This window comes from Melozone crissalis, unplaced genomic scaffold, assembly GCF_028551555.1.
Source record: "Melozone crissalis strain CALT ecotype California unplaced genomic scaffold, PUWL_Pcris_2 ptg000002l_1, whole genome shotgun sequence".
Lineage (NCBI taxonomy): Eukaryota > Metazoa > Chordata > Aves > Passeriformes > Passerellidae > Melozone > Melozone crissalis.
Window position 1 is genome coordinate 16,713,387 of NW_026535780.1, and position 102,067 is coordinate 16,815,453.

General features: G+C 38.2%; 2 protein-coding genes across 2 annotated transcripts; both read right to left on the reverse strand.

Annotated features, from left to right (window-relative positions):
- Positions 1-19,177: 19,177 nt before the first annotated feature.
- On the reverse strand, positions 19,178-78,276 carry TAF2 (TATA-box binding protein associated factor 2). Its single transcript, XM_054271943.1, has 25 exons — positions 77,738-78,276; positions 76,254-76,307; positions 75,325-75,485; positions 66,175-66,293; positions 64,727-64,868; positions 64,108-64,339; positions 63,594-63,778; positions 62,911-63,024; positions 61,536-61,635; positions 59,834-59,919; positions 56,203-56,338; positions 55,049-55,203; positions 52,731-52,845; positions 52,521-52,630; positions 51,814-51,879; positions 49,651-49,903; positions 46,058-46,198; positions 44,616-44,726; positions 43,110-43,303; positions 42,420-42,559; positions 36,778-36,847; positions 35,142-35,251; positions 32,585-32,814; positions 29,329-29,434; positions 19,178-20,001 (listed from the first exon to the last, which is right to left on the reverse strand). Exons 1-25 carry the CDS (start codon positions 77,789-77,791, stop codon positions 19,736-19,738), a joined length of 3,450 nt encoding a protein of 1,149 aa, XP_054127918.1. The 5' UTR covers positions 77,792-78,276; the 3' UTR covers positions 19,178-19,735.
- A 2,075-nt stretch (positions 78,277-80,351) lies between these two features.
- DSCC1 (DNA replication and sister chromatid cohesion 1) lies at positions 80,352-93,463 on the reverse strand. Its single transcript, XM_054294866.1, has 9 exons — positions 93,228-93,463; positions 91,343-91,511; positions 88,811-88,945; positions 85,844-85,934; positions 84,794-84,932; positions 83,281-83,333; positions 82,030-82,184; positions 81,317-81,465; positions 80,352-80,539 (listed from the first exon to the last, which is right to left on the reverse strand). The coding sequence occupies exons 1-9, from the start codon at positions 93,461-93,463 to the stop codon at positions 80,431-80,433; spliced, it is 1,236 nt and encodes a 411-aa protein (XP_054150841.1). The 3' UTR covers positions 80,352-80,430.
- Positions 93,464-102,067: the final 8,604 nt, after the last annotated feature.

The following is a 102,067-nucleotide window of genomic DNA, read 5'->3' on the forward strand; positions in this document are numbered from 1 at the left end:
TGTAATCCTGTACCAGCATAATAGTGTGAGCTGAGCTAATGGAAAAAACATACTTTGTCCAGTTACCTTCTAGGCATGGCTGGAGTTCCTCCGTCTGCAATCTGAATGGATTATGTGGTCTTGTATCTCTGACTTTGCTTTGGCATATTTTCTTGTTCTTAACCCTTCATTGGCAGTATTACAGCTACATAAAAGCTTTGTTCAAACTCCAGAGCTTTACCACTTCTGTTAAACAATGTTTTTCCTGCTATTAAATGTTTTTTATTTCCAGTAGACTTTGCCCACCAGTGGGGATGTTACAGTATCCTTTATCCTCAGTTAAAATAAAAACATGTCTTCCCTCTGAAACGTCATCAGACCCAGAGCTTCTAAAAATCATCTGTAAAAATATTAATCCTCTTGTCCTGGGCTGTGTTAACCACAGTATACCAGGCCACAAGCAGTCATAAAATATCACAGCTTTACAAACCTGCACCAGCAGGATCCACCTCTCTGAGGGTGTCTGCCATGGGGAGTTTAGGATGGAAAAGAAATGGCCATAAACTGTAGCCAGGGGTAAATGTGTGTGAGGAGAAAAAGTTTGGATGTGTGAAGAATCATAAAGATTGTAAACTAAGGCTTAGTTCTCCCTGACCAATATGAGAAGACTCTGCATGGGCTGCAGCTCTCCTCTGAGAGAGCAAGCAAGAACTAGCTGAGATAGCTCACAGCTTTATCACTTTGGCCATCATGCAGGGCACTCCAAGCCCTGGATAAGGCCAGCAAAGAGCCACAGGGCAGAACAGAGCATCAGCAGCATCAGCCAAGATCCTGTTCCCTGGCTTGAGGGCTGACACCATGGCTCCTTATCTACCTGCCTTATCACTCAGACATTGCTCTCTACACCTTCAATCCTTCTCTTCTACTGGTTTTCTTGTCCCAAAGACAATCCATTATGCCCTATCCCAAACAACATCTCTTTAATCTAACACAATTACAGCTCCACCTAATTTTGAAGTTCCTAGTCTTGCACAATATGTTCAAGTGAAGTCAAAGTCTACATCCTGAACAAGATGTACAAATTTCTTAAATGAAAAGTAACTCGCAAATTGTAACTAGGGACCAAGTTAGTAAAATCCATAGAGAAGGGAACACAATAAATTTCAAGGCTGCTCTTACCTGCTACAGAAAATCCAGTGTTGAAACCTGACTATAAAGGCCTGACAAGAGATGCTGCATTAGGAATGAGGGTTATGAAGATTAAATAAAAAATAATATGATGATTACACACTCCCAGATGTTAACACCAATCCATAGGTGACAGTAGCCAACAGACATAAGCAACAAATATAGTCAATCCACCCTAGAAAACAGAGGTTTACCCTAGAGGACAAGCCTTACAGAGGAAGGACTGATGACTTCCAAGGGTCCCTCTGCAGGGCAGGGGTGGAAAATACACATGGATTTGCAGGTGGTACACCAAGATCAGCCTTTGAAGCACAGTCGGGAATTTGGGCCACTCACCATCTGCTGTACCAACAAGAAGCTGTTGGTCCAAGCTGTGACATGACCTGGGTGTAGATGCAGCGTTTGTAATTCAAAATCAGGGGGTTGGCCACCCTTACTATAGTGCCTGGATTTTCATCTTCCTGAAAAGAAAGTTGAATCTCCAGAGAAAATAAACATCTCAGTCTTTTTGGGGCAGGGGAAATTGGATAAATTTTTAAGGAGTAAATAATAATAATAATAATGATTATAAAATTTTTTATTTCTTATCATCTACAGATGGGGTCTAAAAGCTGTTTCACATGATTTAACAACTCATCCTTGTTGTGTGAAAATCCATTGTGAGAAGAAGCTACAAGCCCAGCTGCAACATGGATTAGGGCCTAACAGGTGCTAGACTGAGCAGGTATCAATCACAGTGACAGCTCCTCCTGCACTGAAATGTACTCAATTCTGGGGAAAAAAACCCCCAAGAGTGAACTGGCTTATTTACCTTTGGATGCTGCAGAGAGGAATGACTGCAGTGAAGGTTTTTGGGTTGCACAAATCAATTTTACATGCAACTACTTGAGAATTCTAAAAGGACTTGTTTGTTCACAAAGCTTAGTTTATATTTCTGCTTACAATTCATACTTCTGTTTTTGATTTCTCACAACGTTTGTGTCCTTTTTCCAGACCCCCCTACAAGTCTTTATTCACTAAAGCTTTCAGAGTTTTGTTTTTGTTCTAATGTTTTTGCCTTCTAAGTTGTTTTTATTATGATGTACCACACTGAGTGCTATAACAGCCTGTGAGGGATAGTTTCTAAGAAGAATAAATTATGGGCATTAATACAACAAAGCACAGAGCTTTTGAACATTTGGTTTCAACGTGGAAAGATTCTCTTTCATATGAGAATCATGTTGAGGATTTATTTCTAGGGGACTTTTTCTGCTTTTAAGATCTAACGAAGGAGTATTCTACTGAAGGCTTGATTTTTTCCTTGCACATTCAGTCATGGTTATTGCAGAGCTCTTCTGCTGTTTCTCATTTCACTGCAAGGTACCTATGTGCATATGAACGGTACACTGTGCAGGGCTTGCTTTCAAGTTTTGCATTAAGTGGGGGGAAAGGAGGGTATGGGGGTTTTGTTTGAGCTTCTTTTGTGAAGAGAGATTAAGGGAAGCATACGGAAACCAGGGGCAAAATAGTTCTTTAAATAAATCCAGATCTCCCCTCTGTAAACACATGCCAACCAAATATACAAATTACAGCAAATTGGTTGTCTGTGTTCACAACTGGGCTCATGCTAAAACTAAGAACACTGTAAGCTTGAGTTAGAACATTTATTTGGACCTCCTTGAAAAGTCTTCCTTTCAGTAAGTTCAATCCTGCAACATAAGTAATTTAGCTCTCATGAGTAGTCCCATTGAATAAAAGCTGGGCCTGGATTTACAGGGTCACCTAAACCAACAGAGGAGTTTTGAATGCAACATTTTCCCATAAGTCACTTCCCATTATACACTTTTGCCACCTGGACTCCATCTCCTTAAATCTGCTTTATTGGTCCCATATGCCTTTATTCCATGAAGTGCTCGAGCTTTGATGGAATGGAAGGGACACAAGCAAGCACCAAGCAGCTTTCCTGAGCCGGTGCTGCAGCCACGCTCCCAATTAATGCCTCCATTCATAGAGCTGTGTCCCCACTCTGCATGCAGGGAACAGCCTCCCACTTGTAGTGGCAAAACATGCTGCCTTCCAAATCTGCTCACAAAATCCACTGCATCATGGCTGCCTCCAGCTTGCAGCTCTGTGCCCGTGGTCTTCACACGATGGAATTGCCTTTTACTGAGTACTGCTGAGTGCTGGACGCCAAGCACTTCAACTCCCGTGGGGTTTGTTCCCTCCTAGTGCCCAAGAACAGGATCTCACCCATAGACCTGCAGGTCTGGAAGCTGGCAGCCCCCAGCTGGCACCACTGCCCCCTTCTTGTACCATCTCTGGCTCCCACTTGGCTCCCAGGGGATTTAGTTTAGTCCTTCAAAAGGCACAAAATGGTTTTTTCCCCCATGATTTTGGTTGGATCTGGTTTCTGGCTGTTTAGCAAACTGACTCACCAGATCCAGCTGAGCCTCTGGGCTGATTCTCAGGAATCCCCAGAAGTGGAGTGGGAGGAGGACAAGACCACCACATTCAGAAGTCCTGTATCAACTAATTGTAGAATCATACACGAATTAGGGAAGAGAAAGACACAGCTCCATCTATCCTTCTGGCTGCATATCTCTATACACCGTCTCCTTTTTGTCAGCATTTTACAATACAAAAAGTGTAAGAAAATAGTGCAGATTTCCTGAAAACAATGGCAGCTTTTGGACCTGGACAGATTTTTAGCAGCACCTAAATGCATTTCAAAGCTGGCATGTTAGCTGTACGCTTACTTTTAAGGTAAGGATGCAAACAGTTTGATTATATCATACTCCAGGTCGAAAAGTGGGGGGTGGGAACCGCAAACTTCGCAATGTTTGACTTGAACCCAAGTGAAAACATCTGAAGGCTTTTGTGGGTATTTGAACTTTTCAGTGACAGGAATCAAGGTAAAAGCAACTTGATTGTTTCTTTTTATCACTTTCCAGCCTTGGTAAAAAGCCAGGAATTCGTTAATTGCTTCGGACACCAGTGGGGCTGGATTGGCAGCAGCAAGGAGCTCCGAGCTTTTTCCTTGTAACTGCTCTGCTGAAAAACTCCGTGTGTTTCCTTCCTCACAACATGTCTCACAAGGAGATTTATGGCTGTGTTTTAACCATGTGTCAGCGAGCCAATGCATCAAGATTTACAGCAGAAAACTTGGAGACTCATCTTCTGCTGAATTTTCCCAGCGATAGCTATTATAATTTATAATAAGTGTTTGCATATTTAATTAACTGTATAATGAGATTAAATACTACAGAAAAGTGGCCTAGATAAAGGAAGCTAGTCAATGGCACTGTATCCCTTCCCATCCCTGCAAAGGGTAAGCAGGACCTGAGTAATGTGATCAGAGTTTTTAGCTGCACCATGCTGCTCACAAGCAGCAGCAAGTTAGTGTCTAGGAATACCAAGAAATGGATATTTATTTGTATGTCCTGAGGTTTTGCTTTAGTTCTTGCAGGATCTCTTACCATCAATACTACTTCTGTCAATTAGTTTTCAACCAGACTCCCAAACATCCCAGCAGAGACAAGGACCCACACAGTAAATGTGAGGTGCTGATCACTTGCCTAGCCACCTTTCACTAAACAAAGAATTTAAAAGCCATTTCTCCAGGGTTGATTGGTTTTGTTTTGATTCCTTTTTTGATTTTGGCAGTCCACGTGCACAGGGCAGGAGTCTGTGAGACTGGAACAGAGAGGCAATGCACTTGTGAGGGGATGCCAAGGAAGAGGCCTGAGGCAGGTGAGAGCTGAACACCTCTATTTTCTTTACATTTCCTAGCACTGTACTTCTTGACAGCTCTCAGCTGCTTTCATGACATGGATGCCAGCGAATGAACAGCACAGCAAGGAGTCCCTGTAGGTGGCTAAGCAACACAATTTGCTGTTACAGAGATGTACTTTTTCTCAGACCTTTTTTCCACCAACAAAAGCTGAAATCTAGCTAAGGTGATGTCAGCTACTCCCTCTCATTTTCTGGCTCATGCCCAGACTATAATCTTGCTCCACATTTCAAATATGAAACCTTTCATTAGGGCTTTGAGTATTTCCAGTTTAAATTGTTGCAATCTCTTCCATGTAGCCAGAAGAGCATATAAAACTCAGACACCCCAGCACTTTGCCAAGTTGTACTCAGCTGAGTTTCTTGCTTCCATTTGGAGTTAGCTGTTATGGATCACAGTATTGAAATAAACATATGTCAGACTGCATTAATGAAGAGCTGTTGAGCTTAGAAAACTCCAAAAAGCTCTTCATCACAGCCTAATTTCAGGTTTCAGAATTTTTTGCTTAATCTCAAAGATCCAGATCCATTATTCTCAGTACCGCTGCTGATTCTTACCACCACTTTTGGCTCAAAAGGTGAAAACACCTCCAGATTCAGCCTGCTATGCCTCTTGCTATCATCCCACCCCTACATCCAATACCTCAGGGAAAAACATTTAATAGAACAAGAAGACTGGCAAAAGAGAAGAGAAGACTGGCAAAAATTAACAGGTGACAGCACCCATCCTTCTTCCACTTTCTCTTCTTGCCTCACAGACAGTAATTTCCACATAATTTTTAGCATATAAACATCTTTCTGCAAAAAACATATTTTATCTTTAACAAAGTAGCACCTTCAGAAAATACATAATTACTACTGAAGTAGAATTTTGCTGTTTGAACTGTCAGTCTTCACACATCTTCCAGGGGACCAATAGGAATTTCAAAAGTAAAATTAAGCCCAAATATACTTTAAGAGATGACTTTTTAAGGTGTCTTCCTCCATTTAAAAGGATTAGTAGAGCACAATCCCATCATGTTTCCTTCCCAAGTTACCTGCAGGACATGCAGGAATACTTGATGCACAACAAAAAGCCAATTTAGATATAAATGCAATATATGCATAGTAGAAATAAAACAAGTAATAATTTTTAAAATTTAATTATTGGAGCATGTACTCTCCAGCAGAGTTTCACCCATCTATTAATTCAGCTCATATTTTACCAGTAGGTAAAACCAGCAGGATTAATGTGGAACTATGCAAATAAATAACAGCAATAATACAACATCAAGAGGGTTCCAAGAGTGCTGCCTCTCTCTTGCAAAGCACCAGCCTACTCTCTCTGATCCCTTATGCTTTTGCCATTCATCTCAGGTTGGACGTAAGATGAAATTGTTAAATCAGAGGCTGGGGAGGATGCCAGACTTCCAAACCCAGGCTGTGAAAGGCCCCCTCTGTCCACTGCAGAGTTTCACAGGGACTGCAGACAGCAGATCTGAGACAGCCTTTCAGGCCTGTCTTTATCAGTCAAATCTCCTCTTGTGCTCTGGAGGAACCCCTGGAGAGACTTCAGGCCCCTGGCTGTGCTGGCGCGAGGGGGCTTGGCTGTGTGCACCCCCAGCCAGCCAGACCCCAGGCTGCCAACCTTCCCTTTACACAGGCCAGCTCTCAAGCAGCACCAGCCTACCTCTGCTTGCAGGACTTGTGATTCTTGAAAAAGTTTTTTATATCGAGAAAAACAAGATACTTGTCAGGAAGAGAAATTAAGCCTCTTCCAGCTTTATTACATTCCTTCTATTTTATAGGTAGGCTTTTTCTTTTTTGTTTGCTCTCTAAAAGACATTATAATATAATAATCAGCCACTGGAAGGAGTTTGCTTTTGATTTGCTTTGGATGAACTGCCTTAGATAGACTGTGTCTGAAGTAGAAAAAATTAGTCCTGTATTTACTAACATGCCACAGGCTCAGGGAGAAAAGGGGGGAGTAATCCCTCAAAAAGGGCTGTTTCTTATAAAACCCACCACAAGTAATCAATATACCCAAAAAGAGCAAAGGCAGGGATGGAGCAAACCCTTAATGTGAACCAGACTGAGTAACACACAACAATCAGCTTGATGGGTGAAGTAGTGATTTGGCAAATGTTCTGACATTTCTTGCCATGGGATTTCCAGACAGTCATGGTGAAAGTAAGTAAACATGCCTCATCAGAAAAAACATTAGCAACAGGCCCAACAGTAACACACAGCTGGACTGTTCATTGAGAGCAGGGATTCCTTCCTTTACCTGATACTAAATCTTACCCCTCACACGGGGCCACAGAGCAGCTTGGACATGAATTTTATATTAAAAATTCACTTCCATCAAAATATGTCTGAGCTGGAGGTGCAACAACATGATTGTCAAGTTCACCCTTCATGACAAAACCAAGAAATTCCCTGAATTAATCCAAATCCACTGCAAATGTTTGACAAAACAATCCAGGAGCTGGCACTTTCTGTCTCCCCAGATCATGCACTATCCATTACACAAAGAAATTATATATTTCAACAACAGGATTACCCAGACCTTTCTGAGGAAAGCCAAAACAATTTCCTCACCTAGAAAACAAGAATGAGAGGGTTAAAACATATTAAAGGTTTAAAACATTGAAAATACTAATTGCTATTCCCATGTAGCAACTGAATCTTGACTTTTTTGTTTGTATTTCATTGAAGGAACTCCTCCCATCCCTGGGGAGCATGAACTGTGCAGAATGGAGAGAAGCAGAAAAGGGATGTTTCATTTTGTCAAGAGATGCATTCAGTCACTCAAAAAGGAATATAATATATAAAAGCACTTAATAAATCTTCAGCTCAAGAGCCACTAATCAAGGGTTCTTCCAGTGTCTACAAACTCAGATGATGTCCTAATGCCCAGCCCTTCTTTCTGAATACCTGCAAAGAGATGTGAGCTTTTTTGGTGACACCGAACTTGGGAGGGAGTTTGAGACAGTACCCTAAACTGGAAATCAACAGCAGCAATTGTATACAAAGTTTGGGACTCTTGGATAAAACATCAGGGCTCATGGGGAACATTCCTGCATCTAAGTCAGTGTTTGATTCTAAAATTTGATATCTCCAAGATGGTAAGAGAGATTTAAAGAAAACAAGACTATCACTCAAAGTGTGACAGAGGCTATTACAACATCATCTCCAACAGGCATTAACACTGAGTTTTAAACACTGAGTGCTGGGATTTGATGCAGCTCCAGCAAAGTGCTATGCTAAGTTTTGGAGAAGATGTGCTAAATTTGGAATGTTGTCCAAAGAGAAAACCAATTATATTCACCAAAAGTCCATCTAAAGTTTTACAATGACCCTAAACCAGGCGGATTTAACAAGGGATGGCAAGTAGCCGCTGACTTGACTCGAAGGTCACCTGTCAAATACAAACAGTGATCAAGTACTGAGAAGCCACAGTGTTCAACAAGCAGCACAAGGTTGAAGGGAGCTTGAAGTGTGGCTGAGGGAAAACCTCCTGCCTAATGCAAAAGGAGTTCCCAGCTGGTTTTATGCTTCTCTGCTAGTGGGGACCTGATCAAGGTGGCAACCAATTCTGTGTTGTAGAAGACATCCAGTGTAGGACCACAATTCTCCTGCACTTTTTAGTATGTTCATATCTCTGCAACTGCCAGCTTTAACATGCTCTTAGGGTATCAGCACTATCACCTAAATTTCAAATACTTCACCCAAAATGTACTCTAGGTCACTCAGACTAGGACAGATTTCCACTGCCACTCTGTCCTGTGGTCAGACACTGATTCATGTCTGTTGCTCTGCCTCATATATGTCCTGTTCAGGTGCTTTCTGTACAGGTCTTGGTGCTGTAGACCCTTGCTTAAGGCAACATCAGCCACAGCAACAAATAGATGTTCTTACACCCTTGCTTCATCTGCTTCCCACATGAACACCACTCAGCAAACGCAGGCAGAGAGCTGTTCCAGATCAGAAATGTTGAACCAGCTTGCTCTCAGACACATCCATTTAGCAATGCTAAATGCTGCTGAGAAAAAAAGGGCACAGAACAAACCCTTGCTGTTCAAATGCTACAGAGCTGCACATCAGGCTGTAGGACCAGCTGAATCTTCCAGGTACTGACAGCAGCGTAGCAGCTCAGCACAGTCACTGCATACAAATTCTTTACTTCTTTATTAAGGATCACCATTCAAAGCTTCTCTATGGACAAGATGATCAAAAAATGTCCTTGCAGTGGTGTCCAAGCAGCTACCAAAATATATTGACAGCACTCCTTTCAGGTAAAGGCAGCACCACTTGCAAATGAGAGACAGGGACATTAACAAACCATTCCTATTACATTTAAGAGCCTATCTTAAGACTTCAAGAATGCCAATTTCAAGAATACACTACTACCACAGTTTGTAATAGGCACTACCAGAGACTGGCTGTACTGGATGTGTGCAGCACAGACTTGTTACCTTCACATGAACCCATCAAGACTCAGCAGTTCTCCTAATCAGAGCTGGGCTCTGCTGAGTGCTGAACAGAGAAGCTAAAAGCCAACCTTTTCTAAAAATTTTCTAAAAGACCTGGCAGCATCTCATAACAATTCTGTCTATGGAGACACAGAAACAGGATCCAGCTCTCCAGAAAAAGATTGAGCTGATCTGAGCATGACCAGATTTCCCTGCAGCCCCATTCCCCACTCAGACACTGTGTTGAGATTGTCTCATTGTACTTGAATGCCAAGGTACTGCATAAAGTTGCCCAGATGGTCTTATGCCCATTCAAATGGCCTTATTCATATTCTCCAAAGAGAGTGCTCTGTGGCTTGTTTTTTTTTTTAAAATTATTTTAAAAGACTGAATTTTAAAAGACTGAAAAAGAAGAGCAATTCCTATTGTGCTGGTGATGTGCTGCCTCCTTCATGGTTCAAGAGCAGTACTGGAACACGTCTGGCTTGCATGAGGTAAGAGATTGGCAACCACAGCTGCTGTAGGCTGTCATCCCTTTGGTAACTCACAGCTACAGAGGAATAAAACACGTGCTTTAAGCAAATGGATATGAAACCTGTTGGCCAGGAGCAGTGAGACTCCTGAACCTCTGGCTACAACCCAGTGGATCGTGGCTCTAAATTATTCTGTCTCATCATCTTTGCCCATTGTTTCTTAATGCCCAGCTTTTCTTCCTTGTTGCTATTGCCTCTCAGATTTTCTTTGACTTTATGGCCTGTCACTGGCTCCCTTTCACAGTTCTTGATCCATTTGCTTCACTTAGCTCCCTCACTTCTGCTGCCTCTGCCCTGGTGGCAGTGATTATATGAACTGCTTGAGCCTTGTATCAAGGTGCAAACTCACAGAAATTCACAGGGCTTTGGTTTTGCCATGCTGGAGTCTCCTCTGGAAATCAGGCAAGGACTTCTAAATCACGTGAATGGTTTGGCCAGTTTTGCCTCTCGCGTCCACTAAAAAATGTGAGTCTTTCAGTATTTCAGGCAGATGTTAGTGGATGATGCAGGGAGCAGATACACATGGTTGCCAGCCATTGAGTTGAAGAAGCCCCAGAGAGAGTCAAGAGATAATAAAGTTGAGCAAAACTGAGAGTTAATCCAGAGCTTGTAACTTGCTCTCAGCTCCCGTGGGAACACACAACACACACTGAGCAATGGATTCCAAAATATTAAGAAATAAGCTAGCGTGTAAGAAAAATAAGGATCTCCTGTTGAATTAAAGAGTTAGGTCATTAATGCTTGTTCATATTACATTACTCACACTTGAGAGACAAATAACTATCTGTTGCCTCACTAACCCACATATTTATTTGAACAAATATTTCCCAAGAAGTAGGGAGAGAGAACCATTTCAACAGAAAAGTTCTATATTATGGTCTTATCATAACAAGCCACTTCACAGTACGCTGATGTGTATGGTATACAAGCATCCATTGTGAAAAGCTATTAAGTGTATCTCATTTTACAGTGCTGACATGTTGGTTCATTCAGAGAGGTCATTAGCTCACAATGGGGCCTCTCATTTCCCTCTCATTGCCTTTCTAAGGTTTTGCTATATTTCAGAATCAAACCTTAGTATGAGCATTATTAACCCAGAGGGGCATGATTGGTGCCATATAACGTCAATTTATATAGAAATCCTGCAATTACTCAGAATAAATTTTATTTATTTACATATATAGAAGGAAATCTACAGTCTCTGAATGGAAAGGACATAGTACATTATTAGGTCAATTTTGTATGCTTAAGATGTTTAACAGAGTAGCCTTCCAAAAAGGAAAAAATACCCAATCCTAAACAAAATGACTTATTTTCCTCTAGGCTGAAAATGCTGCTCAGTCACCTGTTCCCTGGCCAGCCTGTAAACAGTGCTGGACATGAGCAGTATGTGGAGGTGAATTGCTGCCTGTATTTTGATCAAACAGATTTCTGATTGCTGCTGGAGCACCAGCATGACCCCCATGCAGAAAGCAGAGACATGCCAGGCACTGGTGCTGCTCCCTGTCCCCAGTCACTCCAGCACCCCAGAGCTGTGCCAAGGGCAGAACACTGCATCCATCTGGGCCATAGAAAACACTGGAGACAGTCAAAACCTCTGCAAAAGCAAAACAACAAGTCTGGGGAGTAGATAGTGGCAAATGAGCAGAGTGCCCTCACCTGCACACTGCATGTGCAGATTTTACCACCTCTGTAAGGGTCTCAAGGCCATGAGTGACTGTTTGGTGGCATGTACTGATGGCCTATGCATAATAAAGGTACTTCCATCTTCTGGTTTAGCTCTTCATCTCAAGGAGGTTTGAAATCATGTCTGAGCTGGATGATTGTTAAACAATAGTCGAGGAAAAGAAAATGGAGAGAAGGAAGAGGGGAGACAGAAGAGCAGGGGGATGGGGCTGGGGAGAAGAGGAGCTTGAGAGTTGATGGGGTGTGAGGTACACAGTGAGAGGTACACAGTGGCTCACCCATCCCCTCCTTGCCTGGCAAGATGCTGCTACAGCACCTGCTGCCACATGAAATGTCCAAAACAGCTCATTTGTGTGGTTGATGAACATTTCAGTCACAATGCAGAAGGTGTTCTGGAGAAAAAATCCTGGAACTTGTGACTGCAGCCCAGGCGCCTGCAAGTGCTTTTTTGCCCCCCTGAAAGGGCAGAGAAGTAATTAGTATGTAAATAGAGGATCTGAGCAGTAATTTGAAGGAAGAGGGAGATGCTGCCTTCACAGAGATGAACTCTGCAGATACAAAAAGAAATTAAAAAATTCTGAATTATACTGGGATCCAAAAAACTGGGATGGTCAGATCCCTCCAATGAATGTCAAAGGCCTGAGAATATTAAGTATTACACATGCAACAACTCACCACCTTCTTTTAACAGTAATAGCATTGTGGATGCTTTATACTAATTCATCTTTACATTATACATCAGTTACCAAAAAACACTCTAGGATTTACAGCTTCCCTCTTTTCTGTAGCAGAGAAGTAAGTGCCAGGAGTTGCTTCAGGAGCCCAGCACATGGAGCAGGATCACCTCATCCTGAAAATCTGCCCAGACTGAATCCTCCAATCATCCTTGGGTGAAGCCTCCATCATATTTAAGTACAAGAAAGGTGGGTGAATGAGAAAAACTGGCACTCAAACTGAAGAAGCTGGAAGGAGCTCTCAATGGCATTGCAATATCTGCTTCAAATGGTGGCACCGATTACCCAAAATCATCTCAGACTCTAGGGAAGGGTACAAGTCATTGCCTCAACTCACAGCCACAATCAGAAATACATACTGATAAAAACACAGCTCAAAGGTTAATTCCCAACTGTGTTTCTGTGCAGCCCAAGTATACATCACACACATTATTACAGAACAGGTAAATCAGGTTCAAAGTCTATTTGATTTTTGTAAAACAGCTGTAAATCACTTATTTAGAAGCTTTCTCTATTACTGATAGCACAAATCACTAAAGGAAAATTAAAAGTGAACCTCCAAGCTGTTAGATTGTGTGGGATGACAGATATTCAGTCATGATAAACTGCTTGACTCTGAAAAAGAAATGGGGCTCTTGCTGGGTTCTCAGTTAAGGAATACAGCACTCAAGGACAGTGGTCAAAAATTGAGCAGCTGTTGTACGTTACATACATTACCACTTTCTTGTTTTCATTTCCCAAGTGATTTTATCTCCAATTAAATTTTTAAACTTTTTTTTTGCAAAAAGAGTACTATTATCAGCTGCCCTTTCCATACTATTTTACTCTGAGGTTTTCATATCTCTTCATCTTAACTGTAGCCAACAACCAATTCCTTGAAGTCCTTTATCAGTTCTCCTACTGTGTAATTGTATTTCTCTTCCATGAAGAGATGGACAAAAAACTTTTGTTCTCTCTCCTACTTTGTGTCTTAATTCTACTTAAGTGCTGTGTTTCACAGAACACCTGGAAGATTTTCGGTGCTATAAAAAATATGTCTCTGTAAAAATCCGACTTTCAAAATAAAAGCAACAGAAAGTGTTCAGTATTTTGAAATTAGTCAACTACTCAGTAACAAACAGAATTCCAACATTATAAAATGACATTTGAGATGGAAAAGCATTTTTTATACATACTGCTTTCAAACGCAAGCAAGATGCTTGCACAGACTCTGGAACTGTAAAGGGACAAGGAATTGTAAGGGACAAGGAATGTCTGTGTTTGGTTCTCAGAGAGGAGAAATAAGCTGTAGCAGCCTGCTGGCCACAGAACTGGGAACAGACCATGAAAAGCCATGACAAGACTCAAACCCTCAAGTGTAGGATAGCTGCTCCTAAGCAGCTTAAACCCTCTGCTTTAGTGGATGTCTTTGAGTGATTTGTCTTTCTGGAACCTTGGACATCCCTCTGACATCTATTACATCTATAAACTGGAAGAAGACTTGAAGGCAAAGAAACAGTACAGGAAAACAAGTGATGACAGCAGCAGCTCTGTGATACCTAAAAGCAGCAGAAGCTGCCTCAGGAGGATGAGTGACAGAGCTGATGGGAGACCTTTAATCTCGCCAAGCCTCTCTTCCCTGAGGTAACAGACCACTCCAGACCCTTCTCTTCCTCCCTATCTCAAGTTTTTCTCTGTACAGAAAAACTAGGAATTAAGTGACTAAAACTAGCATTGTGAAAACTTCCTTGAGCTCTGTATCAGCTTGAAAAGTTGTGGTCAAATAGTTTCAAAACTTCTAAGAAACCTTTTTCCCTCATATGCTTTGATTCAGCTTCTGGGTGGGGAACGAGCTACAAAGCACATAAATTTCAAAAGAGACTTTTTTTCCCCAGAAATACGGTTTTGAAAAGGGGAAGAATCAATCAGGTCTTGCAATATGCTTTCATTTGTACTCCATTTTCAAACTCTGCCTTTTTTCAGGGAATTTTTAAATTTAGAGATTTAACCAGTTACTTACACTTCACAGTGTGCTTTATTTACAAAACAGAGGAAAATTTAGAAAATGAAAAGTGCATTTTCAGAATGAATTGCTTCAGATTAACTCTTGTGAAATTCAATTCTGTGGATAAAAGAAAAACACATTATTATTATTATTAGTAGTAGTAGTAGTAGTACTACTACTACTACTACTACTAGTACTAGTACTACTACTAATAATAACAAAAGTAATTAATAAAACTCTATTTGACCTGAAATGACTTTTGGAGTAATTTCTGAAGTGAGTTTCTTTTCCACCCTATTATTGAGACCAATTTTTTTTTTAACATAGCAAATAAAAAAAAGTAACTGCCAGTCATAAGCTCATCTCGCTCCAACCTTCCAAAATGTCCAAAATGAATCTGATTCAAAACAATCACTCAACCAATTCATGACAAAATTAAGACTCCCAAAGAGGCACAGATGTGAAAACTTGAATTCTCCCCATTGTATGATTTTCTCGGAGCAAAGTCCCAAGAAGCAGTGGAGCCAGATGAACTGGCTGCTGCTGCCAAAGAGGGTTTTGTTCCTGCTCACGCCTCCCTCACTCCTTCTTCCCACTCCACCCTTGACTTCACCAGCCAGGCATGGGCCTTGCTGCCTACTCAGCCTCTGCTCAAAAGTTTCAGCTCACTAACAGTGCAAGAATAACCCCAATTTTATTCATGGGTTAGAGAGTTGTATCATGCCACTGAAGAGCCCAGTGGCATGACAGCAAAAAAAAATCCTACATGTGGCTGTGGGGTCAGGAGCTGTGGGGGAAAAAGAGCTTCTTGCTGCAGGAGGGACAAGCTGTTAAACCAGCCCAAAGCATACCCACAGAGATTCACTTTCATTCAGAGATTAAGGAAATCCAGCTATATATGCTTTCATTTGCTCTATCACTTTATGGTGGTTACCACAACCTAAGCACCATACTAACTGAAGGATTTTTCAGTAAAATGCAAAGTGGCTCAAATGAAATCCTGACTCTTCTACATCTACAAAGATTGCTAACATTGTAGATTTATCAGTACAAAAATAATAGTAAAAGAAAGCCTTAGAAATGTGTTTAGAATATGTATATTTATGGTATCAGATGCCTATGCAATAATGCAACTTTAAATATTAGCTGCTGTGACTTAATTCATATGCACTCATATATTATTGTAATTTAAAATTATAAAATCAGTAAGTAAACATGTATTTTAGAATATATATTTTAATGAATGTATAAAAATTGAAACATACAGAATATTTCAATCTCATTTAAAACATTTTTACTTACTTTGTGTATTTTAAGGGCTGTTGTTTAATACCAATGCTCCATTAAAATCTGGGTTCTTAAGTTCTGAGAATAAAGTATCATAAAGAACTGAAAATAATGACACGACTCAAAATTTCTTGTATTAGAATTTGAAAAATTTCTATTTCTATGAATATGAAATCAACTAAAACTAAGAAGCTCTTTTATTCCCAAAGGCTGAACAGTGTAAGACACCAATTTTCATTGCTAGGAGTCCTTGTGTCAGCCTGAGCGCTTTATGGACAGCAGAGCTTATTGATACAGGGATGTTTTGAGCTCACCCAAGGACTCCATGAAGGTTTCAGCATCCTGCTCTCCCTCCCTCCACAGCACTGGGACACTCCTGAAACTCCTGCTTACTTGGACTCTGAAGGAGAGGAGCTATGTCCTCAGTAGATGCTTCAGCATGCCTACAAATTTAAGAGATGCAGGATTTACTTTGTGGACATTTTATTCTATAATTATACTGAGAAATAAAGAAAAAACCCAATGAAAAGTCTGCATTAGAAACACATACAGATATTTTAGCATTACATATTTGCCCTACACTTATGTGGGTTCTAATGTTTATATTACAAAATAAACAAAATAAAGGAATTAATGTTAAAAGCTGTTAACATTAAACATTTAATGTTAACATTAAACATGATTTAAAAGAAATAAATTCTCCAGTTTGTTTTGCCTATTTTCAACAACACATTAATTTCTACTTATATGTATAATGTGCATTCTTGCAGTATTTGGGTAACACCCCACTCAAATAAAATATTTTTACTTTTGTTCTAAGAAGAATGCACTATAAAGCAGGAGTTTTAACTAAAAATCAGATCAAAAGCAACTGCATGGGTTACAGGCAACCTATGAGGTTTGAAGGTGGAGAGAACAGAGAGATTAATCCACTGTCCAAATATCAAATTTTAACTTGAATCAATGTCAGGTTATAACTTTGAAACAGTCATCAGGTTTTCAGCAGAATAAAAACTCAACCTAAAACACAATTGGTGAGAGCAAAGATCTCAGTTTCCTAAACCTTCTGCAAGTGTTGGTCACATCCAGGGAGGCACTACAAGCACTTCACTGACAAAAATGGAAGATTAAAGAAACCACAAAAACAACCATAGCAGTGAGGTCCCTGCACTGCAGCAGGGTGCAGCATCCCATAAACATCCCCTCCAGACGTTTGCCAATCTGCTGCTTTAAAGCCTACCAGAAATGAGTTTTCACCTCATCATTGGGTGCCTGCTGGAATGCTTTTTATCTTAATATTCAACAAAAATATTTTTCTTGTGAATAAAGGTAATACCTCCCATCCCAAGGGAAATATAACAACTGATAAACACTTTTTGTTGTAGCAATATTTTAGGTATGTGAAGGGAGAGTTCCTCCCTCAGACCTAATTTGTTCTAGACAGGAATACTCAGTTCTGTTTATGTATTTTCTTATATGCAATCTTGTTTCCATCTGCCCACTTCTTAAAATATTTTGCCCCAAATCACTGGCACTCAATAGAACAATTACTTTCAGATCTTATATTGAAAAATTCCTGTTAATCCTTAAGTAACTTTTACTTTTGCAATAGTATCAAACTGCTCACCTCTGTGCAAGCAGATGCTTTTTTTCACTGCAGCATACTAGATGGGGAGAATGGCTTGCTTTCATGCACTTCCTTTTCCCTGGAGTTCAGTATTTCACATTTATTCCTTCTGAATTCCAGTTTGCTTTTTTTGAATCACCTGTGCAATCTGCCAAATTATTCTGATTTTGGAGCACACTTACCAATTTGTGAACATAGCCTGTCCATGTTGCACCACCTGGAGACCTCAAACTTTGTATTCCATCAAATACACTAACGGATATTCTGAACCAGGAACATGATGTAACCTCAGAAACTGCATTAGAAAAAGTTTTTTAGATTCTCCCCCTCCCTCCCTTACCTTCCAATTTTCTGTTGGCAGTATCTTCACCATATTGTCTCAGCATGTATTTAATAGTTCAATTAGTCATACAGCAAAACCTCTGATGGCAGAATTCCTGTGCTACAGCTCTGCCTCAGTTCTGTGCCTGTATCACTGAACAATACTTTTCCTCTCAGCCTAAGAGTGTAAATCCACATCTCTGAAAGTAGAAACTACACCAATATAAATTATCCATGACCTCATTTTTAAAACATAAATGCATCTGCCTTCAATCTCCCAAACAATGCCAGCTTTCATTGCTTATTAGCCCAGGTCTCCCACAAACACCCCTGGCACTGTTACATCACTGCTTAGCCAAGGGAAAAACACCTCAGAATATTTCCATTGAGCTATGACTCGCTGTCTCACAAGGAGTGCTGAGCTGAGCTGCACACATGGTGAGTACCCAAAACACGCCCAGCACCACATCCAACCCATGCTTAGGTGTTCCTCTTGCACCTTTAGCTCACCTAAGCTCCAGGAGCTCGCAGTTACTGCTAAAAGGAAACTCAGGAGGGCTTCCCCTGACCTGGCAAAGCAGATCAGGAGAGGCCGCAGGGCTGCCCAGGCCTGTTGTGTCTGAATCCAGCCCAAATGGGTTCCAAGGGCAACGATTAGCACAACTATCTGTGCACTATTAAAAGGATGTGGTGTTTGAATAACAAAGTAAGTATGTGCATATTACAAAGTACCTGAGCCTATCATCTTTCTAGCCTACAGATAACATTTTATTCCAAGAACTACAGGATTCACCAGCAGGTATAGAATACAAAAGTATTTATTAACTTTCATGAAACAGAATATGGCTTAAAAAAGTCTTATTAGGTCCCTCTTGAACTTTCTCTCTTTCTCTAAGAAGGAGAATCAGACTCTCATGAAAATTTGTGAAAATTGATAAAAAAATATTTAACCCAAATACAACCATCTTATAGAACATTATGTGAACTCTGGGCAACAGAAACTAACCAGTATATGGAAATAAAACACTGCCTCTACACATATAAAGAGAAGAGATAAAAAGTAGCAGAGATTATTTATCTCTATTATTAAAACTTTTTTAAAATTAAGTTTTTAAATAAAACACTTCCTAGGTGTAAACAGTACACTGCATAAAACACAGCTAAAGAAATTTAAATGCATCCATCATTTCAATTCCCAGACCTAGTTAAATCTGACATATTTCTCCTGTGGATTCCTGAGCTGATCTTGCTTTCGAACAAACCACCCGTCAGGAGGAAGAAATATGTATTTTTCAATATTTTAATTTTTAAACTTTTCAGAATTCTTAAAATTTTAGCAAGCATCTTTCAAAAACATATTCCAATGTAAGCTTAAAGAAAAAAAAATCCTGCCTCTGTCAAAATAATTCGCAAACTTTATTGGATTTTTAAAAGCCTAATTACAGGACGAAACATGCATTATGCATTTTGCTAAAATTCCAAAAACAATTGCAGAATTTAATCATATTAAAAGGCTCATATCCATAATAAATACCACCAGCTTAAAAGCAGCCTGAAATTTTTCATGAGTTTTAGTATCAGACAAATGCAAATGTTCTACATACTAGATACTAGATACTGTTGTTCTTTTAGAAGTCTGACATCACGTTGCAATGGTTAAAGCAAGAAACAGGTCAGCTGAAGACTAAAGAAAAGCCCTGTCTTTTGAGGAGACCTACACTTCGTTATACAATACTGCTCTGGAAACAGTCTGTCACCAAAGGCTTGGCAATTGGCTTCTGCTCAAAACATACTCTGCTTCTAACATTCTTCAAAGGATTAAACCATAATTGATTCTGGCAATACACATGGTAAGCGTGATGTGCAGGGGGTTGCCAGTGGACATGGGGCCCTTACATAAAGGGCTGTTTTCTTTGTTTAAAATGGAAAAAAGAGTGGGAGGTGTGGAGAACAGTGAAATACAAAATGAGTCAGAATCATAAACCATATTTTTTGAATCAGATTTCAACAACCACACATGCAAAAAGAAGGCTTCAAAGGTGGCAGAGCTTCTGAATTGCTACGACAATTCACATGTTCTTAGTTCCATAAAAAAAGATAGAAGCTATAGTTATGTACATCCTTCTAACTACTCCAAGAGTATTTCAAGTTGAACTCCAGAGAAGCCATCGGTATCAGTCTGAAAGTGATGGGGAACGGATTGATCGTGCACTGGCTGGACTGTTAGAGAAAACAAAAGAATCCTTTTCCTTTTCTTTAGTATCATGTTTATGTTTATGTTTATGCTTATGCTTGTGTTTCTTCTTCTTTTTCTTGTGCTCATGGTGGTGATGGTGATGGTGGTCGCTGTGTTTTGAGGAGTTGGATTCTTTGCTGAACACAGAGAGTGGAGCTGCTGAGACAGGGTGCATGTTTATCTCCCCCGAAGATTGTTCCTTACCTGAAAGAATGGATACAGTGGGATTAGCAAATGTTTAACCTGCATTGTTTCCAAACATAAGGAATTCTGAAATATTAGATAAAACCTACATTATCATTTAAACATAAAACCATGGAATCTGTTACAATGCTTGTACCATTTAGCTTCAGAGAGGTTCTGAACATGCCATTCAAGTTCTCACACTACTGACAATTTTTAGAGATGGTCCTTCCTTCCTCAATAGCATAAAAGTGTCCCAGACAATTGGGAACTGTAAAGAGCTCTAAGAAACTTTAAGTCATACTAGCTTCCTGAAATTCATTTCTAAATAGAGTAGGAAGGCCACTGAATAATGCAAATATAACTGCTTGTGAAAATTCTCATATAAAGTGCTAAGACTGGCATAATAAAGTGCATTTTTGGGATGTGAACTCTTTTTAGTTGGGAGGTAAAGCTCCCTGCAAGAACATACAAACCTTTTGATAGTGGAAGACTAAACTGATTTTTCTAAAAATTGCCTCTTGCAACCAATTTAGGTTATTTCAAAGATTATGCAAGGGTTTTTTTCTTAAACACAACCAAATCCCAATAAAGATAATGATACCATCTTTATCACTATATATTTCACAAGTACACTAGAACTAGTTATATACTGAGCAAGCCTGGTATCTGAACCTGAGGAAGGAGATATGATCCATGACATCTCAATTCAGGAATGACTTTTTCATTCTCTCTTTGGCTAATTTAATATTTCATTATTTCAGACAGACTGCAATAGTAGAGATTAAAGGGCATTACTCTAAGGATACATTTGTTGAAGAGTGGAAACACTTGGAAGGTAGGAATACTCAGATCCCTTTAATCAGAAATTGAATCAAATCACTCACATTGCAAGGATGCCTTAACAACTCCATAAATGTAGAAAAGCACCAGCAGATTTTTGAAGGCAACTCATCCTCTAAGTATTACTTACAACAGATTTTCTTCATTACTACTTTAAATATGGGGCTTTCTCCCATCCAGTTTTTGGTGAAAATATCCCAATCAAATAACAAGAAATGATGTTATTTGATGTTCCTGTGCAATTATCTTTTTCTGTATATTTGAAAACACATTTATTTCCCAGTACATCTTTTTGTTGGTTGGTTGTGTAACTCTAAAGGCAAGAATGATTTGTCTGTGGTAATGATTCCTGGAAGTCTAAAGAGACAGCTCCCTGTACTATGACAAGCAAGTATTGAGAACAATTTTCATGCAATATTTCTAGCCTCACCTGAAAGACTGAAGACTGATTCAATCCTGCATATATATAGGAAAAACTATAGATTTTCCTATATATATGCACACATATATGTACAGCTGTTCTGGATTTTGTGCTATTTTCAACAATAAAAACAAGTGTGCAAGTATACTGCATTTGATGCAAAAAGGTACAAGACTGCTTTACTATTTAACTATTTCCAATTCTATTTTTAAAAGGAATTCCTCCCATATCTAAATCTATCCCCATAACCTGAGCTCCTTCCTCTAAAGATCCACTGTTTAGACAACTTTATTTAGCAGCTGCAAGAATACAAAACCAGCCATTAAACAGATGACACAATGGTGAAAAAAGGAGTATATCTGTCTCAGGGCATTAGAAAAGGAAAGGGTGAAGGTTGTATCTCAGAAAGCCAAAGCAAGGAGTATTTGATGCTGTTAAAATAAGCTGCAGTAGTTACAGGTGAACTGTGGCAGTGACACAGAGCTCCCAGAAACACAGAAATAAAGGTCTTGGCAAAAAGCAAGACCACTGGTTGGTTGTATGGAAAATGTACAAAAGATGACCTAAAGTCCTGAAGACATTCTCATATGTTCTCAAGCTACAGGCACATGATACATTATTATACACATGGCAAAATCAAACCAACTTCAAATAGAAGAAAAAACCCACACAACATGACACAAACTCTTAAAACTTCTCAGCTCCATTAATTCCAAATTATGGAGTTATTTTTGTATGGAAACTAAACCTGTAAGTCTAGACACTACATTTGTAACAACCTCAAACTGAAGCTAAGCCTCTGAACTTAAAAAAATTTAACCAGAACTGGTATAAAAACACTGGTTAAAGTCTGCAGGGATGATGTAGTAGCAGTGTCAAGTGAAGACAGGGGATGCAACCAAACAGACTCTCCTGACTCTGTTACATGACCTGCCACTTGTGCTCATTTCCCGCAGTTTACTGCACTTCCAGCTCTCTAAGGCAACACTGTATTATCACCTCATTACTTATTTTAGGTGTGTTATTCAAGAAATCTGTTTCTTAAAGCATTCAAACACCAGTGACTGGGGCAAGTTAGGGAGCAAATACAACAGCAGTTGAAACTATCAGGACCAAAGGGTGGTGGTGACCACGTAGAGAGGCAAGATCTTCAGGAAAGGGAGAAATGAGATCCAACTGCAACTCAAGGGCTACTGACACTTAGGGAGGCAGTAAACATTGGTAATATGGAAAAGACATCAGTAAGAAATGAAAGAATGATATTACAAAAATCTGCTTCTACTGAGTCAGCCACAGGAGTACACACACCATTTCTTCAGAGAGCCACAATAGTGACACTAGTCTCTTGGGTTTTTAAATGCAAAAATAAAAGCTATCCAGAAAATTTCCTCCTACTGTTAAAGAGTGCTTTGAAACCAAGAATCAAATATATTGATCCTGGATGATGGCTCCAAAAGACTGGTCACAAACTACCAAACTCGGTTGTGTGCCAAAATGGATAGACCTATAAAAGCTCTATCAAAAATGTTACAGATCTCCATGCATAAAATTCAGTGTTGAATCTACAGAACCTTTTTTTCTTCCTACTTAAAGCCTATGCCAGGAACATGACAAGTGTAGTTAGGAAAATAAGATAAATAGAAATTGCCTCACAGGGAAATATAATCAGCCTTTTATCAACAGGGGAAGAAGGACTGATGCAAAGAGGCACAGAGCACTCCCTCTTCCTGCAGGGAACCCACTTCTTCCTGGCACAGAGAGCACGACTGAAACCCAGGTTTCACAAAACTCACAAACACAAAATAAGTGGAATGGAGGGTGAGCCCAGGAGCTCCTTCTGAAGTGGTTAGTAGCATTCCTTGGAAGAAAATGCACATACATGTGTCTGTCCACATGGATCTCCTCCTGTTTAGGATGTGGAGAGGCCAATGTAATTGTTGGGTTTGTGGTGTTCCAGCTAGCTGGGTAGGTGCTTAAAATTAGACAGGATTATGATCCTATGGGGGAAAGATCAGAATATTTGTGTACCATTTGCCTCAGGGACAAATACAAATGCTGTAGATGTTGTGAGAGAGAATAAAATATGAAAACACAGATCTTGTAGATTAAAGGGATTTGGATCCTGATAAACTTTAAAGTAACATTTGCTGTCATAATACAAATTGCTGTCAGATAATTCTAACACCCTGTTCACTTAAGTTTTAGTGCTCATTGGTGCATTAGCATTGAACTATATTGTTGGGTAGAGTGTTTCACCTATTTTTCCCATATTTTGTTTTTGAATTTTTACAGTATGAAAACCTGTAACTTGAGACTTTAACATGCCAAAAGGCTTTTGTGAGATGTTTCATATGGTCCCTCCTATGCTTCTGATTTTATGTGAAGAGAGTGGGATGCCACAAACTTACAGCCTCTGTTTCTTTGCACGGCCAATAAACGCAAAACAGCTGGCTGATACAGGATTTTTACAAATTGACACTTGTTTGAAATTATCCCATTTGCACCCTAACTTACTGAAACATCAGAGAGGGAGAAGACAAGTTCACAAATCATAGCAAAGTGTGAAGCCCATGGTCCTGAGGACAGGCTGCAGCACCTGACAGGGACAGGCTCTGGGAAGAGGGGGAGGTTGATACAAGTGCAGAAACACTTCATGTGTCTCCCTCAGAAGCCAAAGAAAGCTCACCAATGAGAAAGGTAATGCACTCTCTTTGCAGAGCAGCTGACCTGCATCTCTGACTAGCATTTTCTCTAAAGAGAAAACATTCAGAAAAAGGAAAATACCATAAAAACAGTTTCAAAATGACCCTGTTTTTCCTTATTTCTTCTTTTCTTTTTAGTGTTACTCTGGAAACATCCAAGACACACTATTTTTTAATTTAATGCTGTGTTTATGCATCTGTTGAACCACCACCAAAGTACATAGAAAAAGTTACCAAGCATAAATGATTTCAGGTTTCCAAAATGCCATGTCCTGTAATTAGTCTAAAGAACCAGCATTTTCAAATTATACATCTCTGAAAAAGGTTATCAATTTTCTCTCTAGAAGAGTGCTCTTTTAAGGTCCATGGGACAAAAATTAAAGTTTGAGGGTGAAAAACAAAGGTCTAGTTAAAAAAACAAAACCAGCCAAAGCTTTTCTGAAGATATGGTAAACAAATCAGTTAATTTGGAACCAACATAAACATTTTAACTAGTTAAAATTTACAGATTCATTTGACTTCAATTTTTTAGTGGGATTTAAAACCAGATAGACAATTTCTTATATCTATACCACAGGTAAAACTAAAGTATTGTATAGACAAGTTGGTGTTTTAACTAAAATGCAGTTTTTACTGGTAAAAAGTTTGCTTTTCTCATCTGATTTTCATTTAACAACTATATTGCCTAAAATAATATCTTAAATGTGATGTTACTTTTACTACATTTATTTTAGTATTCTGGAACTTTCTAGTGAAATCCCTGTTTTTGAAAGAAAGAACATCTAAATCAGGAAGCCAATTCAGAATACTTTGTGTGCCTCTATCAGTTTCAGGTAGTTCACTTGAAAACTTGCTAGCCTTACTCATCCACTAGATTTGAGAGTGATTAGTTGTTTTCTCAGAGACAGTCATAGCTACAGTATTATGGTTTTTTTATTAAATCATGGAGTTGCCACACGGCAGCCACATACTGATGCAATTCTCATTTCTGTTGTCACTATCTGCAGGGTTTGTTTCTATTAAAGCTGCTTTTTTTAGAGTATATCACTGGAAAACACCATTCCTTGTGAAGTGTACTATTAACCACATACTACTTTAGTGAAACAAATTTATCTAAAACCTCAAAGCCTATGAGCTACCACTTTGGAAACAGTTATATCTTGAGTAATAAAGTGTAACAGATACTGTATTAATACTATATGTTATTAAAAGGTATTCTATCAGAACAGTTGTAACAACTTTTACCTCCTTAGAATGTAAAGCAAAAAGCCATCATTGTCAGTGATGCCCACGAATCCAGGAAGTGTTCATTTATATATTTGTCTGTGTGCTGATGTTTTCAGAGCACTTTTTGGCAGAGAGCCACTAAAGGGTGGACTTTGAGGTACTGGTGCACTCTCAGCTAACTGCAGAGGACTGGGCTTCTCACACAGTTTGGTCTGAATTCCTATTTACTCCTGCATCCAAACTCCAGGTGCAGTGATTTGCACCCCAGGCTTGGATCTGCTGCTGTAAAAGTACTGTTTGAACATAATAACTACAGTAGTTTACACTTTACTGCAGCATATGCAGTATGTCCAGTTTCAAAATGTTTCAGAAAAAAGTCAATCCAGATAAACTATAATTTCCTGAAAGTGCAGTAACTGTGATAAACAAGACCACAATCTGATCAACATTATGACTGTGGTCTAGACCTCCAAAGTTTCATCTACACAGTAAACAGAGCAACCACAAAGTCAGCAGCACCAATTGCCAATTTGACTATCCCAGAAAACTGCAAAAGATTTAACAGAACGGCCAAGGAATCTGTTTGATCTGAGTCTGAATGCTCAGGATGTCCTCAAAGCTCACTGCCCCTGAATGTCATCAGAAAAAGAATGCCAGTGCACTAAGACAACATCACTGTATCTTATTTTTCTTTCTTGGATGCTGCTTTTTATCAACTTTCAAACCATCAAAACTAGTTGGAAAAAGTTCATTTAAGTGTTCATCAGTGATGAGCTATAATGACATGTCACTGGCAGATCATCCAGCCTACAGCCAGGCATTTATTTTGGAAGCAGAAAAGACCACGACAATCAATAACCACTGACAGATACAGCAGAACCTTTTAAAGGTTACTTCTGACATACTGTACTTTCAGGTGAGTGAAATATTAAAGAAATATGTGTACCTTTATCTAATTTCACTGAAGTCAACAAAGCAAGACAAGTCACCTTGCAGCCTGAGAGATCAAATCTATTGCTTACAGAAAATCTCATCTTGAAAGTCTTTTATCTTAAGATTTCAGTGAAGGGAGTGTTCCTAATATTCTTGATGATTAATAGCAAATAAAATCTGTTCTCACATTAGAAATGTAACCTTGCACAGCCTTGGGGGTTCAAAGGAGGCTACCAAGTTTCCAGCCCTAAGGGCAGATAGTAATCATCATAACAGCATTCTTTAAACAATTCACAACTAATGTTTTGTTTGTTTTAATAGTTTCTTGATAAAATTATTAGATTCCCCTATAACTGCCTGAGTCCACAGTTTTACGATCATAGTTAGGATGCTTTAGTAGGATTTAAACCAATTATTTTCTGTATGAACTGGGACAGGTGTTGTAATTATAACACCGAAACCAGTAATCCAGCACATGTTGTATTAGAAAACTTTTTGTTATTGTCTCAGCCTTAACTTTTCACATCCATGGGCAGAACCATGCAAAAACATTCTCACCCTCACTCCCCCACCCCTGACTTTTAAAGGAAAATATTTTCCTGGTGTTAGGGGGGTTACATCAACTTGACCAAATCCAAATGATCATTTGGGGTGGTCTGGGAAATGGAAAAAAACAACAACACAACAATTCAGCAAAAAACCATAGATACTGCAGGACCCAACGTGAACTTCCTCCTGGCAGCTGCTTTTCACATGCTGCGCTCAGCTGATGACCTAACACCTCATGTGACACGTGGGGACAGAGCCCACAGCTGGGGGAGGAGCACTGTGGGCGGACTAAGAGCTCACTCCTTCCAAGGAGTCAGAACTGAGGCAGATTCACTAACGAGACACTGAGACCACTTCAGAGCCTCCTGTCAATCTGTTTCACAATAATCCTTCCCTGAAATGCACCCATCCTCCATCACTGCTGTAAAACCTCACAGGCTCTGGGATTCCTTTGTAAAACAGAACACTCCTATGTGTGAACAATTTTATTTATGTATGCTTTTATTCTTCCCCATCTGTTTCTTCTCAGCAGTATACCATTTCCTAAAGATTGAGCTAGCTTTATGTACTCAGTCTGTAATGCATATATCTCTGCTTCTAAGAAAAATGCCACGAATAAGAAACAGGTGAAATTTTAGAAGCAAAAAATATGTGAAGTGGAAATGTTTCTGACCACACAAACAAAAAAAAAGAATAAAATAATCTGAAGTGTTTCAAAATAATGTTTTTCAAAGTCTTACTATTTAAAATGAATTCTGGTGCAAAACCTGGCATTTGTCTCATTATTACCTATGAAAGAAAATGCATCAGAGTGTGCTGAATGTCTAAACAACAGAGGTGAGAAGGTCATTCAGGACACAAGTGAGACTTGAAGTAGCTTGTGTCTGCTGGGGGTCTATAAAAGCACCAGTTAAGTGGCCACTGCTCCACTCTTGGTCAGACTTTACCCTTCCTGACCCCCAGCACAAACTCAACCCACAACAGTCCTGGAGCACAAAGCTGGTGCACAGAGGGTCCCCTAAGTCCCATTAGTGATGGATTTGGCAGACTTTTGTTTATGACTTTATATTCCATAGAGTGTGTAAATCTAGTGAAAAATTTGTTCCAAAATATTATGTAAAAGTTATAGATACTAATCCTCAGCAGATCAGCTTGGCACTTGCATGCCCTGGATGCTTTATTCTGTGCCACAACAGAAAATGTGATGGTTGATAACACTGAGAACAAAACTCAAAGCAGCTCTGAGAAGTTTAAACTAAAGCTTTGCAGATATAGGCTCCTAAGTTGATACCTAACAGCAAAGCTGTCCTGGTGGAGTTGGCTGTAGGCACATGTCATTAACTGAAGGCCATCTGGAATCCAGAAACTAGACCTCCCTGTGTTTTAATGTCCCCATATGACCTTAATTTCTTAGCTGAGAAGTGACAGGAGTAACCTTTTATTAAAAAAAATAAAAATCAAAAGAAAGAAGTAAACTCCCTTAGTGGCTAGAGCATCTGCCAAGGAAGGAAAAACGTTATGTCCAAGGCTCATAACGGGGTATGAGCCTCCAGCTTCTGCACCACTGGCACCAAGGCACCAACCTCAGCAGGATCCTCAGGGCAGCAGCTCCCACCAGCCCTTCTCTTAAATGGGGCCACTAAACTGCCTGGTCACAGGGAAAGCAGGTAAGGTCACCTGTCAGCATAGCTCAGCACCTAGGGCAACTCAAGATGGAACCAACATTCCAGATCCTGCTGCTAAGGTCTGTTTCTGTTTTACACTGGGCAGTCACTGGATAAAAACAGAAAAACAACCAAGAGGGTAACTACTCTGAAATCTAAACCCAAAAACTTCACTTTTACACAATATAGTACTGCAACCTTAAAATCTTGCTCTGAATCTGTATGGAAGATCCCTCAAAATGCTTGGTACATTGTCACATGACCTCAGCTTTGCTCCACTGGCACATTCTGGAACTGAACTTCAGACACATTGTTAAAACATTTTGAGAAAATGAGACAAACCACCAATTTTTTTGGCTACAGACAGAGAAACAAAGAAGGTGGAAGTTCAACCTGTTTTAAAGTTTCTAAGAAACACTATGCCTTGAGAATAATTTTGTCAAGTATTGTATAAAAAAAGATACTAAGAGAAGTAATTAAAGAAAGTAAGGGCTTGAAATGAAACAATTTCACTCACAGATGCAATCCTTTCAACTTTGGAAAGCCCTTCTAAATATCTTTGAGGCTTTAACATTTGCCAATGTTAAGGTATAAATCATTAATATTTGAGAGGTTTTTTTATCTGAGGACTCTTTCTATTTTTTTAATCTTCAAAATTGTAATTTTTTAAGTGACACCAATTTCAAAACAAGTTTTACCTAATTACTTATGGGATTCTAATTAAACTTGGTGCTGTTCTATTCATTCCTTAGCTTTTCACTTTCATCAGCATGATTTATACTTGTCTTACTTCTAGATATGTGTAAAAATACATATGTATACACTTCTCTGTGCATCTACTGAAACCTAAAGAAATATTCTTATGCACCCTTTCTGCAGTTCCTGGAATTCCAGTAACATTTAACACTTACCAACACTGTAAGTATGAAAATAAGCAGTAGCAAAAAACACCTCACAACTGAAGTAGTTAAAAAAAATACAACCACCTTGCCTATAAAGTTACTCATACCTGGTGTGGATGGTCTCTCCAGCATATTCAAATGATGGTAAATGAAGGCTTGGCTGTCATGAACTGTGTCCATATCAATTTCCTCTTCCTCTTGAGAGTTTGAGAACTAAGACATCAGGAAAAAAAATAAGCAGATGCTAATAATTCATAAAAACATTACTAAGCAGAATTTAATATGTTTTATTTTTGAGGTAAACTGGGGGTGAGAGGGAAAGGAAGTGATATCTACCACTGCAAAAGAATAAAAATTCAGTAAAATTAAAAAGGGTCAGTGTCTTTCCTTCTTTCTAATTTACTGTGAAGCTGTGTGAACAAGTGCACTATCTGTCAACTTTAGCTCTTGCCAGCCAATAAAGAATCTGATAGGAAATGATTTTGCCAAAGTAAGCAAAACAACTGCTGTACATATATACACAGCATGCCTTTTGTTTCAACACAGCTTCAAGGGAAGCCAGCAGACGCCACTGCTGTTATTCTGAACACCCTACACATTGTGCAAGTTGAATTTCCATTTCTTACTCTGATTTTGAGTTTGACTTTACTGTCTTCATTCTTCTCTAGTATTTGCCCTGGCTCCAATGGAGACCCGAGTGGCATATCAGCCTTCCTCTTCACCCCCTGCTGATGACCAGAAATGCTGGATGCTGTTTCCTTAATAAGATGATCATCCTCCTGAAGCAGCATTAAAAGACCAAAATTAGAAGATAGCAAGATCCATGTTTCAGAGAAAGCGACCTGATACCTGAAAAATCTTCTGAGTAAAGTGGGTGATTTGAACAAAGTTTTCTCTGTAGTTCTGGCAAGAAGTATTTTCTAAAACCCTGTATGGATTTGTGCCAACCACTCCTACAAACATAGTTTCTCTTTAGTTCTATCCCTGCTCCCTCTGCATATCTAGCATTGGCATCTTTTCTGTCGCTTCCCACAATCATGGTACTGTTGGTGTGCAACAACATTTGCTGCCTCTGAATAGCCTGTCTATAAATCTGTGCCTTGCAGACTCTCCTCAGGACAAATCTCAGCTGAAAAACTGTGATAGCCTCTGATCTACACATGGGATTTAGCTAAATCTTCTTTTAGTTTGTTTTAAAAGCTAAAGCTTACTTTACTTAGTACAAATCATGAGTACTTATAATTTTTTCTTAATTTTTCTACAATATTTATTAAAAAAGAATAAAACTGTGTTGTAAATTACTGCTTAGATTATAAAAAGAGCAAGGTCAAAGAAGTAGAAAAATAGGAGAGTCCTAAGTTACACATATAGTAATGAAAATAGGAGATAGGTGTTTCAAGAAATCCAACAGACTAAATTTAGAAGGTAAAATAAAGCATCCACAGAAGCAAACATAATTAAAGCTCACTAAAAACTATAACAGGCATAGATAACATATACTCTAAAGGGCATATACTGTTCCCCTGAACTGCTCTTCTTCTATCCTACAAAGGGCACTCGAGCCCCAAAACTCTTGCCCTGAACAATTCAAGCTCCATTTTATGAAGTGGGTAACTTCAATCATCCTCAGCAGCTTCAGTGGCACTACTCTATCAGTACTGATTTTAACACATTTATGCTCTCAGTGTATGTCTAGATTAAAGAATCTAGTTAATCTGATAAATTTTATCACCTGTTTACTCTTATTTCCCCTCAAATATGCATTTCCCTTTTTCATGCCTATTACTTTGTCCAAGGCACTGCTATTTTGAAACACTTCTGGATTAACTTTGTCTGATGTAAGAGGCAGTCTTTGTTTTATACTACTGGAAAATCAGTTCCTCGAATTTTGGGGCAGTTACAGTGAAAATGGTAACCTTAAGGTAAGGGGTAGGAAAATGAAGATGAGGAATAGGAGAAGATACAAGGGATGAAATACAAACTGAGGCTTATACCAGTGCTGTATTTCCACACCAGTGCAAGCCAGTACACTGCTAAATGAAGCAGCCTCATCCATACATGGTTCTCTCCTGGGGTGCCACAAGCATTTTTACAACTATGTGACAAACTAGCTCAGGAAACTCAAATATCTGTTCATAAAACGGTACTGTTCAACCAGATCCTCCCTGATCCAGCTCACTGTTGCAGCAACCACTACTATGCTAGCACAAGGGAGAGGAAAGTTTAGGAAAAGAAGAAGAAATCTTTTGGTAGTCTGGTTGCAAAAAAAGTTTGGGTGTTGATTAAACTGCAGCCTAAAAATCTGCCAACAAAATGCCTCCTGCTATTTAATTCTAATGATTAGGTGCAGCAAATTAGGACTTACAACATGCTCTGTAAATATGCAGGACAAGTCTAACAATATCTGACTCTACCAGCATTTTCTCCCCCTGCTGGAAAGGGCCTGCAGGGTACTGTTAATTAGTACTCTCAGCATACTTTTCAATAAAAACTATTTAGACATTAACTATTATAAAGTAAGAGTAAACCATCCTATTCAAAAGGGTGGAAAGAGTTTCAAACATGCTAATCACATGCTGGTTTTGAAACTTAAAAAAAATTCACTTATTATTTCCATGTCTGTTGATTTTTTTCCCCCCCTCACAATTAAATTTGTCCAACAAAAAATACTTGGTCTTGCAGCAGTGGCAGTTATTCTTGAGGAAAGTATGACCTTAATAGTTCATAAAAATTTATATTCTAACTACGCAATGGAATATTTTCTAACTATGCAATGGAATATGTGTTAGGACTGAAGCCTCCAAATCCAGAAAGATACCAAACTGAATGTATGCCATTCTTCAGAAGTTGTTACAAATCCTTCAGAGCACAATACCAAAGTTCAATGCAGATGTGTTAAAATTTCAACTTTCACATCACTTTAAGTTGTTTAAAATGAGGAGTATCCATGTATTTTAAGATGCAATAGATTTACTGATAAAAGGCTTTGTTTTGGAAAACTGGATAACTTGCCTATAAGAAACAGTCTCACGAAAAAAGCTTTCATCACAGCATCAAACATTTCTGTGAATCATTTCATATCTCATAAGCAATAAATAAAGTTTCATAAAGAACAGAAATGATGAGACTAGAAAAAAAAAAAACAAGTAAAAAGCTTGCATACACAATGCAAAACAGTTAAAAAATGTATAAAAAGTCATGGTATACACCAGCTTTTCAAGAGGACAGAATAAAGAGCAATGAGGTCAGAAGGTAGCTTAGGTAAAGCATGAGAGGCTTGAACACAATACAAAATTAAATCAGCAACCCATGCAAGAACTCAGAGCCAGCTGAATAGGATGGATGCAGATGTTTTGTGCTTACGGTGTTCTGAAATCCTACTGACTGCCCATGATTGTTAGAACTGATCACAGGCTCCTGATTATTTGCAACTGATTCAGGGATAATTGTTGGATTGAGTACAGCCTTCTTTTCTTTCAGGTTAAGAACAAGTCCAAGCTCTGGTAATGGTAAACAGGAAGGTCTGCTGAGGCCAAAGAGTGTGAAATAGAGGTCCACAGCACCACATCGTAATCTCCAGTCATGTGAAGTTCCTAAAATACAAAAGAGATTGTTAATACAGAGATAAAATCTCCTCCTCTCCCACAAATATAACAGTTTAAGTAATCCAGGCCCACCAGAGTATGGCATTTTCTGTGCTTAAGATACACTTCCTTCATTATTCCTGCCTCTTATTAGCTCTTACTTGCTTTCTTTGTAAACTTTCCTGTTTTAAAGGAAGGCTTTAAGTTTCCGGAGTTCCAAGTTAGACAGGTTTAGTACACCAAGACTGAAAAGTAAATGCTATAATAACATAATGAAAAATAGAAGAAAAATAACCACACCCATATACCTTTATTTTTCAAGCTGCACTCTTTAAGTTTTTTTTTACTGGACAAGTAAATAGAAAACTTTGTTACCAAACTGGCTTCCTGTATCAATGGATTTGCAGATATTCCATAAATCTGTCGAATATCCACAAATATTTGTGGATATTATTATACTGTATTATATTATTTCCAATATTTCTGGATATTCCACAAAATATAGTAAGAGCTTTAAGCATGACTAAGATTTTTACTCTGTGGAAACTGCACTGATAAGAGAAATGCACAAGCATGCTTTTTAACATCATTACTACATCATGAGCTTCACTGAATACTCAATACTTTAATTTGTATTCATACTCAAAGTATGTATTCTTACTGCATACAGCAATGCTTTATTTTTTTATTATTTTTCACTACAAACTGTGTACTGCTTTAATATCTTCATAGACAAATGGTCTAAGCACTTTTGGCACCAATCACAACAGAAAGACATTTAACATCTGGTGCAGTGCTGCAAATACAGCAGTTCTGGTGTTAACTCAGCCCAGCTCTTGACTGATTGCAAGTTTATTGAACATATTGTTCCCTAGCAGGAATTGAACTATATCTGGTAAACAAGACACAGATGTGCCCACTGCCATATTAATGTGGCTGTGCAAGACTTAGCACAAAATAAAATTACAAGATCTACCCCTGTAAATACTAGTTTTATAGGGCCAAAATAGTGTTTGGAGTAAGCTTAGCTTGCCCTTACCAGGGCAAATTACCTTACAAATTACCAGCTACACATACCCAGTTACAAATGAAAGCAATGTGAATACTAATCTGGACATTTTTAACATTAAAATACTCCCCAGAGAATGACATATTCAAAAATATTAATTTTAGAACTATTATGATATTATCAATTTAATTCAGATTTACACAGGAAAAAACCCATTACATATATCAATCAGAGTCTGTTCTCCATTACATGTGCTTATGCTAAATGAAAGCAACTCATGATTCTAGAATCATGCACTTTTAAACCTGGCTACTAGCTTGTCACATATCAACAATTGTTTTCAAGGCACCCTGGAATGCCACAGTTATCCCTTACAGAAAATTAACTGAAACATTATGTCATCTTGAGGCATAGAAATTTAGGTGCTTAAAGCCCCATGAACCTTAATAAGCATGTATACCCTATTTGTTACTTGCAGAAAGAGGTAATGCTTGTAACACTGCACACACTCTTCTCTCATGAAAAAGCAAAAACAAATTCTCTGATGGGAACATCAAAATTGTTTATTTTCTGTGTCTGACACTTGGCAATTCCTATGAAACTGAACTACTAGTAGTTTCTCCACTTCAACCCCTGGAGTGTAGCTGTAAACTTTTAAACACTGAATATAATGACACACAGAGAACAGAAAGCCTGCAATGACCTAAAAAAGCTACATAAATGTTTATATGTAATCTGTGTGGAAATGTGCCAGATGTTAAAGGGCAGTTTGTCAGGACTGGATAAAACTGCTTCAGTAATGAAGAACAGTCAATGGTAAAGATGCAAGCCCTTCTCTCACTAGGATCTTTCGTAATCTCACAAGGCAAGTTGAGTTTTAAGTCTATAATGCACTTCTAAAAATCTCATTTAAATTATCTGTATCAATGCTGTCCTCTCATAGTCTCTGAGAGTTTAGGAAAAGAGGACAAAAAGAGACCATCTAATAAAGCGAACTCTAAGTGTAACACAGACACTGTTATTTGAGGAAACGCTTGCTTTGTACAATTTTGAACATTCCAAGTATGATTCTGTGCAGAAGGACATCGAAGCACACTACACCAGTAACCAGAAGAATTAAAAACAAGGTTTGGTAGCCTCTGTCACTAAGAGTGTTCTGGAAGGACATAGATGATATTCAGCTTCTGAGACTGGATTTTCAATTTCTGACTACTGAAACTAAGAGAGCTCTTGGCATATTCTGAAGCAAGTTTTTAATACTTCTTTCAAAAAACCTCACAATAAAACCCTAACACAACAAAACCACTAACAAATCGAAAACCCTAACCAGAATTCATCAGTTTCCAAAGCTGATCAACCAAAGCTTCATTACATAAGGGGGACTCCATATTCTTGGTGAAAGGTGGATTCTTAGTCAGCATATCCAAAATCTTATGCCTGAAAGAAGCACAAAAATAATCTTTATTAAATCCAAAAGAAAAACCCTAAAGATACAAAGTCTGTTCAGTTTCCAATATTCTTACAAACTTATTAAACTTACAAGATTACTTCCAAATTTTTAACCAATGTTTTATGCCTTCTTTCTTCTTCCTTCTGTCCACAATAATCATTAGACACACATTCACCATCAGCAGTATAACTCAGAGATAAAAAGTAAGGTGCAAAGCAGCAGGATGTTTTTAGACATAACTGTTAACAGTTGTAGGCTACATTAAGCTCTTCTATTTAGTCATGATCATTTTTTTGCACATTAACTTGGAAGTTTACCAAGAAGATGTAACACTGGCAAATAAACTCCTTACATACTGATATCAAAGAGTTTTTACATTAGTGTAAATGTTTATGACTGATACAAAATGGCAGGCCCAAAACCAGTGACTTGCACATGTTCCTGGAAACAAACAATGCCATCTCTTATGTTACTTTGGTTTCTGAAGATCCTGAACTTACCATGCTGCTTACAGTATTTACAGACTGAGCTGAAAGGAGATAAATTTTTATTTCTTCAAACCTCGCCTTGAAAACATTTAATGAATTCTTTGTTTCATTACTTATTATTTTAACAATTTTTCTCTGTATAGCCAGCTTTCACCTTGCTGTCTGACACATTTGGAACAGAAGACTCTTACAGATACTTTTTTATTTTTGCATTTTCTTTTAGAAGAGGCTAAAATATTGCACTCAATTCAAAATTTAAACTCCTCTTTAAAAGGATACAAATAAAATTAAATCTCCTTCTTAAACTGAAGCTAAACCTGTATTTATTTCCATTAACAAGAATGACAGAAATGAAACAGAACAACCTTCCAGCTATGGTATTTTAAGAAATCACCTATAAAGAGAGAGTAAAAGTAATATTATTTAACTTTGAAACTCAGTATTTCAATAGTAGTAATAACAAAAAGTGTTGGGAAAAAACAATTATTATGAACCTTGGTGTTCACAGGTTTGTAATAAACATGGTTGGCTGAAATACCCAACCACTCATGTGAAAATGAAGCTGAAACAAGAAATATTAGAAATTTCACCACATTTTCTCATGATCCTTTCACCCCATCTACAGTCTGATAATTGTTTTACACCCCTTGGTGTCCAAATATTGTGTGCACTATGTCTCAGCCTCTGTCTTTTCTGAATATCATGAAGAATTTTTTGCCATATGCAACATCATATTTATACTCTTTATTTATGATCAGGAAAGAATCTCTAACTTCAGACTTCTGCCACAAGGTAGAACAAAAAAGACAAAAATAACATAATGCAGAGTAAGAACAGAATATACTAATTTTTGAGATGGAACTATTGAAACATCTAAACATATTTCAATTAATGTAAAATAACAGGAAGGAAAAACAGTTTTGAGAAGAAGCACTTAAGGATCTGATCTATTCTAGTGATTCCAGGTGAAGAGTTTACTTAATAGCCTCAGCATTAGTGAAAAACCTGTCTCTTTATTAACTCACCTTATGTAGGGTACAGGATCATTTTGAACCATTGAGAGCAACCACTGTAATTCTTCATAGCTCCTATCAACTGCAAAGCAAAATAAAACAAAATGCCTAGTAATATATATATAAACTGGAGTAATATATATATAAACTGGAAGGATTTTGATGAAGACAATCATGAGTTTGTGAATTAGCACATAAAGAGCATGAATCATTGCAACTAAAGAGGAATTCCACTAATTACAGAGTAAATTCAAAGTAAAAAGTGTCTTACTTTACATGGAAAGATAAACATTTACAAAACTCTTACATGCTTCAGTGGTTCAATACCAATCAATTTGACTATTTGCATGAACATTGATCGGGAAAATCAGAGTAAAGGCTGATCTAGATATTGTGTGCTTCCTAAAATGAACACATTCTAATATCCTTTCAAGAATCAGAAGCATAACATCTTCTGCAGAGAATATGCAATTCTCATACACAGGAATCTGTGAAAGATTACTATCTTTACATAGGACAGAAAAAGGACTACTACAGGGATTATATAAAACTGCAATCATGCTCCCCTCATTAGCCTTCATTAGTTTTACAAATCATTATACTTTGCAGCTAAAATGGATTTTGAAACCTATCAGCACATGCTTGTAGAAAATTGGAAACAAAGTCAGCTTGTTAGTTTGAAATGTAACTTATATTACAAAATTTCTTTGATTATCAGAGTAATATTGCAGAATAGGAAACTACATAGGAAATCATCATCACTCATTACACAAAACAAGAAAGAATTTTTATTGTGATCTTTTTGTCAGGTGCATAACAGTAAAGATTTTTACAGCAGCATTCTCTTCTCATTTCTTCAAAACAATGAAGACAGTATATTAATCATTACTGAATAGAGAGGTCCAAAACCATTTCTATTGCTTTCCATCTTGTGGTCCTAGCAATACATTTCTTTCTTCCCCTAGCTAATTGTCTTTTTAGCTCTAAATACCTAAGTTCAACTTTTCTTCCTTATTTTGGATTGTTTTCAGCCAACAATTTTAAAATATAACTTGTTTAGTCCAATTAATTCTAATACCTATTATTTTTTTGTTATTTCACTACAGAAGAGGCATTTGTTTATAATATAAGAACCAGCATGTCATTCTATTATAAGTCTTAAAAATGCTTTGGACAACTAGAACATAAGACCCCTTTCTGGGCTAGGAGAATCAACTCCTAAAATATTGCTTAGAGGATGGCTGGAGAGTCTTTTGCAGGCCACTTGCAAGCCAGCCCTGCTCTTCCCAGCCAAAACAAAGCTGGTTACACTGGTGAGGCTCCACTAAGCCCTGTTTGGAGGCAGAATGTACCTTGTGTGTAGCTCCCACAGTGCACTGCTCAGAGCATGGCCACACAGTTCTGGATGATGCCAGAGCAAATCTGTATCCATACACATCAGAACTACAATCTCAGATTTGCCTTAAAAACTAGAAACCTTTGAAAAACTATGCAGAGAACATACTTTTAAGGGATTAGTGACTTCCTGTGCTCAGCTCAATGCACAGCTGCTCTTCCTGGCTTGGGACAGAAGGCAGCTAAAACACTGCAAACAAAAGTTGTTTTGCATGAAACAAAAATAGTACTTTATTACCACACAGCAACAAATTGCAACACTGCAAACATGAAGTCACAATCATTAGCAAAATGTAATTATTTTGACTAACAAAAGGGATTTTAAAATGCTTTTTAATTAGAAAATGAAAAGTCTGAGAGATTAATCCTTTAGGCTGATTGTACTGGATAACAAAACCAGGTAACACCACACTTTTGTGATTAAAAAAAATAAATTGTGTTTTTAAACTTATTTCTGCTAGAAATTAAGTAAGTCTTCCCTGCTATTTGCCTTATAGTGTAAATTAAGCCTTCTAGGCTTCCAAAGCTTTGCAACTAATGCATTTGACCTGCTCTTCAAATTTATATAGGAACTATGAAACAATTTGGACGGCAATGATAAAGTAAACCTGACTTCAGGCAGAACAAATCTTATTAACCAGAAGAACCATATACTAGGCCTGGTTTAGAGATCTCACAAGATCATCTGCTCCGGCCTTCCATGGGGAAGGGAGCCTAGATGTGATTATCTAGCACTCTGTCCAACTGCACCTTGAAAATCTCCAGCAACAGTGACTCCACTACATCCATGGTGAAGCTGTGCCACTGACTGATTGCTCTCACTGCAAAAAAATCTCTTCTTGTATCAAGATGAAACATCTCTTGGTGCAACTTGTACTTGTTAATCCTTCTCCTTTCCATGTGGAGGAGACAGACACTCCGTCCACTTTGCAGCTGCACTCTAAGTGGACTTCATCACTGGAATATTGTGATGAAGCCCCCCTAAGCCTTCTCTTACCCAGGGAGAAAAGAGGTAACTCTGCCATTCCTCCCACACAGAGCAGGTCCTGCACCCCTCTGATAATCTCCATGGCTCCTTTTTGGACCCTCTGCAGTCTGCCCACAACTTTCTTGAATTGTGAGGGCTGCAATTATACACACTGCTTGAAGTGCAGACTGAGTACAAAGTAGAGTGGGATGATCACATCTCGGTCTCGTTACTATTGCCCCTGCAGAGGCTGCCCAGGATCTGATCTGCTGCAGCCATACACTGCTGACTCGTGGGCAGCTCCTCATCCACCAAGACCCCCAGGTCCCTTTCAGTGATGCTGCTTCCCAAGCACAGGTCCTGGCCTGTTCTGGGCTCTTTGGTTATGCTGTCCCAGGTGCAGGACCTTGCACTTGTTTAACTTCATCTAGCTCTTGCTCTCCTGCTCTCCAGCCTGTCTAGGTCTCTCTGTGAGATGTCTCTCCCTTCTGACACGTCCACCTTGCCACCAGCATTCTCATCAATAAACCTGGTGAGGCTGCTTTCAATGCTGTTCTCCACATAATTTCTGAAGATGCTCCCTGGGCACCCATTTGTGACAGACTGCTAGCCTGAGTAAAAGCCACTGGTCACCACCCTCTGAGTGTGGCCCATGATCTGAATTCTTACCCACTGCACTGACCACCCATCCTGTCTGTAGCTTGCCAGTTTGTCTAGGAGAAGGCTGTGGGAAAAGCAACATGTGTAGATTTTCATACTTCTGGTAGATATAAACACGTGATTCCTTTCTGAAACAAAAATCCCCTTGCGATTTTTTTTTTTCAAATTACAAGCAGTGTTGTCTCAGTTCTCAATTGCAGCAGATATCTTTGACACTGAACATTAACATCCATCAAATTAGATAATGGTTATTTATTTAGAATAGTTTGTTATCTCTTCTAAGTATGCAAATGCCTTGTTCTATACAAGTAACTATTAATGGTAATGTAGCCTCTCACAAGTTAACTTTAAAAAGTTAATAACCTCTGTCCACTTCAAGCCACTTTAGATAAACTGTCCAAGCCCTTGTATGCTGCCTCAAGCATTTTAAAAAGTTACCATTTCTCAAAAAACTCCTTGCTATTAATGGCAAAGAAAACAAGTTATTCAGTTCCATGAAGAAATTACTTCTTTTCAAGTAACTCAAAAAAAGGTAGTGTTATTCCTACTCTGAAAGTTCCACCCAGAAAACACAGACTTTCCTTTTTATGGAAATTACAAAATCTGTCAGCTTCCTTTACAAGAACTGTTAAAAGCCAGCTTTGGCACAAGCGACAGGCATTGACAGCCGCTGGTCTGCATCCAGTGTGAACTGGAAACCAGGTAACTGGAAACAGCAAGAATCAGATCTCTTGGCAATAGAGGGCCAATAATTTCTCCTACCAAAGCCAGCTTTAGGGCTCTGCAAGACAAGCACTGCTAACTTCTCTATGGCTAAAGGAAGAAGTCAGCTAGCACACTGAGTGTCTGGATCATCCCTCCACCAAAAACTCCCCAGTCTTACAGCAGGAGCGGGAGCTCCTGTGCTCACTGCTGGAAGCTTGTATTTGAAAAATGACTGATGACCAGCTAGATAGCAGGCTGTGTGGTGAATTGCAGTAACTTTATAGAAGATAGATATTTGCATCTGCTACCTCTGCATCAAAGAAAAAGCTGTTAGCAAGGTGCAAGGCAGTTAGGTACAGCAGTAGTCTAGTCTGTCGTTATCAGATCTCACAGTGAGCTCAGTCAAAAACTGTTCAGCTCAACCACTGATTTCAAGTAATCTACTACTTTTCACCATTCAAGTTTTAGCTTCCTGTAGGTTTCAAGCAACTTACCCTATTGTCTTGCTTATATAACACTCTGTTTGATCAGCTGTTTTAAATATGTACTTTATTACTTTGTAGTACAAACACTTCCTTATTGGAGCCAGTTATTAACTATAAATATCATCCATAAAAGGTCAAGAATTTAATGAGAAAACGTTATTTCTATCAGTTTGTCTTTCCACAGGGTCGGATGAATTAGTGAGGAGATTCTTCTAAAGGAAAAGAGCTGATGAGTAAGCAATTAGCCCACCAGAGAGAGATATGCACAGCACTAGCACAGCACTGAATTCTAGCAGTGTATCACTCACAGGGTCACCAGTGGATTAAGGATACAGAGTGTGTGGTGGATTACAGGAGGGAGCCTGCTGGGTACACAGCCTCCCTCACACTTATCAGCTGTTTGGAATGACAGCCTGCTTTCAGTCTGTGACTGGATGCCTGAGTTTTCACCGAATGCATTCACTCAAAGATTCCAATTGCCTTAAAACCTCCCACTGCTTATCTACTTTGAGAAGTCTCTGGACAGAGAGACAGGAGTAATGTCAAAGTAATACAGCCCTTAAAAAAAAGAAGAAAACAATTATTTGTGTAACAAGCAAAGGAAACCCTGAAAACAAAACAAACCCATGAAATCTGAAGCAAAATAATTAGAAATCTAGATCCACCAGTCTGCTACAGAGGAAGAACTGAAGGACTTGGCCACTTTGAAAGGTATAAACCTCCAAACACAAAAGTATTACAAATCTCCTGAACAAAGAAAGACTAACCCAAATAAATGAACAGGACAATATAATACTAAATTAACTTTATGTAATGCAAATCACTGAAGCTGTAATTTCTAACTGCCATTAGAAATCTGTCAGGAGTGAGTATGAACTACAGAGCATTTAAGAAGCTGTCCAGGGATTTTTTTTTCAAGGAACTGCAATAGTCAACTAGAATTAAGGTAATATTAAAAGAATGTAAACATCTCACAAACGTAAGCTATGCATAAGGAATGGCAAAACAGAATCAGCCAAAATATCTCTACAATAATCTAAGTTTCTAAAATTTATAACCACAAGATGCATGCAAAAATCACAATTAAGATATCAGGAAGAAGGTAAAGCAAAATCAGTGACTTTGACTAGCAATTATGGCTGAAATCAACTAAATCAAAGTCACTGCAGTGTTAAAGACAAATTACCAAATCCCCTTACTGCCATCATTATTTCAAAACATTGGTATCTGATTCAATTTGCAAAGCACTGAGAAACAATACTCAGCACATCTTCACAACAGTCGTACCTGCTGGGACAAAACAGCAATAGAAACCTCAGTTTCTTATTAATACACCTGTGGTGCATTAATGGTGGACATTATTTCAACCTAATATTAATGAGGTACGCATTACATTTGTATGAGAATTGTTACAAAATGTCAAAGTACTTGGAAGAAAGTACCTTTTGTATAATCAACAACAGCCTCCAGCGCCGCTATCCGGACGTCGACGAAGTGCCCGTACTCTGCGTACGACTTGAAGAGAGCAGGGTCGCTTGGGACGTGGCCATTCTTCTGAAGCACCCGAATGGCTTTCAAACAGCTGGAAATGGTAGCAGAATAAAATACACATCAGCTTTATGGAATACCAGCCAAGAAAAATAAAATTACTTTCTTCCAAATCAAGTACTGCAAATCTTCTGAATTATGTTATCCACATTAACATGATTAACATGTTACAATTTCTTTCACAGCATTAACACACAGCTCTTATTATCTCTGAATTAGGCAAACAGAAACAACATTTTCCATTCTGTCAAATCCATTGATTGGTTTCAGTACAGCCATGATAACTTCGAGAAAATACAGCTCAGATGATGTTGCACGCCCTACAGTTATTGTTACAAGGCAAAACTTTCACAAATACTCTTCTTAAAGAGGCATGGGATGATCAAATTATGACTGCTACAAAAGATCTACACAGACAAAAATTAATGCTGAAAAGTAAAGCAATCAAGACAAACTTGCATTATCAGCTTTTGAAACTTGAAAGGAATTTGACATTTAAGATTAAGACATACAAGCTAAAATCTCAAAAGCTAACTACAGAAAGGTACATAAAACCCAAGAAAAGCAATGTCATTAAACCATACCTGACTGTGATAGTGTGTCTGTAACTGGGAAGAAGCTTCTCCATATTCAGAAAACGGGTAATTTCCTCAAGAATAAGTCGCACATCAGGATTTAAGTTATCCAATGTTCGAACTTCATTGTTCACACTGACAGCAGGAGTCACAGAGTTGGCTAGGGCATCAATCAACTCAGCACGGTAGTAGTTGTCTGAAAACTACATAAAACCGATATTTAACACAAGAAAATATAAAAATATATATCTTTTCAAAGCTAAGAAATGTTTAAGCCCTGTTACAGAACAGATCTTAAAATCAAGACCATGGGAGAAACTGCATAAGAAAGGAAAACAGGAAAAAAAAGGTCCTGAAAATCATACTATTAATCCAGCCAGCAACTTCATGAGATTCTGAAGCAAACTAGTAAGCTCACTGCTGCTTAGTGAAAAAAAATCTTTCTTCTTCATTCACCCTTCTTACCTGGGCTCATAGTTTCACCCTTTCCATTATGCTGCCTTTTGCATCTGTTGGTTGTGTTAATAAGCAGCAAAATGTATAAAATTTAAAAAAATCAGAAAAAGTACAAGCTTTGAGTATTAGTTACTTTAACCTAAAGAAACCCAACATCTGTCAGATCCAGCAGAAGATGTTAAACATGTGTAGAAGGGACACATGGAAAGGTGAGGCTGAGATGTCAGCACATGTCACCCTTTTATGTGACTACTGATGCCTGCATTCATATGTCCAACTCTCTACCACTCTCCATCCATCATCCTTATTTCAGTAACAAGCAGCACGTGTCTTGTTACAGTATGTGTTCTACACACACAAAAAAAATGAAGTTTAAGACACATTAGACTGGTTCCACTTCACTTTGAATACTTATTGGGAAGATTATGCTAGGTTTCTAGCTACAGAGATGGAATTCTGTATCATCTCAGAATCTTAAAGGTCCTCTAATCATCCTTCAGAAGTGGTCTGTTTGGGAAGGAACTTGGGGTGACAACATTTCCAACTCAGATGGTTCAGTTTAGTGATGGAACAACATAAACCTGTGGTTCGCCTGTTATCTAAGCAGATGAAGACAATCTAGTTTTGTGAGCTAGAAATTATACTCAGAACACAGAATTCTAGAGTCCTGTATAGTGTTAAAAAAGATTACTTCCTTTCCTTGCTCTTTCAAATACTCCTCTCAAGGTAAATAAACATCAAAAAACTAGTGCTGAACTTCTCATGCTACATTTTCTCCAAACACTTGGGTCTTTGAATGAAAAAGAGTAAAGCAAGAAAAGTATGTGTGCAAAGGAAGACAAGCATTAACAACAAGCACACAGAGGTTTGAAACATCCAAGAAGTGCTGCCATAGAAATGTCAGCTACAGAACATTCTCTAACATTTACCACATCACCTTTTCATCAACTCTGAGCTAGGTATTTGCAGTAGTGGCATCAAAGATCATGCAGTGTACTAACTAAAACTTTTTTCACCAAAAGAAAATCAGTGAGAGATTAAAATAAACACTGTCGTTACCTTATTCTTCCTGTTATCGTTATACTTGATCAAATCCAAAATAAACATTAAAACCTCCTTAGGACAAAGGTTGTGAACATCTCTCAGAAGGGCCATGGCAACAGGCATAGTCTGTGTAATAAAATTAATTAATATCACTCTTTACATTATTGAAATGATAGTTACACCCTGAAAAGAGGTACATCCTGAAAATCAGCAATTAACAAATTCACAATAGCAGGTGTATGAAAAGCTGTATTTACATAATTTTTGACAGCAAGACCATGTACTTTATAATTTTCAGATCAAATAAACTACGTAGTTATTGCTCAGTAATTAGTCACAATACAGACATTTAAAAAAAAAAGTACATCCAAAAAACAGACTCTCAAGTCAAGACACTATCAAAAAGGTATCAAATGAAAAACAAGAAGACACAGAAAATTGTGATGGAATTTGAGATAGACACTGAATTTTAGAGTTTTCATGTGAACATGATGTCTAAGCTTCCACTTTCACTGAGATATACAGACCCAACAGGGTCAGTGAAGCCTGAAGAACTATTTGCCAGACAGCTGTTATTCTGAATAGGCAGTTATTTTAGAGTGAGCTAAGCAGATCTCTAGGCTCTACTCAACAGATCTAAGAGTCTTACTCTAGATTTACAAACTTGGCACACAGGATTAAAAAGGGAGAAAAAGATAAGATTTAGTGGTAAAGACTGAACAATGACAAAAAAGCAGAAAAATGCAAAAAGAAGGTCCAAGAATGACATGAAGAATGAAACAGTTTTGGACAGAGTGAAAAAACCAAAATTGGAGCCCTCTATAAAATCATTGACATGAAATCTATGAAATAAGAACTCAATCACCCAGTCAAGTGAATCTTGAGAGAAAAACATTGTAATTAATCCTGTTATTCAATGAACAACCATAGATTACAGCAAAAACACCTTTGCTAACACCAAAATAAACAGTGGCAATATGTGATGCTGACAGCAGAAAGAAGAGGGCAAGAAGGATTACGCAATGTGTTGAACTAAAGATGTCCATCAATTTAACAGTTATAAGATTTTACTTGCAGTATGATATAACTGCTATTAAAGAATAAAGGCAGTTGCTGAATTCACCTAAAAGATAAAAATACAGTCCTTACAGTCCTATTTAAGAATGAACTCACAAATAATTGCAAGTAATTATATAATAATTTATAATTCTCCATTCTTCTGAAGAAACTGCTAATTTAACTTCAGCTAATCAGATAAAAATAGCTAATAATTTGTTAATTGATTTTAATAAGACTGAATAAACTGAAGCCATATGAGAAAGAATCAGTTACTTTGATTTTTATTAAAGAGGAAATCAGGTTTATGCTATCCACATTGCTGTAACTGTCAATTGGAGGAACATTTTTATATTTTTGACAATTCTTTTAAAACATTCATTGAGAAAAATTAATTTTACCTTTTGAAGAAAGTAGCTCTGAAAGTTCATGAAGTTGTTGGTCTTCACAATGTTTGGACAAGTCTTACAACAAAACATTCGGGTGAAGAGTGACTTCATGGCTGGTGGTCCTGTCCACGTACTTACCATGGAATTTGCAATCTGAATAAGTAGGGGGAAGGGAAATCATATTAACATGACCACTGCAAGTTTAGTTTGGCTGTAGAAAAATACACATTTCCCATAATCAAAAAGGGTAATTGCCAAGAACATTCTCTCCTTTAAATAGATACTTACTTTCATGAGTGTATTATCTTATATTAGCTAAGTTTTCACTGTCATTCCCAATATATCTTATCTACATTAAAGGTAAGTTTTATGGAAATTGTTCCATTTGGAAGACATCTGCAACTAACTATCCTTCCATGATAAACTTCTGTTCTTAATTATTTTCTCTTTTATATATTTTAGATTAATATTCTGTGTTTACTAAGCCAAGTTCTCTGACTCTACGGAAGCCAGTCATGAAAGGGGATTTTGCAATACCAACTTCCCAAATTTACCCTGCCAGTAACCTCAGCCTAAACTTTAAACAGGCCTTAGCCACCCCAAGAATAAAAGACCACCCCTAAAGTTAAAGGCAAGGCAGTCCCCTCTAACTTTACTTGTCATTTATTGAAGACTGTGCACTGAGAACAATTTATTGCTATAGTCTGCTTTGGTTTAAGACATTTAAGGTTCCACAAAGACAGAAGTGCTTTTTGTGCCTTCCCAGCATTCTGGGTTTCACACATTTGCTGTAAGAAGCACTGAAAGCTGCAGAACACCTGTGCCTGCTGATGGTTAATCTGCCTGATGTGTGTGTGCACACAAATGGGACCAATGCACCCTACGAAGATGCAGGAATTCCCATTACAGACCCACCACAAACTAAGGAAAAAGCTGTTCTTACAAAGAAAAACTTGAATTTGATGATTTCTTTCTAGATTAGGTAGCTTGTTTCAAAGGCTATTACATATGCAGTAAGTGAAGAAAAATCAAGAGGCTATCTGAAAATGCAAGCAATCCACTTCATCACTGCTTTTGGGAAGTGTGGTGCTTTATAATTAAAAACCATTTTTCCACTAAGTCAGGCTTCAAGGGAAAGTCAGAGAGGGAAAATACTGCAATTGATCTTCCCCTTGCAATAGCTGAAGTGTTTGAACTAAAGATGAAGGTTTTTCTGAAGATGTAGCCTTTTATGAAAGCTACAGTAACTCTTCCTGCAGAGGAAGATTAATCCCAAAGACGGCTTAGAAACCATGATAAAGAACTTAAAACTACATATACAAAATTTATGTAGCAGTGTCCAATAAAACTCTATCCCCAAAAGATCAAAGTGTCCTATGTTTACATGATATTCACCATTCCATTAATATCAGGGTGTATATTTTAAAATATTAACTTCTTATTGTAAGCATTTAATTTCATAAAGTCTGCAGATAAACAACTATTTTCAATTAAAATCAACAGTAGTTAAACCATCATCTTTTCAGTATTTTTTTGTCTTATCATGCGTTGTCACTCATTTGATTTTCTCTTTACTGACAGAATCTGATTTTTCTACTTAATCTACTGAGACATTACACATTTTGAACTAAATGTAACTGCATGCTCCCCATACAGTAGCGCAAATGACCTGTGTTGCATTTCTACTCAAAAAGGCAGGAGGCACACTCCATTTCTGCACCATTCAATTCAGCACAGTGTAAAAATGTAGACAAAGATTTAACTCACATGCAAATCTATGAATCTCCTCAACGTTTGGGAGGGAGAAGCTTGTGATGGTAGTGCTCCTATTGCAAAGTTTATAACACATCACCTACACTGCAATGGACCTGAACTGGGAAATCAGCCTGTGGAACCTCAGGAATTAAGATTGTGACATTATCTTCTCCTTTCTCTGTATTTGTTATTTGTCCTGAAGGACTCGTGAATGAGACTCACAGTGTGCGTGCACACATGTTCACACATATCCTTAACTTATCAACGAGGATTTAATACATCTCCTGGATACTTCACTGCTGAGAGACTGAAGTCCTTTTTTACAATGAGGTATACCAAAAAAAAAAAGGTATATACCAAAAAGAAAGAGGTTACCAAAAAAGTATAGCAAATTCAGTTTGACAATTGCATTGTCACATATCATTTCTCTGTATCAACATGAGTACACTGAGATTATTTGACAACAGTAACTGCAAACCAGCTAGAAACTGTAAACAACAAAAAAAGAACCCTCCTCCTGAATAATCACAAGGGACTTTGCTTTTTTCAATAAAGAATACAAATCCTGAATATTTACAACCTGAGAAAATGAAACTCGATGATAACAGGAAGTTACTCTTATCAATGTCCTGGTGTTGGAATCAGTAACAGAATGTGCTACACTTTCCTCCCAGGTACTTCCATAAACATATCTACAACTTTGTTCTGCCATTCTCCTTCACCTTGATTTCATGTCACAGCCATACTTTTTATCTTGCCTTATTATCTTCCTTTCTGCAAGTCAACCACCTTATCCACAGACCCAGGATTCGCCATACAATTACAACTGAACAAAACTAGCAATGATTATCTGCAGCCCAACTGCCAAATAAGTTACAGTAAAGATAGAAAAAAATATAGCATTTAAAGTTGCAACAACTGCTCTTTTAGTACTTACCTCTGGAATATATACAAACAAATATTAGAAGTGAATTTCTTCTAAAAAGTGCATATTTTAAGTCAGATACTGGCAGCACCAATACTAGAACATAAACTGGCAGTTTCATATCAGCGTCTCATATTAAAATAGTTTGTCAAAAACACTGGGATTTTCATTCTCAAAATATGGCTGAAGGTTTTATTTCTGTACAGGAATGAAATTATTCCCAACAGGTACACAGCAGAAAGTAAGCTATATGTCAATAATCTGAACAAATTGTCTATCAATATATCTTCATGTGCATAAAAGTCACCAATATGCCATTTTAGAAATTCTTGTTTTTCTGTGTTTCCACCCACTTGTTGTAAAATTAGGAGTTTACTAATTTTCATTCTTAATGCTAAATTTATGTGTAAGGAAAAAAAAGATCTTTCCTTTTCAAGACAATTATTTGGCTTTTTAATATTTAATTGTATCACATCTTGATGTTTCTTTTGTGACCCTATTCAATCTGAAATGATACAGAGCAGCAATCTGAAGTTCAATTAGGAAAAGATGAATTTCAGCACTTCAGAGTTCTCAACAGACTGGCCAAGGAACTTCCCACTAAAATAATAAAAAATATACTTTGGTTCCGAAAAAAATGAAACAAAAGTCTTTTATTTCGGCCACTTAATGAAATCTGGAAAAATCCCTTGTGGTTTTCATGTCTGACATCTCAATTTTGACAATTATGAAAGCCTTCTACAGTCTCCATTTACAGGCTAAAATAATACAATTTTCCTTTCAAATCAGTCATGTTAAAAATACTTGGCGAATACATTTAAGAAGCTAAATCTCAAGCCAGTTTAGGAACTGTGATGAGTTTTGACCCATTTTGAGCCATTTACAAAGGCTAGTGGATTTCCTCCCTCACTGCACACAAGCTCACCTTTGCAAGGCAGAAGCAGGCCAGCATTCTCACCCGGTAGAAGCACTGCTCCTGTTCCAGGATGTCAGTCAGGGCAAGCCGGGATGCCGGAGTAGGGAACTTCTCCAGTGCCAGAATGGCTTCTTCTTGTGCCACCACATCTCTCTCATATCTCAGCTGACACTGCCACATGAAATCAGACTGCTCAAACTCCACCTTCCTCAGTACTGACATATCAGGATCTATTCTTATCCAGAGCAAGGGGGAGTCAGCACTAAGACAGACATAAAAAATATTAATAGCTTACAAAATTTCAAGACTATAGAAATTCTAAAGATATTCTAACTTGTTATGAGTTATTTGGAAAGTATTTAAATTCAAAGAATCATAACAAAATACAGGTTAGAGAGAACTTTTGAAAGTCTTCTGTTCCAATCTCTTGCTTCTAGGATGACAATTTGACAGCCTCCCAGGGCAATCTGTCCACACCTCCAATATATCAAAGTGAATACAGTGGTTTAGTATTTTTAACCTACAGATTTTTGTTTATGGTAAACTACTGTATGATCCCAGCATATTTAATTCTATGTGCTTGGATGCTACAATTTTCCTAACTGATAAGCACTTTATCACCTTCTAAAGGTTAAGACTACAAAAAAAAAATCCAAGAAAGAAAATCTGGTGGTAAATACACTTTTTTTAATCAATAGATGTGAAACTCCTTTACAACCACTCACATGCTATGATGTTGAAAGCTGACAAGGGTAACCATGAAAATGATAAAAATCAGGTTTAAAGTTATCCCACAGATAAAATGACTCAGTTGTATTCCATCCAAACACACATTTTACATTTTATTATTCACACAGCACCGTGACTGCAGAAGTAATTTATGGGAGCAACAAGCACAAATTATGCAATACATTCTCTTACTCATTTTTCCATATAAAATCACAAAATCAAAATACAATAAGGCATTAGGAGACAGTTTGGACCGATGAAAAGAGCATCATTATAAATATGATGTATATTTCTGTATATGTTTGCAGAAAATCTAGAATTGCCACCAAGTGAGTAGCTAGAGAAGAAACAACAGTACAAGAGTGTATACACAAGATTTAGAAAATGGAATGTGTATTATCACACATGCTTGGAGCAGAGAAGCCCAAACTGGACAGCAGAATGACAACACCACAGATCAGGTTATCAGATGAAATGCAAGTGTCTTGCATAAAATCCTATCCCAGTTCAAAGGTCATTCTAAGATCACTGAAGTATCAGCTCAGTGTAATGCAGCAGGGACCTGAACACAAATGAGCAAAAATAGTCACAAATATTAAGGGTAACTATCCTTCAATACAATTAAACTATTCATATGTCAACTGTCATATGGAAATCATAGCAATGATTTGCTCAATGTAAATACATCTTACAAATTTTTTTCTCATAATGTATTAGATGAGGTTAAATTTATGAGAATCTGCAACACTTTTAAGGTGACAAGCAATCTATCCTTCTTCAAAGAGACACCACTGGCTTTCAAGAGCAGAATATTTACTTCCCTCAGCCAGAAAACCAGGTGCCAACACCTCCACTGTCTCTGAGGGTACTGCTGGCTCCAAGTCAAGGAGGGTAAGGCAGGTATTTACATTGAGCAACAATTTGCTTCCAAAGAGCTTAACAGCTCCAACTGAAATGAATGTCAGTGTGGATCTCAGTACAAAGCACTTCATCATTATTTTAATCCAGAGGAATTCTTTTGTAATTACAGATTTCAGGAACCTGTCTGTATTAGTGGCAGTTAAATGGTCTTCATCAAGATCCAATAAAAATTGCTCTCACTTTGTTTCAAACAAATTCTTGTTTACATTTTACCTATGAAGTCAGCTGAAAGGTTATCACTGGAAATGTGTTAGAGTGAAGAAATTTATTATCACCATACCATGTCCAGATTTTTTATAAAATCTGATTATATTGGTTAACCCATACTTTTTACACTTTGCCAGCATTTCCTAGCTACAGCAGAAAAGTTTCAGTAAAGACAGAGAAATGTGAGATTGTCTTGAAAGTTGTCAGTCATGTAATAAAGTACAACTTTATTATCCAATCCCTCGAAATAGCATGCTTTAGACAAGGGGAAGATGGCTCAGACTCTCACTGAGAAACTCCAACAAGCCAACTTACTCCATAGCAGAAAGGTCCATGTCCACCTCTTCTCCATTCATCAATGGAATCTTTTTCTTCTTATTTCTATTAAAAAAGAGAGGAAAAAAAAGTACTACTTACCAGACTGGCAAATATATGTTTAAAAATTAAGTTTAAGACTGCAAAAGTACTCCGTGCCTTTCACCACACAAAAGCATAATATTCACAAATTTGAGCTATGTATCCATTTCTATAATTTTTACTCCCACTATTTTTACAATTACAGATAAACACAGAAGCTTGAGAAGTAGAATTCAAAGTAACTATCAAAGCCCATTAGAAGATGGAGAGACTCTATGAGGGAAGTCTGTCACTTTCCTTGTTCCTTAGGTTTACCCAACATTCCTGGCACTCTCTTCACTTGAGGCACTCCTCTGGCCTACATGTGTCTTCCCTCTAATTTGTGATTCTCATTCAAAGACATTTTGAATAATTTGATTAATTAGAGTCTTCATTCAACTTATTCTACATAAATGAGGTCTTCATAAAACTTCTACAAAATTACTTATAATTAAGAACTGTGTAAGGTTTCTTGCTGTCCTTAAAGAGTATGAAATTCTCCACTTACATCACAGGTAAATCTTATTCAGTAAGATTAAGAAGAAGCATATATTTATCATCAAATGCCCTAAATGTTTTCATAAACCCATAGTAAAAATACCTGCAGTTAGTATTTCAGCTCTTACCTTCTGCTTTTAGAATGGCAAGGTATATCATGTTTAAGACTGTTTTCTTCAATCTGCAATGTATGGTTGAATGAGCCATCAAGTTCTTGCACTGTCACTTTAAGAGGACCCTTCAAGTTCACAAGATTTTGTTATTAACATTAAACTTACGTTTATTAATGTATACACCATACTTGTACTTGTAGGTTAAATATGGAAAATGCACCTTACCACGTATTTCTGAGTCCCAGGAGATGTGTAATCTTGTTTTATTTCCAATTCCAATACATTCCGTTTTCTATTAAATGCAAAGCTACCATAAAATTTTACCACTCCACTCTGATCCCTAATAAGCAGTATAGGAATTCTAGTGCACAATGCAATAGTTATAAAAATCCATAATTCTCAATTCTTAAAACTTGTTTTATGCTTCTTTATTCCTAGAATTTCCCATTCCAAGAAAATCTGGAAATAAAATCACTGATGTTCATTCATGAAATTCTGGGGTTTTACATTCCTTAAATTTTTTCCCTTTCATGTTTCTTATGGAGAAAAACTGAAATGAAATGAAAACTACCCGGTATGAGGAAATTAATTATGAAAACCTATTCTGGACTCCACCACATCCAATGTCCTTGGCATGCTCTCAGAAAAAGTAATTGTGTAAGACTTCAGTAATTTCAATATGGTTTTACTATGTATTTTAGTTAAATAAAACTAAGGGGAAAATGTAGACATTAATTTCTGTCTTCTACCCACACTACATTTAACTCCATTATTTTATTATAGTTTTCCAAACTAGGTCATGTGAGCATTCATATATGTGTGTGTGTGTGTGTGTGTGTGTTCAGGTATACATGAAAGTATACAATATGAATGATAAAAAGTAACAATCTCACTCTAAATTTTTGCCCAGGCAATGAGTTCTTCAAGACAATTTTTCCTGTGAATAATTTCATCCTTCATTTCTGTATCACAGACATTACTACACTTGACTTATAGTAAACTAAAACCCTAAACTGAAGCATTTTAGTCTAATGCACACGCTCACAAGTCTCTGACAATATGAGACAAAAGCAAGGGAGGAAAATCTGTTCTTTCATGTCCCAACATTTAAGGGAAGAGCTTCCATATTCAAAGACACTTCTTCTCATACAGAGGTTATTAACTTTCCTCTCAAAATTTGGCCATTTGACTAAATATCTCAGACTGGTTCTGTTCATGGATGCTGCCTTCATGAAGCTCTGGGACTTTGTCATCAGGTACAGTTTAAGACATTTTTAGTGTTTTTTCAGCATGAGGTTTACACTCAGCATCAACACAACCCTTGCTAATGGCATAATACAGCCAGCACTACTTAATAGCAGTAAGATCTCCCGAACAACATGAAGACCTTCTGTAAGATCATAGGATCTTACAGGGTAGGAAATCCACTGTCACAGGAATAGCAGTGTTTGAGGCATGCTAGGGAAGTTGCAATCATAGAATTAAGTACAAGTTATAGTTACCAGGATCAACCTTGGGGCCGAAGTATGGAAAAGATGAAAATAATCCCCAAATGTGTGAAGTACAATTCTTTCTTCCTTACAGAACAGATGCAGTTAAGATTCACCCAGCTCAGATAGTAATGCTGACATTTAGCTGTCACTGCAGTGGGAATACAGAACTCCTATTTTTCTTAAGTGCTTGGCACAGCAAGGTATGTAAATCAGAATAATGTGTATTTATATTTTATGAACACTTCTGATGCAAATAAAATACTAATCTCTCAAATTACTCTATAAATACTAATTATATAGTGCTTTTTAGTTAAGATATTGAGATGCATGAATGTTGTTAAGTAACCCCAAATAAATACCCTCTTTTGTTGTCTGTTACAACAGTAAGGTAAGTTTTTGCTGCAGTCACATACAACTCTAGCCTGGAGTCACATTAAATAAAACTTACAATGAAACCTGCTAAATGGAGTCACTTCAAATTGCCCCTCATATCAATTCAAAATAAGAAACCCTGTTTCTTGACTAATATCACTTAAATTTGAAGAATCAATACACAGAGGTTTATTTTATCTGAAACTGTACTATTAACACAAGCTACCAAGCTATTAAAGTATATTGCAAACTAATAGTCTGTGCTTTAGGTTACTTATTTCATGGTGAATTACTGGAAATCACATATTAAAATGCACCAGACTATAGTATTTTCCATGTCCCAGTTCAGCATATTTCTATGGGCAGTGTCCTCTGGAATCCTTTTAGTATAATTTGGCCTTAAATTCCAGCAGAGTTCCTGTGTTTCTTTCAAATGAAAACTTAAAATAATGAAATCCCTTCTAGTAAAGAACATGTAGAAAAGCCAGTGCAGTTCAAAGGACTATGAAAAGATTGTGAACTTGTGGCTCACACATATATCTAATTCACAGAATAATGTACTTTACTGTTTTAGGCAAAAATATTTCATGCCCTTCTTCACATTCTTTTGATTGTGCCAATTAAAAAACCAAATTCATTTTCCATATTAACAATCCAGACCAAGAATAAAAAGGATACACCCATTGCTTTATTAAAGGTTGGATGTCTTTGCCTGAGACATTTGAGATAGATTTCAAAAACCCAGATGTGGAAACCAACATCTGACTCCACATGTGTGACTGGAACTTCTGAGATGAAGCAGTACTGGCCAGACTCAACAACTTGTTGAAAACCTAAAATGATAAAAAGTTATTACTTTCCCTAAACACTTATATATAAAATAAGCTTTTCTGTTTAATTTCTGGTTAATTGCAACTAAAGGTCAATAAACTCACTTTCTGATAACTGGCTTTGAAAAAAGTTTTGCAAAATAAAGGAAATTATTTGCTTGACCGTATCAGAAATTTTCAGTCCAAATGTATCTTCCTCCAAATTACACATATATATACATATACAAAATCCATTAAAAGATCATCAACTTTCAACAATTATCTACAGTAAAAGAAATCACTGACTATATCTTCTTTTTCAGAAATTAAACATTCATCAGATTCTCTGCAGTATTTTCAACCTGACCACCACCTAAAATAGCTCTAGCACAATAAGATATATGTTTTCCTTAAAAATAACCTCAAACCAAGGCAAAAACTCCCAACCCCCTAAAAACCTGAAGCAGATGAGAAAATATCACTAATTTTTAACTGTTTATTTGTAGCACCCTATTCTTTCTAAAGTATGTCACAAAAGATAATTAGTGAAGAAGAGAAACTACAGTTCTGCAGAAGTTCAGTATTTCAGAATAAAATTACAATCTTCTATTCAAATGCTTCTCTAATACAAGCATCTAAGTTTCATCTAGCACTGAAAACTTCATATAATGAGAGAGCTGGAGCTGGATTCTCATAATTTATAACTTCATTAGGTTAGCTCACAGCAACACCAGTCAGGGACAGGAAAACTGGCTCTCAGTGTTAAAAACAAATCAAAATAACCCAAACCAACGAAACACCTTAAGATTAAAGAGAATATGCACCATATAAAAAGTACTGTAAGTTATGCATAAGAATCCTAACCCAAATGACCAAATGTTTGTGCAGTCCTGCTAAAACTGAAACCACAGATGGAATCCTATGATGACCTGTTCTCTACTTCTCTGAACTCTATTTAATGAACAGAAATGCAATTGAAGACAAGGAGTTTTTTATATTCCACATAATCATCTAAATACCTACCTGTAACATGAATTCCATGCTAATTCTGTTCTCAATCAGTCTCATAACAAGATGTGCTTTACACTGGAACATCGTGTAATACTCCCAGGACAGTGTATGGGGGTGTTTGATAGAAAAATGTAAATGTGAAGCAGGGCTGAAAAAAAAAATCAAAAAAACTTTTATTTTGCATTTTATTGAATGAAATTTAAAATGTACCTGAGCAACCAAGCTTTGAGCTGCACCAACAATTACTTAGGATTTCTTGTACTGCCTTAGTTACAAATCATGGCACACTTAAAATGACCACACACTTATCCAGAGAGGTGACAGGGGTGTATGTACCTGGCATACACCCCTGTATGTGTACACAGTACTTGCTGTGCAGAGATTAATGGCACAAGATAGCTGCTGTCTAGGGCTGTAGAGACAATGGGAGCACCAGCACACTGAGCAAGGAACCTGTGACTGAGTCTGGAAATTACTCATGAATCAGCAATCTTCCTGCACCACTTCCATTTAAGAGTGACTGTATATAGTAAATATTTTGTATTTAAATAAACTATTATTGCAATTCAAGAAAAGTAGGAGTTTTACAATTCACAGAATACTTTCATGTAATGGGCCTAAGGAATTTCTTTCCTTTTATTTTAGTTAGCAACTTTATCTTTCAATATTTTGGCAAACTTGGTATCTTCTAAATCAGGTAACATGGCAAAGAAGACTAGGCAGATAATATTTAATCCTTGAGAAGAAGAAGACTTTTTTGCCTCCTTTTAAAGAGACTCTTATTTGAGAAGAAGAAATTATTAACAGTCTGACTTAATTTTCTTGATGAACCAAGCCTATGGCAACTGTATGTTGCTTTGCTATGTTTCTTCTTTTAGTATTTTTCACAGGACATCTGAGTTTTCCATAAATGAGTAACACACATCTGAAGAAACCAGGTTTGCTGAGGTTCACTAGCAAGTGTTCTAGAAAGACAGTACCAGCATTTAGCTCCTTGACTGCAGCCCTTAATATTTCAAATGGCAAGAACCAAGGTAGCTGCAATACCTTAATAACTTTTCCATTCTTCTATGTATTGGGAGAATCTCTTGACTTCGCTCATGAGTATCTGCTTAAACATCTTAAGAAGATACAAAAAGAGAACTGTTTCTAAATTTAAGCAAGTATTACCCTTCTAAGGTACAGTAATTTTGTGAAAAAGATGTAGGTTAACTCCTTCTTTGTAGTTGATAAGCATTGCTGAAGCTCTGCTTATCACAACTCTCCTGTTATTCTGGATACTTCTCTATTCTGAGGTAGGGAAGGATTAGTAACCATGAAAGAATTGAAATTCAAGGAGGAAACTGAGGTTGTGGCTCAGACATTATATAATAATTTGGTCTCAGAATAAAAACTATTTATCCAGCTTCAAATTATACAGTTGATTGACTTTTGTAAAATTCTTTTCTTGCAAATTACAACTGAGCCAGTACCCACAATTCCAAGATCTCTTTTTAAATTTACTAAGTGTTGATTGATTTTGGTACTGGTTACATTATTTAACATACAAAACAAACTGACACAAGTTTGCACTTGACAGTTACATCTTGTAGTTCACTCAATATTAATACATTTCTTCAGATTATATTTTTCTTCAATCATTATTTTATTGAACAGGCACCAAAACAGTGTTAAAATTACCAATATGGACCTAGAGCCTTTGTCAAAGGAGACAATGAAGAACCTTTTCCACAGAATTTTATAATGCTCATGCTCCTGAAAAGAGTCCAGCCATTCCATATAAACCCTGTTAGTAAGCTTCTTCCATATGAAACATAAAGTTTTTAATTTTTACAGTAGGGTGGTACCAGCACAATCAAAGGCTGAAGAGAACCACAGTCTGAGAGAGGAGGACACGAAATGAAAAGGTTACACACAAAGCTTCCCTCTGAAGCTTTCATCCACACAGCAGTGAATCTGCAGTTTTCTTTCCTGCCTTTTCCCAGGCTCTGGGACTTTGACTTTTAGAATAAGTACTCTGGAGTGCAGTGTCGGTACTACACCAGACATAAACAGGAAGAATCTGAGACTTTTGTTTTGCACACAAATTCATTTGTGTGCCTGAAGGAAGTTGGGTTTTTGGTTTTTATTTCCCCTGATGATTTATTATATTTTACTTCTAATTTAGCTGAAAAATGAGATTATTACTTAACACAAATTTCCTTCATATTATTATTAATTGGAACTGCTGTGCTGCAAATACATTTGCCAGCTGTATCATAACAAGTAGAACAAAGAAATGAAATGCATAGAATGTACTGGAGAAAAATGTTCTAGGCCCCATTATGAAAATACTTTCCTTCAATACAAATTATCTCTCAGAATCAGGACCACATCCATAATTTACATAGCAATCTACAAAGAACAGCAAGTTGTAATTCATACTTAAGTGATGCTGCGGTTATTATTAACAAGCTACAACACAATGAAGTAGTAAAACAACTAGAAACAGTTTCCAACAATATATCACAGCAAGGAAACACAACTTTAGGAGCACTAGGACAAGATTTTGTCAATTATTTGTGTCCAATTCTAGAATAAATATAGTGCAAGTAGTAAAATTAAGAGTTAGAAAGAGATTTTGATTTTAGTGAATTTCCTTACCTAAAAATGTGCCCCTTATCTCTAGTGTCATCTGATCTTATTACCGTGAATGTAGTGATTTTCAAAATTCATTCAGTCCTAAACCCAGAGTTTTAATTTTAAATTAACAAAATATGGATTTGCACACTATCAAGTGCGAAAGAACCACTGTTATAGACAATTTTGGTTGTATTTTCCTAAGACAACAACTTCTGTGCAGTAAAGAACAGAAGTTGACATAGTAGTCTACCTGCACAGGCTCAACCTTGCAGTTGTGCACATGCTGCCTGTGTGTTTCCAAAACAGGAAAGGCTGTGTTAAATGGAGATCAACATTTGCAAGAAAAGAAAAACACAGCAAAAGTTTGTCACTGAAACCCATATCAACTTACTGATCTGACATGCAGCAGTACTTTCCACCTCCAGTGTTTAGCACTTCTCAGTGGGTAGTACTGGAGTATTACAAGAGAGGGAAGGGGAATCATTCCAAGCTGAACACACTGAAGCTACAATTATTGGGAAAATAAAAACCCAGACAGTTCCCACTGGTAACTAACAGTACTTCCCAGATGACTGATCTAATAATTTTCTACCCCCAATATACTAAGAAATCTCAGTCTAAGACTACAAGGTGGTATCTGAGAGCAGAAAGAAAAAAGAGCAAAGAAATAGAAAACTGATGATACCATGAAAAAGCCTGAAAATCACTAACCACTCCAGAAACAGCTCACATCAAAATTCTGGCTCCATGTTCTCTCTTATCCTCTTACTAAAAAGCAGTTTCGTAACAGCATTAAAAACATTCATTATGCTTCATTTCCTCTGAGATTCAAATTGAAAGAAAAAAAAAAACCCAACAGTTAGAATATACTCAAGATGTACTTTATGGGACTGGTAATACATGCCTTGGGCAGCTTGACATCTTGAGCCTTTGGCCTTGTGCTACACAACACACCCAAGGCATATATTAATGGCCCCATAAAAACATACCCTGCAATGACTTGCAGCTTAAATAAACATACTTGTCTTTCTCTTTTCCTCCTCCGAATATTGGATGCAGTAAAACTCCTCCAGTCTTCAGTTCGTATGCCACGATTTGATCTAACTCCTAAGAACAAAATACATAAGTAAGCATAATTTTGAAGAGCAGAAAAATTATTTAAAGACGACAGGAAAGCTTTTAATATTGTTCAAGTCATACCTCCTAATAAGTTTGGAGAAGTATTTTAAAATCAGGGATGTTCCTCAAATGACAAACAATAATAAAACAGTAGAAATTAGTATTTCATACTTGTTCAGGGGCTGAACAGGGGGCTAATGCCCAACAGTGCTGAACTACCTTATAACCAGAGTATTATTATTCAATAAATAAGTTGTCTTTGACCAAAATAAACAAATGTGATCAGTATTTCATGCAGTGGAAAACAACAACAGATACACACACACAAATAAATACAATATATTAAATATAGATATAAATAAACAAATATATATGTCTGGCCCAAGCTCTGTGCTGGGTCTGAACTTGTGTGATGCCAGGTTAACAAGCACACCTTAAGGCAGGATGTTTGTAAGGGTGACTTTTGTCACCCAAAAGTCAACATGAATCAAATTGTGTCAGCTTAAGGACAGGAAATGGAAACTGATGCCTGTCTACAATGTACTGTAAAGATCTTCCAAATGTTTATATGTGTTGAGATTTATTGATACATATCAACTTGCACACCTTCATATATTGGTAATACACTAGGAAAAAGGCAGAACTGGAGCCTGTGACAGTAGCACCTCTCAATTCTATGTGGACACCTCTGGATTAGTGTGGACAGATGTGGAACAACATGAGCAACTTCTGCTGTAGACAGCAGTGAACTCTTCCAAAAGACCTCCACCCAGTTCTGCTGCTCTATGCAGCACCCACACCTCTAGCACAGACAACACCAGACTGGGGAACTGAATGAGCATTAGGCAGAGAAGGACATGGTACTGGGTCCCCAGGTGAGTAAGGGATGTAAATGGAGCAAGCAGAGTTAGGATTTACTTTTTGGAATAGGGAGAGTAAGAGAAGGTGATGAGAGAAAGAAGATACCTATCTTTTTGTGAATAAATGTTACTTGCAAAGAATGAGGAGTCATTGCTGCTATCACTAGAAAGTACCTGTCTGAAAGATTACATTTGGAAACGTAAGTTCTAGATAGAATTTTTTTTTCCAAGAAAAGAAATCACTTCAAACAGGGAGTTTTGTACTGTTTCCTTATTTCATTTAGTACTTTAATGATACTAAAAGATACCTGAACCACACTGATCCTAGCTAATACTGGAGCCTTTCTGAGCTATATGGATAGCCATCACAGTATAAGATATTCACCAAATACAAACTCTCATGAATCCTATATTCTATTCTAAGTATTCCAAAAGTAGTATCTTTTTTTGACTCCTTTTTTTTGTTCAGGAGTCCAAACAAAAAGAGGAAAACTGATTGCATGGAGAGATAACAACAATTATTATTCATTATTCATATGTCAGTCACAAAAATCTATTTTTGTGCTTGTTTGTATGCTTGGTGTTCTTCCTTGCAGCAAGCGGTAAAAATATTTTAGCTCTGAGGTTTGTCACTACTACAAAGGTCTTTGGATTGCAATGCAAAGCTATATTATACTCAGGTTTTATACTGTATTTTCTTTGATGCAAAATGTCTGAAAGATACAGAAAATGCTATGATGTTACCTGTTTAATCCAGTGGCGATACTCATTAACACCAAAGGTTTTTTTCATCCAAAGGCCATAAATGTAACCAGAGATTCCCTTTAGCACCCATTCATCTGACCTAGTATAAGAAGGAAACGTGAATTATATCACTTCAGAGGATATTTTGTAAGGGATGATATTTCTGACCAGCTCAAAAATAGCCTAAAATTTCAAGAGGTTGTATAACTTCTCTAAGTCAACAGAAGTCTGATGAGCTGTTAACCAATTTATGGAACATGGCACCTGGACAGAACCAATGAAACTGAAGTCAGTGAAAACTCAGCTTTTACCACAGAAATCCAGATTAAAATATAAAACCTATTTTAGCTGAAACAATAATAATAAACAGGTGGAAATGGACACTAAAGTCAAGGCAACTGCTAATCAATATGATCTTTACTTCCTGATACACAACTCTGTGAAGTGCAGGAGACCTGGACAGCAAGTAGACAAAATACCTATCTCAAAATTTGGTGAACACCCTTTTAAACACACCTTCTGTAAGTTATGTTCTAAGAGAGAAAAAATAGACAAAAACTAAAACTAGATCATGATCATGACTAGAACCTTAAACAGAAAAATGACACTGTACACAGGATATGATGAAGTAAACAGAACAAGAACATATGAAAATGGAGTAAAGAAGGATGCAAAAAATTGTCTTCATCACAGAAGTAGGTTAGAAATAAAGAAAAGAGCCATAGAAATTACAACAGTACAAACATCAATTTAAGAACATGTTGATTTCCCTTGTTTTTAAGACAAATATGCTCTGGGACATAGACTTTTGCCATTAAAAAAAGTAATGGGCTACTTGTCCCTAGTAAGTAAACTGCATGCAAAAGGATTTAAGATAAATACTGATCAGAACTGCAAGAGCCATTTGGGGAGGTTTTCTGAGACATGGAGTTATAGCCACCTTAGCAGGTACTTTCCTGTTTGACACTATTTTCTGCATTCTCCTCCCTGAAAAACTTATTAGTTCTGTGCTCTATAAGTACTTTGCATGCAGGCTGTACTTCATCATCCAAAATATCTAACAGACATTGATAATGCAAAAGAATCAGCTTTCTAAAATTTTCAGACACCAAAGCACACTACAACATTCAGGAAGATATATTCAATCTATACAATCTTTGGAGCTTTTATCTCTCACATTCTCCTTTCAAAACAACAAAAAATACTAATGGAATTTCATTTATTGAGCTTATTATTCTTACATTTTTTCCCATTTTTGCTTTCTTCTACAATTACTGTTTGACTTATTTTTTTGATAAAATGCAATTTGCGAATTAAACTTTGAACTTCCTAGATCTTCCCCATTTTTTGCAGAATACTGTGGTAAAATACTTACCAGGACATTCTGGATATGAAACATCCAAAGAATTGCTGGGCCAGGGCCTGTGCCAAGCATCTCCTTGTCAGTGGAGTTTCATCTATAATCATTGCGCTGTGCAAGAGATTTGTGCTGGATCCCCACAAAAAGAAAATAACACAACATGAGCATTGGCTCCAAAGAAACAAAAAGAGACCTTGCCTTAAAAACCAAAACAAGTAAAATAATTTCCTCAGTGTTTTTTCAGTGAGATAGTGACAGATTTTTTAATTTTTAATAATCTTAATTCAGGCAGATCTCCTGCTATTATCATCTATACACAACTGTCTGTATGGAGTCTAAGCAGTTTAACTGGTGACACACTCTTGGATTCCTGATACCTTATTCCAGCTGGAGCAAAATAAAACACAATCATATTTCTGCACTTAATTTGAGATTAAATACCTCATGCATGGCATTTCTAATTCAGAAGGAAAATCACCACCAGTTTTTTCTTTAAGTAAATGCAACATCTTTATAACAGATAAAAATGGAAATGGTGTTAAAAGCCCATAATGTCAATAAAAACAAGCCTTTTCAAACTAGGAAGCCCAACATTCAGGCTAAAAAAATAACTAGAGTTTCACACATTTCTCAATAGTCTTGGATCTAGAGCTTCTAGGCCAGTGGATTCAAAAGGTGCCATTTTCTCAAATACTAACCTGAAAATACTCATGGATGCATAAGCAGCTACTTCAACATAAGCTTCATCTATAAAAACAGTCTTGAAACAGGAGTAAGGATAGCGGCAGGTAAGAATCTCCTCATAAAATTCAAACACCTCGTGAAGGTATGATGTGGTATGTTTGAGCAGTGGGAGAAGTTGTGGTAAGCAAAAGTGAGTCACCTACAAACAAAGGAAAATTAGTTACAAGACCTACAAACATATTTAAACACATAAATATCAAGTATATTATATATCTCAGGGAAGAAACCCAATTTCAACTACATTTGCCCCATAAATTAAGACATAAATGGAATTGCTGCTTATTTAAAGGCTTTTTTTTTGGAGATAAATTTAAATGCAGACATTACAATACAAGCTTTATCATACAGCTGTAGTAATGAAGGTTGATCTAGAAATACCCGTTCTTGGACTAATATATACTGACTGCAACAGGAAACACCAGTAATTCTTTAAAAAAAAAAAAAGGAGGCTTCTTTGATGAAGATTACCTCATGCATGTATGGATCAACAAGGATTTCAAAAGGTCCAATTGCCAAGGAGATGTTAGAAGCTGCAGTTGGAATAGTCAACATGTAATGAAAAGTCTTCTTTCTCATATCATGGGTGTAAACAGTTTCTACCAAATCTCCATTTGAAACAGCCACCATTGCAGCATCTACAGTATACTCAAGTTTCCAGGTACACAACTCAGAATATGAATCCACACAAGGAAACCAAAATCTACAAAAGTGAAGATTAGGGGGAAAATGGTTATCAATTATACTTAATAATCATACTCTTTTTCACAGATGATTTTTCTTTCAAGTTCCAAATTATATCCCTAAATACTTTAAGAATATATGAATGTTGACATACTGACTTCTACAATACATTAACTTTATAAAGCTTTACAAGCTTTTTTGTCTTTACCTCTTGCTGAGCTATAAAGACGAGACATTCTAATTACTAGTCATTAGATGCTACTTCACATCAGTAAGCCCCTTTGAAGCACAAATTAAATTTTATAACTTTTTAAACTTGAAATAATTAAAAGAAATTACTTGTATTTCCTACACTTTGAGAGTAAATAGCAAATACAAATCTAACATTCAAAGACAGTTTTCTTACCTTGTAGAATTTTGATAGCCACATGAAAAGACATGAGCCCCTCTTTCTGCCATGTTGCCCTCCATGTCCGGTACCACAAAATGAAGGCCTCCTTTTGGCTGGTCCAGAGAAAAGTTTATATGCACCTTCAGGACTTTTAACTCTGCAGCACAAAGAACAAAACTGAGTAAGTATATACAACTTACATGAAAGTTATTGTAGAATAGTAACTCAGTTTTGGACTCCAGGTCTTTAAAGACTATGATAACTTCATTCTCATGGGCTTCCCAGTCCACTTACAAAGTACAGCTCAAAGCTTACAAAACTGAGACCTCCCTAAGCACAACTTATAGGAGATGCATGTACAAAAATCTTTACTAATTAATAAAAACTGCAATTGGAGTCACATTTCATCTTCTGATTCCCCAACAGGAAAGCATATTTATACAGACTGTATCCTAACCATGATCTTGGCATCTAGCTGAAAAAATTTTCTCCAAAAACTCTATGAAGCAGGCACATTCTTAAAAGACATATTATTATCATTTGCAGTTGCTTAAAATCTCTTATTATACTTTTCCTGTAACTTAAGTGTCTTCACTTTGGTTTAGGTTCACAGAAATCTCACCTATGAATAGATTGGCAATCCAAGAATAGGCTGAAATTTATCCAACAAGTGTCACCATATTTTGGCATTCAAACATTGAAAAGTGAAATCATACATGTTTGAATATTTTCCCTTCTAGTCTTGCTCCTCTTGTGTAAGGCAACAGGAACTTACACAAAAATTAAAATAAACAAAAATGTCTTTCCCATTAAGGTGCATCTGACAATATTGCATGAGTCAGCCTCGTGTTATTCTCTCAGAGGTCTCATAAATCCATGGGAAAAACCAATAAAACCATGCAAGAAATAATATAAGAAACTAGTAGATCCTGGTAAGAAAATACACAACACCAGAGAGTAACTTATTAAAACGGTTCCTTATTCCAGGATCTAGTATGCTAGTTTATACAGGAGTCTACTTTCACACCAAATCAATTTCAAAGTGACCATTCCTCGAAGTGAGGTGGCATAAAATTAGTAGAGCTTTGTAAAAAGATGTATATACTATATCCTTGTAAATGATTTTTTTGTTGGACCATATATATTGTAAGCAGCTTCAAAATTACAATTTAACCCCCAGCAAGCTTCATTATTCCCACTTCCCCAAGTGTTCTCCTGGGGTCATGACCACCGAAGAGTACGTTTGTATATAGTGTCAAGAAGCCCTGCAACACTCCTCCCTATTACCAAAAAGTGCAATTATTTTTCAGAATTCAAGTGGAGAGGAAAAAGGAAACAGTAGTCACAAATTCATAAAATAATGTTACACTACTTCTATTTCTTCAAAGCTACTATCTTCCTAAGCAAACTTGTAGCTGACAAGTCTGACATCTGAAATTAATTTTTCAGTATGGTCTCTTTACCATCAACATGTTTCCACAGCTCTGAGGGAACCTTAATGCAGAGCTCTCCGTTTCCAGCGTCCGGGTCCACAGCACTGACAGCGGCAGCATAGGCATTGGAGAAATAGTTGAGATTCCTCCTGTCAGAAATAGCCAGTTAATTCTTAAAGTACTCTTGTGGTGAACCACAAAAAACAGCTGTGGATGTTAAGACTGTGTTTCTATGCACTGAATTTCAAGGTGCATGGACAACCAAGTGTTTTGTTTTTAAAGGAGTGGAAGAGAAAAGGAGTAAAGATTAGATTTCAACAACCAGAACTTAAAATATGGCTCTTGCAGAAGTGATCTGTGATCAAAAAGACTTAAACATTAATATCTCCCAATAAATTGAGAAATGTTCAGTGTAATAAGAGTAATAACTACATTTATTGGAATGGAAATTAAAAATTCTGGGTTTTATTTTGGATGAAGTTTGTATCTTTATTCTAAAGCTCTGTCTTGAAGATCTGCATCCTCATATATTGCAGTCTTGCTCTTATTTTGCTTTTCTAAATGTAAGATTTTAGCTTGGCAATGGTATTTTTCCCCTTTAACTTGATGGACAGAAATAGGGGTTTTTTGATGCACTTGTAAATAACATATAAAACATGTTAAGAGTTCTGGCCTTAATACACAAACACAGAAATATGTGCTATACTTTTTAGTTTCAAAACATTCTTCTTTTTTAAAGTGTACCATTATTTATTTAAGATGCAAACACAGTTTTTGTAATCAGGTTTGAGCAACTATGTATCAGTGTGGATTCCTTTGAACCCCTCAGGAAAATCCCCAGGGCCTTGCCTTGGAAGAGTATACCACAGAGCCTCCACCTAGGCTGAAAGAGAAAACTTCCCTATGGAGCCTCCCAGCACTGATCCACCCCAGTTTTCATTCCCCATGTGTTCCCAATGTTTGTGGTTTCTCCTTTCCCTGTTTCCTCCTTGGTTGTGGTATCCCTGGTGGCCAGCACCATTTTCCCTGTAGGGCAATACCCTTTGTCCTGCCCTCTGTACCACCCCTGAGCCCTCAGACCATTGGCTACTGATCCCTAATTAACCTTGTGCACACCATGTGGCTTGGTTTTCTGTCCCTGATTTCCCCTTTGTTGTGCTGGAATAAGCTTTGGCTGGAATTTAGCATACAAAAGGCCCTTCTGCCTCTCTTTGCTGAGCTAGCTGTGGTGAGTGGTGCGTGTGGACTTGACTGCTTTGCCTGAATGCTCACCCAAGCTGCTTTTCCACAGGAGATGCTCATTGGGAAACAGGTAGCAGCATCCATCATCTAAACTCCACACTGCTACAAATCAGCTGCTCATTAACTGCTCACTTCATTACTTCAGATCATTACTTCAGTTATGACTTAGATTAATTGTTTTCCACTGAAATGAGCAGGAACAAGCATATGTCTTCTGTTAAATACTTATGAGCAGGATGTTACCTTATTACTTAATGTGATTATATTTAACTACTGGAGTATGACCAGTCAAGTTCAAAAATAACCCTGCTTTTATAGCTGAATGTAATAGCTTTTATACTTTTTCAAAATGGATTTCTAAACTGTTTAAAGCATGGGAGCAAAATCTTTCTTAATTCTAATTCTCCAGTACACGCAGTTTTCCAAAAGCTTACACAACTCTACACCTGAAGAGAAAGTGTTTGACTAACTTATCACCTTTTCCACAGAATTTAGGTATTGCTGATGAATCCAAGCGCAAGCAGGACACAATCAAGCAAAAAGCAGTCATGGAATCACAGAGCCACAGAACACTCTGGGTTGGAAGGGACCTCTCAAGGTATCTAGTCCAAGTTTCCTGGCGGAAGACAGGGACATCTTCCACTAGATGAGGTGGCTCAGAGTCCTGTCCAACCAGACTTCCAATGTTTCCAGGAATGGGGCATCTACCACCTACCTGGGAACCCAGTTCCAAGGTTTCACTGCCCTCACAGTAAGAGTTCTTCCTTGCACCTGGTCCAAACCTACCTTCTTTTAGTTTAAAACCATTACCCTTTGTCCTATTGTAACAAGCCCTACTAAAAAGTTTGCCCCATCCTTTTTATAAAGCCCCCTCTAAGTATTGAAAGGCTGCAGTAAGATCTCTCTAGAGCTGTTATCTTCTCCAGGCTGAACAACCCCAACTCTCTCAGCCTCTCAGCACACAGACAGGTGCTCCATCCCTCTTACCATCCTGGTGAGCTCCTCTGGATCTGCCCCAACAGCTCCATGATCTTCTGTGCTGAGGGCCTCAGAGCTGGACACAGCCCTGCACGTGGGATCTTACCAGAGCAGAGCAGAGGAGCAGAATCCCCTCCCTCACTCTGCTGCCTACACTGCTGGTGATACAGCCCAGGACACCCCTGGCTTTTTGGGGTGCAAATGAACACTGCCAGCTCATGCTGAGCCTCTCATCCATCAGCACTCTGAAGTCTTTCTCTGCAGGGCTGCCTGCAATCCCTTCATCCCCCAGCCTGTACTGATACTGGCCGTTGTCCTGACCCAGGTGCAGGATTAGAGCACTACAATGGAGTAAATTAACTTTTGGCTGGGGACTCCACCTTCCATGGAATCTGAAGTCTACACAAAGCAGACATGATCTCATTTCAGGATTCTGCTCTCATCTAGCCATTCTCCATTCACCATTCACGGAGAAAACAACCCATATTACAGTACCTAACTTGGAGAAGAAAGTGCAATTAACCATGCCACCAGCAGCATTCTGTAAGTCTAGGTATGTCAAACACCCTGCTTAATATTCCGAGTCACGTGCAACTATAAAAAATTTTGCTAAAACTCTAAAGTATATTGAGAACATATTTTCATGTAGTTCTTCATCTTTGGCAATAATAGTGCACAAATTCCCTGGCACCACTACCATGGCCGAGAATGTCAGGAGCAGTAAACTTTTCTACTTTGCTTGAAAGCTTCTGAATAGCAAATGGGAACATTTCAGTAGAGAAACTCACAAACCTCAAGTTTGAATATATTTTTCTTTTCCTTTTTCACACTTAACTATACCTAAAGGTAGGATATAATGCCAACAAGTTTTAAAAGGAAAAGGTTCAGTTTGTACCCTGGAATACAGTATAAGTTCAGGTATGGCTCCAGAACAATTCCAGCCCACTTAAACTCCAGCTGATGTGCTGTCTCCCAGCCTCACTCACGCATCACTACTACCTCACTCACTAAGGAGAATGTTCATCTGATCCTACAGGGATGCAGCTGAAAGTGTCAAATGGGAAAGTAAGTCCTTTTTTTCTAATCAGGCAGCTTTTAGTTGATCTGTCATACTGAGGGGTCAAAGAACCTCCCTGAGCAAAGTTGCTTTAAGCTGTCCTTCAAATGGCACCCTATACCTTATATAAAGGCAAACAAATACCACTGGGAAAACTCAATTTAAAAAGAGTCTGCATGACTAAGAACTATTAGTAATCAAAAAAAAAGCTAGCAACAGAAAACCACAGTAACATTCTGTTGGACTGTTAAATTTTACTCTAAACTGTTTCTGAAAATTGACTATTATTGATAGGGATCCCTTTCCTACACAGTGAGAATTTGTTCAAACTTTGAGAATTGTCATGAGCTTGTGGCTACACTTCAAACGTCACTGTGTTCACAGACAGGAAAAGGTTATGATTTTACAGCAAAGTAGGAAGACTCCAGAGCTTAACATTTTATGGAAAACAAATCTATTCTTATATTTCTATTTTTTCGAAGTGTTCTAGTTCAAATGGGTGATTCATTGTAAAAGAAATCCATTAAAGGCACAGTACCACAGATTAATATTTTCATAGATTGAACTATTCTCAATAAACAGCATATGGCCATTTTAAGAAAAACAGAGTACATGCCAAAAGTTACAGTTCAAGGAACAATGATAAATTTTCCTAATGCTAAGTGTAGATTGACAGTGAAAAAACAAATATGTATTCATGGTCTTTTCCCAGCAGAGATACATTCTGTTATCAGCATTCACCCCAAACACTGTTAATTACAGCCTAAGTGCATGCAGCTTGAGTGACTGTAAAGAAGCAATGCTACAGAGATTTATTTTTAAAATTACTAATTGATTTCAAACTTTCCATAGCATTTGATATTAGTAGCTCCACCAGTGCTACAAATGTATGTGCCAAACATATAGTCCATAAACTACTGTTTTCCTACAGTACTTAACATCAACTTGGCCAAGTAAGTTATTTGCTCTGCCTATAAAGCATTACTCTTCATAACCAGTAATTCAATTACTATTTTACTTTGCTTCCCATATAGAATAAGCACTTGATATTGGAGTACATACATGATATACCATGTAAAAGATATAATACATGCACAGATAAGTGATCTATTAATAGGGCAATGATTTGAACCTTTGCTGAAAAACATGATTTTCATTCCTGGTCATGTTTAAGGGCTTTGTCATCTCTTTTCAAAAGTGCTCTGCACCTTTGTGTCGTGGTCTAGGAATTGTCCCATTTAGTGTTTCCATTGAAACTACGTAAAACCACGTGCCACTCTATCTCTCCACCCTCCACCCTCTCCAGCCCTGTGGTGGGCTGCAAAACAGAACTGGAGCCACAAAAGGTAAAGTTTATGGATTGAGATAAGAACAATTTACCAGAGACAGCAGTGAAATAAGACAACAAACAGGAACAGTAACAATACCAATGACAATATGTATGAGAAAAGAGGTGAATGTTTCACATGGCATTGCTCACCCCAGGTAACTCATGAAAACACCTGACCCCCTGCCATGCTATGGGATCTGGAAGCGAGCCTTTTTCCCATCCCTGGAAAATAAGGCAAGGTGGTAGAGAATAATCTCCAGATCTTAGCCTTTCCCTGCTCCTGACTGCTGCAAAAATGAATTATGTCCTGGCCACGACACTTTCTTCATTTCTAACAAAGTCTATAATGAATTTTCAATTAGACAAGCATTATATCAGTGTAAATAAAGGCTATTTATTGCAGCAAGGCAACACATGCTCAGTCCACCAGAAATTTTTCTATTTTGTACAAAGTCTAGAGGCTTGATCATTGACTTCCCAGAAGAAAAAATACTGCAAGACAGACGTGCCCTTAAGGCTACCACATTGCTCCCTCTCACAGCTTACTGCTGCTTGTAACTAAAGCAACAGTGAAGTCAGAGGATATCAGAACATCTTCCTATTTGTAATGTTTAAATACTACAGGCTTCAAGCTGAAAAAAAAGACAAATGAACCAGCAATACATAGGAAAGCCTTATGTGCACATTAGCTAGCTATACAAAAACATAGCTTCCTTTACACAACCATAACAGTAAAATGCAACAGCTTCTCAGCCTGGCATCCTAATTATCTCATAAAGGTGAAGCACATAAGCAGGCACAACAGGATCCTCAAAACTTCACTTATCACAGATCAAACCACTGCACCCAAACTTTTGCTGCACCTATTTAACAGTTTACAATCTCAACCATAAGATTAAGGATAAAATATATCTCCCTTGCCAGTTTTAAATAAATAGGGCTGAGATACAAGCAGTTGTCTCAGTATTCAGAATATGTACTGGGATTTCTACATAGAATGTAGAAGCACAGCCCAGAAAAAGCAAGCTCATTTCTCTTATACTGACGGAATCAAAACACAACAATTTACAAGAAAAAGAAAGATGAGGAGGATAGGCAACTGTAACATTCAAAAACAGCAGCCCCAAAACATGACCCAAACAGACAATCTCCAACACTACATGCAGTCTCCAGAAGATTTGAAACTCTTCTCAAAAGCACAAGTAAAATCGGATTCTCTGCCATCTTGTGTACACACAGTAAAGCACTGTGGATTATTTCATACCTTACACCCTGTTCAGGTGTTTGCTCAGTCAGGAAGGAAGGGACTGCATTATCTAAGTTCATCCACCTATTCTGATATGAAAATGGCATCAAAGCTAAAAATATATTTAATGTGCTAAGTAATGGCTTCTAACCTTTCCTACAAATTTCACAAAATTTTAATTACTTTTTTAGTAAGAGTTTTTCTAATATTCAGGAGAACTGAAAAAATACATGACTAAAAAAGTTGTTTCACCTTCTTCAACACTGAAAATGTGAAATGACAGAGACCACGTCAATGATTTTTTTCCTCAAATATGCTAAAACCCAATAGTACTGTTTCAACTGAAAACAAGTTGAATATTTCAATTCAGAATACAAAGAGGTGATCTCACATACCTCACCAAGAAGTAGCAAAGAACATCATAGTGAAGCCAGAATTCTGAAGACAGAATTGTGTCATACATAAAGCTGAATTTCTCAATCCTCTTTTAACTATTTTCTTGCATGCCAAAATTTGCACAACATAACAGTGAACCATTTCTCTTAACCTTCTATCAGCAAACACAACCTTTCAAGTCAGAGACACTGTAGCAGGTTTTTTAATCTTTACTCCCTACAGAGTTTTCAATTTTAAGTAGAATTCTGTTTCTAACTAAGGGAGTAAGAAGTCTTACTCACTTTACTTTGATAAAATGGTAGGGAAGTGTCCATTAAATTAACAAATTTTCCAAATACTTATGCCCCAGATAAGCTACTTGGAAAAAAATTCTTCACAGACAAGACTGTAAAGGTTGGAACAGACCACCCAGGGAAGTGATGGAGTCACCATTCCTGAAAGTGTTCAAAAAACTTGTGGACATGGCCCCTGAAGACATGATTTACTGGTCATGGTGGTGCTGAGTTGATAATTGACATGATCTTATGGGTCTTTTCCAATTTCAATGCTTCCATGATTTTAAGTCTTTTAGAAAACAATATCTAAGAAACTAAAAGCATTATCAAAACAAAAGAAAATGTTTCTACATATAATCTTGTATGTATAACCCAAACTTATACTTTTTACACATCACAGGGAAAACTAAAGATTGAAAACAAAATATTTAAAATAAACAGGTTACCAAGAACCATCTTAATTTCCCATTTACTACTTCAACAGACTACTTAAGAAAAGTGCAAAAGGTAATGATCCCTGTAAGACCAGAAACAAACCATCCTGTCTAATCTGTGCCCTGCTCAAAATAATTGCTGCAGCTAGTTCAGCTTCAGGGCACAAAAGGACACCATCACTAAACTTGCCATAACAAAGAATGGAAGAGATGACCAGATCATTAGATATAAAGACTACTGTTTTAGTAGTATGATTAGATATAAAGACTGAAGACTACGGCCACAAACCACTGTTTCTAGAAGCAGTTCTATGTAAAGAAGGGCAGAGAAAACACACTGATGATTTTCTTGAGGAACTAATTCTAGAGTTTTTAGATTTCTAGTAATTCTGCTTGCAATCCTGCCTAAAGAGCAGAGATGCTGTATTTAATTACCTAACTGTGACCAGGTATTTCAATGGAAAAATACAACTAACTTCATCTAACATTTTGAAACTCACATTGCCTTTAACTTCTGAGACACAGAAAGAGGCATGCTAGTTTTTTGTTATGAATATTTAGTGACCTCTGCCTTTCATAACTATGAATAACATAAGAGTTATAAGATACAGAAATTTTCCATTAAGTTTGAATAGCTTGAACAAAAAACTCACCTTCTCCACAAAATGACAGAATTCTCTCTCCTAATCCCTTTTTTAACATAATGGGAGTGCTCACTCTTATAATTTAAAATGCTGCTCCTTTTTCACATCTTCCAAGAATTACACAGGATTCCAGTTATTACAGAATCACAGAATGGCTGAAGTTGGAAGCAATTTCTGAAGGTCCTCTAGTCCAACCCCTCAGCTCCAACAGGGTCACCTACAACCAGGTGCTCAGGAGCACATCCAGATGACTTGAATATTTCCAAGGATAGAGACTCCACAATCTCTCTGAATAAATTGTCCCAGTGTTCAGTCACCCTCACAGTAAAAACTGTTTCTTGATGTTCAGAGGGAACCTCCTATGTCTCTGTTCATGCCCACTGTGTCCGCTCTTGTCAGTGGATGTAAGCTAAAATACATGAAATTCTATCAGAATATGAGGAAATGCTTTTTACTGAGAAGGTCATCAACACTGGACAAAGTTGCCTGGAGAACTGCAGAGATTCCATCCCCAAAGATACTCAAAACCCAAATGGACACAGCCCTGCGCAACCTACTCTACCTGACCCCATACGAAGGGACCTGCACTGGATTATTTCAGTCAGTCTTTTGCAGCCTAAAGGACTGATTTTTTTATCAGCTGCTGTTAAACAACACTTTCACTAGAAGTTTTTCAACAATTCAGCAAATTGTAAATTCAACCAAGCCAGCCAAAAGAAGGTGTGAGAATATGAATGTTCCAGCAAATCAAAAGAGATTATCTAGGGAAAACATTTGCCCATCATGTTCTCACCAAAAATGAAATGGCTACAAGATCTTTTGCTAAAGCCCCTTCCCATATCAGTTCCCTAGAACATACAGAATGCCACATGATTTTGAACATACTCTTCAATATGAGATGTTGAAGAAATTTGAAACTTTTCCTTTCAAATTTTGAAGTGAGTTCAGATTCTAGGACTTACACTGTTATCTACAAGAATAAATAATGAAAGTTTGATTCCTTAGGAAAGGCCAAAAGCTTTACTTTCTAGCACTTCACAACAGTCTGGAATTCCTACAATAAAGGGATTTTTGACATGATGAGCAATAGTGTCAACAACAAAAACATCAAGTCACAAAGCAAACAGAATTACAGAATTAATATACCCAAGTGGTTCAGTATCAAGACTCAAAGAAAATTTCATAACTCTGATAATAAATTCAGTGTCCTATATAAATGAACATTGTATTTGCAAACCGAATTATTGAAGCTCTTGCATAATTGATGAAAAAAAGGAATACACAGTGTCTGTCTCGAGCACACAGATCAAATCCAAGGCCTCTTTCCCCCATGAAGTACTTTATAGAAAATTTTTTGATACTTTCACAAAACAATACAAAGATAAATGAGCACAAGCAACTCTAAAGAAGACTAGTGTAAGAGTCAAAATTATTGCCAAAATACTTCCCCAAAATTAGATCAGACCAAAAGTTACCATTAGGAAATGACCAGGTAAAACTTGACTGTAAAAGAGAACAGGTTATACTTAAGAGCAACAGAAAACACTCCATCTGCAGAGTCTTAAACACACCACTTACTGCTTTGACTCATGGTGACAGACCTCCAGTGTGGGATCATTATAGATGAAAGCTGCTTCTAAATCATTGACTCTCACTCTGTAAATGCGGCACTGTTTACTGTTCAGCTTGATTCTGTTCAGGTTTGCCACTGTGGGAAATATTGTGAGTTCCACATAACCCTATGAAAACACAAATCAAAATCTTCTGTAAAATCTTTAACAACTTAAAAACTAGAGAGATATAAAAATAATTATTATTAATACAATTTTAAAAAATGACTGGTATAAAGATGATATTTTCATATTTGAAAAGGAAAATGAATTGCCCTTTAGATTTTCTGCATTTTCTTTCATGCCATTTAACAGGTGAATTTTCGCAGCTGTAAATGAAACAGACACAACAAAACGTCCAATGTGACTGACAATCATGCCTGTTTTACTGGAAAAAAATCTGCCTCTATTGACTAGATTTCAAGTTTTTAGCATCATTATGTTTTGGTACTTGAATTTGAGACAAGAATTCTTAAAACCTTAGCAGAATCCTTTTAAACAGATATGTAAATTGACAAAGACCCCTGAAGACTTTAGGCCTGAAATGATGAAAGTCTCTTCAAAGCCCAAGTGAACTCACATACAAGGTAGGAAACTCTGTTAGTCTATCCCAAACATCAGTTAACACAGTGTGAGCATGAATTCTGAACTGCAAATTGCTCTGTAATATTTACAGTGCAGCAGCTTTCATTTAGAAATCTTTTTCTAGAAGTGCATACAGTTAGAAAGAACTTTGTCAAGCAATGACAGACTTATGAAAAGCATCAGATTAGAAAGTATAACATATAAAGTAGATGAACAGCATAAATAGCTTGTGAGTGCAGTTATTTCCTCTAAAAGTATGAAGAAAATCCAGACACTTAATTTCTACTTCACACTTTATTAAGAAATACTTACTACAACAGACTTTCTCTGAAAATTTATGTTGTTGATACAAACTACCTGATGAGTTGTGCTGGAAGAAAAAAAAACAAAAAAAACAAAGTAAGGTTTTGCACAAATGCCAGCATTTAAAATAATACTTTAACCCAGTTTAACAGAGAGCCACAGAGGATATATGTACATAAATACAGCCAATAGAAAATACTTCTATAAAAATCATTAATGATTGTCCCAATCTTTTATGCAGTCTAAACCAAATAATGAATAGAAGTTATCCACTATGTCAGGAAAGTCCCCCCCCAAAAAAACCACAGTATCATACCAGCATGAACACTACCAGTAATATAGGAAGATAACATAATTTTCGAACAACACCTATTTGAATGTAAAAATAAACAATTACAAAAGGCAGTGTTCAGGTCTAACACTGTAGTGATGAGCAGTATCAGTAATGGCATGAGCTATAAGACTTGCAATCAGAAACCTGTGGAAAGCTGACACTCATACATCATTTATATAAGCAGGTATTACACATGAAAAGATACAGTATGTGGTTTTACAATTAGCATGCCATAAAAGTTTATAATTTAAAATAATGCTAATACATGAATCAAGATAGGTATTTTATACTAGTCAAATGCATTTGCTTAAATTCTGAGTGACATATTAGAACTCCTGGCAAACAAAACTTTTTAAAAGGTAGGAGATAATATAATGCCAACTTTTTAAAAATCCTGTAAGTTATTTCTATGCAATTTTCTGTAGTGGGTGTCATCTTTACAGTAGTGCATTTCATGACTCAAGACAAAACCTTGAAGTAATTCAACTTCTGTTGCACATCATGCTTTATCTGCACATATCCTGTGCATTAACAACTGACATTGCTTCAGGTGAGAAAAAAAAATTCTTGTAAGAGAATTACATCTAAAAACAGATTCAGACGTTACTTACATTAAGGGTGTATGAGAAGACTGATTCTACTTACCAATACATTTGTGTAACAGATTTATAAAGGAATCAAAGAGGTATAACAAGAAATCTATTAAAATGTACTGAAATCCACCACCAACTGCTTTGTAGCTTGGTTACAAGCCAAATAGTGAATGTGTGAAAACGACAATTTGCTTAACAAAGCGGCTTGCTGCAAAGGCAAACTTTTTTTTACACATAAAAAGCCCTTAAGTCAAAAGGGCTTTTTGACACACCAGTACATATGGAACATCGTAGTGTGGTCTTTAGTACTGACACTGTGTAAAGAGATGTCCTAAGTTTGAAGAGCATAATGTAAATACCTTTATGAGACTGCATGTTTGACAGACTTGCTGCCCATGAGTAAGTCCATTTACACACTCAAACATTTATCTGCAACACACCTTTTCTGAATGCAAGCTACACCACAAGCAACAGCTCCTTCTTAAATAAATCATTACTAATCAGCCTTTGGCCTGGTTCAGTGTGCATTGCTTTCAAGTACAACAATTTAAAAAAATGGATACTTATAATTTATAGGGTCTTGGGCTTTCAAATCCTTTGTCTCCTTTCTTCCTATTCATCCTGAACCGCAGCACTAAACACACTCCGCTGACCGTCAGACTGGCACCAACATCATCCTCACTCAGCGGGTCCTTCGATTTTCCCCCGTGTCACGCCGGATTTGATCTCTCATCTCCTCAGCGACGTGTGACCCCCAGCAGTCAGGAATCCTCAGCTCCAATGAGCGCCATAGCCACAGCACCGCCACCAAGCAGTGTTTGTGCAAAACCTCCCGTGGGTGCACACGCAGCCCCTCGGTCTGCTGGGCTTACGGAACCAGTCCAGAGGCGCTTCCTGTCCACGGGAACTACGGAAAACAACCGGCTCAGCGGGCAGGGGCGGCGGGAGCGACGGAATCAGGAGGGCCGCGGCCAGGATGGCCGGGCAGGCACCGGGGTCCGCGCTCCCGGGAGCGCCGGCTGGGGCAGCGCCGTCCGCTGAGAGCCGGGAAAGGCCTAGCAGAGGGTGGAGCGGGCCGGGCGGTGGCCGGGCCCGGGGCAGGGTCAGCCCCGCGGGTCTCCCTCAGCAGCGCGCCCGCCGCGGATCTTCCGCAGCCGCCGCCATCTTGGCAGTCACCTCCGACCCGCGGGTGAGAGGTCACGGCCCGATTGACTGAGCTCTGTCACTTCAGCGGGAAAGGCTGGTGGAGTTTTCCTTTTTACAGAAAGGCAGCTGCTTTTTACAGCGGCGGCGGCGGCCGGAGAGAAGAAGAAGAAAAAAAAGAAAGAATAAAATAACCCTCCCGAACCACCCAAAAGCCGAGAGAGGGGCCGCGCCGTGTCCCCGTGCGCAGGCGCCGCAGCTCGCGCAGGCGCGGGCGGGCGGAAGGCGGGAAGGGGCGGCGGGAGAGGCGCGCGCCCGTAGCGAGCTCCGCCTGCCGCCTCACGGGGGGCGCCGCTGGTGGGAGCAGGAGGACGCGAGATACAGTTCCTTTATAACAAGGTTGTTATAAGTAACTTCAGATTAATCTATTTTAGGTTAAAATAAATGCTCGCATCGAAGAAACTGGTGGGAGTTTGAAAGGGTCATTTCATTTTCAATGTGTAACAAAACCAAGCAGGAGCACTGCACACATGGAATGATAACACACACAAAATTAATGTAAACAAACTCTTCTCATAGCCGTAATAAAGTTCTATTCATTAAATACTTAATTTCTGATTTGTTTTACAAAGAAACACCTATGTAAATACAAACTTGGAGCACAAATATAGAAGTATAAATTGTGTTGCGTATTTCAACTAAGGGGCCTTCTGTGATGCAAAGGAAGGAATTTCCAAGGCTTTTCCGTTCATATAACCATTGATCTCTGGGAGTGAACCTGCTGCTGCTGTTGGGGGACAGGAGCTGCTGGAACCAGACAGCAAACAAGGCAGTCCTTCCCAGCAGAGAGCCCTTCTACATCACACAGCTGGTCAAACACCACAGCCCTGCACCAACAATGTGCAGCACAGGACACTGACCTTGCAGCACTGGGCAACAATAAACAGAGCTCAGGAAGAAACTTTTATTCAGCTTTTTATCTGTACCATATTCCAAGTATGCACACAGTGTGCATCTTGAGTTACATTTCATTTAGAAGGAGTTTCACTACTCTCCCCACTCACTCTACAGCTGAAATGTTGGCAGTTCCAAGGTATTTCCTACCTCACATCTGAGTCTGATGAAAGAATCCTTTTTGTATCAAATAAGCAACGACTGTTAAGCTTAAAATATAAACCTGAAAACGATCTAATATTAAACTCTGGTTTACTGACATGCAAACAATCCTTTTTAATGATTACAAGATTACCATCTCAGGTATACCATTTCATGGCAGTCTCATCAAAACATTGTTTCATTTACATACAACAGTATTATCATTACAAAACTGTAAGGCACAATTTCTATGTGCTGTCATGTGCCCTAACAAAGTTTTAAAAAAATAATTGTACTACAAAGTTTTGTAGGTTCTTTTTAAAAAAACACAAGTAGTCTTCTGTAAAGCATTAGTTTTACCTCAGCTACATTTTAATGACAGTTTATAGGAAATTTGTAACACAACATCCAACTTCTCTCTCTTATATTCACACTTCACTGCAATTAGGGTTTTTTTGGTAATATACATAAGGCCATTCTGCCATGTATTAAAGTGTCAGGTGCTGATGTTGTTCATAGACATGACCTTAAAAGGAACCACTATTCAAAATCAAGACTGATGTAGTCTCAGCGGGGAATGATTTGTTCATGAGCTTGATGAGTTCTCTGCTATGCAAAATGTGAACACTGCATTGAAACCTTAATCTTCAAGAATGGCCACTAATGGGCAGAAGACTAAAATTTCTATTTTGCTGTTCAATTGAATTGATTGAATTATTATCAAGGAAGTTTTAAATATTTGTTTCAGACTTGTGGATAAAAAGATTACATGTATTCAAGAAGTAGAAGTTGGGCAAAGGAAGGTTGGCAAAGAAGGCTGGCAAAGGAAGGTGAGCTGAATATCATTCCTCAGAGGCCACAAGTGTCCTCACACTCTCCTTAGCTGAGCAGAGAATACAACATATTCAAATAGCCTGTAAGTACACTGTATAATGATGGCCACTCTTTTCCCCAGAAGGCAGCAGCAAATAACATTCACTGTTACTACATTCAGTATCCTCAGTTCTTCAAACAATACTTGTTATGAGATGGGTCTTCTAGAATTATAAACTTTAACACCATTCAGCATTGAAGAGCGAGCATATTTTGTCAGAAGAGCACCAACAGTCTGCTTCTCTGCACACAAGTCTCTACAGAGGAAATAAAGCACAGGACATTGGCATTTAGAGAATTTAGAGATACTATCACACAAAATGAATCTGTAAAACATTTGTAACTACAGCAATAAACTGGATTTGGATGTTAGGAAAAAAAACCAGAACTACTGTAACTGTCACATACTTTAAATTACCTCAAGTTTGGAACTTACCTTGACATTTACACACTAGGTAAAACTACACTACTTCAGAAAAAGAATTTGGGGTATTAGGCAGAGTTTTATTATTACTGTTCTCTAACAGAGTTTTCAATCTAGCTAGCTCTGAACAATTCAGTTATATTACAGTAAATTTAGAGCCACTCATAAAGGGTTGATGCAGTTACCTCTGGGACAGCATCAACATCTTCTCACATATATCACAGCTGGACATTCCAGATAATGTGTAGTGTAAGTCTTAACTACCAAAGGAACAATGGATGCAGTACAGGAAGCACTATTGCTTTATAGTTCTAGTGTTGTAAATATAGAGTAAATGTCAGCAAGTTTAGCCGTTGAATTGTCTGCTTTAATCAAATGAGAGTTATCACCCATTTAAACCCAGTAGGATCAACTTCTTACACACATTTAAGTCCAAAAAAGAGAGTTACAGATCCCAGAGGTGGGTATTCTATTCATAGAGAATCCACTAAACTTAAAATGCAAAGTATAGAGTATCACTGAGGCAGTGATGGCTCATCAGAAGCCAGCTATACAAAAAGAGAAGAATATGGTACTAATTATGTTTTAATAAAAATAAATGCATCCTTACTGTATATAAGGGGTAATATCCACTTCTGTCCACTTTTCCCGTATGCCAAATAAGCTGTTGAATCTTTCCTGATTGTCTTCAGGTAAGTCTTCCACTTTCAGCAGAAAGATGGTCTCTGGTCTTAAACTTCTATCCACAAGAGCCAAGCCCTGCAGAACAGCATCAGAAATGAAATAAAAAGTACTGACAGAACAATTAAACTTCCTTCTTTCTGACAACATCCCATGCAAGTTTCTCTTTGCAGATCCAAAGCCTTCCAGAACTGCACTACCAGAGGCAAAGTGAAGAAGTATCATAAAGGCACTGTTTCACAGGCAGTATTTATAATTTCTTCTATGATAAGAAGGAAAGGAGAATCCATTGGGTTCCAACATCTCTCTGCCTGCTTTAAGCAAAAGGATTCCAGTAGTGTTTGCTACTCTACTGGCTGTCACTACCATCTATTCAACAACAGCTTCAGCTTCTGTTCCAGTCACATTTACAAGTAGTAAATTATAGCTGCAACCTTTCTTCAAACAGTGAAACGTGCCTTAGTTAGAGAAACCTGAATTATGATTCCAGACTACTGGTGCTCATTGAGGATATCATAAAGCATACTTGAACTCAAAAGCTAACAGAAACAACACAATACCCAATAATGGCTAAAATCTATATATGACACAAGTCAGTTACAGCCCATTCACAAAATAATCCATCCTTCTTTAAGTGTTTACCTGAAGCTGATCAAGCCTTGTTGTCATCCCCTCAGGGACACTCTGTTGCCAGACTTCTTCAAACTCTGATAGATTGAATTTAACTGCATTTTGCAAAAGCATTTGTGCTATAGCTCTGCATATTTTATCTTCATGCATTTCAAAGAAAACCTCCCCTGCAGAGAAGCAAAAACTAGGTTATCTTAGGTTCTTGCCTTTTGATAAAAGAACAGCCTTGTATTTCCATTCTGTTCTACAGTCTTCTATACACCAAGCATCCTTTTTTCTTTCCTTGGGAAGCAATTTGACTTGGTATTAATTTGGATAAATTACGGTATCTTCTCATTCTCAGGAACAAATCAGGCAGAATACAGCATTACTGTCCCAACTACAGTATTAATTTGTATCAATAAATGTGTTTGCCCTCCATGTTTTCCCCTTTCAGTGTACTGTTCCTCCTCCTATTTCTGAATGGCTTGTAAACAAAACTTTCACTTCTTTAATCACCCTTATGAGATCATGAAGAGATGAGATTTCATTTTCTCTCACACTGACTTGGCTAAAATTTCTGACCCAAATCAGGTATAAACACTTCCTTCTATTGTTTCAGCCACCTCTGTAATTCAGACTTGTTCCTTGTGCAAACTGCCTAAATACACCAAGACAAGAGTCTGTTGTCACTCCAATGACTTCCTTATGTTCTTTAAGGTTAAGTGCAACTCCTGCTTCACCCAAAGGTGAGCTGAAAGCCACTGTGGGGAAGAATTCAGACTGAATTACAGCAGTGCAGTATTGTATTTATGTATGAGATGGACAATGCAAATCTAATCCCTACAACCAGCAGATCTTGTGGTGCAGTTCAAGAGATCACAGGCAGATACCTACTCCAGGCAAGCTGAATTCATGCCATTGACTACTCATAATAGCACAATTAATTACTTAAATATCTGAGATCTTCTAGGGTATCTAAAGAGAGATGTCAACTAAATTTTACTAGTGAGCTCTCTTTAGTCACGAAATTATGGCTTGTACACACCTAATAAATCAGTTCCAGTACCTCTGTTTACAATTGGCTTGTACAGTTTAATAGCCTTTTTTACCTGTGAAACTTCCTTTAACAATTGTACTGATTTTTAGCCAGTTTGCTCCCTCCTCCCTCCCTCCCTTGCACTGCAGCAGAGTCATTTGTTTGTTCTTCAAAACCCTACATTTCCTCACTAAGAACTATTTCTTTTATGCAAAGTTAAACCATGTTATCTTTCCCAAACTTACCGTCATCAACATATTTCCTGCCATAGCTTAAAAGAATGTGTTCTATCATCTCTCTGGAAAAAAAAAAAAAATCAGAAAACATGTTCTAATACTAGTGTTTACTAGGACACTACCAAAACAGTTACCAAGAAGATTAAGAAACAGGTATGGAGAAGAAAATAAACTGAAGAGAACAGATGATGAGACACATTTTTGTGGGTGAAATGAAGAAACTGGTAAAAAATCGAAGAGAGAAGGATCTCCCCCCAAAAGTCTCTTCCATGTTCTAGTTATAACTAGCAAAGACTAAAATGTGTAAGGGAAATAAGGAATAGACTCTTGCAATATCTTTTTTTTTTCAAGGAGAAAGAATTCTATCAGCAAGTGTGGCCAGCAGGACCAGGGCAGGGATTGTTCCCCTCAGCAGTGGTGAGGCTGCACCTCAAACCCTGTGTCCAGTTCTGGGTCCCTCAGACCAGAACTGGAGAACATTGAGGGGCTGGAGTGTGTCCAGAGAAGGGCAACAGAGCTGGGGAAGGGTCTGGAGCACAACTCAGGTGAGGAGCAGCTGAGGGAGCTGGGGGTGTTTGGCCTGGAGAAAAGGAGGCCCAGAGGAGACCTTGTCACTCCCTACAACTCCCTCAAAGGAGGCTGTAGCCAGTGGGGGTCGGTCTCTTCCCCCCCCAGGCAACAAGTGACAGGAAGAAATGGCCTGACATATTTAGATTGGATATAAGAAAGATTGCTTCATGGAAAGCATTCTCAAGCACTGGAACAGGCTGCCCAGGGAAGTGGTGGAGTCACCATCCCTGGAGGTGTTTAAAAGACACATAGATGTGGCACTTAGGGACATGGTTCAGTCCTGGACTTGGCAGTGGTGTGGTAATGGTTGGACTCAATGATCCTAATGCTTTTTACCAGTCTGAATTATCCTATGATGCAAGTCAAAAATTTGGCAATTATCCCTTACTGAATAATAGGCACTTTTCTGAAGATCTGTCATAAATTATAGCCTAACTGCAGATATCTTTTTGTGCCAAAAGGCAATTAAATGGAAAATGCTACATATTGTAAACTTAAGACTTTCTTTGAATGGTACTTTTGAATTACACCAGAAAACATACTCCCCCTCTCAGCTAGTATGCAACAGGTAAACCAAACATTTTTGGCTAGCTATAGCATCAGAACAGCTATTTCAAGATGCTCAGCAATTTACAACTTAAGTACGTGCTCCTTCCAGCATTTACAACTCAGCAGTAAGGTTTCTACTGAGGATCAATGAAAATATTAACAATAAACACTAAAATCAGTTTACTAACCTGTCTAAAAATTCTCTTGAGTATTTTTAGAAACAAAATATCCAAAATATCCAAAAGAATATCCAATATACAAAAGAAAATGTATCATTTATATCACAGTAACTAGAATCCAGATTTGCAAGACTATAATTCTAATAGGCAGTTAACAAGTACTGTAATTACACATAGTTAATAATGAATGTAGGCCATTTTAAGTTCTAAAAATAATTGTTTACCTGGGTTCTAGAGATCCAAGTTCTTCAAGGCAGGCACAGAGAGGAACCTTACTCAAAGGCCAGGACTCTGAATCTATTAGCTGAGTCACATGATTCAAGAGTTTCATCTCATAGTCAAAGTCTAGAATTCTCCAATATCCTGCCAAACAGAGCACCACAAAACACTGTTAGAAGGAAAATATTAACACCTTAATTCTATTGTCATTAAGATACATTACTGGAGTCTGGACATCCAGGTCACACCTTCATAATATGCAGTACCATTGTGTTCTTGAACTAAATAATAAGAGCATATGTAAAGGAGAATGAAACTTAATTATCTCAACTGTTTGGAATTTTCAGTACTTCTTTAACCGCCACAGATACAAAGACACTGAAAATATCACTCCAAGATGTGGAAGAACTAATGCTTAGTTGAGGAACGGAACTGCATGAACAGGATGGGCTGCATTGGCTCTGCAAAGCAACAGCTCAGGTCCAGAGAAGTTCACAAAAATCCAGAAATCCAGATGACTCTAGGACGGCCATCAACTTGTGTGCTACTGAATGTTTGGGCATGGCCAAGTAAAGGATGAATAGGACCTGTCCCAAGGTGAGGCATTGCTCCAGCCTTTACTCACATGGTAGGAAGACACTGAGATAAACCAAGTCCAGGAGGAAGAAAGGACTATGAAAAGGATGGGGCTCCCTAAGAATCAGCTATTTTTGCCTCTAGAACTACAGAAAGCAGCACCCACTCAGTCATGAAGAGGATGACCAGCTAAAAAATATTCATGCTGTGGGTGGGATACTCTGATGCCAGTGTCTGTAGCAGCAAAGGAGTTATCCTGAAAGAGAGAGACTGGCAGTGCCTGCTCAGCTTCATCCTTCTGAGCAGATTCACAGCAGCAGAGGACATGGATCTATGGGAACAAGTCTTAGAACTTTAAAGTAACTTGCACCTTGAAAGACAAGGATATAGAATAGGCCTTAAAAAAGGGAAACATGTATTTTGGGGAAAATAGGAGGGTTATTTCCTCATAGGTAAGAATATTCTTTAGACACAAATACCTTCGATTTTGCAGGCATCTATGACCCGCAATTGGTGGAGTATTTCTTCCTCACTTGCTTGAATCAGATTTAACAAATCTTCTGTTGTATACTGCAACAAGGGAAAAATAAAGGAAATATAAGTGGTTTTCTTACTTCTTCTTTGCTTCAGTGACCATACTAAATGCATTATAAGCTATAATGAAGGAAAGACTTAAGACAGATGTTTTTTCCCCCAGACTGAATTTTCTAAGGTTTGCCACATTCTCTGAAACTCTTCTTGTAACTTAAAAGATTTTCTCAAAAGGTTATTCAATATAAAAGGCAGTCTAACTACAGGAAAATGTTTGTACCAGATCTAGGTAATATACCTATATTTCCAGAATGTCAAACTAGCACAAGCAGACCCTGCAAGTGAAGTATCCCAGCAAGAATAAAAAGTGAATGTGTTCTGGCTTTTCTGAAATCACATATTTTAATCTGTGAGATTCAAAGTAAAGGCAAAGCAAAAATCACTTATCACTTTTGGATAGAAGTCAGAACCTGCCCTTAGTACCTCCACTGAGGGAAAGTCTCCTCCACCATCACCTCAACAGTTACATGTTGTGTTTTGGTGTCTCCTAATCAGTTGGCACACACACAGCACAGACTCAGCCAGAACACAAACACCTCCCTGCAGAACAGTTCTGTGGTGAGATGGGAAGGTGCTGTGGTGATGGGTTTATGAAGGTGTGGCTGGATCAGAAGTTATCATGAGGAGTGAAGTAAATGGAAGAAATAGCAGACATCAGTGCACTGGAAATAGGACACCTATTCCTTTATTCACAGTAGAGCCTTTTAAATCAACTGTAATGTTAAAGTTCTGTTGATTATAGCTCAAGAATATTTCCTATCAGAAAGAAAAACATTGGATTAAGTACTGGATTAAGATCTATCAGACTATGAGAACACAAATGGAACAAACCAACACTAAATATGGAACATTCACATGTTAAAAAACCATTTAATAAATACAGAAAGGCCTCCACTTCCTGCTATGCTATTCCTATCAGATGATTGGAACATACTGTTCCTATCACCAGGCCAAGCTTCCATCAGTATGTCAATGAGGGATGACCCTATCATACAATACTTAAAAAAACCACACTGCTAGCAATTGAGAGCAAAAATATCCCCAAATCAGCATGTGTGTTTGAAGTTTATTGTTGCCATTCAGATGCCTTGCACAGAAGTCCTTGGGACACATTTCTGCTTTGAGGCCAGCCCAGCAATCCCAACAGCTTTTTTGAATACATCACTGCTCTCAGCTCTGATGCTTTTATCAGCTGCATTGCCCTTGCAAACATAAAATGGAATGCGCTGACTTGCACCACGTCCACACCAGCAACTTCCAGATAATGTATTTAATATGTTTCTTATTCTTTTTCTTATGAGATGTCTGTGAGCATCTGAGTATGCCCTGTCATTTCACAGTAAAATTCAGTACTAGCCTATATATTTATAAGCTTTCCTCTAGTGTGCTAAATCAAAACACAATGCAACAGGTTCCCTACAGTGCCATAGATCTTTATGGCTCTTCTGCTAGGGTTCTCTGTGTATGATACAGTCCTGAAAATCATGAGACTCAGCTTACAGTAAACAAACAAATGAATAATTTGTTTTCAAACAGATTAAAGGTGGCCAATTAATTCCCAGCACACAATAAATATTAAGTGTAAGCAAACAAAACAGTGGAAATCATTACTACACATACACTGTTTGGGATTTCAGAGAAAATTAGTCCCACAGGAAAGAGTTTTCCCCTGGAGAGCTTTCAGATTGATTGAGGAGTTCCACCAGAGGCAAGGTTAACACTTGTCTGTATTTATCAGATATACCTAGTTGTTGTTACTCAGTAAGCTCATAGAGGAAATGCATTCTCCTTCAAAAATAAATGGTGATCAGTCCTCAAATCAGTCATTAATGTTTGGGAGACACTGACATCTTTTTAATAATACTCAATATTATGAATAAACACTATTTCATATGACTTTTTCATGTTGCTAGCCTTTGACAATGCTTATAATTTTCAGACAATTTAAGCCCTCGAACCTTTGCCAACCCTTATTTTGCTGTATGTCCTGCTATGCCTAGAACAGCACAGGTAGGCAATTCTGGGGGCAAGATTCTGTAACTGATCAGAAATCAGCCTGTTAATCATCCAGGAAGAGAGAGGCATCCTGTTTCTCCAGGGAAAAGTAACATCTGTGTTTGCACATCCGAACACACGCAGATGGTTTGGTGGTGTCAGCTTCAATCATGTCTCAGTATAAAATACTTGGGAACAACTACTTTTTGGTCTTCAAGTCAAAAGGAAAACCAACCAAGCTAACAAAGCCCCAGAATTTCTATCAGCCTTTTAGCTGAGATCATATGCTGCACAGTCCAGGTCTCCTCATTACTCTTTAGGTCCCAAAATGAATTTCCTGGAAACACTGTAAGACAGCAGGACGGGATTTCATTTGTGTTTTTCCTTCTTTTAGTGTGTCTTATTCCATGCCTTAGATAATCCTGTTACCCTCTTCAACTCCCTTCTTCTCCTTGTCATCACCAATTACTGATTAGCAAGCCATCTGCACATGGTGTGCTCTGACCTCATACATGGCAGACACAAAGATGGAAAGGCTGCACTATACCTTAGTAGTCATGTAATTCTCAAGGAATTTAGAAAAGATTCTGAAGGTTGTGCTCCAAGAAACTTCCTACAGGAAAAGGGAAATGCCCAGTCTCCTTCCATGTCCTTCATTTTAACTAATAAAAAGGCTGCTTACCTGTACTCACTGGAAGTGCTATTAACAATCAACTTGTTTATAATAGAAGAGTTAAAAAATTAACTCAAAGAAGCACTGTGAATCACATGAGAAAAGGGATTTTTCTACTTAAGGATGTATCTTCACTTTAATTTGCTCATTACCAATTACAAGAAAGCAATTTACACAGCTGATTTACCTTTGAAAATGTTGAAGTCTGATCTTTCTGACTATCAGGCCCTTCATATGGATCTTCCATTAAAAGCGTCCTCAGTTTCTTCATTTTTGGTCGACATCTCCTTAATTCCCAATAGTTCTTGGAGAAACCAGCAATCTACAAGAGAAAACAGCAACTCTTTAAACATTTTAACGTAGCATCTGGATTCAAAGCTGCTTACCAAAAATTATCAGCAAGCAGTGTTAACCCAGTCATTGAAAACAAGTAACTATTAATAGGGTAATTACTTTAAAGATAAAACAATCATTGCAATGTTTTCAATAAAAAAAATTACTACAGACAATGAAGAATAAAAATCCACAGCTGATTGATAAAATATATCTTTGTAGTGCATAAGACAAAGGTAACAACTCAACTCTGCCTGCAAATGACAGGAAATCACCACAGGATATATTTCTGCACAATTCCCCTCGAAACTGCTTTTTATCTTAACAGTAAATTGTGTTACTGCCATAAAAGCCCTCCTGTATTAACCTGTGTCTATCTTCCCCACTTCTTCCCAAGCTTGGGATCTACTTCATGGTCTTTTTAATGAATCATCATAGTCCTAAACTCAAGCAAAGCAGACAGTAACAAGGACAGAAAGCTACACTTGCACACAACTGACAAGACATCTCTGTTCCTCTCCCTGAGTCAACGCAAAAATGAGGAGTGTGCAACAGGAAGTTTGGCTGTTCTTAATTCAACACCACCGACTTACCAAAGTTTTACTTTCAGAGTAATCCTGAGATGCTTCACAGGGTACAGCTTGGACTTACTGCAAGATTCTTAGAAGAGGCCAGACTATTGGAGGCCTTTCAGCATCATTTCTACTATTTACCAAACCAACAGAAATGGGAACAGAATTGCAGAGGCAGAACAGGCTCCAGCTTAGTGACTCCTGACCCAATCACCAGTCCCATGTTAAAACAGCTTCCATGAAAAAGCCTCTAGACAGTGCTTTAAAATACCCTAAGTGCTTTACTGGCGCACTTGAGGTATTTTAGAAGTCCTCCATTAAAAAAAAAAACCCAAAACAACAACTAAAACTCTAAAATAATTTTCCATTTAAATCAACTATAAGCAAAACCACCTCTATATAGAAGTAATTGTATACAAATTCTACTACACAGAAATCTGTCAATTTTAATCTATTACATAACTGGCTTGGCAAAAAATTCAGCTAAACACCAACTTCCTGACAAACTTCCAAGCTTCATGTCAATTAGCATTTACTTAAGTGCTAGGCTTTTTTCCTGCCAAGTTGTTTTCTGATCATTTTGGTAATAAGAAGATACTCTGCATATAAAAGGAAATAAATAATTCTAATTAATTTTCCAAAGCTCATTACCTGAGATAAGCTCTGTGTGGTGAATAAAATGGCAGATGCTTTGGCTGTATCAGTGTGAAAGTGATACAAAGATCAGCACCAAGACAGCAAGTGAAAGGCAGTGAAGCCCCAAAGTACTGAGTACACACAGTATCTTTTGCTATGTTTCACAATATGCAGTGTTAATGAACCATCTTACCTTTTTGATATAATTTTGAGAGCTCTTAGAAATAAAACTTTTTAAATAGTTCCTAAGCAAATCACATTTCTATGATGTGTAACTTCACAGGAATAGTGAAACTATTAAATGTAGCAAAAAAAAAAAAGTATATGAAAGAATATTACTTTCTCATTAATCTACTTCAGCTTGAATTAACTTTTTACATTAGCTCATTAGACCTCATGGAAGAACTGATGTTGAAGTAGGATTATTCCTCAATGATGCCATTATGTCCATTACAGAAAATAATTGACTAATAATGTTTGCCTAGCTATTTTTAATAGAATTTTATTAACTATGCTTCAGGAGGGCAGAGAACAATGAATTCTTAAACTGAGAACTCTAAAATCATTCACTTTGACAAATATTTTGATATACTAATTGAAAGAGCCACCTTAGAATACATTTCTATATTTAAAAAATAGTATTCAGATACAACATGGTAAAATCTCCCTTTTGGGAAAAGCACTCCTAAAAATCAACCTGTAAATAGCTTACTTTAAAAACAGTTGCTAACACTGAGAAATTATATTTTCTTTGCAAGCTTTTAATACCTACCACAAGTAATTACTATGCAATAAAAATAAAGCACAGTTTTAACTTCTCCGAAATAATAACCATACATTACAGAGAAAGTTCAACTGCCTGAAGAAAGGCTCTAAAGCCATTTTGGACAACCTAAGGCATAGCATGGCCCTGTATAAAAAACACATTTATAAATACATCCTCCTGGAACTGGTCAATACACAAAGAAGCTACAGGAGACTCGTCCTTTCTCCAGTGGCAGCCTGCAATAGTGGCTAAGCAATACCACAGGGTGTCTAAAATGGCATTAGAAGTCTATGTTGAGGCAACTGAATGTCAGCTGGGTTTCACATATGCATCTTGGACAAAATACAAGAAATTACAGAGAATAAGAAAGAACAAAATTAAAGCAAACAAATAAAAACCCTGAAAGACATACCTGTGAATGAATAATATTACAAGATGCCTGATCTGCTTTCAGTTCCTCTGGAGTTTTGCAACCAGGAACAAACAGCAGCATATTTGAGGTATCTGCTATTTTCATGTCATAAGTTTTATCTTTGCTGCACAACACTGCATGTTCATCCTTTTCACCACGGATTATTAGGCTGGAAAAAAGAAACCAACGTGGAAATAATGATACATTTTTACCTCTGTTTCAGGATGAACTCTTAGTAAACTTGTTTGATATTTTCTCACATTCATACATTTGTAAAGAAATTACAAACTGCAGTTCTGTTTGGTAGCAGCAGTCACAGTTCACCAAAAAAATGTAAATTAATCTAATTGACTGTGTTTTTCCCTCTCCTTTTAGTGTGGGAACTCAAAAGACAAGCATTCCAAGTTTTCATGCAGAACACAGTTGAATGCCTATAGTCATACACCAATTCTCTCAATCCCCCTAAAACACTGCTGAAGTGATGCTTAATGTGTGAACTGGTTCACTAATCGTAAAAATTAGATAACAAACTAGAGTTGTTCTTTAATGAGGACTGAAGCTGGCCCACTGTGAAACAAGAAAGCAAACAGAAACTGCGTTTATTGTGCAGAGCCCTTCAGATAATTAATACCTATTTTCTTGCAAGTAATTCCAAGCAGGAAAGAAAATAATCTTCTAGAACAATTCTGGACAAAGAGACAATGTAAAGCACCCTCTTCAGCTCATATGCTTGATGAAGTAAAGATTCTGCATGAGGACTTGATAATACCAAAGCAGGAGCACGACAGGGGAACATTCAGTTCCTCCCAGGCTACGTACACTAAGTTAAGTGCTCAGATTCAATTCAATTAAATGCTTCTCTTGTTTGCCAAAGCCTGCATGCATGAACAAAGCTCAGCTGTGCCCCAAGGGATCAATATGATTCAGGCCTCTAACAGATAATACTTCATCAGTATTGCATGAAATAGGAATGGGCTTACTAACATGCATCTCAGAGAACTACCTTCTTTAGAGGGACTTCTCATTTTGTATCACTTCAAAGATTTTCCTTGTGCCACTGGCATTGCAGTAAAGGAAGAAATTTAAAACAGTATCAAAACCTTGTGTAGAACCTGCTCTTGGTTCAGAGTTTGGTGTCACATAACCATCCTACCCCATGCCCATGCATAGTAGGGCACATCCTTCCCTGCCAATTTGCACGTCCATACTGCACATCCTTCCTGCCAATTTGCATGTCCATACTGCACATCCTTCCTGCCAATTTGCACGTCCATACTGCACATCCTTCCCTGACAATTTTCTAACTTGTAGGCACCCTGCCATCCATCAGGCCTCGAGAGTTCTAATAGGAAAATCTCAAAGCCAGCAGGATTCTTTTAGAGACGTGATATCTTTTCTAAACCTGTATTTCTGATCATAGAATACCCCGAGTTGGATGTGACCCACAAGGATCACTGAGTCCAGCTCCTGGCACAGGACTGCCCAAAGGATCACACCAGGTGCCCGAGAGCGCTGTGCAATTGCTCCTTGAGCTGAGGCAGCCTTGGTGCTCTGACCACTTTTTGGGGAGCCTATTCCAGCATCTTCTGAGTTTTGTTCAGAAGTCTCCACAGCAGAAAACTTTCCACAAAAAAAACTCAAACCAACAAAAAAAACCTAAAACACCATACATACACAGGAAAAAACAACAAAAAACAAACAAACAAAAAAACCCCAAAAAACCAAAACAAAAAAAACCACCCTTCTTATGAGGAAATAGCTTTTCGTTTCCAGTGTAACTGAGACAGGTTTATGGGATTTAAGGGGCAGTTACGCCCACCGCATCAGAAGAATACAGAAGAGCGGACACAGCCCCGTGTCCGGGACAGCCCCGCGCCCGCCGTACCTGCGCCCCGCCTCCAGCTCGGCGCAGAGCCCCGGCTCCAGCTGCAGCAGGCAGCACTCGCCGCCGCCGGCCTGCGGGCCGAAGCTGAGGCAGTGCACGGCCGGCAGCAGCTCCGCCGGGTTCAGCTTGGCCGTCTGCAGCGTGGCGTCCACCTCGGCGCGGCTCCGCATGGCGGCCCCGGCCCGCTCCGAATTCCGCGCCGCGGCCTCCATTCCCCGCCCCGCCGCGGCCTCCATTCCCCGCCCCGCTCCTCCCGCCCAGGCCGGGCCCGGCCAACGGGGAGCGGGCGGCAGCGGCGCGCACAGCCCGCGTTGGTTCCGCGGTTGACGGACGGATGGATGGACGGCGGGGCGGGCGGGAACTGCTCAGGAATCGCTTCCCTCTGCTCCTAATCTGAGACAAACCTCCCGATTTCTGTCAGGCTGCGCAGGAGTTGGGCTGTGCTGCAGTAAAATCTCTCGTTATGCCAAAAATGGAATAAAAATATACAAAATGCGCAAAACTAAATAAAATGACAAAGCACTGCAAAAACAGGCCCAATATGGAAGTCACTGCCCAGCTCTGAGGCAACATTAAATCAAAGACGTGTTTAGGATGGAAAAGGCTTCCAAGAGCACAAAGTCCGACCCTTTATTCAGCACTGGCAAGTCCAGCACTAAACCGTGTCCCTGAGTGCCACAGCTGCGTGTCTTTTAAACTCCTCAGGGATGGTGACTCCACCACTCCTCTGGCCAGCCTGTTCCAGTGCCTGACCCCCTTTTCTGTAAAGGCATTTTTCTCACTGTCCAATCGAAACCTCTGCTGGTGCAACCTGAGCCCACTTCCTCTCATCCTGTTACTTCTTAGCTGCGAGAATTCCTGCCTGGCTACAGCATCCTTTCAGGGAATGGTAGTTTCTCAGCTGAAACTCCTTTTTTTTTCAGGCTAAATAGCCCCAGCTCCTTCAGCTGCTCCTCACCTGAGTTGTGCTCCAGACCCTTCCCCAGCTCTGTTGCCCTTCTCTGGACACACTCCAGCCCCTCAATGTCCTTCTTGTGGTGAGGGGCCCAGAACTGGGCACAGCTCTCGAGGTGTGGCCTCACCAGTGCTGAGTACAGAGGGACAATCCCTGCCCTGTTCCTGCTGGCCACACTGTGTCTGATCCAGGCCAGGATGCCATTGGCCTTCTTGGGCACCTGGGCACACCCTGGCTCATGTTCAGTCACTGCTGACCAACATCCATTTTCCACCTGACAGCTTTCCAGCCTCGTGTCCCAAGCCTGGAGCATTGCTGTGCCACTCTCAAAGTTTTTCCTTGACACCAGAGCATGACAGCAAGTGTGGAGAGAGGGAGATTGAGGGTCCAAGCCACCACAGCGGGGTGTGACAGTGGGTGGGAAAGCACTGCTGAGGCAGCTGCCCCGCACTGGTGTCACTCACCCCAGGTCCTTTTGTCCTTCTGGGGACAGTCTGACTGAGGGCAGCTGCCTGCAGGCTCTCATCCACACATGACCCCTTAGGAAAAGGCTTGCACAGCTTCCACACCGAGGTTTAGAGGTTTGTCACCCCATGACTCAGGGCTCAGCTCAGGCTCTTGCTGTGGCCTGATGTGGCTATGTCTGCCAGAGGAAGCTGTGAGGAAGTGCTTGAGCTGAAGCCACGACACAAATGAGTGGAAGCCACAGGCATGTGTGATTATTGGAATGGAAATAGTCCGCAGCTCAGAGATTCGAGGGGAAGTCTACTGATGTCCTTAAACCATAAGAAGAGAACAGAAGCAGAGGCTCAGAACACAGCAGCCAAGCAGCAGGGAGAGTCAGACTTCTACAAGGAGCAGCACGGGATGCTTCTTCCCTGCCTTGCCCAGGACAACTGGCTCCTCAGACACTCACTGCTTTTTGCTGCAGGGCATATTAGCACTCAGCCTGGTAGTGTGTTAGCCCTAGCTGCTGTGTTCATCAGCTAACAAATAGTTACTCATTGCTCCGATGTCTATCCACTTGCAGAGTACCTCTGTGCTTGGTAAAAGTCTGTCCCAAATGACCCAAATCAGGAGGTTGTAACCCCTATGATGTAGGAACCAGAAGCAGGAGCTGGTGGGATGGAGCTGGCTTCGTTCAGTCCCAGCCTGGCAGAGACCAGCTGTTGTTGTATGTGACTGAGTCAGGCATCTTCTCTCTTCAGAGGGTGGTGCCTGAGTGGTGCCAATGGGGCAATGGCCTTGGAGAAACTTTGGCTGAAGTTATTAGGCAGCTACTTCTGTCACAACACATGCATTGGCTTGTTCAAAGACTCAGAAATCTATCATGTTTTCGTGTTTTATTTCAGTTTTTGGAAGTTGGAAATACCATCATTGTGCACACAGGAAACCAGAGGCACTCCAACTTTGGCTAGTTTCTAGTAATGCATAGGCGCAAACTAATATGTGTATAGCCTTATTTGAGACTTACATTTTGATTTACTATAAATCTCTCCACACACACCTCTCAGGTAAACCAGAAAATCACTTTTTACCAAGCAATTCTTGAAATAGTTACTAAGCTTATTTGTGATGGTTTTAATTTATACCTTAATTTGTGCAATTTTCCAATGACCTTGCATACCTGCTTCTTCTTCTTTCTACTTTTCATTCTGTGAAATAAAAGTTCTGGTATAGCCAAGAAACTGATTCCAAGGCATGGATTCATGGAGTTTGTACCCTAAGAGATCTGCTATGTAACAGAAACTCAATAGGAATTAAATCACTGGATTTTATTCAAGAGTTGGCATTGGTTTGTGGTCAGGAACATTTGTAGTAGTTAATAATTTTTCTAATCAGTTTTGTTTATCCTGGTAGTTCTGGTTGAAGGTGATTTATATATATATTTATATTTTGGAACTGAAATGTGTATGCTTGTGCTGCCTGCCATCTTTCTCTATCTGCCCCTTGTTTACCCCTCTGGAAGCTGCTCTTCAAGGTCAAGCAAATTTGGCATGTAAATTTCCTGGAATTTTGATAGAAATCAGTGGCTGGATGATATATTGAAAACCCTACTTGGGGGAATGCTGCTCTGATCCATTCTAAAAAGCCAACTGACCTATCACCAAACACATGGACATAAATCTATAGAGATGTCTCATTTCTCAGGAAACAGCTAGAATTATGCATCTGTTTTCAATGAAATTGCTTTAGAGCAGTGACCTGACAAAAAACAGGTTTGTCTAGGAACTCATGAAGTTGGTTTCTTGAAACATGGATGAATCATTTAATGAATTTGAATTACAGAGAAAATGAGATTATGAACTATCAATGTTACTGTCAATTCATAAGGAAATGCACGCTATGGCAAGAGAGCTTGGTAGGATCCTGAAACTATTTTATATTGATGCTGTCAGGTTATTTATTTGCTTTGGAGTTGCTATAGCATAAATGAGTTCTGTTTTGAGTTTGAGCTGGTCTGGTGGACTGAAGCTGTCAGGGGTCAGGAGCATGTAACATGGTACAAGCAGGGGTGAAACTCACCTGTAGGAGAATGGAAGCAAGAGTTGAGGAAGCAGTAAATTCAGCCATCCTGATTTAACTAATCACCAGCTGCTCTCAGCCCACCCAGGTGCCCACTGGAGGCCTCAAGTGGCTGCTGTGGCGTGCAGCTGTGAGTGTGAGGTACAAGGTGTGCACCTGTCAGCATAAAGCTGAACTGCCACATAGCCTCTGCCTCCTCACCTGGGCTGGGGATGGGACAGCAATGGAGTCAAGCCTCAAGCAAGAGAAGCTTTGACATAGTTTTTCAACTGGCAAATGTTAATGGAAATTAGTGTTAATGGAATGTGGTTGATGATCACCTTTGAAGTCCTTGGCCCTGTTTAATCTTTCCCAGAACTCAAACATCAGGGATGTGAGCTGTTAAATTAATGAAGGGCATCTGTGACAAATCAAATCAAAGAACTCCAAAGCTCCACAACTGAAACACAGAATGGTGAAGCAGGAGATAACAGTGCACGGTACCACTGTCAGGCTCTAGTCATTAGGTAGCATGTTAGGGGGATGACTTCCCAGTGTGATTGCAATTCAAGTGCTTGGGAGCTCTACAGTAAAATGTAGTGAGAAAATAGGACTACATGAAATGGGGTGTTCAAATGACAAAGATGTACACACTAGAAATTTACAGATGTTCTTCAAAGTACAACAGAGATAGCTGAGAAAAAAAAAAAGATAAAGCCAGCACTGGAAAAACTGACACAGTGCCAAAGTTGAATATAGCAACACATTATCAGCTCAGTGATAATTACACAATTCACAGTTACAGTTCTTGGAAATTATTCCACAAGAGAGGCTCATTTTGATTAAAGCCTCATAACCCTAGTTCAAGGATTTCTTTTTTCAGCTGGAATGCCATCTGCAATATGTAAATTAGCGTGTGTGTTACATTTTCACTCTTTAAATGACAGTTTCTCATTGTGTAGAAGTACCAGCCATAAGATGTGCTCATTGTGTTTCAGTACAGAAGGTGACCACCAAAGCTCTAGGTGTGACTGGGGTTAGAGCTCTTTCAGCACATCACAGACTCCTGTGAGACAGTGGGAGAATGACTGTCTACAATGTCTGTGTTACATTTCCTTCCTAGGAAAACAAGAAAGAGAAAAGACCAAACAGGAAATATCATTATGCCATTGTATAAATCCATGGTGCACACCTATCCGGGATAATGATTGGCTAGTCTGTCTTAAATATAAGAACCAGGGGATTACTGATGAAAAGAACAGAAAGTAATGGATAACAGGAGAGAATAAATTTGTATGCAACACATTGAGAAACTTGGGAGATGTGTGAAAGTCAAAATTACTGTGATTCACAGAAGAGTCAAACAAGTTCATAAAGATGTGCTTGTCTCTCTTAATCACAATATTCAGGTTTTAGTCATAACTCAGGATCCTAAATAAATTCAGACCCCCTAAATCACCAGAGCACACATGCTCCTACTCTCCATGGTTATTGAGACATACTTCAAATTTTTTTATTTTTTTTTCTTTTTTTAGCAGTGAAATGTAAAATAGCAAAACAGTGGCTTGCATATTCTGTGTTGCAGACCTTGGTTCATTTGTATTACTGTATCCCAGTAAAACCATCATACCTGATGATGTCTGCCAGAAAAGCACCACAAGGCAGGAACTAATGAGTCCAAGACTTAAGCAGAGAAAATTTCAGCCAATTAGTAGAATAACCAGATAGCTCATTGCTGCCTCAGCCAAGGCTGTCTTGTCAATCTTAACAGGCCACCAGGGAGATACACATATCAGCAAAACACATATATTCAAATTAGGAGAAAATAAACAGCTATAACCAAGCCTAAATATTCGTGTAAACCATACAATAGCTTGGAGTATCTTGGTGACATATAATTGGCTCTGGCCTTGAAATACTGGAGGAGAAACACTCAGCCACAAAGCTGGAAAGCATACACCAAATAGTCAGAGCTCAAACATGGTCAAGAAAATTTGGAATTGACTTTGAGAATGTCACTGCACACTGTTGTGACAAGCAAGAACCCAGATGCTCATTGCTTATGAGACAACCAGCAATTAGAGACCTGTTTTGTATGTTATTTCTTTGCAGGGACTGCATGTGTAATTGCAAGCAAAGGCAGAGGATCAATCATGCAACACCAATTTGAAGATAAGGTGTGGTGAACTTGTGCAAGCTGGTACCCAGCCTACATTCAGAGCTTCTCCCAGTCTCAGCCAGTCAGCCAGGACATTCATTGCTGCACAGCACGTCCTCACTGTGCAAACACTGGTGAAATGGGTGGGGGAAGGTGCTGTGATCTTTGTTCACATTGCCATGAAAAAGCAAGCTGTTTCTTTCAATAATGTAATAATTACAGGGATCCTTTTAAATTTAGAATATATGTCAGTCAGCCATGTTAGTTCATGCATGAGTACATCATTAAAATCTTTTGCTCCCTGTACATCATTTTCTGGGTAGATCTCCAGAGTGCTTCTACCACAGCAAAGCCTGTAATTCAGACTCAGATAACTTTGCTAGTTGGAAAAATTAGCATCAATATTTTACTGCAGTCCCTAAAATTTAATCACATAAACACCTGCTGCTAGAGATATTTTAACTGCTGTTAATATTGAGAGGTTACATGAGATAGATGCAAATAAATGTAGTTTTAAAAATATTGTGTAGAGAATTTTGTGGTTAATTTCAGTCTGAAGACTTTATTAATACTGACAACCTAAATACCAGTATGTATCATCTGGCAAGTTGTCCCATCATCTCACTTCTTGACTAGATGCTATCTGCATAGCAGTAACCTCAGAGAGTGGATGGTTTTTAGTTTATCATTAATTTTTAAGACATTGCTGGGGATATATACTACAAATATATCCCAGCAAACTACATCCTTACACTTTCTGTATGAATCTAAAGTAAATAAATAGATTAATCAAATTAATTTAAGAATTATAGCCATTTTATGCAAAATATTTTTTAAAACCCAAACAGGAAAATGCATCAAGTATTTTATTTGTAGAGAGAATGAAATGAAGGAATAGAGTGGCACAGGAAAATGACAGTGAAAAATGGCAAGATGAAAACTTCAATGAGAAGAAGCAAATATGGGAAAAGCTCATGTGCAAAGGGAGCAGAAGCCTTATATGGGAAAGAATAAAATGCAATACAAATAAACACATAAATCATAATGAACAAATGAAATCATGAAAATTATGTCCAACAAATCTAATACAGGAATGAGCTTCAGAACAAATGTCTGATTCTGTTACATTCTAGGTGTTTCTCATGCTTCTGCTTGTAGGGCCTTCTAGTTTCCCTCTCAGTCAAGATGAATAATGCAATCTCGGGCTGTAACTGTACAAGAATTACCATTTCACTCGATTTTGTCATTCTCAACTTTCTTCCCAATGCTGAAATGTTAGATGAGCAGGCTATACCTTTCACATCTTCCTCCCCAATATACTTAGAAGCCCTTCTAATCCCATGCCCTTTTTAGCCCCAAACCATCAACCTGACATGAAAATGGAAACACTCTGCAGACATCTCTGCAGGAAACATTTTATTCTGAAGATTTCTATCTACCCCGCTCATCAGGTACTAGGCCCTATGCCTAAAGCATCCCATGTCTGTTATATTTTTGGTATTTTTCTGTGAAGATGCTAACCATCTTTATTTTTTTTCTTCTGCTGCTGCATACTGGTTATTAAACTCCAGTTTGTTAAGAGGACAACCATTTTCCCATTGTAGTCACTGTGTAAATGAGTATCTCAATTTTTTTTTACAACTCTGTGAGTATTGAATAGTAGTGAGTTTATCAAAAGGGCTGTCAATGTCTTGAGATGTTGAACAATTTGACATAATGTGGTACGTTATAACCAGATAGAACAAGTAATTTTCCATTCACTGGATGTTTTGGCATCTCAGATCCACAGTCACTGTTGACTCAGAAAAGTTCACTGCCTGTACACTTAGGAGAGATTCTTGTCCTCTCACCTTCTCCTGCCTAAGTGTTGGAGACTGGGTCATCAGTTGTGACACAGACCTAGCCTAACAGAATTGCTTCAACCCAGGAAATTGCTTGGTAAGTGGATGATGAGACTGCTCTCATCATGAACTGCTTCAGAAGAGATCCTGTGTGAGGCATGGGGCAAAATACTTCCCTTTAAGCCCATCTTCAGAGAGCTAAATGAGTTTTCCTCCAAAATTTAATGATTTGAATGAGAGAAACCTCAAAGGCAATTTAAAAGCTTTGAAAGCTTTATTTAAAAATTCTATGCAGGTTCCATTCCTGGGGGAGTGAACACCAGAGTCTGCCAAATTGTGTCATAGAAAAAATACAGGTGTAGCTGATCCTATTCCATGGTGGGGATGTGCATTAAGTGGGTCTTCTGAGATGCTTCTGGGTGAGTTTTCTATATTGACATCTTTATCAGTGACAATTTGGAGGGCTCCTCTCTAGAGAGAGAAGTCAGTGCAGATAGGGAGGAAAGGTCTTGTCTCCCTGACAGTTGCTGTGAAGGCAGTGTAATACCAGGAAAAACTCTGAGGAACCTCACAAAGAAAATTTATTCCTTCCATCTCCTCCCTCATCATGGCTTTATTGCTGCTGTTCCAGCTTCTTTCCCTCTGTTTTCTCCAGCCCAAATCTTACTTATGTTTTTAATGGGATGCTTTTCTCACCAATCCTCTTTGTTGGTGCTTCCTGGACTTTTTTAATCCTCATTTCACCCTTCTTCCCTGTGGGAGTACACCTTGGTGAAATTTTCTTCTTGGACTCAACAACTACAGACTGATTTTTACATGCTATTTTCCTGCTGAGCTGTTGAGAGCAGAACAGTGTTCCCACTACAGTTCAGCCCTTGGCAATATTGTTTACCAGTTATCTATTTAAAGACACCTGAATTTGGTCTTATGAGAGAACCTTGATATGGTTCTGTTTCATCCCAGTTCTGTCTTTGATGCTTCCTTCTAACAGGTTTTTGGCATCCAGTTACCCTGATGCAGAGCTGCAGAAGAACTCTTTCTACACTGAAGAATTCTGGTTCTCAATAGCGCTGAAGATAATTTCTCTTCAGTTCAATAGAGGGACGGGTCATAGCCAATCATTTTGCTATATCTCAGCACAATGTAGATTCTGATTTCTTTTAGAATCATGTTCTACTAAGTTAATCTCATGGCTTCAGCACTGTAGGACATCCAGAAATACTTTGAGAACCCAGGAAGCCCTAGACAAATACTTGTAAAGTGCCTTCCTGAAAAAGAATATTGAATTATCCGGTGTTTTACTGACTTTTTCATTTTTACTAGATTGGGCAGTTATTTTTGATGTTCATTGAGGAGGGAAATTAATGATGGAGTCAAATAT

Bases quoted from the DNA above. Each gene is read 5' to 3' on its own strand.
- TAF2 (XM_054271943.1), bottom strand. From the start codon at position 77,791: ATGAATAGGAAGAAAGGAGACAAAGGATTTGAAAGCCCAAGACCCTAT. The intron at 66,294-75,324 runs GTAAGTGGTGTG...TATTTCTGACAG, and splicing joins TGTCACCATGAGTCAAAGCA to GAGGAATCTCAACTATTTCT. The intron at 64,340-64,726 runs GTAAGAAAACTG...TCACTTTTGTAG, and splicing joins GGCTATCAAAATTCTACAAG to ATTTTGGTTTCCTTGTGTGG.
- DSCC1 (XM_054294866.1), bottom strand. From the start codon at position 93,463: ATGGAGGCCGCGGCGGGGCGGGGAATGGAGGCCGCGGCGCGGAATTCG. The intron at 83,334-84,793 runs GTAAACAATTAT...TTTTTTTTCCAG, and splicing joins CTTGGATCTCTAGAACCCAG to AGAGATGATAGAACACATTC. The intron at 80,540-81,316 runs GTAAGGATGCAT...TTTCCTCTGTAG, and splicing joins GATATTACCCCTTATATACA to AGACTTGTGTGCAGAGAAGC.